General features: G+C 40.0%; 2 protein-coding genes across 8 annotated transcripts in view; one reads left to right on the plus strand and one right to left on the minus strand.

Annotated features, from left to right (window-relative positions):
- Positions 1-566: 566 nt before the first annotated feature.
- ANKRD29 (ankyrin repeat domain 29) lies at positions 567-72108 on the minus strand. 5 transcript variants are annotated; one of them, XM_043979037.1, is made up of 10 exons: positions 71761-72108; positions 44653-44763; positions 36564-36662; positions 32294-32392; positions 31170-31268; positions 25151-25249; positions 17182-17280; positions 10913-11008; positions 8932-9030; positions 567-2233 (listed from the first exon to the last, which is right to left on the minus strand). In XM_043979037.1, the coding sequence occupies exons 1-10, from the start codon at positions 71779-71781 to the stop codon at positions 2150-2152; spliced, it is 906 nt and encodes a 301-aa protein (XP_043834972.1). In that variant the 5' UTR covers positions 71782-72108; the 3' UTR covers positions 567-2149. The 5 variants fall into 5 exon arrangements, with proteins under 5 accessions (XP_043834972.1, XP_043834974.1, XP_043834976.1 ...); XM_043979039.1 differs by having other exon boundaries at positions 44642-44763; XM_043979041.1 differs by lacking the exon at positions 71761-72108 and adding an exon at positions 71472-71586 and having other exon boundaries at positions 44642-44763.
- A 48407-nt stretch (positions 72109-120515) lies between these two features.
- The window catches only part of LAMA3 (laminin subunit alpha 3), a 341587-nt gene continuing 317923 nt past the window's right edge, over positions 120516-144179 (plus strand). For all 3 annotated transcript variants that reach the window (XM_043973095.1, XM_043973110.1, XM_043973101.1), the window contains exon 1: positions 120516-120797. In XM_043973095.1, the coding sequence (XP_043829030.1) occupies positions 120516-120797 (282 nt within the window). The remainder of the gene's footprint in view (positions 120798-144179) is intronic.

The raw sequence follows: 144179 nt of genomic DNA on the forward strand, positions 1-144179 counted from the left end.
AGATTTGTCGTTTCTCACTCATAGGGTTCTGCTGCAAGATTGGTTCTGCTTTTGGTACAAGTCAATACAATTTTTAAAGGTTAATTTCTAGCTTCAAAAATTGAAATGCATCAATTAATTAATGGGAAGCTACTTAGCACAGTGAATGGAGTACCAGAGCCTAGAGTCAGGAAGACATCTTTCTGAATTCAAATCTGGCTTCAATCACTTCCTAGCTGTGTGACCCTGAGCAAGGCCCTTAACCCTGTTTGCCTCAGTTTCCTCATCTGTAAAATGATCTGGAGAAGCAAACCACTCCAGTCTCCTTGCCAAGAAAACCCCAAATGGGGTCACAAAGAGTAGGATGCGGTTGAAAAATGTCTGAACACACACTTAATATTTAGAGGTTGTGTAGCAAATAGATAAATCTCCATTTCCTTCATACAAGTCTATGACATTAAAAAGAAAGCTAAAGACCTCTTTAAAACTACAGAAAGATCCTCAATATTTCCTATTTTCAAATGATGGAAAGCCTAGTTTCATGTGTATGTAAAATTAGGCACTGATTTTGAGGCAATTAGACACCATTGATAATTAAGTACATTTAATATAAGTCATGATTCCCCCCAAAGGAACAACTTCAAAATAAAACAACACAAAACCCAATTGCTTTCTTGGAATCAATCTGCATGTTCCATGCACAGGTAGATGTTTACTAAATAAATAACATGACTTACATAACTGTAGTTGTAACAACACATCTTACTTTTTACATTCCATCTTATTCCAGGCCCTCAAAGTCTATTGCATAAAACAAAGTTATATTTGAAGTTCTATACTCCTCAATAGATACAGGAAGTCCCCTCTTGTCCTGGGAGTTTTTCCAAAGAGTAGAACTCAAACTAAAGCTCAAGGGGACTTGTCCAAATTTTGAATATTTTTGCAATTTCCCTGAATCAGAGTGAAAGTGTTTTTTTATAGAACTGGGAGGGGCTTTGGGGAACTTTAGAGTTCATGTAGTACAAACTCTTTCATTTTACAGATGAAGAAAGGAGCCCAGAGGGACTGTTACCTATCCAAGGTTACATAAGTCACAAGCATCAGAGTTGGGATTGGAACTCAGTTTCTCTGACTGCAAATCTAGCCTTCTTTGTACTGGTCTACACAGTCTCCTTCTGAAATATTCATTTTGCCTCCTCCCATATCTTTATGTTTGTTTGTTTGTTTGTTTTGCAGGGCAATGAGGGTTAAGTGACTTGCCCAAGGTCACATAGCTAGTAAGTGTCAAGTATCTAAGGCCGGATTTGGACTCAGGTCCTCCTGAATCCAGGGCCAGTGCTCTATCCACTGGGCCACCTAGCTGCCCCCCTCCTCCCAAAGCTTAATCAAAGTTATTACTTTAAGGTAAAGAATCAGGAGGTGATGGACTCACAAAACGCCAATTGTTCTTTAGAGTCAAACACTTCACCCTTTTTTGTTTTTTGCAGGTCAGTGAGGGTTAAGTGACTTGCCCAAGGTCACACAGCTTTATCCACTTCACCCCGTAGCTGCCCCCAAACACTTCACCCTTGAGAAGGATATTCATTCTTGACAAATAGGTTGATTGCCCTTTCCATTCACCTGGTTCCTAATCATTATGGCTATGATCCTTAAGTGGAAGAAAATATATTTCAACAATGTAAAGATGTAAAAGATTCTCCCGAGATGAATATATGCATATGGGTTTCTAATAACAGAGCTATATGTGACATAAAAGGGAAAGTGCAATAAATCAGCTAAAGGTCAGACTTAGAGTCCTTTAAAGGGGGCAGAACTTTACCTGGCCTTGATCAGGGCTGTAAGCAAGCCCTGTCCACCTTAGAATTTATTAACTGAATGACATAAGGGGCTTTTTTTCCGGCTCCATGAAGGTGCCAAACCACAGTGGAGTCTATTTAACAGGCCAGTGTGTACACCCTGTTGTGAGAGTGAAGGAGTCTGGGAGCTGCTCCAAGCCTTGAACCCAGGACCCAGCAAGTGGGCCCCAAGATTGTCCACAGAGCAGTAGTGAAGGCATGGTGAGCCAACTAAACAAAATGCTTTCAAGAACCAAAGTCCAAACTATTTGCAGAACAAATTTACTTCCTCACTAATGTGGACAGGACTTAGCTACCACGAAGCCCCAGCTGATTTAGCTCTTCCTGTGTGTTTCCTTACTTCGGAGGAGACGTAAAATGCGTTCATTTTTGGTTAGTTCTGCTGGTAGCTCATTTGCCTGAAAGAAGAAACACAGGGGTAAGAAAACTCCAACTCCAGTTGCCGGTGTTGTATGTCCTAATATAACTGCCCCCAATAATCTCCCTTCCATTGATCTAAAGCTATTTACTTAGGGCATTGCATCTTCCTAACTCCAGTCTTGTCCAAATTGTAAGCCACTGTAACTCATACTGAACTATGATCTGTGGTCTACAATTCAATAACAGATTGATTTCATAGTGCTATTGGGAGGCAGTGTGGTTTGTTGGGGAAAGCTCCCTAGATTAACACTTGAAAGGCCTGGGTTTCAGTTGTGGCTGTGCCAACTTAGTTATTTTACCTCAAGCAAATCACTAAACATCTCTAAATAATAGTTTTCTCTTCTCTTTATTAACCTCAGGGTTGTAGGGGGATCATATGAATTTATGAACAAACATTTCTCATCTAATATTGTCAAAAGATAAAAATAGGAAAGAAAGCAAAATGTTCAGCAGAATGATGTTTTGGGGTTAGTTCCACAGATCAATGTAATAAATGCATAATTAGTGGAAGGAAATTACAGTGGGATTCTGTGACTCTATCGCAGGGGCTCATTATGATTTATTAATAACATTCTTGAAACGTGCATTGGTTGGGGTAACCTCACCTCATAGAGGTTAGATAGATAGAAATACTTTGAAAAATGTAAAGCACTATACATTTGTAAGGTATCATGTTATGTGACATTTAAATTATAGTTTTCTATGAGTCATCATCGAGTCAACAAGCATTTATCACCCACTATGTGCCCGACACTGGGCTAATCACTGGGGAACCAAAGAAAGGTAATACTAGATAGTCCCTGCTCTCAAGGAGGTCCGTCTAATGAGGGAGACAACATGCAGACAACTGTACAAACAGAATATGTGTGTGTATATATATATATATGCGTGTGTATGTGTACATATATGTATACACACACGCATAATACACAAAACACATATGTGTATACATATAGGCATATATGCATGTATACAGTGTATATGTATACATTGCATATAGCTACGTAATTCATGTGTATATTATACACATATACATGCAAACATGTATATGTGTATATTGCATGTACTAATAACCACAAATTTACCTGAGAACTGACTGATCCCCATCTACTCCCCATTCCCAGGCCAGTGCATTGCCTGGGGCTAACCAATATTTGTCCAGACTTCTTCCAGACTCTGGCTTGACTTATGGACCTCCCCTCCTCACCCTCCCAAGCAAATTATCCCCTCCCAATGATTCCCCACCTTATTCCCTGGACTTTATGTTATTGTGTAAATGAATTCATTTACGTTAAGTAGTTTCTATACATGACTCCCTTTGTTCTGTTACCCCATATAAACCCTGTCCTCACTTCCCATCTTTGGGTATTCCTAACATCTTGCTTTGCAATACAATACAAGCTATATATAGTTCCTCTGCCCCATTAAAGGCCTTACTTCTCCTGTATTGATTGTTTCATTAATTTACAGGTTAACAGTACATATTTGATTTCCTTTTATTATTTGGGACTCAGGGCAAATTTTGGTTAACCAAAAGTCCAGATTCTGTTAATATTAACCTCACCTGACCAAAATCTGTCCCAAAGGATAGGAAAATTTATTTAGAGCCTTAAACATTCCTTAGATAAGAAGCCTCAATTGTCCCCGACTCCAGACATGTAAATCCTCCTTAATCTATCTGTGAATCCTCTAGATGTAGTTTACTCTCCCTATACATTAGTTTATCTGTAGAGTTTGTTTGATGAGGTTTGTTGGTTTTTTTTTCCCCTTAGGGGATATATGAGATTATGGCTGTGTGTGTAACTTTTATGACTTTGAAGGAAGTAGGGGATTTTGGCTCTATTTTCTCTTTGAGGAGGAATGTACATGTTTGCAATATGTAAAGGAATTATTTCTCTGCTATGAAAAGCCTTGTCAGAAGCCTGCTGGTTGTTCAGGCTTTCTCTAAGGCCTGGAACTATGCTGTTGCATAATAACTTTACAATTATACTATACTGTGGTAAATATATGCTTGTCAGTAGTTAGCCACTATATGAAATCAGAGAGGAGACATTTCTCCCATAACAGCTATATATAAAAAAGAAGCCCACAATGTACCTTTAACCCAATTGTTAAATTAGCTAACTAAATAGAGGGTATTTAATGACAATGAAGGGGGGGGGGGCGATGGAGATTAATTCCCTGTTCTGTAGGAGAAGAGGGTAAAGGAGCATGAGTTTCTCCACATGGCTCTTTTTTTTTTCCCCAATGCAACAAACATTTATTTTACTTTTTCCAGTTACATGTAAGGGTAGTTTTCAACATTCATTTTCCATAAGATTTAGAGTTCCAAATTTTTCTCCCTCCCTTCCTTTCCTCCCCCCTCCATAAGACAGCAACCAATCTGATGTAGGTTATTTATGTACAATCCACAAGTGTTCTTTTTATCACTTCTTTCTATGGGGGTGGATAGTATGCTTCATCATTAGTCCCTTGGGATTGTCTTGGATCATTGTAATGCTGAGAGTAGTTAATTCATTCACAATTGCTCATAGAACAATACTGCTGCCACTATGCACAATGTCCTCCCAGTTCTGCTCACTTCACTATACATCAGTTCATATGAGTCTTTCCAGGTTTTTCTGGGATCATCCTGTTTGTCATTTCCTATAGCACAATACCATTCTACTACAATCATATACTACAGCTTCTTCAGTCATTCCTCAAGTGATGGACATTCCCTTGATTCCTGATTCTTAGCCACCACAAAGAATTGCTATAAATATTTTTTGTACAATTTTTTGTACAATTTCCCCCTCCATCCTATTCCCTTCCCCATGATAATTACTTTATCTATCTTCTTTCACCCTATCCCTCTTCAAAAGGGATTTGCTTCGGTCTGTCCCCTCCCCCAATCTGCCCTCCCTTCTTTTGTCCCCCCCCTCTTTATCCCCTTCCTCTCCTATTTTCCTGCAGGGTTAGATAGGTTACTCCACCCAATTGAGTGTGTGTGTGTGTGTGTGTTATTCCCTCCTTGAGGGATGTGATTAAGGTCTTTGAGCCAATTCTGATGAGTGTTAGGCTCATTTAATGCCCAGATTAAATAGATTACTCCACCCAATTGGGTGTGTGTGTTAATCCCTCCTTGAGCCAATTCTGATGAGATTAAGGTCTTTGAGCCTATCTTGATGAGTGTAAAGTTCATTTATTGCTCTGCCCCTCCCCCATCCCCCTCCCGCCCCTAGGCCCTTTCCTTTCCTGTTTCTTTCTTGTGGGATTTTACCCCATGCTACCTCTGCCCTTCCCCTCCCCCAGTGCTTTCCTCTCAACCCTCAATTTTACCCTAAAGTAAAATCATGGGGCAGCTAGGTGAAACAATGCACAAAGCATCCACCCCAGACCCAGGGGGAGCCCAGCACATGGCTCTTATTTTTACTGTTTGTATTTTCTCTGGGTTTCCCCAGGAAATACAGGGAGCCAGGATCCATCTCTCCACTTAAATGTAATTTCATTATTCTCTCTTGATTCTCCGCCTTATCTCCCTGTGCTTCAAAAACCAAACCAAATCCAAACCCCCCAAACTCCCCAAACCCTACAAACAAATCATATTCTTTGAAAATTTTTTTTCCAGTTACTCCTACTTATTTGACTACTTCTCATTTGCTCATCTCCTTTGCTAGATTTTCACATTTGTCACAGCTACTATTTGTGGGTATCTGCTAAGAATTTGTTCTGTATCTTTTTCTCTTCTATAAGACAGCCAAATGGGGCAGTGGATAAAGTGTTGGGCATAGAGCCAGGAAAACCTGAGTTCAAATCTAGTCTCAGACATTTACTAGCTGTGTAACTCTGGTTACTTAACCTTTGTCTGCCTCAGTTTTCCCAATTGTAAAATGGTGATAAATATAGCACCTATCTTTCAAGGTTATGAGGATCAAATGAGAAGATAACTGTAATGCATAGTGCAGTGCTTGGTAAATAATAATTGTTTAATAAATGCTTCTTTCCTTCTTTCCTTTATACTTTCTCATTTGATGACCGAATCAACTCCCATGTGTTCATTGATCAACTATGCAGATGCTTTCCAGATCTATTTATTTTAGCCCTAGTCTCTCTCCTGATCTCTAGTTCAGGATCACATGAAGAAATTATTTTGAACACATAGAAATTCATGTCCTCGAGGAATTTTAAACTCAGCACATCTAAAACAGAACTTATTATAGTCTACTGAACCACCTCCCCAACTTACTGCTTTTCCAAACTTCCCTACTATTGTCAAAGGCACCATCATCCTTCTAATCATTCAGGTTTGTTCTCCCTCTCAGTCTCCACACATATCCAATCAATCACCAAATCTTGTTTCTACCTTTATTTCTTGCATGTATCCTCTCTCTACTCACATAGCTATTACTTTAATTCAGACCCTCATCATCTGTTCTCTGAACTACTGCAACAGCTTCCTATTTATTAGTTGTGTGACCCTGGGCAGTTAGATGGCTCAGTGGATAGAGCCCTGGGTTTGAAATCAGGAAGACTAATCTTCATGAGTTCATATCTGGCCTTTGACACTTACTAGGTGTGTGACCCTGGGCAAATCACTTAACCCTGTTTGCCTCAGTTTCTCATCTGCAAGATGAGCTGGAGAAGGAAATGGCAAACCACTGTAGTATCTTTGCCAAGAAAACCCCCAAATGGGGTCATGAAGAGTTGGACATGACTGATATGATACAATAACAGGAAATGGGCAAATCACTGAACCCCTCTCAGACTGTTTGCCTATCTGTAAAATAGTAATAATAGTTCCTACTTCACAGAATTTTTTGATGATCAAATGAGATACTTGTCTAGAACTTTGCAGTCCTCAGTGTTTTTAAATGGTAGTAGTAGTTGTTGTTATTTTATTATTCATTGGTTTTCCTGCCACAAGTCTCTCTCCACTCCAATCCTTCCTTCACACAGCTCCCAAAGAGATTTTTCTGAATTGCATACCTGAACAACCATTCAGCTTCAAAAAACTCCAATACTTCCTTATTACTTCCAGGATAAAAAATGTTGTTTAGTTGTTTTCCGTCGTGTCTGACTCTTTGTGACCCCATTTGGGGTTTTCTTTTCAAAGATACTTAAGTGGTTTTGCCATTTGCTACTCCAGCTCATTTTATAGATTTGAGGAACTAAGGCAAACAGGGCTAAATGACTTGCCCAGGGTCAGATTAACTGGTAAGTGTCTGAGGCCAGATTTACCTAGTATCAAGAATGCATTCCTTGCTTCCCAGATCTCATGCATTGGCTGGAATCATGGCCTGAGTCAACCTTTCTGACTCCTTTTCAATCTGCAATTAGATTGGGAGTGGCTAAGCACCTTCTCTTTCCTTAAACTCTTGGGGGGTGGGGAGAAAAGTAAGATTCTTACTTAATCCTCTTCCCAGATCAATTAGGGACAGGGACTGTAGCACAGGGGTCCTGAGAAAGGCATAGTCCAAGCTCACAAGTATGACAGTGTAGAGATTCTATCAAAGTTTATACTGGAATAGTAGGAGGGGTGAGTAGATGCAGAGTCATACCAGTGTCCTTCTTGGGCTGACGGGCAGAAGGAAGCCTTAGAGGAAGACATCCTTATATCCTGGGGTAGCAGCATTGAACGTAAATGAAAATTTTTTTCTTATCCATTTTATTATTTTTCTATTTCATTTAGTTGCTAATATGGTAAAAAAATTTCCTATATTTAAAAGATTAAAAATGTATAGAGCTCTGGTGATGGACCCTCCTGAGGTAGTTCTCATTATGAAATAAATAGGCCTTCTCCAGTCATCCTGATCTATATCTTGCCACTGGACCCAGATGCTCTGGAAGAGAGAGTGAGGTTGGTGACCTTGTATAGCCCTCCCTTGCTTACATCCAATTCAAGGCAAGTCATGACATCATCCTGATGTCATGGTCCTCTTTGAGAACCAAGGAAAAACAACAATAGGCCTTAGGAGGGAACCTATACTGGGAACTTAGCTTCCATTTATAACATGGGGGCAGGGGTGGGGGTGGGAGTGCATCCTCAGTTCAAAACAAGTAACTTAAATACACTTCTGGAACATAACTAGTTCTTAGGTTGGGAACTACCTGAATGTCCAGATATCACTTGATGGAATTTGTCCGAAAAGAATGGTACTAGACAGCAGAATTTTTTTTTTTGGGGGGGGGGGGAGGCTGCAGAGAAATGAGGGTTAAGTGACTTGCCCAGGGTCACACAGCTAATAAGTGTCAAGTGTCTGAGGTCAGATTTGAACTCAGGTCCTTCTGAATCCAAGGCCAGTGCTTTATCCACTGCACCACCAAGCTGCCCCCTAAGGCAGGAGATTTTTTCTATAAAAATATTTTATTATTTTCTAGTTACATGTAGAAATAGTTTTCAATATTTGTTTTTATAAGATTTCTAGTTTCAATTTTTTCTCCCTCCCCTCCCTCCCCCCTCCCCAAGACAGCAAGCAATCTGATATAAGTTATGTATGTACAATCACATTAAACATATTTTGGCAGCAGAATTTAAAAAAATTCCTAGAACACATCTGTGAGCATAGACCTCTTTACCTCAAGGGCTCAGAAGCCATTCCAAGTGAAAACTATCTATCGGTGGATGGTTTTTTAGTCCAATTTGGGTCTCTGTTCAGCCATTTCAAGGAATAAAAGATAGAGTAAAATGAGTTACCTTGTTTCTCAGGGCAGGGTCTGCTCCTGCTTCCAGGAGCAAGGAGACCGCTCTAATATTTCCACTGAGCACTGCAGCATGGAGAGCTGTTGTTCCATTCTAGGAGGAAAATTTGTGGTGTTAGTAGCAACCACAGAAGGGATGAAATCATTCAAATCATTTAGGCATTGATTGTAAACACAGAGTTTAAAGAATGAGATTGTCAGGACACTAACAGCAATCTTGTTTTCCCTACATTTCCCCCTCTTCCTTTCAGAGACTTTCTCATGCCTAGGACCTACTTCCTTGCCTTATAGATGGGAACTGTTCAGTAAATGTTTACAGCGTGACAGCAAAGGTAGAGATAGAAAAACAATGAAAAGCAAACACAAGAACTGAAATGCACAGGCATCTGGAGACATTTAGTTTTAGGGGCAAATAGCCCTTCAGCTACCTTAGTAGCCCTGAGGAGAGTACAATACAGTATCCCAAGTAATTGGTATTTATAATGATGATACTACACCATCAAGAAAATTTTTCATTATATTTAGTGTACTTTAAGAAGACATGACAAGTTTATCACAATTTTATAAAAATTTCCATGAAACATGTGTTAATCTTTCATGAAGTCTTTTCATACAACATGGTTCATTCAGATGGACAAAATTTAACAACAGCAATGATAATAGTTCTTGTTGAGTCATTTCAAGTTGTGTCTGACTCTTCATGATCCCTTTCACGGTTTTCTTGACAAGGGTACGAGAATGACTTGCTATTTACTTCTCCAGCTTTTTTTTTTTTTTTGGTGGGTCAATGAGGGTTAAATGACTTGCCCAGGGTCACACAGCTAGTAAGTGTCAAGTGTCTGAGGTTGTATTTGAACTCAGGTCCTCCTGAATCCAGGGCTGGTGCTTTATCCACTGCACCACCTAGCTGTCCGCAAGTTGGTTTTATAGATGAGGAACTGAGGCAAACTGTTAAGGGACTTACTCAGGGTCACAGAGCTAGTTAAGCATCTGAGCCGGGATTTGAACTCAAGAAGATGAGTCTTTCTTATTGCAAGCCCAGTGCTCTATCCACTGAGCCACTTAGCTACCCTATGATAATAATAGCTACCAGCATTTATATAGCACTCTAAGGTTTGCAAAGCACTTTCTACATATTATCTAATTTGATCTTCATAAAAACCTTGTGATGTAGGTGTGCCATTTTACAGATGAGGAAACTGATACTGAGAGAAGTTAAGTGATTTGCCCAGGGTCACACTGCTAGTCCATGTCTGAGGCAGGATTTGAACTCAGGCCATTCTGATTCCAAGCTCAGCTCTTTATCCACTGTCCCACCTAGATGTTTTACTGTTCTGTATTCCACCTTTGGCTATGGAGGACAACTATAGATAACATCTTTTTACCTCAGATGATGAAAAGGATGGAGGAGAATATATTTGTAAGGATATATCTGCCTTTCTGGAGAAGATTCATAAGCAATTGGTATCATCAGCAACATGATTGGCTTCTTCTTTTTTTTTTTTTTTTTTTGGTGAGGTTATTGGGGTTAAGTGACTTGCCCAGGGTCACACAGCTAGTAAGTGTCAAGTGTCTGAGGCCGGATTTGAACTGAGGTCCTTCTGAATCCAGGGCTAGTGTTTTATACACTGCACCACCTAGCTGCCCCCATGATTGGCTTTTTAATGAAATCATTTGATTCCTAATCCTCAATAATTTGGGTTTTGTCTTTTGGGGGATTTGGGTGGTTGTCTTTGTCTGGAAAACATAGGACCAGAACTTCCTGGTCAACTTCTTCTCCAGCCCCTTTTTCCTCCCCTTCTTCATGATTCTACTGTCTTTACGCCTGCCCATCTCCAAAAAGGTGTTTATGTGTCCTAGGGAGGTTAAATCTTTTTTTACTAATATGAAGTTATACCAAAAGCTTCCAAATGTGAACTTCGTCCATTCTAACTTCCCGTCCTGACATATGACTCAACTTCCTTTTTAGATCTTACCTTTAAAAGGCCAAGGGTGGGAGAGAACTTCAGCAGTTCCTCAATGACATCATTGTACCCTTTATTGGCAGCTTTCAGTAATGCCGTTGTACCATCCTTGAGGGAGGGAGAGAGGTAGACAAAGGTTGATTATGAGAGGAGTAGTGCATTAACTCACAGCTGAATGATAGGAGTATACAGAAAGTGCTAGGAGTACGCTAGTAATCATGGAACGTTTTTGGTAGGCAAGTTGTGTAGACTTAAAATGTCGAACCTAGTCAATCTCCCAATAGATGGCTATGTCCAGGCATATTAAATGCTGTTTCTCTCAGGAGAACCAAATTCCTACACCATACTCATTAAAAATGGAACCTTGCCTTTGGGAAATTTATGCTGCTTCAACCCCACAGTAGAGAGACCAGGAAGGCAAGGAGGCCCCCAAGTGACATTCTTTCCAATTTGTTACTTAACAGTGTTGAATGATCCCTGTTGAATTTCTTCCTTTTTGGGGGGGAGGGGTGTCAGGTAAGACAATGAGGGTTAAGTGACTTGCCCAGGGTCACAGAGCCAGTGTCAGATGTCTGAGTCAGAGTTTGAACTCAGGTCCTCCTGACTCCAGTGGATAGTACTCTATCCACTGAGCCACCTAGATGTCCCATCCCTGTTGAATTTTGTACTAACTCTGCAACACATTTCTGAGCCTATGGTATTCTTTTCTATTGTGTACTTGGCAAAGTTTTCAAAAAATACAAATAGATAACTAAAATGTGGAATAAATTTCCAGTTTAAACTTCATATTTCTATTTGCATTTTGACTGGAAAAAAATAGTATGATCTACATTTTAGCAAGTAGCATTTGTTCTGGGTCCCCTTCCAAATCCATCTGTGTATTTATAAAATGTTGTTGCCTTTTTTATAATAGTCATGACTGTATCATTCCAATTCTGCTAACCTTGACTGCTATCACTTCAAGGAAATCCCTCCATATTTCCTTGTAATCTTCATATTTATCATTTTATGACATTTTAAAATTATATAAATATGCTACAGGCATTCCTTAATTGTGGAGCCGGCTTCCAGTTTGGTTTTTTTTTTTTTTAGTGAGGCAATTGGGGTTAAGTGACTTGCTCAGGGTCACACAGCCAGTAAGTGTTAAGTGTCTGAGGCCAGATTTGAACTCAGGTACTCCTGACTCCAGGGCCGGTGCTCTATCCACTGCACCACTTAGCCGCCCCATGCTTCCAGTTTTTTTTGAGAATCATTGAATCTTAGAGGTGCAAGGGACCTCAGTGTTCACTTAGTCTAATTCCTGAACACACATCTCTTCTACCACATCCTTGATTTGTCTGAAGGCTTTTAGTACCTATCTCTGACTATCTCCCCAGGCACCCCATTCTACTTTGGAATAACTAAGCTTAAAATTCACCCCTCTGCAACTTTTATCCTTTGCTCATAGTTCCTCCCTCTTGAACCAAAGTAAAAAAAAACTGCCTTTTCATGTGACAGTCCTCAAAGTACCTGAAGACGGCTATTATTTCCTGCAATTTGACAAAAACATCAAAATAATAATAGCTTATATAATATTTCATAGTTTGTATATTAATATGTTAATACTACATATTATGTTATATGTGGTGTATCTATAATCATATATAAATTGCTTATATAGTACTTGAAGATGGGCAAAATTCATTACATATGCTATCTCATTTAATAAGTGCTTTCTATGTATGAGGAAATGTTCAGGGTGCTGGCAATACAAAGACAATAGAAAAATAACCCCTGCCTCCAAGGAGCATATATACTATTGTGAAGACACAACACATGTACACATATGTAACCTCCTCTTGGCTGAAGTTTTTCCCCTCTATTTCTGTAGTTTTCTACCATTTCTAGGTACCAGAGAAAAGAGGGAAACATGGAGGTGAATTACTTAGGGCATTTATCACAAAATACTTGTTTTGCAATGTGGGATGATCAACTGTGAGACTTTGTTCTTCTCAGCAATACAATGATCCAAAACAATTCCAAAGGACTCATGATGGAAAATGCTTTCCACATCCAGAAAAAAGAACTGTGGAATCGATGCAGATTGAACCATGTTGTTTCTACTTTTGTTTTGTTTTTCTTTTTTGAGGTTTTTCCCTTTAGTCCTGATTCTTCTTTCACAACATGACCAATGCAGAAATATGTTTAATGTGATTGTACGTACATAATCTATATCAGATTGCTTGCTGTTTTGGGGAGGGGGAGGGGGAGGGAAGGAGAAATATTTGGAACTAAAAATCTCATGAAAACAAATGTTGAAAACTATCTTTACATGTAACTAGAAAATAATAAAATACTTTTAAAAATGAAACAAACAAAAACAAATACCTGTTCTGATGTCACAGGATAAACATTTAAAAAGAGCTATGGGGGCAGCTAGGTGGCGCAGTGGATAGAGCACCGGCCCTGGAGTCAGGAGGACCTGAGTTCAAATCCGGCCTCAGACACTTAATACTTACTAGCTGTGTGACCCTGGGCAAGTCACTTAACCCCAATTGCCTCACTAAAAAAAAAAAAAAAACCTTAAAAAAAAAAAAGAGCCATGGTGTTTAACAGAAAGGGCCAGAGAAGAAAACCTGAGGAACAGTCTGGAGACCTGTGGGGGAAGATGCTGAAATACTACAGGCGCTCCTCTGGTAAATAGCCCAGGAAGCCTTTGTCAAAATGACAACCCAAATGCCCTGAAGAGTCCACAAAGGCAGTGAGTGACAGTCAAAAAGGGAGCAAGAGGAAGTCTTTACAGGCTCAGTAGATGTGATGACCTAAGATAAAGGATGCCCTGTATCCTTTACTCTGGGGGCCAGAAATCCTAGTGAGGTGAATCCTCCCCGATACAGTCTGTGGGTGTGTCTGGGAAATGCCAAGTGAAGAAAGATGGGTTGGAGGCAATTGAGATTTCAGACATCAACCAGAGCAGCTGATTGCCAATCTGTGGGAAGTGTTAAAGGTGGAACTTCTTTGGTATTAGAGCTTTGCATATATTTGTTTGCATGTTGCCTCCCCCAGTAAGCTCCCTGAGGGCAGGGACTGTCTTTGTGCTCTTTTTGTATCTGTAGCACAGTGTCAGGCACAGAGTAACGATGAATGTTGATTGATTGATTGATGGATGTAAGGAAATAATCCTTTTAGGCCACTGGAGTTGAGATAGAGATTAGAATCTCAATGTAAATTATGTTACAATGCAAATTATATAGAACCTCAATGTAAATTATATTGATCACAAGCCAATATATTATGTATTATGATATTATGACAAATTAAATCCTTAGAGAAGAGCCCTAGAAAAATGGGTTTTTTACTTGTGGCAAGAGTGAGCATTGAGTGCCATCTAGTGGCCCAATCTGAAAGAGCAATTACTAGATGCCAATAGTATGGTGAGCTGGGTTAGCTTGACCCCAGATCACTACCTAGTGGCCTACCTACATATGAGAAAGCTACCTCTAGTCTTTCTCCCAGAGTTGTTGTTGTTGACATCGGGGTGATGTCACAACTCGCAGTGAATTGGATTTAAGTGAAGGAGGGCTATGCAAAGTCACCAAGTTCACTCTCACCTCCAGAGTCATCTGGGTCCAGTGGCAAGGTATACACACACACACACACACACACACACACACACACACACACATCTATCGTCTATCTATCTGTCTGTCTGTCTGTCTGTCTATCTATCTATCTATCTATCTATCTATCTATCTATCTATATGACCCTGGTGTTTAAGGCAACTGGGGTTAAGTGCTCCCTCAGGGTTACACAGCTACTAATGTCTGAGGCAAAATTCGAACTCAGGTCTTCTTGACTCCAGGGCCAGTGCTCTATCCATCGAACCACCTAGCTGCCTGCCCTTTCTCCCAGAGCTATCAATAGGTGAAACTCAGTCAGTCAATAAACATTTATTAAGCACCTACTATGTATCAGTTACTGAGCTAAGCACTGGGGGTATGAGGAAAGGTAAAAGACAGTCTTTGCTCTCCGGTGAAGCACAGATAAAGAATTTGAGATGGGACAGTTGGCAGGGGGTGGCTTCTGAGTTGAGCCTGGCAGGAAGATAAGGTTCTAAGAGGAGGGAGTGCATTCCAAGCTTGGAGGACAGTCTGTTGAAAGGCAGGCAGCTTAGAGATGGAGTGGCAAGTTCAGGGACCTCTATGTTCCCTAGATTGGCTGGAATGTGATATTCATAAAAGGAAATAAGTGGAATAAGTTTAGAAAGAAGGTGAGTTCACTAGCCTACTAGAGTGAGGAAAGTGTTAGCTTCCCAACTGAGGACTTTTTATTTCATGGAGACAAGAGGTAGCCACTGGAGATTTTTGGTCATACTTGTGCTTTAGAAAGATGATTGTGGGGCAGCTAGGTGGCGCAGTGGATAAAGCACCAGCCCTGGATTCAGGAGGACCTGAGTTCAGATCCAGCCTCAGACACTTGACACTTACTATCTGTGTGACCCTGGGAAGGTCACTTAACCCTCATTGCCCCGCAAAAATAAATAAATAAGTAAATAAATAAGTAAATAAATAAGTAAATAAATAAGTAAATAAATAAGTAAATAAATAAATAAATAAATAAATAAATAAATAAATAAATAAAGATGATTGTGAGTTGTGTGGAGGATGGATTGGAGAGCGGAGGGTCTAGAAGCAGGAAGACCAAAGAGGAGGCTATTGCTTTAGTACAGATAAGCAACGAGGGACTGAATTAGGGTGGTAGCTACATCAGTGGAGAAAAGGGATGGATGGGAGAGATGCTATGGAGGAGAAGTGACAAAATTTGCTAATTTATTAGATATGGGAGGGGATGAAGGGGAGGAAAGAGTCTTGGATTCCTCCAATATTTTACTCTTGGTGATTGTAAAGTGGTGATTTCCTCAACAGAAACAGGACATTTAGAAGAGGGATAGGCTTAGGGGAAAAGATGATGAATTCTGCTTTGGACATGTTGAGTTTGAGATGCCAACAGATATTGAGATAAAGATGCCCAGCAGGCAGTTGGTAATGTGGGACTGCAGTCAAGAGAGAGATTAGGATTGGATATAGAGATTTAGTAGTCATCTCAGTTTGGCAGGCACACCCCATTCATTCTGGGTTCCTGCAGCTCTTAGAAATAAGATTTTAAGATTTAATTTTCTCCTTAAAGGTGTCTTTCATAATGTTCCTCTGAGGGATAAGACAACAACATTACCCGTCCTTTTCCATTCGAATATCCTGAAGGGTAAAAAAAAACCTTCAGCAAAAGAGAAGGATAGGTTTCTCTGAGTCTGAGACTTAGGTCCTGCTAGTTGCTTCCTCTGTTTCCTCTGGCTGTTCAGGGCCCAGAATAGCCCCATAAAAAAACAGGCTTTGAGCGACTGTACTAAAAAAGGACTGCTGACGTGGGCTTCTTCCAATGTCTCGGGGGAGCTGCCGAATGCCTGAATCACCCTGCATAGCTTTGCAATAAATTTACCCCACTGTTAGTGCCCAAGAGTATTTTGGGTTTTCCTAATGGAGAACTCTCAAACTCATTAATGCTGATATGGTCACTGAGTGTTGAAGACAATATGATCTTAAATTAAGTTCCAGGCAGGTACACTTGTTGGAGTGACCCCACTAAGGGTGAATTTAGCTCTATGGAGTCAAATGCTTTCTTGTCTCTTGGTAAACAATACACTAGATAAAGGCATAAGCCAAAGACTACCCACTTCATTGAGTTCCTTAAGAATTCAATCAAGTACATAAACAGCCTAAACCGGTGTAACACCACTATGTCACAAAGGACATAGAAATAAATAAGTTTGCTTTGTATGTTTACTAAAACATTATCTCTTGTGATATCAGAGAAGAGAGATGAGTTTTAGGAATCTGATATAAGGCTTCTCTAAGCTATTGTTACACAGGAAATCAGGAAGACTATTGAAAAGTATGGTTCTCCAATATTCTAAGGTTTATTTCACTGTTAAAAAAACCATCTTTTTATGTTGTGCTAATGTTCTTTTATTTTGTCTTTTTAAAAAATTTTTTATTTTTTGGTGAGGCAATTGGGGTTAAGTGACTTGCCCAGGGTCACACAGCTAGTAATTGTTAAGTGTCTAATGTAGAATTTGAGCTCAGGTCCTCCTGAATCCAGGGCCAATGCTCTATCTACTGCGCCATCTAGCTGCCCCCTTTATTTTGTCTTTATATATTTAAGTTTAAAAAAAACAAACAGCTTGTTCTGCATTTACAGACCACATTACTTGCATGTTGAGATGACAAGAGTTGGCATTACTTACATTCCTTGCAGCATCCCGATCTGCCCCCCGAAGCAACATTACTCTTACTACCTCACTGTGTCCCATCTGAGATGCTATCCACAGTGGAGCTGTTCCATCCTTTAGGGGAAAAAAGGGGAACACGAGTGTCAGTTGTCACATGCTCTGTTTCCTGGCTCCCAGGGACATCCAGGTCATTTACATTTTTGAGGTTAGAAGACACCAGCAAGGGGAGTAATCCATAAACCATTCAGGAAGTTCAGGCCTCAAATAGTCTAAGAATAAAGAGGCATCTTGACCTGAATTATCCTGATTCTTAGACTTTCTCTACAATGTCCCCCATCTCTAACCTCCCCTCCCCACTTCAACTTCCTTTTATTTGTTTTCTTCTCCTATTAGAATATAGGCTGGGGGTAGCTAGGCGGCACAGTAGATAAAGCACCGGTCCTGGATTCAGGAGGACCTGAGTTCAAATCCAGCCTCAGACACTTGACACTTATTAGCTGTGTGACCCTGGGCAAGTCACTTAACCCTCATTGCCCCGCAAGGAAAAAAAAATAGAATATAGGCTCCTTTAGGGTAAAGGACTATGTTGCATTGGTATTTCCTGGGCTTAGTACTTGACATGTAGTAATTGCTTAATAAGTTCTTGTTGCCTCCCTAGACTTGAATATAGATTCCCCACTCCCTTTCTGCCCCCATACTTTAGGTCAGGGGAATCATAGATCTACAGCAATGGGATCTCAGAGGTCATCTATCAATCTTCTCACTGTTCAGATAGGAAAATGGAAGCTGATTCCCCCAGGTCAATGGAGAATTTGAACCTAAATCTTCTAATCCTAGAGTTAGGGTTCTTTCCATTTGACTGCAATTTACTTAATCTGTATAATTTGCCCATAAAAGCTCTAGCACAGGCTGGGTTTTCATTGAGCTGGGAGGTGTGCTTTCACCCTCCCACTTTTTTTTTTTGGAGGGCACTGAGGGTTAAATGATTTGCCCAGGGTCACACAGCTAGTTAAGTGTCAAGTGTCTGAGGCTGGATTTGAACTCAGGTACTCCTGAATCCAGGGCCGGTGCTTTATCCACTACACCACCTAGCTGCCCCCTACCCTCCCACTCTTTCAGCCCTAGGGCATGAGGAGGGGTTTTCTTTTTTCACAGAGAAATCAGGCTTGTCCATTTGTACTACGGGATGTGCTTCTTATTAGTCTTAAAGGTCTCTGTCCAGCACAGGGTGCCAAGGAGCTAGATTTCAGGGTAGACGTGGCCTGGGTCAGCTTGGTAAAAAAAAAAATAAATTTCATCTAACATAGAGAGAGTTAACTTGAATGATGTGTGGACATTTGCCCTGTGGCTGTCCTAATTCTGTTCCAGAAGGACAAGACAACCTCTGGCTGAGGCAGAGTTTTTCACAGTTCTAAGAAGTCACTGGTAGGGGGCAGCAGCCTCTGAATGGAAACACTGGCTGGTTGAGGGTCAACTGTCCTAAGATGTCATAATACATAACAGATTTGGTTGGGTTCATGGCTGGGTATACACATACATACAAACACACATGATCTCACTCACATTTGTTGTTGTTCAGTCATTTCAGCTGTGTCTGATTCTTTGTAACCCATTTGGAGTTTTCTTGGCAAAGACACTGGAGTGGTTTGCCATTTCCTTCTCCAGCTCATTTTATAGATGAGGAAACTGAGGCAAATAGGGTTAAGTGACTTGCCCAGGGTCACACAGCTAATAAGTGTCTGAGGCCAGATTTGAACTCAAGAAGACAAGTCTTCTTGATTCAAGAAGCCCGGTGTTTTAGCCACTGTGCCACCTAGCTGCCCTTTTTGTTCACATTTGTTAGTTTTAGAAAATTTTTGCTTGGGCAATGAGGGTTAAGTGACTTGCCCAAGGTCACACAGCTAGTTAAGTGTCAAGTGTCTGAGGCTGGATTTGAACTCACATCCTCCTGACTCCAGGGCCAGAGCTCTATCCACTGCGCCACCTAGCTGCTCCCACATATGTTAGTTTTTAACCATCAGCTTTTGATACCTAATGGGAGATTTTACTATAGCATACCCTCTATGATATGCCCATAGGAACTGTTGTCATTCCAGACCTGTGATTTCATCAGTTTAGAGAATTTCTGGTAAGAAAATTCCCTCTACTAGATGCCAGGTAGCCATTGATAGAGCCCTGTGTCTAGAGTCAGACCTGAGTTCAAATCTGGCCTTATATAGTTACGAGCTGTGTGTATTGTAGGCAAGTCACTTAACCACCATCTGAATTAGTTTCCTTAATCATAAAATGGGGGTATAAATAGCACCCACCTCCCTTGTTTGTGGGGAGGATCAAATGATCAAATGTAAAGCACTTAGCACAGTGCCTGACACATAGTAGTTGCTTAAAAAATGCTTGTTCCTTCCCCCCTCTTATCGATTCAGATCAGTAGCTGTTCTGTAAGTTTTCTAGTCTGGTTTGCTGAGAGGTTAAGAGACTCGCCCTGGGTCACACAGCCAGAAGGTGGCAAAGGTGGAACTTGAAACTGGGCCATCCTTACACTGAAGTCAACTTTCTATCCACTAAATCAGAGGTATCAGACACGGACCCATAGGCCCTGCCTGTAACACTCCCCAGTGCCCTGAATCAGATGAAAACATAATTGGGAAATATTTAACATAATAAGTAAAAATATAATAAAACATAGATAACATTTAAAACTAAGTCAATATGCAGGCTGAAGGGATCCTTATGTACAGATAAGTGGTCCCCACTTTTTTTTTTTAAGTGAGGCAATTGGGGTTAAGTGACTTGCCCAGGGTCACACAGCTAGTAAGTGTTAAGTGTCTGAGGCCGGATTTGAACTCAGGTACTCCTGACTCCAGGGTCCGTGCTCTATCCACTGCACCACCTAGCCGCCCCAGTGGTCCCCACTTTTAATTTAAGTTTGCTAACACTGCATTACATCATACTGACTTCTTCTATAGTTAACTTCATAAAGTAGTATCCTCTAGAAAAAAAACTCCTTGAAATGTCAGCAGTGCCCATGTCACCCAGTTAATAATTCTTTTTTTTTCTTTTGAGGAAATCAGAAGTGACTTGCCCAGAGTCACACAGGTGGTATCTGAGGCTGGATTTGAACTCAGGTCCTCCTGACTCCAGGACTGGTGCTCTATTCACTGTGCCACTTAGCTGCTCCATAGCTAGTGACTTTTTAAAGTTGCTACAAAAAACCTGAGCTCCCTCAGGCCATAGGAAACAAGACAGCCCCCACCCCCGTATTAACACAATTAAAAACACTGTCTGTTTATATAGCTCTATATAAACATCTTCACATACTCGATCTCATTTGCCACAGCCGTGGCAAGTAGACAGCTTAGGTATCCCTATATTTTGTAGATGAGGAGAATGAGGTCTAGTTTACTCAGGGATCTGTCCAAGGTTACACAACTTGTTATTGGCAGGGCAAAGTCTAGGACTCAGGTTCTCCAATTCCTGGTCTGGGGCTTTGTCTATGACAATATGCTTCCTCTTAATGACAAGAAGGGATTTGTACCAGAACGAGGGTTTTGCTAGCATAGCAGATACCACTAGTCTAATCCTATGGAAAAGAAATCTTGCCCCTTTGGATCCTTCTAGGCAAAGTCACAGAGAAAGATGAGTACTCACAGAACCCCAAGCCTGCCTCTAAACCATTGTTACCAACCAGCTCACACACCCAACCCCTTTCCTTTCTACTGTCCTTTGTGGAAGGGGGGCTTGTAGTTAGGACCACTGCAGGATCTTAGAATTCTTAATAATAATAAAAAACAATAAAAATAAAATTTAATGATAAATATCAAAATAATAAAAATAATTAATAAAACAAATATCAAAACAAAATCAGTAATTCAATAATAATAAACAATAAAATAATTAATAAATAATTCAATAATATTGAATAATAAATATTCAATAATAATAAACAATAAAATAATTAAAATTTATATAGAACTTTAAAATTTGCAAAGGGTTTTATGTCTATCATCTCATTTGAAGGTCACAACAGTCCTGTGAGGTAGGTGTGATTATTATGCCCATTTTATAGATGAGAACACTGAGGCCAAGAGAGATTAAATGACTTCCCCAGAGTCCCACATCTTGGAAATATCTAAGGCTGGATTTGAACTTAGGTCTTTCTGACTTCAAGTCCAGTGTTCTATCTACTCTGCCAAACTGTTTACCTTGGGGACAAAGACAACTTGTCACTGGTCTAAATCCCAAGAGAAATATTTGAAAGCTGATGGGTCTAACAGCATAGTGTTTTATTAAATTAGATGGAGAAATGGGGTGTCATTTAATTATTTATTTCAGAAGCCCATCAGACTTTTTGATTTATTTGTTTAATTAATTCTGGATGAATTTTACCTGTTGCAAGATGTTTTGTTGTTTGGGAGGGATAGTATATCACATTAGCTAGCTAAAATATTGGTAGGGATTAGTTAACCTGGTGAACTCACTACCACCCAGTGACTCATAGTTTTAGGACAGGAACCTAAAGGTACAGGACACAGGACAAGTAATTTTGATAGGGGGCAGTAGGTGAGTAATTTAGGGGATGAAAGATGCCCCAGTGGGAGATCTTGGGCAAATAGAATGAAGTCACTGAGAACTGACAGAGGAAGTCAAAAGGGTTCTGAAAGGGTGGGCAAAAATATTTCAAAATCAAACTTCATCTATTTCATAATTTTGCCAAGAACTGGCTTTTCTTTTTAGATCTAAGCTACTGCATGAAATCAAGTTTTGTTTTTTTAAGGGCCACAGTTACATCAAATATTACTGACTTCCATTTTATTATCCTGTTATTATCTAGGCTCTTCAGGGTCTCATACAGATCATAAGATTTGCTATCTCCTTTTCTTTAGACATGCTGTTCTCTTTGCCTCCAATGTGACTGCTGCTGTGCCCACAAGATATGTCTATTGAAATTCTACCCACTTTTCAAGATCCAGTTCAAATGTCACTTACTCCCCCAAGCTTTTCCTGATCTTTCCAGTCATAAACGAGCTTCCCATCCTTGGACCTAGAACAATTTTATATTTATTGCTCTTAAATTCATTACTTTTAGCTGGGGCCCATTAGTTCATCTTCTTGAGAACATTCTGAATTTTTATTCTGTTGTCCAATGAATTACCTATCTTCGTTGTGACAACAGCAAGTAAGTATGTTATTAGTCTCTTGATCTAAGTCATTGATTAACAAATATTGAATAGAAGAAGGCCAGTGATGAAGAGTTCTAGTGGGACACTAGATATTTTCCATTTCAACATTCTTTGGGTAGGATTGTTGAACCAGTTCTGAATCCAAATAATTATACTATTATCCAATCTAACTTCATCTTCTCCATAAGCATAGCATGAGAGACTGTCAAATAACTTTAAAAAATCTAGATACAATTATATGTGCTGTATTTTCTTCATCTACCGGTCTAGGAACATTATCAAAAAGCAAAATTATGTTAATCTGCCTGATTTAGTCCTAGTAAATCTCTGATGGGAATCACCACTTCGCTTTCTAGGTGTTCAAATACTATTCATTTCATAGAAACATAGGATTTAGATTCAGAAGAGACCTTAGATCATCCAGCCTAGTGGTGCCAAACTCAAATAGAAAGAAATCCCTGAGTGTTGCCTATTGACTTAGAAAACCACAATATAAGATTATCTATATTGTATTGTATTTTTATTTATTTTGCTAAACATTTTCCAATTACATTTCTTTTCTTTTCTTTCTTTTTTCTTTTCTTTTTTTTTTTTTTGCAGGGCAATGAGGGTTAAGTGACTTGCCCAGGGTCACTCAGCTAGTAAGTGTCAAGTGTTTGAGGTCAGATTTGAACTTAGATCCTCCTGAATCCAAAGCCGGTGATTTATCCACTGTGCCACCTAGCTGTGCCCCCCCCCCCCCAATTACATTTCAATCCAGTTCAGGTCTTTATTTGGAAGTGTTGTAGGGAGCTTGTAGCCTACAGGTTGTTGGGTACTTTGTACCACTGTGTCAAATAAATGGCACTAGATTCTAGTTCAATCTCCCTTATTTTACAGATGAAGAAACTGAGACCTAACAAAGTTAAATAAATTGCTTGAGGCCACAGGGATAGTAAGGATTAAGTAGGAGAGCTGAGATTTAAACTCTTGTCCTCTGATTCAAAATCCATTGGTCTTTCTCTCTGTCTCTCCTCTATCATTTAGAACAGGGTTTGTTAATTTGGAGTATATGGATTTAAAACATTTTGATAACCTTATTTGATTATAATTGGTTTCCTTTGTAATGCTATGTAGTTTATTTTAAAACAATTTTATATATTATAAAAACATTATTTGGGGAAGAGATCCATAGACTTCACCATATTGCCAAGGGGGTCCACGACACAAAAAAGGTTAAGAAACCCTGATGTAGAAGGCCTAAATCCTTTCTTACACCTATCTCCATTCAATTCCCTTTTTGTTTTTGTTTTTGCAGGGCAATGAGGGGGGTTAAGTGACTTGCCCAGGGTCACACAGCTAGTTAAGTGGCAAGTGTCTGAGGCTGGATTTGAACTCAGGTCCTCCTGAATCCAAGGCCAGTGCTTTATCTACTGCGCCACCTAGCTGCCCCCAATTCCCTTTTTTTAAAGAAAAGATTTATAGCAAACTTAATCAAATATCAATATGTTCAATTAAACTTGCTATGTAACCATTTACATTTATTCATTAATCAATTTATTTATTTATCTACCTATTCATTCATCCATCCATCCATCCATCCATTTACCTATCTATTTATTAATTTTTTTTCTGGGTAATGGAGTTTAAGTGACTTGCCCAGGGTCACACAGCTAGTGTCAAGTGCCTGAGGCTGGATTTGAACTCAGGTCCTCCTGAATCCAGAGCCAGTACTTTATCCACAGCCACCTAGCTGCCCCCATTTTCATTTAAATAAAGGAATTTTAGTGTATAAAATGTTACAACTTTTCAGTCACTCCCTTTAAGTCTCCACTGTGTCTCTTGACTTTTCCTTTTATTCCATTGTAATTAGTGTGGGTTATATCCTTATGGTTTTGCTTCTTAGACTTTGCACTACTTCATTAAGTTCCTTACTTATTTTTATTTCTCATAATTGTTCATCTCAATTGCATTCATGTCTTACAATTTATTTAGCCATATTCCTATTCTTGAATGTTCAGATTGTTTTCAGGTTTGCTTGTTTTGGCAATTTTAAATGCTGCTATAAAAATCTTTGAAGACCCCCACCCCCCCTTTTTTTTTAATAACACTGAGATTTATTCCTAATGATGGAAGTTGAAGGAGTCAATGGGCATGACTATTTTCTTATAACTTCTATGTAATACTCCTTTGTTCAATATTGCTTTCCCAAAGAATTTTACTAATTTATAATTCTACCAGCAAAGAACGAATGAGTCTCTTAGCTTACAACACTTTAGCACTGCCTTTCATTGCTGTTCATTATTTTTGCCAATTGAATGAGTGTGAGCTGATGCCTCAGTTTCCTCTTAATCATTTGCTCTACCTTTTCATGTCTGAAGATCCTTGAAAGAGAAAGCGGGGTGAGCTTTAGGGCCTTAAAACAAGCTCTGGGGTCAGTAAAAGGGCTTATAGCTGAAGGGTTGGGCTGGGTGAAGGCTGTCTGAATCGGCTTTTGTTTATTCAAGTCCATGGGCTAACATTACCTCAGAGCTGTGGCCATTTATTTGAACAGGAGGTGACAGAGTATGCACTCCACCTTTAGACATCAAACACCTGAGCTATTTAAAAATATTGAATTGTGGAGTTAGCTGGATTTCAGAAGGCATGTGGTCAGCACAAAGCAAACAGGGCAAGCAAAGGCAGAGTCAACCATTAACCTGAACTCTTAAAAACAGAAGGTTGACTAGCTCTCTTAGGCATGTGGTCCCCCAGCACTGCCCTGGGCAGCCTGACAATGCTGCTGAATGAATGTGGCCAATTCAAGAACTAGGGATGAACATTACCTGCCTTGGTTGGTTGACTTTTGCTCCAGAAGATAGCAGTAATCGAATCACATCCAAGTAACCTCCTTGGGCTGCAAGGAAGAGTGCAGTGGCTCCATCCTGAGAAACACCAAATTGAGAAGGAAATAAAATGCCATTCAAATGTATTTTAAAAGAAACTAGATTTGGGGGAAATGAACAAAAATAAGCAGATTTTAAAAGGATTTTGTTTGTTTAAAACAGTATTTCTACTAATGCAACTCTGTATCCTTTCCCACCTATATACTTTTTTGGGGGGCAGAGCAATGAGGGTTAAGTGACTTGCCCAGGGTCACACAGCTAGTAAGTGTCAAGTGTCTGAAGCCCGATTTGAACTCAGGTCCTTCTGAATCCAAGGTCAGTGCTTTATCCACTGTGCCATCTAGCTGCCCCCCCCCCATATTGTGTTTTTAAAATTCCATTTTCAGGAGAGCATTTTATACAGTGACAACAATATTGTTTTAGGTCAGGTTATCTATCTATCTATCTATTTGCGGGGCAATGAGGGTTAAGTGACTTGCCCAGGGTCACACAGCTAATAAGTGTCAAGTGTCTGAGGCATGATTTGAACTCAGGTACTCCTGAATTCAGGGCCAGTGCTTTATCCATTGCATCATCTAGCCGCCCCTGACAACAATATTGTTTTATGAAGAACTGAATGACTTGACTATTCTCAGCAATGCAATGATCCAGGACAATTCCAAAAGACTAATGATGAAGCATACTATTCACCTCCAAAGAAAGAGCTGATATTGACTGAACAGAGACTGAGGCATGCAGTTTTTCACTTTCTTTCATTTTTTCTTTTATTCAAGTTTTCTTATACCAAATGACTAATATGATATGTTTTACATAATTGCACATGTATAACCTATATCTGATTGCTTGCCACCTCAGGGAGGGGGAAGGGAAGGAGGGAAGGAGGGATAGAATTTGGAACTCAAAACTTTAAATAAAAATGTATATTATTATTTTAAAAAACAAAGAAGTTAGATGTCCCTTACAAATAAATAAAAGGAATAGCAAGTTGCACATAATAGATTTGCAGTTTCATGTACAATCATCTTTTTTAAAAAAAAATCATACTATGCTATGGATATGCTTGTTTTGTTCCATAAATTAAAAAGAAAATAATTTAAAAACCAAAAACTCCATTTTATTTTATTTTCATGTTTATATTCTCTTTTGTCTATCTGTTTTTCCCCTCCCTATTGAGAAAGCAAGGAAAATAAAGCTCAATGCAAAATGCATAGTGTAACGATTGGAATGATGCCACCTTCTGGAGACTTACTGTAGAAGAGTTCTGCCCATGAAGTGAAGGTCTTTGAGGGCAAGACCAGGAGTCTTTTCTTTGGCGTCAGGAAGTGACGCGGGCTAGTGGGAGGAAGAAGGAAGAGACTGGCGCTCGGTCTCACTCTCTTTCCTGAGGACTCTGGTGGAGAGCGGAGCTAGAAATGTGCTCTCCCTTTAATAGATAGGAATCTAGGCCTTTCTTCTCTCTTTATCAAATTCTTATTCTCCTTAATAAATGTTTAAAAGTCTAACTCTTGCTAAAGCTTATAATTTATTGGTGACCACTCATTAAATAGTTTAGACAGTTTAGCTAGAATTTTAGCCCTTAACAATAGTCAAGCAAAACAAATGACCACATAAACCCCACAAAAACAATTTATACCCCAGTCTACACTGAAACCATTATATCTCTGTCTGAAGGTGGGTAACTTGCTTTAGCCTACTAGAATTGTGTGTGTGATTTGTGTGTGTGTGTGTGTGTGTGTATGTGTGAGTGTGTATGTGTTTGGGTGGGGCATTGAGGGTTAAGTGACTTGCCCAAGGTCACACAGCTAGTATGCATCAAGTGTCTGAGGTCGAATTTGAACTCAGGTCTTCCTGAATCCAGGGCCAGTGCTTTATCCACTGTGCCACTCACCTAGCTGTCTCCTAGAATTGTGTCACCTCTGTTTTAGGAAGTCACCTGGAGTACTAAGAGATTAAATAACTTGTTGAGGATCACATAACCAGCATATGTCAGAAGCATGACTTAAGCTCAAGTCTTTTTGACTCTGAGGTCAACTCTCTATTCACCATACTATGATGCATTTTAGGATTAAACTTTGATGAACGTGAAGAAAGTATTTCATGGAACTCAGCAGCCCTATCATCTCTATTTCTTAGACTCCTGTTGTTGTTCAGTTGTGTCTGATGTTTCTATGACACCATTTGGGTTTTTCTTGGCAAAGACACTGGAACAGTTTGCCATTTCCTTTTCCAGCTCTTTTTATAGATGAGGAAATGGAAGCAAACAGGGTTAAGTGACATGCCTAGGGTCACACAGCTAGTAAGTGTCCGAGGCCAGATTTGAACCATCCATCCATCCATTCATCCAGGCCTGGTGCTCTATCTATTGCATCACCTAGCCGCCCCTACTTCATAATAATAATAATAATCGTCCAAGGGTTGGGGCTGGGAGTGGGAGTGGGATGAGTCTTTTCAGCTTTTTGTAATCTGGTATGGCTAAATATTGTTACAAATACATTTTAGTGGGCTTTAATGAATGGAGCAAGATTTCATTCTAATTAGATTTTTTCCATTTGTCTCCCTACTCCTGGTGCTAAAGGATGAAATGTGATGCCTTTGAAATAATCCTTCCGGATGGAGCATGCCTGGTCCATAGACAGCCACCACCTATGCACTCCATTAAGCAATACTTTCTACAAAAACAAAACATGTGCTTGTTTATATTTTCATTTCATTATCAATTGTAATTGGGTGTACATAATTGTGGGTTGTTTTTTTTTAATCTTTGAATGAGGCTGGTGAAACGTTGTGTTATAAATCTAGTGGACAACATGATTCACTTGATTGCAGGTACTTTATTTCCCTCTTCTTCAGTCAGGTCTGAAAGGAGTGAGCTTTGTTATTTTTAGACCACACTGGAAAACCCTAGCATTCAATGGTGGAAAAGACAAACCAATCCGGCTAATGATCATGCCTCAGGTTAGGAAAAGTAGCCACTATTGTACACCAATAAATACCAAGCACCCTCCTTTGCAAGTCTCAGCCAGGTGCCTCATGCTATTGTGTTTCCAAAGGGTGTCAGCTGAGTTGGCAGATTTTGTGCAATACTTGATGTGGAATTTTAAAAATTAATTAAACAGCTTGTACAGATTTTTGAAAAAACAGATGCTTCATGTGAGAGCAAAAACTTCAGATGCTGATCTCTGCTTTCCTTCAGACCAGCTTGCATGCCACCGACAGCTGCTAATTCCCCCGGAATTCTCTAAGAACTGCTTTCCACACCCCATTGTTTTCTACCATGAATGGCTCTTTCAGGTCACAGAAACTCTAGGGTATCCATGACCTTTCTTTCACTATACTTAAGCTATTTTTGGTGATTTTACTGGATCTTCTGGCCAAGGGTCATAGGAGGGGCAGGACCATAAAGTAAATGGAAGATAGGATAGCGCTGAGGTCACTGCTGGGCAGGGAGCTTCTTGACTCATCTTAAATACTAACTACCTCATGGGCTACTATGAAGACCGAGTGAGATAACATACATGAAGCACTGTGGAAAAGAGAGGTATGAGGTATAGTGGGAGTTTATAGTATTAAAAGATAAAATATGTTAATAATACACAACACTACACATATTTTATAAATTTCTGAGTTTCTAAATTTTTTCTGTGTCATCTGTAGCTTCTGCCACAAAACCAAAAAATTCCCATTGAATTTCATATGTCGACTTGCCATATTGTGAAAACAGGATGGGGAAAGTCTCTGTGTGGAGGACACATACATATATGTATGTATATTATTATGAGAACCAGATGAGAAGATGTATATAAATTGCTTTACAAAACCTTAAGTGCTATATAAATGAGGGTTGTTATTATTATTGTTGTTGTTGTTATTATTATTATTGCAGGACAATGAGGGTTAAGTGACTTGCCCAGGGTCACACAGCTAGTACGTGTCAAGTGTCTGAGGCTGGATTTGAACTCAGGTCCTCCTGAATCTAGGGATAGTGCTTTATCCACTGCGCCACCTAGCTTTCCTTATTATTATTATTATTAATGCGAAACTAATGCCAAAATCACAGTTCATAGGCCTTGCCTGAGAGAGGGAAGAAGCAGCACATTCAGCCTCTGCCTTTGAAATGTCCCCCACTAACTGGAGCTGCAGAGTCATCAGAATCTTCAGGCCCAAAGTCAGAGTCTTACACATTTCATTCGCATTCGTGGAGTAGCCTGTCATTTTTAAGGTGTTCCAAGGTGCAAGTGGAATGTAATCCAATGAAAAAAAATTCATATCTAGCTAGTACATTTCTCCCATATATACAGGAGATCTGAATGTAAAGTCAAAAGGGTTAGCTGCAGGATAATATAACACCCAGGGCATAAATAGCTGAAACCAGCAGTTGCAGGGTTAGTTTTGATTTCTCCACTCATTCCCCAAGAGACCCTGGGTAAGTCACTTGATTGCTCTGTAGTTGTAGGACATTTTAACTTTCAAAAAATACTTCATTTAAAAAATATAAGTTGGGGGCAGCTAGGTGGCGCAGTGGATAGAGCACTGGCCCTGGAGTCAGGAGTACGGGTTCAAATCCGGCCTCAGACACTTAACACTTACTAGCTGTGTGACCCTGGGCAAGTCACTTAACCCCAATTGCCTCACTAAAAAAACAAAAAAAACAAACCCAAACCCAAATATATATATATATATATATATATATATGTTGGGGGGCAGCTAGGTGGCGCAGTGGATAAAGCACTGTCCCTGGATTCAGGAAAACCTGAGTTCAAATGGGGCTTCAGACACTTGACACTAGCTGTGTGGCCCTGGGCAAGTCACTTAACACCCCCCCCCATTGCCCCGCAAAAACAAACAAAACCCCAAAAAACAAAAATATAAGTTAACTTTTATTTTAAAATTTAATTTAAAAATACTTTCTTTTGGGGGGGGGGGGCAATGAGGCTTAAGTGACTTGCTCAGGGTCCCACAACTAGTAAGCGTCAAGTGTCTGAGACCAGATTGGAACTCAGGTCCTTCTGAATCCAGGGCCGGTGCTTTATCCACTGCACCACCTAGCTGCCCCCTTTCACTTTGAAATTAAAAAAAATTTACATAGCCTACCTATAATTATTTCTTGTGGTTGGAAGAATCTTTTTCTAACTACTAGAACTGAATTATTAATTTTCTCATGCTACAACCTACAAAATGAGATCATATTTATAATATACCCTGTAGGTTGCTACTATGATTAATCAATGAGTAGAGCCCCTGGGTAAAGTGCTAATTGCCAATCGGCAGAAAGCTGTCTGCCCTAGCAGCAGATGCATTTCAAAGGCAACTTTGGGCTGTGCCTTTGCCTCACTTACATGCCCTTCCCCCGACTCTATTTTTCTCCCAGAGAGCAGCTTTGCTACTCTTCTTGTCTATTAGATTTTAAGTTCTTTGAAAGCAGGATTTTTTTTTTTTTTTTACATTTTAAATTTTTTGTTACTTTTCATCTCTGGGTCCCCACTGCAGGGCTTTGGGCAAAGTAGATGCTTCATGCTTGTTGAAAAGAACTGTCCCATATCACAGACATGTAAAGAAAACATTCAATTTCATTCTTCATTAGTTCCATATGCTGTGTTGGATGGGTTGTCATGGATTGAAGATGTATTACACATGGAGTTGTAGGATCTGTCATTTTATGGGTAAGTGAAATGACATATGTGTAAATAGATTCAAAATGACAAAACCAAGATGAGTATTGTTTCCCTGTAACAAAAAGTTATATCTAATTCAGTTATATCTCATCTCTCGACAGTATAAACATTCCCCAGTCTCAAAACTTACAGTTAATTAAAATATGGGATAAAAGTAGATTTGTGTGTGTGTGTGTGTGTGTGTGTTTCAAGAGGCATTTGCTGGCAGTTGAGATAATATTGTTGAGCTCATGTGTGGCAAGGGAACTGAAAACTGCACATTTAATGTCCATTGGGAAGAAACTCACATAAAGTTGATCATGAATGTTGGCTCCATACTTTAATAAGGTCTCTACCACTCGCATGTGACCATATTGACTAGCAGCCAACAATGCAGTGCCACCATCCTAGGGACAGGAAGAAAGTAAATGCATTAGAGATTATGTGCACAAACTTTTGCAAAACATAGTTTTCACATGCTCAGGAGCTGTGGAAAATAATCCCCCAAAAGATAAACACTTCCACTTCATTTTTTCATTTATTTTTTTCACCTTTTCTTGATCATGATGAGATAACCTATTTATTATTGTTTTGTATGTTTGGAGGAAGAGCTACACTTTGCCTGTATAAATAATGTAATGTCTTTTAACATTTTCTTTTATTTAATGAGAAGGGAAACTACACTGTCTCCTAAGCTAGAAAACCAAACTAAAACAAAACAAAACAAAAGGCATATGCCAATGAATAAAATACACTTGTTTGGCATTGTAAGATTCATGTATACTGCGATTTGAACATTAGAATTCACCTTAGGATATAAGGAAATCTCCATTTAAAGTGCCTCAGGAGCTTAGAAAAGGATAGGGTCACCATGAATTTGAATTTGTGGGAACTACTCTATGGGAGAGATAGTACTTTATGCCTTTCTGGTCTTCAGGATCCAGCTCAAGAAGAGAGACCAAGGGGCAGCTAGGTGTTTAATGAATAGTGTAGCAGTCCTGGAGTCAGGAGGATGTGAGTTCAAATATGACTTCAGATAATTAATAGCTGTGTGACACTGGGCAAGTCACTTAAACTTGATGAGAGAGCAAGAGCAAGAGCAAGAGCAAGCAGCAGCCCTGAAACATCTACCTTAAAAAACTTTTAAGGGGGAAAAACACATTCATATTTTAGATCAAGAGAAAACACAATTTCTGAAATAATATTATTATTTTTTTTAGGCAATCAGGATTAAGCAACTTGCACACGGTCACACAGCTAGTGAGTGATTAAGCAATTTGCCCAGGGTCACACAGCTAGTAAGCATCAGAGGCTGGATTTAGAATTCAGGTCTTCCTGACTCTAGGGTCAGTGCTCTATCCATTGGGCCACATAGCTGCTCTGGTACCGAAATATTCTTATAGTATAGAAAGAAAAAAAAAAGCTCTCTTACTTTAGTTCTAAATTCAGTGGAAGCTCCGAATTCGAAGAGAAATCTCACCACATCATTGTGGCCTTGTTGTGCAGCAAAGAATAGAGCGGTTGTACCTGACTGGGAGGAAGAGAGAAAGAGGTTGCTTTAAAAGTAGACATTATGTTCCATTTTGTGTAATTTTTTAAAAAAGAACTTGAAATGATAAGTTTATGAATGTAGGTAGAGAACATGTTTGGAGGTAGACATGTTCTTTGGATCACTAGGTAGGCTAAGCAGGAAAACCATTCTATTCTTTTTTTTTTTTTTTGGTCAGGGCAATGAGGGTTAAGTGACTTGCCCAGGGTCACACAGGTAGTTAAGTGTTAAGTGTCTGAGGCTGGATCAGGTAGGTACTCCTGAATCCAGGGCCAGTGCTTTATCCACTGCACCACCTAGCTGCCCCAGACCATTCTATTCTTTCAGGGCTTAGGAATTTAAATTCTATTCCATTAATGACATCATTAATTTAGGGAAGAATTTAAGCAGTTGGTCCTAGAAATGAAGGAAAGGCTATATTCATAAGAATCAGGATACGTCTTATTTTACATGGTAAAATGCCAGAGAAACCTATTTTTGAATTCTATGCTGCCAATAGTATGCTGAAATACACAACTATCTCGTCTCCAGCACTCATATTTACCATATATTTTTTTTAATGTGCATGCATAAAGACTGGAAACAAAATCTTTGCATGCTAATAAAAAACTCCGAGACACTCATAAGCATGCATCTGACAAATGTTTTTTATTATGCAAATACACTTAAATTCTGCTACTTGAGCTTTGGAAAAGCAAACAGCATACCCCCAGAGACCAAGAGGAAAAAAGTCTTTTATGTGCTTCTCTATCCCTTAAAGGTAGAAGGAAATGATCCAGGCGGGCAGTGTCTCAGAAAAAGCATTCTTTAGACACGAATTATCAATGCGAATGAACTCTGGCTTTTAAGGGGGGAGGATATAATAAGGAGTTGTGGGGCTCGGCAGCAGAACCGTGTTGGCCAAAGTGTTTCCTATGTAAAATCTATGCCACATCACTAAATCGTACCATTTGGTTCCAGGGATGGCTCTGTGCAGATCAGATCTAGAGTCAGGAAAGACCTCAGAGTCTATGTAGACCAACCTCCACATTCTTTCATTTTATAGATGAAGAAAGTAACACAAGGGGAGGAGGTTAAGTTACTTGTCTAAGGTCATAACAGGTGGTAAGCATCAGAGGTACTTAGATTCTCTGATTCCAGGACCAGACATTGCCTCTTCCTCCTTTCGACTTATTTAAAGGGAAAGAGACTTCCTACTTTCTACCTGTAGAAAGAAAAAAAGGCAGCCCTCACTTTGGGGAGTATGGGACAAGACTACTAAATGTGCTTGCTTCTCTTACTGAAACAAAGGGCTTCACGCCATCACTTTTATTTAGCTCTTCTATCTGTACTCTGCCATCAGCCAAGATTTTTGCAAGTTCTCAATACGCAACTACTCCCTTAGGGCCATTAGCTTTTAGTTTGGTATCCACACCAGGCTATGTGTCTAGACAACCCACCAAATATAGGGATGGCAGCAACTTAGGCAGCAAAACAACTATATGATCTAATATTGCAAAATATTAATATTGGAACAAGACAGAAATCTGGTTATCATGAGTTGCCAAATCACTTCAGTGACAATACCCACCCAACACCAAAATAGGTCAGGGAAAAGACCTTTTTTTGGTTCTGGAAGCTCAAAAGGCTCAGACAATCCATGCATTAACTTGGATTCCTGGAGAATCCAGTGCCTGCATCATAGCACGTTGAGTCACAGTGTTTGCCCCTGAACAGGTACATTTTGGACAGCTCCGTAAGGGTCAGTGGGGGCACATGCTGAAAGAACAGTCTTAACCACTCTAAGGATTTTAATTGAACAATAGGAATTAAACAGCCGAGCAGCAAACCACAGGGAAACATGCTGGCGGGAAATCAAAAACAGGTTGCTTTTTTCCCCACCCACCCTCTTAAGCTCTTTAGAATTATTGTTAAACCGCTCCAATGCTTGTTGGAAATGCTTCTTAGGACACACTTTGTGAGTAAGTAGGTCAGGCTCAAGTTCTTTTTTATTGTTCAAAGTCTGTGTCTTAAAAGCTCAAATGAGCAAGGACTATAAATCCAGAAGAAAAAAAAAACATGTCAGGGTAAATTTTTAGTCATTCCCAATGTGAGTACATTTCATTTGGGGAAATAATTTTGGGAAATGAAAACTGCCCTCCTCCCAATATTGTCGCCATATCTCTAAGATTATGGCAGAATTGGTGGTGGTAATAGAATAATTGGGACTGTAGCCTTTCTATAATAATATAATAATTATATATAATGTAGAATTATGTATAGCATATATAATAATATAAATATACACACATACAATTAAACACATATAATAATATAAATACATGCATATTATGATATAAACACACATATAATAATATAAACACCACACATAATAATATACAGATATATAATAATACAAATACACAAGATAATAATATAGATATACATATATAATATAAACAGACATATATGCTATAAATGTGCATATATAATAATATAAATATAAATTTACTGTAGTCTTTCTATACTGTTTCAAGTTGTGATCACTAAGATAATACCTGTTTCATTTCTCAGAGGACTATTTTTTTTGGATCTGTCATGAATTAGACCAATCTGATGTGACAGCTATCTAAGTTTCTTTTTTTGTTTGTTTGGTTTTTTTTGGTGAGGCAATGAGGGTTAAGTGACTTGCCCAGGGTCACACAGCTAATAAGTGTCAGGTGTCTTAGGCCGGATTTGAACTCAGGTCCTTTAGAATCCAGGGCCAGTGCTTTATCCACTGCACCACCTAGCCACCCCCTATGTTTCTAATTCTTTCATTGTCATGTTGATAAGGCTCATGCTACGCAGAAAAGGTGGAGGGATAGCTTGGAGAAGACCTGAAGACTTTTTAAGTACTTGCAAGACCCTCGAAGCAATCTGTCCATTGTTCCAATGTGAGTTATAACTTTCTTCAGTGTGGAGGTAGAGGGCCCAAGTCTGGAATGAGGGATGAATGTTAGGATAAAGAGTGTTCTCCTGTCCTTTACTAATATGAAAGATGTAAGTCTGAGCCACAGAGAACCAGTATGAAGTTTGTCCCAGAGATCTTATTTTTCAAAAACCTTAAGGCAATGATTCTTTTCTGGGAGTACCATGAGCCTTTATATTTGTAAGGTCCAACTTTGGGTGACTTGGTTCAGTCTAGACCCCTCTGAAGTCCTGGGGACTTGAATCCCTAAGATGACTGCGAAATATTTGGTCTCTCTGATCCTTGTGCAGTCTTGAAAAACTGAATCATCTGGCCAGGATTTAAGATCATTTAAGATCTATTCCCCAGAGTTGCCATAGAACAAGGGTAGAGAAGGCATTTGAGGTCATTTTTCAATTCAGTATTCATCTGACTAGTTTTCATATGTTGTTGTTGTTAGTCATTTCGGTCACATCTGACTTTTTGTGACCCCATTTGGGGTTTTCTTGGCAGAGATACTGGAGTGGTTTGCCATTTCCTTCTCTACCTCATTTTACAGACGAGAAAACTGAGGCAAACAGGGTTTAAATGACTTGTCCAGGATCACAGAGCTAGTAAGTGTCTGGACTGGATTTGAACTCAAGAAGATGAGTCTTCCTGACTCCAGGCCTAGCACTCTATGCACTGCACTACCTAGCTGTCTTTAGGCTATTTATTATATAACTTGTATGGAACAACCTTAGAGGTTCATTTGGACTAATAAGTCAAGATGTTTGTGATTGCCTATGAAGTCCCATCTTGTTTCTTAAAAAAAAACAAAACCCCAAAACAAACCCTAAACATAAAAAAATCCCTTAATATCTTACATACCCCCCCCCAAATAAAATAAAAATCTTACATTTCTTACCATTTCACCCTTCAAAGAAAATATGAGTATGTAAAGAATGTGGCTAGTGCCTTAATTGCTTCAAGTGCTAAGATATAGGAAGGCCAGGAACCCAGCTAATGAAGTAGTCTGGGATGTCTGGTGTTGATAAATAGATGTGTTATGATTGATTCCTTAGCCCTCCCTGTAAGCACAACAAATCCCTCAACTCTGGGTTTTAATGTCCCTTAGGGACGGCTATCTCTATGGGACTTATTCTCTTTGCTTGGCATCCCTGATTCTAAATGAGTTGCCCCAGCACTGCCCCTATTTTCTTCTCTTTTCTTGGTTTTACCCACCTCTCTCTGCAGGTTGATATCTGCTCCTTGGAGAACCAGTTCCCTCACACAGTCTATGTGGCCAGCGTAGGAAGCCACCATGAGGAGCGTGGTGCCGTGCTGGGAAAAAGAGGGAATAAATCAACGGGTTAGACCATCTCTCACACCAATGACAGATCTCATGGATAACAAAAAGAAAGACTACAAAGATGTCAGTGGCCCTGCTCAACAGCGATGGTGGTTTAACCGCATTGGCAGACATTCATCTTGAGTCAAGAGTTTTTTTTTGTTGTTTGTTTGTTTTTTTAGTGAGGCAATTGGGGTTAAGTGACTTGCCCAGAGTCACACAGCTAGTAAGTGTTAAGTGTCTGATGCCGAATTTGAACTCAGATACTCCTGACTCCAGGGCCGGTGCTCTATCCACTGTGCCACCTAGTTGCACCAAGTCAAGTTTTTAATGTACAGTGTGAAGGGAAGGGGAAGGAATGCAAACATGAACTGAAATGCTTACTCTCATATCAAAATTGGAATTTTTGATTTCAAAACTCCCAGATTTTTCCATGACCAGAAATTCAATTTAAGCAGACATAGTTTTTATAGGAGACAGCTGTGATGTGATGACCTCATTTGATGATTAATAACAAGAATCTTGCTCTAAAACACTATTACTAACACAAAGAAGGTATCGAATAAGGTCCATTAGGTTTCCAGGGCCAGAAATCTTTTATTTTCTTAATAATTCGGGTTGGGATGAGAGGCAGGATGGTAGAGAGGAATGAATACTGGCCTGGAAGGCCTTAGACTAGATTTAAGTCCTGGCTCTGTTGTTAACTAGCTGGGTGACCCTGGGGAAGTCATTGACCATTCTGAGCCTCAGTTTCTTCATTTGCAAAATTAAGGGGCTAGACTAAATCCTCTCAAAGGGGCATTTTTACTTCATCAGTGCCATGGCTTGAGAATATGAAATTGTGATTACAAAATACTTCTAGGTGAAAAAAAAAACACAGCTTAAATCAGATAAAAACTTTGGGGCTAGCCATTTTTCTGGGATTGTTATTGTAAATGAAACAAGGCAAGCTTCTGTAAACTTTGGCTTAAAACACTCGCAATTTAAATTAACACCATCACCATCGATATATAGAATTCTAATCCAAAAGGCCTTTTATAGTCTCATTATTGTTATTTTTTTTGTTTTCTTTTGACATTGAAGCTTTGTAACATACCATTGCTCAGGTATTTGTGAAATCTACCAGATTTCTAGGAGTGGAAATAAAGGGTTCTTTCCACACTGTGCAGGGCTATGCCTGAAGTGATTTTTACATCCATGTATAACCCATATCTGATGGTCTGGTGCCTTAGGGTTGGGGGGAGGGGAGGGAAGGAAGGAGGGATGAAAATTGGAAACCAAAACTATAAATAAAAATGTTTATTACATTAAAAAAATAAACAAAAAAGGACTGATTTTAAGAATGCTTGTATTCTTTGAATACAGGATGGATTTGGGGGGGGGCAAGGGGGATGGAGGGAGGAAGGGAGAGGTGTTTGTTGCCTGTTTTCTAACAATTGTCATTCTTTTATTTCCCTGCTTTTGTCTGCAGGCTGCCAATGACAACTTTTCTTGCCCCCCGAGGCAGTTGGAAAGTGTTTGTTAGGGTTTTCCAGTCAGTGCCACTGCAGTGTTTCTTACCCTAAGTCATCCTATTCCATATGTGTCTTTTGGGGACCTGGGGCAAAGGCTTAGCCTGTTTGTTATTCAGCTCAGTTCTCTTTCATTTTCTGGGGTGGGGGTGAGAAGAAGAAAGAAGTCAGTCAAGGAGAGATATTTATGGCAATTTAGTTTGTTCTTAAATGTGAAAGGGAGCTAATAATTATAATCAAAATCATTCGCTTTGCATTTCATAATATTCTTTATCTCTTGTTTGATTATAAATTCTTCTCCTCTCCATAGATCTGAGAGGCAAACTATTCCTTCCTCTCAGAATTTACTTATGGTATCACCCTTTATGTCTAAATCATGTACCCATTTTGACCTTATTTTAGTATACAGTGTAAGATGTTGGTCTATGCCTAGTTTCTGCCATACTATCCTTCAGTTTTCCCAGCACTTTTTGTCAAATACTGAGTTCCTATCTCAGAAACTGGAGTCTTTGGGTTTATCAAACAGTAGATTACTATAATAATTTACTACTGTGTCTCTTGTGCCTAACCTATTCCATTGATCCACCATTCTATTTCTTAGCCAATATGTAATTGTTTTGTTTTGTTTTGTTTTTTTAGTGAGGCAATTGGGGTTAAGTGACTTGCCCAAGGTTACACAGCTAGTAAGTGTTAAGTGTCTGAGGCCAGATTTGAACTCAGGTCCTCCTGACTCCAGGGCTGGTGCTCTATCCACTGTGCCACCTAGCTGCCCCTAATATGTAATAGTTTTGATGACTGCTGCTTTATAGTATAGCTTTAGATTTGGTAGGACTAGCCCACCTTCCTGTGCATTTTTTCCCCATTAGTTCCCTTGATATTCTTGACCTTTTGTTCTTCCAGATGAATTTTGTTATCTTTTATTTCTAGGGAGCTAATAATTGGATAGAATTTGGTCACCAAAATTCTGAAAGTTGTATCTATGTCAGGTATGACATTTTTGTTTTTAAACCAAGAGTCATTGGTTGGGGTGGGGTGGGGGGAGAAATCTATCTCAGACTTCAGATAAGTAGAAAGCAAAATAATTTAGAATTTTTTAAAAGAGAAAAATAAAATGTTCAAATATTTTTTTCCAAATTAGAACAAGGAATATAATTTACATTATTCAGTAAAGAATGAAAATTTACATATATATGATTCTATCTATCTATCTATCTATCTATCTAATGTATGTGTGTATGTATTATGTCCATTAAAAGATACTCGTTGGGAAGGGTGATATATTAACCCATTGACCTCAGTTTACAAATTAGTATAGTTTATCACATTAACCAACTGTCACCTAATATAGTATCCTAAGGTAAGGGGACACAAACAAAGACAAATTGTGATGTATATATGTATGGTGATTAAAAAGGTTTGAGAGACTTAATTTCTGGTAATTTAATTATTTTATTAACAATGCTAGCATTTTAATAAAAGGATGGTCATTTGGCCAACTCTCTCTTAGACCAAAGACAATCATGGCTGCAGTTTTATGGCTTATATGACTATTGGAAGAACGGTGTTCCCAATGGTGGCAAGAACTCTGATTAGCTAACAATTAATGAGAGAATGAATATTATAATGAAGCAGTGGAAATGAACTTTGATTATGTCATTCACTTCTAAGTTACCCCCAGCCTTGGGCAATTTATTCAAAGAATTTATCCACCATCCAAGTCTGAGAAGAACACAATGGCTTCCCCATCTGGTTGGGGTCTGAACAAAAAAGTTAAATCTCATTATCAGTGATGTCCTTCAAGAGACTAAACTTTTAAAATCAGGGCTTTAGAAGAAGGGGGAACTCTGGATCTCCCCAAATCATTGATTATTAATAATAATTTTCTCTCATATGTATGGATACACATATATTTTTTTTTGCATGGGGCAATGAGGGTTAAGTGACTTACCCAGGGTCACACAGCTAGTAAGTGTCAAGTGTCTGAGGCTGGATTTGAACTCAGGTCCTCTTGAATCCAGGGCCAGTGCTTTATCCACTGCTCCACCTAGCTGCCCCCCCCACACATATATTCTTTAGTTCTATATTGTGCCCAGTTAAGGAGAGGGAGCAAGAAATAAAAGAAGATGTGAAAGAAGATACCTAAGCAGTAACTGTCAGCCTATGAGCTGTTACTGAAGAACCTGTTATTAATCAAAATCTATTAAATTGCCACATTTTTGTTCTCTGATAGAGATGGTCTCCTATAATAATGCCTAGAAGTTCCATTTGTGACCAGCATTGATTCCATTGTTCTGCACCTCCACACCCTCCCTTCCTTCCTTCATTAGTTCTAGTTTGTAAAAAATCTAGTTGGATCCTAGTGTGTGTAAAATATAATTTAATGTGCACACACAAACTCAGTGAAAAAATATTCCTTTGGGAAAAACCATAGAAGCTCAAGAGTTGGACAAGACCTGAAGACACTTCAATATATTGTCCTGTATCTCTCCTTTCTTTCTCAACCAAACTGTCTACAGAAAAAGCTGTCTACACTCATTGTCTTCACTGCTTCTCCTCTCATTCACTTCTCAAATTTTTGCAATCTGGCTTCTGACCTCCAGTGGATCCGCTCTCTCTAAAGTGCTCACCAATCTATTATTTGCCAAACTGAATGTCCTTTTCTCAGTTCTGACCTCTTTTGAGCTCTCTGAAACATTTGACACTGTTGATCACCCTCTCTTCCTGGTATCTTCTCTGCCTCTGTCTTTTCTCTCTGTCTTTGTCTCTGCCTCTTTCTCCCCTACTTATCTGACCATTTCTTCTCATTCTCCTTTGCTGGATCATCATCCACACCCTGACCTTTAGCTCTGTAGCTCTGTCCTGCGCTCTTTAAAAAAAAATATCTCTATATTCTTTCTCAGTAATCTCTTCTGATCACATAGATTTAACGATCATCTTTATGCAGATGAGCCCCAGATTTATATATGTAGTCCTCCTCTTTTTCCTGAGCTCTAGTCCCCAATCACTAACTTGCCATTGGGCATTTCTAAGTATCCTCTAAGCATCACAAAGCTCAACATATCGGGCAGTCAGTTAAGCAGCATTTATCAAATTCTTACTATGTGCTAGGCACTGTGCTAAGAACTGGTGATACAGAGAGGCAAAAGATAGTCCCTGTTCAATCTAATGTCCAAAACTGAACTTGTTATCTTTTCTCCCCAACCTACCCTTCTTCCAAACTTTCCAATTCAAGATCACCACCATCCTTCTAGTCACCCAGGTCTACACCTTGGTGTCATTCTCCACCCCTCACTCCAACATCATGTACCCAATAAGTTGGGAAATCTTGCCACTGCTATCTCCACAAGATTTCTTGCATCTATACCCTTCTTCATACTTATGCAGATACCACCCTAGTTCAGGTCCTTTCACCTGGATTATTCCAATAGGTCCTAATTGATCTCTCTGCTTCAGGTCTCTCCCCATTCCCGTACGTCCTACTGACAGCTTCCAAAGTGATTTTCCTAAAGTGAAGATCTGGCCATGTCATCCATCTACATAATAAGCTCCTGTGGCTTCCTATTAACATTGGGACCAAATAGAGACTCCTTTTGGCATTTAAAGCCCTTCACAATCTGGCCTCAACCAATTACACATTCCTTCCTTTCATGCACACTAATACATCCAAGCCTTTTTCAAATGAACATTTCCCTCATCTTCTTTTGGCTAACAGGCTTACCACTGCAAATCTTTACATGCTCTTATTAAACCTTCAGAGATTAGATGATGAACATAGAAACATAGTAGCTGGGGGTAGCTAGATGGCACAGTGGTTAAAGCGCTGGCCCTGGATTCAGGAGTACCTGAGTTCAAATCCAGCCTCAGACACTTGACACTAGCTGTGTGACCCTTGGCAAGTCACTTAACCCCCATTGTCCCGCAAAAACAACAACAACAGGAAAAAAAAGAAACATAGTAGCTTATTGGGGGAAGTATTATGTTTCCAGATAAATGTCATCTCATACATTATGATGATGAAAGTAAGCGAGAGGCCAGATCCAACAGAGACCATTTCCCTACTCTTGAGTTAAACCCATCAGAGGAGACTAGACATATAGAATTTTATAAATCTAAGGATACAAAAAATGCTATTGTATGTTTGTGATAAGTGTGTTAAGATGTGCCCATTGATCTTTATAACCAATAATTAATGATTTTATATATGTATATATACATACATATATCTAAGGTATATGTACACACACATATACACGTATACACAACACAATATATACATACTTGTATATACATATAAATGTATATATAATATACTATATAAGCATGTATACAATACACATACATGTTTATATACCCATACATATATAAACATATATATCTTAGCAACTCAAGTTGATAAGCTTTTGTGTATAGAAGAACCTCACATATATTCAATATTGTCTATCAGAAAAGATTTGGTATCAATATACAGTTAACAAGTGGGCTTATGAAGAGGAACTTTGCATTCCAATTACTTCTAAGTGACCCTGGAAACTTGAAGTTGTTACTAGGGGTTGAAGAAATTCTAGCCCGAGATTTGAAGAGGAGTATAACCTCTAGAAGAAACCACCTGGTAGGACTGTCTCTGTACTTGGGTATAAGAAGAGAGGCAGGTGGGTTAGGGTTAGATTTGAGTCCCAGAAATAGAATATTACATCAGGAGAGGAACTCAGAGAGCATCTATTATAACTATCTCACATAACAGATGATTATGTTGAAGTCCACGGTGGTTAAATGACTTGTTCAAGATAATACTGTTTTATAGATTGTCAAAAGCATACCACACTTTTAGGGTCCTGTATTTCACTTGTTTTAATATTTTGTTCAGTTGTTTTTCAGTCATGTCCGACTCTTTATGACCCCATTTGGGGTTTTCTTGGCAAAGACAGTAGAGTGATCCTTCTTCAGCTCATTTTACAGATGAAGATACTGAGACAAATAGGGTTAAGTGACTTGCTCGGGGGTCACACAGTTAGTAAATGTGTAAGGTCAGATTTGAACTTGGGAAGAAGAGTCTTCCTGACTCCAGACCTTGCACTCTATCTACTGTGCCACCTGGTTGCCCTTTGCATTAATATAGAAACTGAATGTGTGTTGCCTCTCTCTCCTTCCTTGCCCCTATTGTTGTATAAATCATGAAATTTTCAAGCTGGATGGGACCCTTAGAGATCACCTAGTCCAATCCTCTTAGAATTGACTTAAAAGCATTATGTCCATTAAAAGGTACTTGTTGGGAAGGATAATATATTATCCCACTGATATCAATCTGAATATCAGATAGTTTATCAGATTAATCCACTGTTATCAAATATAAAGCACATCCTAAGGGAAGGGGATACAACAGTAGGCAAGCAGTGATGATGTAGGTGACTGGGAAGGTTCCAATCATGGGATGATGACTCGGTGGGTGGGTATGGAAGGCACATTAAGAGTCCTGAGAAGAAGAAGGAAACTAGGTAGTTCTTATCCAAGGGTGTTGGAGAATGGGTTGGAAAGGAGGATGGGGAGCAATGAAAGGATACTAGGTCAGTCTCATCTACTTTACAAGTTTGTATATGCCTCCCTCTGTTGCCCAGTAACTATAAATAAAACAGGGACAACAGGATAAAGAAGTAAACAAACATCCAGAGTGACTAAGATGGAAGGAAAATGTAAACTTTGCTCTTAAGCTAACAATGGATTCACTTGTCTGCTCTGTGCAATTCAATTATGTAGTGACATTTTTGTTTGAAGAAAACAATAGTATTACTTAAAAAAATTTTAGTTCTGTCCTAAATTAATATCATCTTAGTAATGCTCCCTGTTCACCTAAGGGTCTCTTTGTTACTGGAGATGCATGAAATCCTGTTGAGTACAGATGGATAGCAGCACCTGGCTGGGGTGGGAGAGCAACCTATCTATATGGCATTTGTCAGCTGGGAGTAATATCTATTTTTATTTCCTCTCTGAGATAATCAGTTAGTGCATTTATGTTTACAAAAAGGGAAAAAAGCTACCGGAATGGGTGGAGACTTCAATCATTCAGCTTTTTAACCCTCACACACAGCATGCAATTGATATATTTCCATGTTAATCTCTTTCTGTCCTGAATTCTTTTATGGTTGCAATTAGTTCATTTTTTTTTACATTCCATTTGCCTTATACTCTTAGAATGTGTTTTTGCTTATTTTCTCCTTCTCCTCTTTCCCTTTTGTGACCCCTCTTCTCTGTTTTGCCCTTGCTACTCCTTCCCTTTTCATTTTTCTCCTAGATTTACAATGTCTTAAAATTCTTCTATGCTGCACCCTTGAACTGTATGGAATAAGAAAAAAAGCAACAACAACAGCAACAAAAGAAATGTAAGTAAGCATTGGGAACTAAAAGGGATCTATGAAATGCTCTCCTGCTATCACGGGGAAAGTTAGGTGCTCTTGCCATGCATATACCGAGTTCATACACTGTCTCTGCAGTCCACATCCACCCGACCACTGTTTAACAAGAGTTTCAGGAGAGCCAGGTTTCCTTTTCTTGCTGCCCAGAATGCAGCATTTGCAAGTGGTGTCTCCTTCTGTTGGAACAAAATAACAGCATTTTACAACAGGATTCATGAAATCATTATTAGTAATGCTACTACCTCTCTATATGGAATAAACAATACTGTCCATTGATGTCAGCTCAAAAGAAAGCATTTTTAGATATCTGCCACATCATTGGGCCAACAACTGATCATTATAATATACAATACTTAGACAATGAAATATGGGTCATGATAATGAGTTAATCTCAGGTACCTGGGTTGAGCTATCAAAGACCCACAATTTGAGGTGGCAGTTGCCTCCTCTGATGTACTCATATCTCTTCATTTGAATCTTGTTTGATCTTTATGATTTTGTTACATTCACTTTTTTTTTTTGGTGGGGCAATGGGGGTTAAATGACTTGTCCAGGGTCACACAGCTAGTAAGTGTCAAGTGTCTGAGGCCGGATTTGAACTCAGGTCCTCCTGAATTCAGGGCCGATGCTCTATCCACTGCACCACCTAGCGGCCCCTACATTCACTTTTGATTTTTTTGGTGTGTGGTTTTACTTTCCATTTACATTGTTTTCTTGGCTCTGCTTACCTCACTCTGCATCAATTGACACACCATTTCTTACAGCACAGTAATATTCCATTACATACGTGTACCACAATTTGTTTAGCCATTCCTCAATTGATGGGCATCTACTTTGTTTCCAATTCTTAGCTATCACAAAAAATGTTGCTATCAATATTTTAGATTATGGAGACTTTATTCTTATTGATGGTTTACTTGAGGCATAAGCCCTATAATGGAGTCTCTGGTTCAATGAATATGGATATTTTAGTCACTTTATTTGCCTATTTCCAGATTTCTTTCCAAAATAGTTATACCATTTCACAGTTCCACCAACAATGCAATGGTATGCCTATCATTCCATAATCCCTCCAACATTGACTACTGCCAATTAAAAAAAATTGCCCAATTTGCAGTGTGTAAAACCTCAAGGTTATTTTGATCTGCATTTCTCTTATTCCTAGTGATTTGGAGCATTCTCTCATATGGGTATGGATTCTTTGCAATTCTTTTGAGAGCTGCTTGTTCATATTCTTTGACCATTCATCTATTGGGGAATGGCTATTAGTTTTATGTAAACATACATATATATCTATTTATTAATTATTAATATATCTTGTATACCAAACTTTTATCAGAGAAATTCAATAAAAATTTTTCCCCATTCCACCACACCCCTTCTTGTCCTAGATGCATTAATTTTTTCTGTGCAGAAGCTTTTCAATTTCAAGTAATCAAAGTTATCTATTTTAGTTTTTGTAATTACCTCTATCTCTTATTTGGCTAAAAATACATGTTCCATCCATAGCTGGGAGTGGTATATAATCCTTTCCTCTTATAATTTTTTATCATATGATCTTTAATATTAAGGTCACATATCCATTTAGAATGTATTATCAAATTTGTGTAAGGTATTATTCTAAGCCTAATTTCTTCCAGATGGCTTTCCAATTTTCCCAGCCGGTGTTTTTTTTTTTCAAATAAGGAGTTTTTTTCCTAGATAATTTATGCTTTACATTTTATCAGACATTGTGCTATTGAGTTCCATTCTTTCTGATTCTCCCTTGTCTAGTCTGTTTCATTGTTCTATCTCTCTTCTTTAATCAATACCAGATGGCTTTGAAGACTGCTGCTTTATAACATAGTTTGAGGTCCAGAAGTGTGTGCATCTGGATCAGAGAGATACACCAGGGACAGATGGATATAGAAAGATAGAAATACAAAGAATGACAGTAGTAGTCAGCCACATTCTGGGGTCCAATTCACAAGTTCAAGTGCAAATGGGGGGGGGAAGTGACCAGAAAATTTCATGTTTGCTGATTTGAAAAAGAGAACAATTTTATTGTACTCAAACAGAATCATCTAAAATGAATATCTGCTTCCTCCCATGGAAGCACACTCTGGGATAAAGCTTGTGGAGATAATGTTAGCATTTCTTTTCAGAAGTCCAACAGCAGCCCTCAGAACCTGTAGGAAATCCAGGTCCTTTTCACACAGGAATTTGCACTTCTGTGTATGTTTAGACAATGTCTAGTAACAAGCAGATTACAAAAATACTTTGAATAGTTTCATGGCTGATTCAAGAAAAAAAACAAACAACATCACATTTGAGATTAACAGTTTGTCTTCCCTGAAGTTCTCAGCATCATTTTCAGGAGTTGAACTGATAACTAATTTATGAAATTATGAAATGGGGGGAGGCATACCCAATTCTCTGGGTACTTGCCAATACTGAGATGGCAGAGGGAAATGGGGCTGAAATCACACTTTAATAACCACAGAATGTGTGGGGGCAAACAGCACAGAAAGTACAGACACAAGCAGCAAAAGGGGTACAGAGACAGATGGTATGGGGACATGGGATAGGGTGATGAAGGTAGGCAGGCAGCGTGGGGAAGAGGACGGGAAGGGGGAGGGGCAGAGTATCACTCATGTAACCATGGATACAACTGGGAGCACTCAGCAGCATGGACCCAAGTGGAGATAGAATGGTTCAGGGGATAAGAGTTTGAGGTCTTATTTTTATAGGATTTGAGGGTGGGGGTGGGGAGGAACAGACTAACTCTTATCTGTGTCACCTTGGGGTTAGTTCATCAACATAGTCAAATCGTTTCAAAGTTGTCAGTAAATCTTTAGAGAGAACATGTCCATTTTAATCTCAAGATTATCAACACCATTTGGTGATCTGCTGATCTTTACTGTGGAGATCTGGAATTTGTCTGGGACTTACATATCCTAGGACCAAAAAGCCCTGATAGATGGCTTCCCCTGATTCAGCATACATTACCAGTATGGGATCTTAGGTTAATATATGATACAATTGGGGCAGCTAGGTGGCGCAGTGGATGAAGTACCTGAGTTCAAATCTAGCCTCAGACACTTGACACTTACCAGCTGTGTGACCCTGGGCAAGTCACTTAACCCCTATTGCCCCACAAAAACAAACAAACAAACAAAAATATATGATACAATTTGTAAATTATGCTCCTTTGACCTTTGGGACGATTTGTATGTGACTTCTAGGGTCCCCTTTGCAATCTGACTTCCTGCTATTGCCCCTTTATTATGGCTAATCATAAACTTACTATACTGACTAGGAGTGGCAGAGGGGGTGCTCAGGGGGCCAGAATAAAATATGATTATAACATAAGTCTGTAGCATTCATGCTATCAATCTGTCATGCCTGTTGTAGTTTGTTGCTTTTGTACCAGTTAGGTTTAATTTGCTTTAGTTATTAGTAATAGGGAGAGTTGGCAATGGCAAGGCAAGTTTTAACTGTTGTAAATCCCTAAACAATGACCTTTTACTAAAGAGATTCCATGTAGTCAAGATACAGTCATCTGGGTGGGTGAAGGAGAACTGTGAGGTTCCCCTTCATTAGGGTTAATCATCCCCAGGCTGGCAAAGCATGAAAACATGATGATTCTGGATCATGTGCTTAGAATGTTTTGTCATACAATTGAAACCCATAATACTTTTGAAAATCTCTTTGCAAGGAGCAAACCTCCTATTTTTATAGCAAGACCTTGAAATGAGAGACCATTCCCTCCTCAATGATGCCCCAGGAGCATTTATTCATGGCTTGGCTTGGCTTCTTGGCTCATAGAGGATGTTACAAAAGTTGAGGAACTGATTTTTATGAAAGGTCTTACATCTTTCTACAGTACCAAGGAAGGAGCAAGACCTGCTCTCACAGCTTCCAGGAGGTCATTCAGCTTTCTGAAGGTGTCATGCTTATATTTCTCTCTTGCCTTCAAGCTTTTCACAGAACAACAATATGGAAGATGATTTTCTACACACAATAGGGTTTTCAAGCTGCTATCTCCAAATGCCAAATGCATTCTTTTTTGTTCGTTCGTTTTTTGCTTTTTGTTTTTGTTTTGTTTGTTTTTTGTGGGGCAATGAGGGTTAAGTGACTTGCCCAGGGTTACACAGCTAGTAAGTGTCAAGTGTCTGAGGCTGGATTTGAACTCAGGTCCTCCTGAATCCAGGGTCAGTTCTTTATCCACTGCGCCACCTAGCTGCCCCCTATGCCAAGTGCATTCTTTTCCAATCTTCTGTTGCCACAACCTTTACTGTACCTTCTTACTGCCCCAAGATGGGAGAGTCCTGGACCAAGAGTCCTCATCCAAGTCCCTGTGCTATGGAGAAACACCAATATCCATTTTGAATTATAAGAGGACAGGGAAGTAATTGACTCATCTCTCCATGGCCAGCACAAATAATAGTAACAGATTTTTGTTTTACATAGTACAATGCACATACAATTTTAAAGGATGCCTGGATGGGTCCCTGGCAAGTGAAATGCCTTTCTGCCATTATTTCTGAATTTTCACAGTGGACCTAACCCTCCTGAATAGAGAGTTGAAACAAACTATGACAACTATAGGCATGTCTTGACTAATATCATTAACTGGTTTTGAAAAAACACATTGTTAGGGAGAAAGTGCAGGTAGAGTGACTTGCACAGTAGCAAGGTTATAAATGCACAATTATGCAATTGATATTATAGCAGGATTTTATGACATTAGGTAGGATTTGAAGAGTCAGCTCAGTGCAGTGGATATAGCATCTTGAATGAAATAATCCAATCCAATCAATGTTTATTAAGCAACTACTATATGTCAGGCACTGAGCTAAGTGCTGTGTTTACAATGAATAAAAAGAAAGAGATGGAGCCAAGATGGCAGAGAAGAGGAAGTGACTCACCTGAGCTCTCCCCCAAATCCCTTTAAATAATGTTGTAAGATAATTCCTGGAGCAGGAGAACTCACAAAAAGATGGGGTGAAATAATTTTTCAGCCAAAGACAACTTAGAAAGTTGGCAGGAAAGGTCTGTTGCACTGGGGTGAGTGTGGAGTACCGTCCAACACAGGCCAGTAAAGACTGGGCCCCAAAAAACCAGGAACAGGCTTTGGGAGCCACTGAATTAGCAACATCAGTGGCTGCTTCTGGAACTCTCAGCCCACAAATAGTAAGAGGTTGAACAATTGGTCAGAAGGAGATCACAGAGGTCTCTTTGCTAATAGTGAAGCAGGATTCTGTTGCTTTGCCCATACGTGGATCCAGGTCATTAGTTCTGGGTGGTGGTCCCAGGTTGAGGAGGAACACTAGCACACCAGAGCTTGTGGCCTGCAGTGGAGTAAAGACCCTCATCACAGTTTCAGGGCAGAAAAGAGTGCTTGTGATCTCTCACAGACCAGAGCACAGGCCAGGAGAATATGTACAAACCTGCCATTAGATCAATTCACCTTGGAAGAACAGAAAACTTACAGGTCCCTAGAAGTATCTCTGAAAACAACTGCACAAAATACTTAAAGTTTGGGACAGTGTACCCTCCACCCTGGAAGCAGATCCCTGTTTTAACAAAGAGTTAAATGGTTTTTTTTTTTTTTTGGTGAGGCAATTGGGTTTAAGTGACTTTCCCAGGGTCACACAGCTAGTAAGTGTCAAGTGTCTGAGGCTGGATTTGAATTTAGGTCCCCCTGAATCCAGGGCCAGTGCTCTATCCACTGCACCACGTAGCTGCCCCCAAAGATGTTAAGATGTTAAATGTTAAGAAATAAGCTGGGAAAATGAGCAAATAGCAGAAAAATTTCTGACTATAGAAAATTATTATGGTTACAAGGAAAAGATAACACAGTCAAAACTCCTACATCCAAAGCCTCCAAGAAAAATATGAATTGGTTTCAGGCCTTGGAAGGGCTCTAAAAGGATTTTGACAATCAAATAAGAGAGGTAGAGGAAAAACTGGGAAGAGAAATGAGAGTGATGCAAGAAAATAATGAAAAAAGTGTCAACAGCTTGGTAAAGGAGACACAAAAGAATATTGAAGAAAATAATACCTTAAAAAAAAGACTGGGGCAGCTAGGTGGCACAGTGGATAGAGCACTGGCCCTGAAGTCAGGAGGTCCTGAGTTCAAATCCAGACTCAGACACTTAACACTTACTAGCTATGTGACCTTGGGCAAGTCGCTTAACCCCAATTGCCTCACTAAAAAAAAAAAAAAAAAGACTAGGCTAAATGGTAAAAGAGATACAAAAAGCCAACGAGAAGAATGTCTTAAAAAGCAGAACGGGCCAAATGAAAAAAGAGGCACAAAAATTTACTAAAGTAGAACTGGCCAATTGAAAAAGGAGGTACAAAAGCTCACTGAAGAAAATAATTCCTTAACAATTAGAATTGAGCAAATGGAAGCTAATGACTTTATGAGAAATCAAGAAACAATAAAACAAAACCAAAAGAATGGAAAAAAATAGAAGGCAATGCAAAATAACTCACTGGAAAAACAAATGACCTAGAAAATAGAGCCAGGAGAGATAATTTATAAATTATTGGACAACCTGAAAGTCATGATCAAATAAAGAGCCTAGACATCATCTTTCAAGAAATTATTGGGGCAGCTAGGTGGCACAGTAGATAGAGCACCAGCTCTGGAGTCAGGAGTACCTGAGTTCAAATCTGGCCTCAGACATCTGACACTTACTAGCTGTGTGACCCTTGGCAAATCACTTAACCCCAATTGCCTCACCAAAAAAAGAAAGAAATTATCAAGGAAAGCTGCCCTTATATTCTAGAATCAGAAGGTAAAATAGAAATTAAAAGAATCCACCAATCACCTCCTAAAAGAGATCCCCAAATGAAAACTCCCAAAAATATTATAGCCAAATTCCAAAGCTCCCAGGTCAAGAAGAAAATATTGCAAGCAGCCAGAAAGGAACAATTCAAGTGTCATGGAGCCACAGTCAAGATAACACAAGATTTAGCAGCTTCTACATTAAAGGATCAGAAGGCTTGGGATATAATATTCTGGAAAGCAAGGAACTGGAATTACAACCAAGAATCACCTACCCAGCAAAACTGAGCATAATCCTTTAGGAGGGGAATGAGTATTCACTGGAAAAGAGGACTTTAAGGCATTCTTTTTTGTTGTTGAAGCAACAAAAAGTGCAAATTTTATTAAATCTCTTCCCTTATTTTCACATCCTTTCAATATTCTGTATAATGAAATAAGGAGTATGGGTAAAGCACTTCTGCTGCATATCAAAATATGATTGTTATCTCAAGGAAAAGCATTTGTATAGTTTTTTGATATGTGAGCTGAAGTAGCCAATTTGTTAATGGAATATATATGTTTGTCCTTCATTCTCAAAGAGGACCATGACATTGCAGTGAACTGGATTTAAATGAAGCAGGGCTGTGCAAGGTCACCAACCTCACTCTGCTCTCCAGAGCCATCTAGGTCCAGTGGCAAGATATACATTAGGATGACTGGAGATGGTCCCAGATGTTTAAGGCAATTGGGGGTTAAGTGACTTGCCCAGGGTCACACAGCTCATAAACATCTGAGGTGAGATTTGAACTCAAATCCTTCTAACTCCAGGGCCAGTGCTTTATCCACTGCACCACCTAGCTGCCCCTTGTTTGTGGAATACCATTTACTAAAATAAAGACTGACAATTAAGGAATTCTTAATGAAAAGACCAGAGCTGAATAGAAAATATGACTTTCAAATACAAGACTCAAGAATAAAAAGGTACAGGAAAGGGAAATCATAAGAGATTTAATAAGGTTAAACTGTTTACTTTCCTACATGGGAAGATGATACTTGTAACTCATAAGAACTTGCTCATTATTAGAGCAGTTAGAAGGAGTATATATAGTCAGAGGGCACAGGTGTGAAGGGATGATATCTTAAAAAATAAAATTAAGGGGTGAAAGAGGAATGCATTGAGAGAAAGGGAAAGGGAGAGGTACAATGGGGCAAATTATCTCACATAAAAGAGGAAAGAAAAAACTTTCACAGTGGAGAGGAAGATGGGGGAGGTGAGGGAGAGTGAGTGAACCTTACTCTCATCAGAATTGGCTCCTAGCTGTGTGACTCTGGGCAAGTCACTTAACCCTAATTGCCTCAAAAAAACAAACAAACAAACAAAAAAGAATTGGCTCAAAGAAGGAATAACATGCATTCAACTGGGTATAGAAATCCATCTTATCTTACAGGAAAGTAGGAAGGGATAAGAGAAGGGGGGATGATAGAAGGGAGGGAAGATTGGGAGAGGGTATATTCAGAAGCAAAACACTTTTGAGGGGGAACAGAGTGAAAGGAGAGAAAGAATAGAATAAACAGGGATGGGGAATGGGATGAAGGGAAATACAGTTAGCAATAGTAACTGTGATAAAAAATTGTAGCAAGTATCTCTGAAAAAGGACTCATACCTCAAACATATAGAGAACTGAGTAAAATTTCTAAAAACAAGAACCATTTCTCAATTGGTAAATGATCAAAAGATATGAAGAGTTTTCAGATGAAGTAATCAAAGGCATCTATAGTCATACGAAAAAATGCTCTAACTCACTATTGACTGGAGAGATGCAAAGCAAAACAATTCTGAAGTACTACCTCATACCTGTTAGATTGGATAATGGGACAGAAGAGGAAAAATGACAAATATTGTAGCGGATGTGGGAAAAATGGGACATTAATGTATTGTTGGTGGAGCTCTATAAATGCTTATTCCCACCTTCCTTCCCTTGGAGTCAGGAAGTTTTGGTTTCCAATCCTGGTCTAGTCCAGTCAGAATTCCTCTGACAATTACTTTTGTTAAGTCATTTCTCAGTCAAGCCTGATTCTTTATGACCCCATTTGGGGTTTTCCTGGCAAAGATACCAGAGTGTTTTGCTATTTCCTTCTCCACCTCATTTTACAGATGAGAAAACTGAGGCAGACAAGGTTAAGTGACTTACCCAGGGTTACATAGCTAGTAAGTGTCTGAGTCTGGATTTGAACTCAGGAAGATGAGTCTTCCTGACTCAAGCCAGGCATTCTATCTGCTGAGCCACCTAGCTGCCCTGTTAGGTGACAATTACTGTGTACAAATCTCTTATTCTTATCCACTAAGTTCTAGAAGGGTTGTGATTTTCAAAGGAAACTCGCATACTGATGATGAAAACACAGATCTGGTGTGGAGTTTGGTTTGTGTTATTTTTTAAAAATTACATTTTGGGGGGCAGTTAGGTGGCACAGTGGATACACTGGCACACTGGCCCTGGATTCAGGACGACCTGAGTTCAAATCTGACCTCAGACACTTGACACTTACTAGCTGTGTGGCTCTGGGAAAATCATTGTTCCACCAAAAGAAAAAAGTTATATTTTGGGGGCTGCTAGATGGTGCCATGGATACAGTACCAGCCTTGGAGTCAGGAGGACCAGAGTTCAAATCTGGCTTCAGACACTTGACACTTAGCTGTGTGACCCTGGGCAAGTCACTTAACCCTGACTGCCTCATCAAAAAGAAAAAAATTACACTTTGTCTTTTTTTTTCATTTCCAGATGCAACCCTCCTTTCTCCTGTTTCCAAAGAGTGTTGTATTCTTATAACAAAGAGTAAAGAGTGGAGGACAAGTCATAAAAAAAGATCAAGCATATCAACAAAGTCAGACATTATATGCAGTTTCTCACTGCAGTAATCCCCCATCATGGCAGTGAAGGGAGGGAGGTACATTCTCATATTTCTTTGAGGCCAAGCTTGGTCATTATAATTTCACAGTATTTGGTTTTATTTTTGTTGTTCTTTACACTTACATTGTTGTAGTCATTTTGAAGAGACAGGTAGGTGGCACAAGAAACCCTGAATTCAAATTCAGCTTCTGATACTTACTAGTTGTGTAACCCTGGGTAAGTAACTTAACCTTGGTTGGCTTAATCCACTGAAGAAGCAACTGGCAAACCACAGTAGGATCTTTGTCAAGAAAACCCCTTGGACAGTAACAGTGTGCAATGCTCCATGGACGCATGACTGACTAACAAAGTGAGGGGTATCTATTTTGTTCCAGTTCTTCTACTACTAAGAATTATGGTATAAATATTTTAATCTATATGGAACTTTTGTTGTCATCACTGACCTTATTGGCTACGGCTACCAATCATTTTCTTAGCATAATTCTAAATTGCTTTCCTAAATGGTTGGACCAATTCCCAGTTTCAGTAACAGTATATTTAGTGTGCCTGCCTTTCCAGAGCCCCTCCAACATTTACTATTCCCATCGTTTGTCATCACTGTCAATTTGCTGAGTATGAAATAAAACATCTGAGTTTTATTCCATAGAGAGCAAATGGTTCTTGATAGTTTGCCCTTCTTTTGAGAACTATTTCTTCATATGCTTTGTTTTTAAGTTGTTTTCCTTGACAAAGATACTGGAATGGTTTGCCATTTCCTTATCCAGCTCATTTTGTAGATAAGGAAATTGAAGCAAATAGGGTTATGTGACTTGCCCAAGGTCATGCAGCCATATGTATCTGAGGCTGAATTTGAACTCATGAAGATGTCTTCCTGATTCTAAGCTCAGCACTATGTAGCTGCCCTAATATATTGCTGAAGTGACTGCAAAATGCCATTGATATGGGTAACCTTCCATGAGGGAGATATGCCTGTCCTTAAACAAACATACACACATACACACACACACACACACACACACACACACACATACACAGCATGTCATCTTTACTTATCCTTTTTTTCAATGCCATGGTTTTTGTCATCATATTCTTTATCAACAGCTCACTCAAAGGCTGAGTAGAGAAAGGGAAGGGAAAAAAAATACAATAAGTCATTTTAAAATTTTTACAGAATTATCAATTCTAGGGAAAAGGAAATCAGGGGCCTTTACTGTGTACCCCTACTAAGGGTGGGGATCAGGCACTAAGGTTTGACACTGCATGGGGACTTCAATTATAGATTTACTAATATAAATGAAGCAACATTAGCTTCGATCCCATTAATTCCTTTGAAATGAGGTACTCTTTTAAATAAGTGAGATATGAGAGTTTAAAAATCATCTGCAGAAACATTTTCCAGATATCATTTGAATCTTTCAAACTATCATCCCACTTTATGTTTGACACTTAAGATCTTCAGAACATTTCATAAACATTAAATGGGCGCAACAAATGTTGCCCTGTATACATCGTTAATTTGAGGAGGAAGAGAATATTCACAATTAGAGGAATAAGGAAAAGTTTCCCATGGGACCTGGCACATGAGCTGATTCTTAAAGGAAGGTAGGAATTCTGAGGCAGAGGTGAAGCATAGGGGACAACCTGTTCCAAAGCATGGAGAGACTGAGATCATGAAACAATTAGGACTGTGTGAAAGGGAACAATGTGCACTAAGTCTGGAAAGTTAGGTTGTAGCCGAATTGTGAAGAGTTTTAATTACCAAGTGGAGAAGTTTGCATTTTATTTTATTTTATTTTATTTTTTTAGTGAGGCAATTGGGGTTAAGTGACTTGCCCAAGGTCACACAGCTAGTAAGCGTTAAGTGTCTGAGGCCAGATTTGAACTCAGGTACTCCTGACTCCAGGGTCGGTGCTCTATCCACTGTGCCACCTAGCTGCCCTGAAGTTTGCATTTTAAACTAGAGGTGATGGGAAGTCACTAGAGGTTTCTGTGCAGGGAAGGGACATCATCTGATTTTACTTTGGGAAGATTATTTTGGTAGCTGCTTATGGGATGGTTTGGAAGAAAGAGAGGCTAGAGGTTGGAGGCCCTATTACAAGGTATTCCAATAGTTCAAGTGATAAGAGGGGACAGTGAGGTGGCCAGGCTTGGAGTCAGGAACACTCATCTTCTTGAAATCAAATCCAGCCTCAGACACTAGCTGTGTGACATGGGGCAAGTACTGTTTGCCTCAGTTTTTTCATCTGTAAAATGAGCTGGGGAAGGAAAAGGCAAACCACTCCAGTATCTTTTCCAAATAGGGTCATGAAGAGTGGGGCATGATTGAAAAACAACTGAACAACAAAAAAGTGAGGAGAGGGGCAGCTAGGTGGCACAGTCAATAGAGCACTGGCCCTGGATTCAGGAGGACCTAAGTTCAAGTCCAGCCTCAGACACTTGACACTTACTCGCTGTGTGACCCTGGGAAAGTCACTTAACCCCCATTGCTTCACACACACACAAAAAGTGAGGAGAAGTGATGACAGCATGAACTAAGGCAGAGGCTATGTGAATGGAGAGAAGGGAATAAATTAGAGACATTCTGTGGAAACGGAATCAACTAAACCTGGAAAAGGATTGGATATGGGAGGTGAGGGAGAAAGAAGAGTCTGAAGTTATGAGTCTGGATAAAGTTATGAATCTGGAAGGATAGAAATGATTAGAAATAGAAAAATTTAGAGGAGTATGTGTTTAATGGGAGAAATAACAAGCTTAGTTTTAGAGACGTTGTATTTGAGAGATCCATGGGACACTGACATAGGAATGTCCAACAGGTAGCTGATGATGCTAGACTGAAGTGAAGGTGCGACAGTAGGGATGGAGGTCTAGATCTGGGAATCACCTATCTAGAAATGACAATTCAATCCCAAGGAATTTATGAGGTGACCAAGAGAGAGACTGTAGAGGGAAAAGGGAAGAGGGGACAGGATAGGATTTTAGTGAGTAGGACACAGATGATGGCCCAGTCTGAGAAGGATGTCAGAACAAGAAGGAGAACCACGAGTGATCAGCTTCACAAAAATCCAGGGAGGAGAAAGTATCCAGGAAGAGAAAACGATCAAACGCTCAAGAGAGAATCAAATTTTCTACATGTACCTAAGAATTCCTCAAGTATCATAATGTCCCATAAAGTTAAGTTTTACACTTCTGTCGACCTCGGTCCTCCAGATCACACAACCAAATTTTGAAATAGCGTGGGTTTTTTTTTTTTTTAAATAGCTTTTTTTTTAAAGGTCTCCCAACAACTCAAAAAGCTGGCACAAAGCCAACACATTCAAATAAAACTTTATTCCATGGGTAAAGTTACATCTTACACATGCTTACTATGTACAACATATTTAAAAATAAATTCGCCCCCCCCATTAATACCCTTACTTACATGTACTGATAAACATTTTTACATCTGTCAAGTCCTCATAGAAATTTTGATTACCTGAGCCTTACAAAACCAGATGCAGATGGGGAAACAACAACCTCCCCTTTTTAAAGATAAAGGCAGTTGATTGGGGGAACTTGAACAGCTTGATGAGTTTACAGGAAGGTGAACTTTTGTTTAGGACTTTAATTTCTTCTCCCTCTGGAGGGTGTGGACATTCTCATTGGCACCTCATTAAGAGGACTGAGCATATCTCCAGGGGTTGAGTGCTTATCAGTATATTCAGATTTCATTGTGGAGGAGTGATAAAGTCTCAGTATTTGGGGAAGAATAGGTTATTGGTGCTGCGGGTTAGAAGCCACCTCTTGGTGTTGGGTTTATTTTGAGGTGGTTTTTTTCTGCCTCCCCCAGTTGGGACTCAGCAAAATTAAAAACCAGAGGTCTAAGATTTGGGTCTTGGGGTAGGGGTGGGAGAAAGGTCTGTGCATTCACATAGCCTGCTTAGAGGGAACTACTAATAGCAGCCTTGGGTCAGAGGCTCATTGGCACATTCAAGTTTTCTTTCCTTCTTATCCTGAGATGTGGTAGAGAAAGGTAGTGGTGGGGGAAGCTCAACCACATGGCCTCAAGAGAGTTTCTGGATCCTTGGGCCTTTGGGCCTAGACACTGAGAAGTAGTAGCTCTGGAAAGCAGGTCTGGAAAGATCCTGTGATAAAGTTGTAAGTCACCAGATGGGGAGGAGATTTAATTCTGTTTATGTGAAGGTCTTTATATGAGTCCTTTGTTTTGTTTTGTCTTTTTTTGTGGGATGAAATAAAGGCTGTCCTGTACCTGTTAAATGTTGTTGCCTTGAGTCCTTATTCAAGAGTCAGGACTTTTTTTACATACCTCCCTGAAGACCTAGATATAAGCTACATTCTGAGGCTCCCAGAGGACATTCTAGGTGAGGGAAAAACAAGTCAGAGTTATTTTTTTTAAGGGTGGCTTCCCGAAGACTGAAATCAATCATGTAAGCTTAGAGTCTGGGGCCCTGAATCATAGGTCACAAAGTGCAGAGAGGAAGGTTAGCTTCCTCAAATTTACAGTGAGCCAAAGAAGCTAAAGCAGAGAATCTGAGGAAGTTTCTGAAATTTGATGAGTGGGAGAGAATTGAAGATACTGAAAGAAGCTCAAAAGTGGCTGGTAATTGGATTCTGCTTGAGACTCAGGGGAAACAGCTATGAGTAGCTTCTCTTTGCAATGGGGCTATCACTATCAATACATAAACTTCATCCAGGAGGGAGCCCCCAACAACTGAGCCTTAAGAAGTGAGAACAAGAGGGACAAACACATCATTTGCCACCACATTTCCCCCAAACAAAAGATTCCAGTAAAAATGATAGAAAAACTGGGGGTCTCACTTCTGGAAAGCAGGTAGGAAAAGAAGAATTCCGTGATTAACCATGGAGAATATGCTATGTTTGTGTTTCTTCCAGTGACAAGTAATAGATATACACAAAGTGCAGGTTAGTCCCCCTGTTGAGGGAGAAGGTGAAAGGGAAGGTAGGATATTTCTCTACTCTCTAGGTTGTAAGGGAGAATAGAATCTTCTCTGAAAGAATAAAGGGGAGGGGCAGCTAGGTGGCACAGTAGATAAAGCACCAGCCCTGGATTCAGGAGCACTTGAGTTCAAATCCGGCCTCAGACATTTGACACTTAGTAGCAGTGTGACCCTGGGCAAGTCACATAACCCCAATTACCTCACAAAAACAAAAAACAAGAATAAAGGGGCTTTTCAAAAATATAACAAAAAATAGAAAGAATAGAAGAGGTAAGAGTGAATCCTAACCTGTGGAGGATTGGGATACCAGGAGGAAAGAGAAGATGGATTATTGTCACTTGGAGCTCAGAGAGTGGTCCTATGAAGCAGAAGCTGTTATTTGGTTCTAAAGAATGACATAAGGGGGCAGCTAGGTGGCACAGTGGATAAAGCACTGGAGGATCTGAGTTCAAATCTGGCCTCAGACATGACCCTTACTAGCTGTGTGACCCAGGGCAAGTCACTTAACCCTCAATGTCCCTCCCCTCCGCCCCCAAAAAGAATGACATAGATCTATCTGTTCCAAAAGAAAAAGGTTCTTTCTCAAGAGAGTAAAAGGAAGAAGAGATGAGTAAGCCTAATTGGGAAACTCTTTGTTTAAAAAAAATTAATATTTTTGTTCTTTTGAATCTCTCAAATATCAACAAACAAATTTTCCACATACAAAGAACAGAAAAGGGGAAGCTAGGTGGCACAGTGGATAGAGCACTGGCCCTGGATTCAGGAGTACCTGAGTTCAAATCCAGCCTCAGAAACTTAACACTTACTAGCTATGTGACTCTGGGCAAGTCACTTAACCCCAATTGCCTTACCAAACAAACAAACAAACAAACAAAAAACAAAGAACAGAAAAAGGAAATTGCACATGGAACTAAAAATCTGATTATTTACAGCTTTTTTTTAAATGTTCTCAATTCAGCATGTTAGTTCCAAAGCTATCTGGCTTGTCCATTGTTCCACGAACTTTCTTCTGATTTCTTCTGCATATTTTCTTTAAATGCCTCATTAATACCAGTTTTTCTTCCTTTTTTAGCATCATTATCACTATCTACTCTCTTCCTCATTCCCACCAAAAGTCCATTTCCCCTCCCTGCAAAGACCCCTTTCTTGTAATAATATATCATGGTCAAACAAATCTATAAATTGGTCATGTCCAAAAAGGAATGTCTCATTCCACACTTCTAGTATAACAGCTCTCTATTGAGTCCTTCTGAGTCATAGTGGGTCATTTCATTGATCAGAGTTCTTAAGCCTTTTAGTGTTGTATAACCTCTTTGTTAATACACAGTTAAAATCCAGCCTCAGACACTTAGTAGTTTTGTGACCCTGGGCGAGTCACTTAACTCTGTTTGCCTCAATTTCCTCACCTGTAAAATGAGCTGGAGAAGAAAATGGCAAACTACTCCATTATCTTTGTCAAGAAAACACCAAATGGGGTCATTAAGAGTCAGACACAACTAAAAAGATGGAACAAAAACAACAATAAAAAAACCCCTTATGTGTCACAAGGTACAATCCCCAAAATCATAGTACTGGAAGTCTTGGGGGAAAATTCTGGAGGCTGTGTTTGTGTATATGTGATGGTGACTGGTTTGTGGAGCTTTCTGGGATTAAGGCAGGTAACAAGAAGGGGAGTTTAAATACATGTGGAGTTTAAATGGTGCATGGACTTTCTGCTTGAGAGGAGACCTGTGAGTTACCTCAGGACCTTCAATGTCTCCTTAGCACATTCATCCAGAGGGAATATGAGAATTGATGAATGAAGAGACACTGATGATGGTGTGGAGATGTGGTATCACAGACTATATCAGTTAGAAGAGACTATCCCTTACAGATGTTATTCCCTCCCTGATGCCTAGTGGCATGACTGGGAAGGTACCAATGAATTGCCTTTCTCCAGTATTTAAGCAGGAAGCCCTTCTTATTCCCTGAAGTCAGAAAAACCAATGACTGTGACACTCTCACTGTGCTGATCAACTCCCCTCTCTATTGAGTGTTCTCTTTGCTCCCTATTTATGCTCTAATTCATCTTCCTCGATGCATAAAACTATTTTAGACCACTAGCCTTGCTTATTATGATTTAGGGAATGTTAGAACTGGTCTGGAATAAATCAATGGACTATCTCACTCATGGCTTGATTTTGAAAGATGGTCCTTGGGGCTAGACTGGTTGGTAAAACAATGAACTTTCTTTTGGAGCTAGTGCCTGCCAACTGCTAATGCCTGCTGTGTTTTAAACTGGCCCAAGGAGATAAATGGGAGAGGCAAATTAAGACCAGAGAGAATTGATATCATGAAACCTGAATTACCTCCTGGAAAATCTATGAACCCAATTATTATAAGCCCAGTAGTGAGAAGAGAAAGAGGAATACAGGACAGGGATTGAACTACATAGTTTCTGTACTTTTGCTACTTGACTTTATTCCATAAAAGTTCAGTTACTAAAACCTTATTACATGGAAACCATTTAGGTTCATTGCTCTTGTTTTCTAGTCGATGTATAAATTCTTCTGCTGGTTCAGTTCACTTCATTCTGTATCAGGTTTTGTTTTGTGAGGCAATTGGGGTTAAGTGACTTGCTCAGGGTCACACAGCTAGTAAGTGTTAAGTGTCTGAGGCCGGATTTGAACTCAGGTCCTCCTGAATCCAGGGCTGGTGCTCTATCCACTGTGCCATCTAGCTGCCCTCTGTATCAGTTTTATACAAGTCTTCTCAGGTTTCTCTGAATCTGTTCATGTCTTCATCTCTTAGCTCTGGGCATTTTTTTCTGTCTGTCCCCCATACCTGGCACGTTCTCCCTCCTTATCTTTGTCTCCTGGCTTTCCTGATTTCCTTTAAGTCCCAGCTAAAATGCCACCTGCTACAGGAAGCCTTTCCTGAGTCCTTTAATTCTAGGGTCTTCTCTATCTTATCTACTTCCTATTTGTTCTGTATATAGCTTGTTTATATGCATTTGTTTCCTCATTGTCTCCCTCATTTGATTGTGAGCTCCTGGAGTTCAGTGATTGTCTTTTGCCTCTTTTCATATATTCAGCTCTTAGCATGGTGCCTAACACATGTTTTTATTATTCAGTCACATAGGGCTCTGTGACCCCATTGGCCATACTATACATAGGGTTTTCTTGGCAAAGATACTGGAGTGGTGTTCCATTTCCTTCTCTAATGGATTAAGGCAAATAGAAGTTAAGTGACTTGCCCAGGGTCACACAGCTAGTAAATGTCTGAGGCTGGATTTGAACTTATATCTTCCTGACTTCAGGTCTAGCATTCTATCCACTGAACCATTTAGCTGCCCCACCTGGCATACAGTAGGTGCTTAAAAATATTTATTAACTGACTGATCCTTATTTAACTGACTTTCTTTATTTCTTATGGTCTAATAATATTCTACTCTAGGTATATATCATGATTTGTTCAGTTAGTCCCCAACTGGTGGATACATTTTATTTCTAGCAACAGGAATTGCTATGAATATTTTAGCACATATGGGTCTTTTCTCTCTTTGGGAGTACATATCGAATAGTGGTATCAGTGGGTCAAAGGGTATATGCAGTTTAGTGACAGGTAACTTCTTGCTTAGGAATATTAAGGCAGCCATTTTTTGATCTAATGTAATCGTTGGGAAGTGAAAAGCTGGTCTGAAAAAGGAACTTAAATTTCTGAAACTTCCCCCCCCCCCCCCCCGCCTTCACACACACCCTTTGTGTTTATATTCCCACCTCCCCTTCCTTCCTACAATATTACCCTTTATAATCATCCTGCCCTCTTAATGTGCATACTCTTCCTTGTCTCCTTGGACCCAAGGTAGTACGGACCTACATTCATATCCACCTACATTCACATCCACTTATGCCCACATTCCTTTTTTACAGTCTTTCTCTTTCCCTCTTCTCCAATCCATTTTTCTACTATTTCTTTCCTTCCTCTTCCTCCTTGTGGCAGAAGGGAATCATTACTTTCCTCCAGACATCCACAAAAGAATGAGAGTTAAGGTAACAGTAGAACCAGTAGGCTCTGGATACACGCATAGGGGGTCAAATAAAGGGACAAGCAAAGAGTCCAAAATAGGATATAGCTGCTAGCTTCTGCCTTCAGGCTCCTGCTCCCATTCTAGGGCAAGAGAACAGGGATTCTGGATGGGAAATAAGAGGGCAGACAAACCAACCAGGATAGAACTGGGCTCTGCAAAGCAGAAATATCACCTAAGCAAGTGATGGAGTAGTAGAAGGTCTGCAAGAGGGTCACAGAAGGGCCCCAGACTGGAGGACAACCAAATCTCTAGATTTACTTCTTTTTCCCCAGAGCCTCATGGAAGCAGTGGAGGGGAAGACAGTAGGAAATAGAAAGAAGTAGGGGGAGCAGTGGATTGGGAAAGTGTCCTTCTCCTCACATAGTGGGGAGGATACTCAGGATTCTGGGTGGTCTTTCTATCCTTCCCAATCCCTTCCCTAAACCCTCTGTCAGTACATTTTTCTTTCTTTCTTTCTTTCTTTCTTTCTTTCTTTCTTTCTTTCTTTCTTTCTTTCTTTCTTTCTTTCTTTCTTTCTTTCTTTCTCTCTCTCTCTCTCTCTCTCTCTTTCTCTCTTTCTTTCTTTCTTTCTTTCTTTCTTCCTTTCTTCCTTTCTTTTTTTTTTTGAAGGGCAATTGGGGTTAAGTGACTTGCTCAGGGTCACACAGCTAGTAAGTGTTAAGTGTCTGAGGCTGGATTTGTACTCAGGTACTACTGAATCCAAGGCTGGTGTTCTATCCACTGTGTACCTAACTGCCCCTGTCAGTCCATTTTGAAGGAAATTTGGCAAGCAGTATTTTAGGAAAAATATTGACAAACTGTAGATCTCTCACAATAAGAGGTGATGGGAGATTATGTGGATAAAAGTCAACTGAAGTCATTGGGAATATTGAGATAAAAAGGAAACAACACAAGATTGATCTTAAATTCCCTATCCTCTATTTCGATGCCTTTATATGCAAGGCAATCCCTGATCACCTCTGCCTCTGAGAATCCCTAACTTCCTTCAAAGTTCAGCTCAAGTGCCAACTCTTACATTAAATATTTCCTCATTTCCCTAGCTGGCTAGCTCCTCCTCTCCTCCAAAAACTATCTTGTATTTATTGTGTGATTACTTATGTAAGTACTTGTTATCTTCTTTGATAGACTGTAACCTCCCTGAAGACATGGATTATTTGCCTTCTATCTCTGTATCCCTAGTGTCTAGTAGAGTTCCATTGCACATAGCAGACAATTAATATATGCTTGTGGAGCAATTGATTCATTCAAGCATTTCAAGGGCTATCCTATGGAGAAGTACTTGTTCTATTGGGTTCCAAAGTCCCAGAGAGATTTGGCTTTAGGAAAAACTTTCTAGCAAAGCTCTCCAAAAATGAAGTAGTCTAAGGAAATGGTGCTTTCCCTCTCCCTGGAAATCTCCAGGCAGAAGCTAGATGTCCACTTCTCAGGAATGTTGTAGGAGAGATTCCTGGTCAGAATGAGCTGATCTAGAGGGTCTCTTAGGTCTCCTAACTCGAAGATTCTGTAATTCTTTGACCATTAAAATTATTATAAAAGCTCTGCCTACCTCCCCTTGGTCTGTTACTTAGCTAATGCTCTACTTCGGCTTCCCCTCTAATGGATATTGTAATTTGTTACTAATGTGTATAATATATAGTCTTATTTTCCTGTTCTTAACGAGCTGTTACTTTTTGATTTCATATTCTGACATATCCCTTGTCTTCTATTTCCTTTGGTTCAATAATATTCATATTTTACAGATTGCCAAGTACATAATTGTGATACTTTTTGGAATAAAGGAGGAACTGTTACTTGTGTGCCTAGGGAATTTAGAAGGAGAAACTATAGAATGAGAGGATCAATGTGGTCCTTCAAGGAGAAACTGGCTATGGAAGATGAAATGAGAGAAATCTTGGGGGCACATAGCAGCCCCTCCATCAAAGAGGACATGATAGAGAAGGCCAGGAATGGTCTGATGTGCACTACAGATTTCGGGAGAGCCAATTTCAAAGGGTCCAGAGAAAAGACCCGATGGCCTAACATTTTGCAGAAACAACTGGCTCAACCAGGAAGGGAAGCTTTCACCAATACAACTTTGAAGATACAAGCAGAAATGATTCTGATGAAGAGAAAAACAGGGGAGCTGTCTAGAGAGACCACTGTGGATGCCCAGGTGCAACACCAACAAATTCATTTTTTTTTTTTGGTGGGGCAAAGAGGGTTAAGTGACTTGCCCAGTATCACACAGCTAGTGTCAAATGTCTGAGGTCGGATTTGAACTCAGGTCCTGAATCCAGGGCTGGTACTTTATCCACTGCACCACCTAGTTGCCCCCAGATTCAAATTAAAAAAAAAGAACATTTATAGAAGATAGATGGAGGGATTGGCAGTGGAAGATGAATATAACAGAGGGTATGATCCTATAAGAATTGTTAGAAGTAACCAGAACTCAGAATAAGCTAAGATTGGAAATAATAATAACAATAACTATCATGTATATAGCACTTCTGGATCTGCAAAACACTTTACAAATGTTATCTCATTTTATCCTCAAATCAACCCTGGGAAGAGGGTGCTAGGATCATCCCCATTTTATAGATGAAAAAAAATGAGCAGACAGAAGTTAAGTAACTTTCCCAGGGTCACACAGCTAGGAAGTGTCTAGGGCCATATCTGAAATCAGGACTATGTGATTCTGGTTCCAGCTGCCTGATGAATGCTAGGGACAACATGAAGGGCATTTTTTGTTTTGTTTTCCCCCAATTAATGTTAGGAACTAGCAAGATCCAAGGTTTGGGACTACTACTTAGGGATGAAGACTGGATTTTTAAAAGCTATGTTGGAGACAAAAGAAGAACAAAAAAGACTACTGTCCCAGGTAAACAGGATGATGATAATAGATGATGGTGATGAGTTGTTTTTTGTTTGTTTGTTTGTTTGTTTTTTTGGTTGGTTGGGGTTTTTTTTTTTTGCAGGCCAATCAGGATTAAGTGACTTGCCCAGGATCACACAGCTAATGTCAAGTGTCTGAGGTCACATTTGAACTCAGGTCCTCCTAAATCCAGGGCCAGTGCTTTATCCACTGTGCCACCTAGCTTCCCCCTGAGTTTTGTTTTTTTCTATTTTCTTTTCCAAGGAGAATAGTTCTTGACTGGGAAGTATAGGAAAGAAAATGGTTAGCAAGGAAGCAGTCAACCAAGATGTGAGGAGGTGGTCATATAGCCTCTAGCTGTTCTTATTGAGTTAACGTTACCAGGCCCAGCCTAATTACACCCTTTAATACTGAATGGACTGGTGGACAAGATCGCAGGGCTGCTGGTGGTGATCTATGGAAGTTCTTAGAGAATGGGAGGTATCCCAGCACTGCAGAAGGCCAAATATCTAGATTTTCAAAAAAGGGTAGCTAGAATCCATAAACTATAGGCAATTAACTTGAGATTTTTATTCATGGCAAAATTATATTATTAAAGGTTTGTGAGCATTTGGAAAATGGAGCAGTAACAATGCACATCCAGCAAGGCTTTATCAAGCAAGCATCATGCATTTATTAAATTCCTATTATGTGTCAAGGGTGGCACAGTGGATAGAGTGCTGGACCTCTTGTCAAGAAGACCTAAATTCAAATCTAGCCCCACACTTAGTAGCTGTGTGACCCTGGGCAAGTCACTTAATCCTGTTTGCCTCAGATTGCTCATCTGCAAAGTGAGCTGGAGAAGGAAATGGCAAACCATTCTAGTATCTTTGCCAAGAAAACCCCAAATGGGGTCACGAAAAGTTGGATATGACTGAAAAACTTTCAAAATGTGCCATTTTAAAAACAAAGATGTTTACAATCTGAAGGAATCTTAGAGGGTGACCTAGTCCAACCCCATCATGTTATAGATGAGCAAATAGAGGCTGAGAAAAATTAATTGATTTGATTTGTACAACGTCAGAGAGGACTAGTGGCAGAAATGGGATTTGACCTGGGTCCTTTGATATTTAAGCCAGTGTTCTCTTCACATCTCTATACTGCTTTAAATGATGCACAGGTTGTCTTTCTTTCTTTCTTTCTTTTTTTGTTTGCTTGTTTTTTCAGCAAGGCAATTGGGGTTAAGTGACTTGTCCAGGGTCACACAGCTAGTAAGTGTCTGAGGCCAGATTTGAACTCAGGTCCTCCTAAATCCAGGGCCAGTGCTCTATCCACTGTGCCACCTAGCTGCCTCCTGCACAGGCTGTGTTTCAAAGTGCTTGTTGATATGTACATATGTTTGATATTTTCATATTTATACATTCTACTTTCTCCCTACATTATAGTTTCCTTGAAGTCAAATAAATTGTCTTTTTAGTAAAAAAAAAATGTGCCAAGCACCAGGCTGGGCTCTGGGGATACAAAAACAAAAAGGAAGCAGTTCCTGCCCTCGAAAGAAAATACACGTGCACAAATAAATGTCTACAACCTTCATACTTTGTAAATATAAGGTAATTTCAGATGGTGGAAGGGAAGCAATAGCAGCTGAAGAAATCAATAAAGACCTCAACCTAGGATGTGGCATCTGAGCTGAGCTTTTAAAGAAGCTGGGAATTCTAAGAGAAAGAAATGAGGAGGGAGTTGACTCTGGGTCTGGAATCTGCACAAATGCCCAGAGATGTCATGAATTAGGAAGAGGAATATGGCCAGCTTTTCTGGGTCACAGAGAATGTGAAAGAAAGGGAGTAGAGTAATGTTTAATGATCCTGGAAAGGTAGATTGGAGCCAGGTTGTGAGGGGCTTTAAATGATAAACAGAGAAGTTGTATTTGATCCTAGAAACAATAGAGAGTCACTGCATTTTTTCTTATTGAGATTATTGAGTGGGGGAATAACATAAGAAAAAATATCATTTTGGTAATTATGTGGATGACATATTATAGATGGAAGAGACTTGAATCAGGGAGATCAATAAGGAGGATACTTCAATGGTCCAGGGGGAAAGATGATGAAAGCCTGAACTTGGGTAGTGATTATATGAGTGGTGGTGAACATATGAATGGAAAAAGTGATCAGATGCAAGAGTTGATAAAGAGGCAGAATTAAGAAAGTGAGTTAGATTTAAGGTAGTGTGAAACAGTTTTGCAAAGCAACATCAACTCTTAATACTTTATGGAATTGGAGGGGAATTATGGCATGTATAATCCAAAAGACAATTCTCATTGGCTTTAAAATATATCATGCACTGCTTCAGAAGATCCATTTATTTTCTTCAAGTTAATATTAAAATGATTTTGCATTAGATGAGATGATCTAGCAGCCCAGTGGGTGAGAGCCAGCCTGGAATTAACAATTTGCTACAGATAACTTTTGATTAGCAACATTCATTAAGAACAAGTCATGATAAAATAAACTCATTTTTTTTTTTTTAGGGCAGGGCAATGAGGGTCAAGTGACTTGCTCAGGATCACACAGCTAGTGTCAAATGTCTGAGGCTGAATTTGAACTCAGGTTCTTCTGAATCCAGGGCCAGTGCTTTATCCACTGCACCACCTAGCTGCCCCAAACTAATTTTTTTTTGACAAGCTAATTGGAGAGATAGATCAGGGCAGTGCAACAGACAAAAAGTACTCCTATTTCAGCAAAAATTTCTCATGCTATGCTTGTGAATAAAATGCCAAGATTGTGCAGTGAGAAGGACCAGGACTATACTAATGGCTAGACTCAAAGAGTAGTTGTTAAGGGGCCCATGCCAACTTAGAGGAAGGTTTGTAGTAAAGTGCCCCAGCATCTGTTCATGGTCTTGTACTCATCAAAACTTTTATCAATGATTTGGATGAAGATATTTGAACTCAAGAAGAGGAGTCTTCCTAACTTCTGGTATGGCACTGAATCCACAGCACGACCTAGTTTCCTAAGTTCAAATCTGGCCTCAGATCCTTACTAGCTGTGTGACCCTGGGCAAGTCACTTAACCCTGTTTGCCTCAGTTTCCTCATCTATAACATGAGCTGGAGAAAGAAATGGCAAATCACTCCAGTATCCTTGTCACAAAAAACCCAAATGGGGTTACAAAGAGTTGGATATGACTGAAATGAGTGTATGATAGCAATTACAAATAAATGACACATTTGTCAAATCTACAGATTATCTTAAGTTTACAGGGATAAGGGATCTTATTGGATGACAGTATGAATCCAAAAGATCTTGCAAGAATGATGGGTGCATCAACTAAGATTTAATAAAATACAAGAAGTATAAATCTAAAATTCTACACTGGGGTTCTAGAAATTAACTTCACAAATCCAGGCTGAGGTAGAAAGAGCTAGACAATGACTCCTGGAAGAAAGATCTGGAGGGTTTGATGTTCTGCAAATTCAGTCTTAGTGTCAGGTTTGAATTCTATTAAGCCTTTGTCTTAGACCACACCCAGGCTACTGTTTCATTCTGGGTCCTATAGAAAGATGTCTTTTTGGAAGGTATCCAGAAGGGGGCACTCAGGATGGGCGAAGGGCCTCAGGAGCAAGCTCTAAGAGGACTGGTTGAAGGAATTAGGGGTGATTAGCTTGGAAAAGATAAGGCAGCTGCTTTCAAGTATCTGATGTCCTACCTCCTCCTTTGAGGGGCCAGTCTGATTCTCTACTAGGAGCGGTGGTTGGAAGTCACTTGTGGGCAATGAGGAAATAATGTAAGGAAAAAGCTTCTGAAAAATTTATTCCATCCCAAAGTGGAATGGGACAGGTTCCCCCACCTCTCATTAAAAGTCCACAAGCAGATGATGGATAACCACTTATGAATACCGTGGAAGTGATTTTTTTGGGTGATGGATGGAATTAGTATACCCCTGAGATTCCTTCCAATTCAGATTCTGTGATATGACAAAACACATTCTTTATGCAAAGACAATGAAAAATTAAGCCAAATACAAGCATCGAAATGCAATACTTACATAAATCAAGCAAAACATTAAGTTCTTATTGTAAATTTAAATTTGGATAATTTAAAGTTATTAATTAAATTTATCATATATACTACATAGCTCATAGAAACATTATAGTGTAGAGGAAAGATACTGGATCTAGGGCTAAGATATGGGTTCTATTTCTGATTCTGCCACTTAGTAGCTCTTTGACCTTGGGTAAGTGGTTTTTAATCTCTCATTTCCCTCTTCTTTAAAATCATAATAATCATGCATTACTCACCTTATTGAATTGTAAGCAAAGTGATATGTGTGTGTGCGTGTGTGTATGTAAAGCACTATATGAATGTATAGGAAGGCTGTCTCTCCAAATGAAGCAAGGAAGCGGAGTTGTGGGGCTTAAAGGGAAACCAAGTAGACATCTCTAGTTTCTTCTCCCCCCACACTTCTCCAAGGGAGATTTTGGGATTCAAGGTTACAAGTGTTACTAATAAAAACACACTTGTTTGGCATACAGAATGAAAATAAGAAGTAAGAAACAAAGAAAATTGTGAGCTTGTAATAGTTTCAGTGTCTAAATGCTGCCAAAGTCTAGGGGAAGGGGGTGGTGGTGAACAGTCCCAATGTGAAAATTAAATTAAAATTTTAGGATCTAGTTTTAAGAATCCAAGAAACCAAACTGGATAGTTTGTTAAGTAAAAATTTCTGTTTAGATGATTGCAATTTACTGAGCAATAAAGAAAAGTCTTCCTAGAAGTTATAAAAGAAAAAAATAGATTTATCTTAGTAAGAACTGAGCTTTCCAAGGGGAGTTAGGTTAGGTTATACCTCAGATATTCTCGGCTGAGTTCTTAAACCAAAAGGCTTCTTCATTAATCCCCGCATCCCGACAAACCACCTACAGTTTCACCCTGTAGTGAGTCATTCGATCAGAGACTTTGCTAATTTCAAAGGCCCAGCTCTTTCAATAGAGTCTAATAGCGAGGGAGGAGAGTATGCAGATGTTTGTGCTGATGTCGCCAAGCGCCACTCCGGTTTGTGGAAGAGAAACCAAAGCCTGAGGAAACGTTTCAGAATCTGTAGTCCTTGCAGGGAGAGGCGTGACTGCCCTGGCCAGAAAAAGCTGACCTCCCGCAATTTTCTTTCATTCCCTCCCCCACCTCCACCTTCACCCCATGTCTCTTCTACCTTTTTTCTCATATCCCAGTTTGAAGACTTGTTAATCCCCAGCCGGCGTCTATTTATCCCACCACTCCATCTCGGGCTCACTTAGAGCCAAAGAAAAAGAGGATATTTCAAAACCAAACCAAACGAGAAAACCGCACACCAGATGCAAACGTCCACCTACATCTCCATCTCCTTCCCGGCCCGGCCAGTTGGGGGTGGGGGTGGAGAGGGGTGTCTTTCACTTTGCTCCTATGCTCAGCTCGTTGCCGCACCTTCACCCGCATCCACATCCGCACAGGCACTAAAGGTCAAGGGGAGGAAGTTCCTGGGTGAATGGCATGCCGGGTCCCCACCCCGGGATGCGGCAGCCGGAGCCCAGGACGCCCGAGCACTCTATCTGGGTCGGTCCAGATGCCTGGCCTGCCTGCAGGAGCGATGCATCCTTCCTTTCCCTCTTGCCCCTGGCTTACCTTGAAAGACATCCTGCACATGTCAGCAGGGGCTCATTCCAGGCTGCCTGCCTCAGGGCAAAGGATGGGGCAAGGGCTTCCTCTCCAGAGCGCCCTTCCTCACTCCGGTGGATAACGAAGCACAGAGAGAGTGAGACACCACTCTGGGGCTGGGCTTTTGCAGCCTGACTGGGTCTGCGGGAGCCTCACGCAGCGCCGCGGCTGAGCCTCTTAGGAGAAGAAGCCTCAGCTGCTGCTGCAGCAGCAGAAATAGCAGGACTCCCCATGCCTTCTTTGGCAGTAGAGCGGGCCACAGCTCTCTGCACCGGCCAAAGGCGCAGAAATTTGCAGTACTTTCTCTTACACGTGTGCCCGGCCCCACCCCCACCCCCCCGCCATTCTTCAGACACCTGTCCCCATATGCTCCTTGAAACATTTTGCCCTAAAGAGCGCATGCACATGCACACGTTTATATAAACAGTTTGCTTTTCTTAAAAGAGCTTTCTAGAGTTTTCATAAAGCAGATCTCTCATCCAGTAGCCAATGCCATTAACAAATACACAAACCCCCCAAATAAACACAACCTGATTCTTTTCAATGGGGAGGAAGAAGAGTTATTTAATCAATAAACATAAAGCCCCTACTATGTGTCCCACAGTGTGCGGATATATAGGACAAAAGATAGTCCCCACCCTCGAGAAGCACACAGGCTAATGGGAGAGACAAACAACTATAACCAAACAAGCTCTATATGCACAGGATAAATAGGAAATTATCAGCAGAAAGCAGTCACTAAAATTAAAAATGGGAAAGGCCTCCTGTAGAAGGTGCAATTTAATTCTGGGATTTCCAGGAATGGGGGTAAGCCAGGAGGCAAATATAAGGGAGAGAACCTTCCAGGCTTGGGGGAGCACCAATAAAACACCAAGTCAGATAGAGTCTCTTGTGTGAGGAACTGCAAGTAGGCTGGTGTCACTGGATTGAAGATCAAGTTGCCTTTTGATGAGGGTGAGATGACATGAGTCCTCTTTTCTCTTTTCCCACCCTATATTCTTTGTCACTGTCTCATTCATTCTTCCTCCAAAGTGTTTCTCTCATATTCAGGTCTTCTTTTTAGATCCCATCATTCTCCCAACCTTTACAACCCCATCTCTGAGCTATCCCCCTTCTAATTGGTTCCTTTCTCATGTCTCCCCACCCCAATACAGCACCATATTACAGTTATTACAAGCATTTACTAAGTGCTTACTATGTTCCAGGCAATGTGCTAAGTAAGCATTGGGATAAAGAGAAAGGTGAAAACACAGTCCCAGCTCTCAAGGAGTGTATATTTTATTTTTGGTTTTTGGTGAGGCAATGAGGGTTAAGTGACTTGCTCAGGGTCACACAGCTAGTAAGTGTCAAGTGTCTGAGACTAGATTTGAACTCAGGTCCTCCTGAATTCAGGGTTGGTGTTTTATCCACTTTGCCACCTAGCTGCCCCCAAAGAGTGTATATATATATATATATATATATATATGTATATATATATGTATGTATATATATATGTATATATATATATAAACATAAACAGTATTTTTTTTATTTATTTATTTTTGGTGAGGCAATTGGGGTTAAGTGACTTGCCCAGGGTCACACAGCTAGTAAGTGTTAAGTGTCTGAGGCCGGATTTGAACTCAGGTCCTCCTGACTCCAGGGCCGGTGCTCTATCCTTTTTTTTTTTTAAATGGATTCCCTGTGGCCTGTATAATGTTTCATTACCTATGTTGTATTTTTATTTATTTTGTTAATCATTTCCTAATTACATTTTGGGGGGGGGTGGGCTATGGGGGTTAAGTGACTTGCCCAGGGTCACACAGCTAGTAAGTGCCAAGTGTCTGAGGCCAGATTTGAACTCAGGTACTCCTGAATCTAGGGCTGGTGCTTTATCCACTGCACCACCTAGCTGCCCCCAGGAGTGTATATTTTAAAGGAGAAGACAAGTAAATCGTTAGATACTTACAAGATAGAGAGTAGATGAAGTTAAGATGAGAGGGGGAAGGTACTAACACCTCTGGGAAACCTGGGAAGGCCTTTTGTAGAACGTGAGATGAGTCTGCCTCTCCTGACCACTGAAAACACTACCATGGACAGGGACTTGTTTATTAATAAATCTGCATTGCTTTCTGCATTAAATTAGGGACTTTCTGTAATCTGGTCCCACTCTCATCATACAACTTTCACCTTCACTGTTTCCCAAAGCAAACCGAGTACTTGTCAGGTTCCTCTAATTATTTCCCACTTAGGACACTTTCCATTTTTTTGACTCTTCATACTGCTCCCACAGACTGAAATGCCTTCTTTCTTTTAATCTGCCTATCACTTTCCTATTGGGAAGAGGAAGAAAGGAAAGAATATTTATTCAGTGCCTACTAGATACAAGGCAATATGTGTTTTACAAAATTTATCACATTTGATCCTCACAACAGCCCTGTGGGGTAGGGATGATTATTATTCTCATTTTATAGATCAAAGCTTCTTAAAGTGTGTGTCTCAACCCCATATGGGGTCTCATAATTTAATGTGGGGGTCATGAAAAATTTGGCATCATTAAAAGCTTTGTACCTGTTTTATATGCCTATATATCCAGGGTTGCATAAAATTTTGGGGGGTGAAAAGGGGTTAAGTGGAAAAAGTTTAAGAAGTCCTTTTATGAATGAGGAAACTGAGGCAGAGGTGAGGTCAAATTTGAACTCAGATCTTTCTGACTCCATTCCCAGCACTTTTGTACCCCCTACCTTCCTGGTTTGTTAGTTGTTGTCCTTCTTTCTCAGAGAGGAACAAAATGACATCGCTATGATAGAGGCAAGTTACAGTGTGTCCTACTGTGGCTCATCAGACCAATATGAGCTCAGAATGCTCTTCCATAGGTCTGGCACAGATAGCCGTGTGAACATTTGGGGTGGATTCTCTAAATTTTCTCATCTCAAGTTTCTTTTGAGGTACTTCAATTCTGCCTTGCTCATAGAGCACAGCAACTTCTTTGATGCAGAAACTCCATGCTGGGTGGTCTTTTGCCAGCATCTTCCATGTCACACAATCAATTCCTTCAAAGCCCAAGAGAAGTCAATCTTTCACACAGGCTGCCTCAGTTGCCTGATCCCAAGTGGTTGTAATCTTCTTAGAATTTGATTATATATGACTTCATATTGGCCTCTGGTTATTCCAGGTATATTAGTCTCATCTTCCTAACCAACTCATAGAGAAGTAGCAGCTACTCTTTCCAATGCAATGGATGAAGCTCAAGATTAAGAGTAAGAGAACCTGGGTTCAAATCATACATCAGAGCCTCAATTTCCTCCTTTGTAAAATTAAGATTGAAAGAATACTTGCCCAGTGTAAAGCAACAGAGGAGCTTTGGGAGCAGAAGACATGAGTTCTGATTCTTGCTCTATTTGTGACATTGGTGAAGTCACTTTTCCTAGCAGGGCCTCAAGTTTCTCATCTGTAAAATGGAAGGGTTAGACTAGGTGATGTCTGAGGCCCTTTCCAGCTCTCAGTCTTATGCTGTCTGTCTTCCACTGTTCACAGGCAGCACAAAGGGAGGCTTAAGATTTAGTAGGGTGTTGTGCCCTTGTTTCTAGGTCACACCTGTTTATTCCCCAGCACACTCTGCCTAGACAAAAACCAGAAAGTAGGATGTCTTCTGAGCCCTTTCCCTTTTTTTGGCATCCCTTCTAGTACACTGCAGGTTCTGGGTCACCTCTATGTTACCTTCCTCCTGAGCTACATTCTCCTTCTTTGCTGCATTCATTTTAGATCTGAGACAACCAAAGCCCATACAAGTTAAGTGACTTGCCCAAATTCACTCAGAGCTGCAAATAGGACTTATATCTTCTGGGTCTAAATCTAGAGCCCTTTCTGTTAAAATAGAAATTTATCTGTCCTCTGGCTTATTCCCTCGAGGTCCAAGGTATATAGCAAAATAAACAGTATCAGAACAATATGCAAAATGACTACAATAATGGAACGAGAAACAACACCTATAGACACCCAAGTTTAGATCAATGTAATGGCCATTTGTGATCTCAGAGAACTGAGAACTGAGGTAGAAAGATTTTAGTGTTTGTAATGGTAAAGAGTAGCCAATGAGGGCCTAGTACTTGGAGCATACACTCAAATTTGCCCTTCCTGGTGGGTATAGACAATATTCCCTACCTAGTTCCAATCCAATAGATGGGGTCTTGGGGAGTCTACTTCAGGCCATGAATGACTGGGGGGATACTTGCTGTTCATGTGAGAAATTAATTCCTGCTTGCTGAACCAATATGAGAGACTTAGGAGGTTAACTTCCAGATAATTCATGGAGATTTTAATGGTGACCTTTTGGAGATAGTGTTCCCACCTTCACTATCAAGCTGAGGTTCATGGGGGACCTAATATAGCATCTTTGTTTACCCTTCAAAGGGTAGTGGGTAGAGTGCCAGGCCTGGAGTCAGGAAGACTTATCTTTTTTAGTTAAAATCTGGCCTTAGACACTTACTAGCTGTGTGACCCTGGGCAAATCACTTAACCCTATTTGCCTCAGTTTCCTCATCTGTAAAATAAGCTGGAGAAGGAAATGACATATTGCTCCAGTATCTTTGTCAAGAAAACCCCAAATAGGGTCACCAAGAGTCAGGCATAACTGAAAAATGACTGAATAACAATACTCTTCAAATCACTATGTATAGGCAACTGCTTATTCCATCTATGCAGCATTCCTGGTCTTCAAGCATCCAAGCAAATTCCAGAAATGAGGTTACGGCCAAACAGATTGGGGGATTTTAAAATGGCCAGGCACACAGAGAGTTGAGGCTAGCATAGTAGCAGTAGTAGAGATGGAAAGGGCACTGCTGAGCATGGGGCATTACAGAGGAGCAAGAGACTTTGTCAGTCACCTTAGTCCAACTCCCTAAGTTTCCATGTGAGCAAACCAGGGCCCAGGTTAGGTGACTTACTCAAGGTTCTATACCTAGGACTTGGATTCAGACCTGCTGACTTTACATGCAGTGCTCTTTCCAATAAATCCCAATGCTTTTTGTTAGGTGTATACATTCTTTTTTTTTTTTTTTTTGGTGGGGTCATGAGGGTTAAGTGACTTGCTCAGGGTCACACAGCTAGTAAGTGTCAAGTGTCTGAGGTCAGATTTGAACTCAGGTCCTCCTGAATCCAGGGCCAGTGTTTTATCCATTGTGCCACCTAGCTGCCCCTAGGTGTGTATATTCTATATTTTAAAATGAGGTCACACTTTGATATTTATGTCAAAATATTTCTACTTCCTCCTTGCAACAACTCCTAGGAGGATACCTTTCTCCTGATGAAGGAAAAGAGAGTCAATTGAGAGCCCTCTACTTTTAGAAGATAGCAGGAGTAAAAGTGATGTGTAATTGGTTGTTATCCTACTCTCCCTAAGTGCCTGGGGTGGGGTTGGGGTAGAAGGCATGTAGAATATTAGTGTTGTTCAGTTATTTCAGACTTTGTGACCCCATTTTTTGTTTTTTGTTTGGCAAAGATACTAGAGTGGTTTGCCATTTCCTTCTTCAAGTCATTTTAAGATGAAGAAACTGAGGCAAACAGGGTTAAGTGATTTGCCCAGGGTCACACAGCTAGTAAGTGTCTGAGGACAAATTTGAACTCAGCAAGATGAGTCTTCCTGACTCCAAGCCCAGTGCTCTATCTGCTGTACCACCTAGCTGCCCTATTTTGTGTAGCCATTCTCCAGCTGATGGGCATCCTCTTCATTTCCAGTTCTTTGCTACCACAAAAAAGCTGCTATAAATAGTTTTGTATATATGTGTCCCTTTTGTCTTTCTTTGGTTTCTTTGGGGACTAGATTTAGTAGTGGTGGAAGAGTATGCACGGTTTAGTAACTTTGGGGGCATAGATCCATATTGCTTTTCAGAAAGGCTAGGCCAATTCATAGCTCCACCAACAGTGCATTAATTGCATTTATTTTCTCAAAGGTTCTCCAGCATTTTCCTTTTATGTCAACTTTGCCAATCTAATGTGTGGGAGGTGCTTTAATACAATTAATGTAAAGCAACCCACAGTTGTTTTAATTTATATTTCTCTAATTATTAGTGATTTAGAGAATTTTTTCATACGGCTATTAATAGCTTGGATTTTTTTTCCCTAAGAAAACTACCTGTTCATATCTCTTGACTATGTACCATCCACTTTTTTTTTTCATTTTTGGGGGGTTTTGTTCGGGCAGGGCAGTGGGTGCCCAGGGTCACACAGCTAGTTAGTGTCAAGTATCTGAAATGTCAAGTGTCTGAGGCCAGATTTTAACTCAGGTACTCCTGAATCCAGGGCTGGTATTATTCACCGTGCCACCTAGGCGCCCCTGTACAATCCACTTTTGAAAGATCAATATGCTCTAATCTCACATGGTTCTTGACCTACCTGTGCTTGGGATATTGGTTATATTGGTCCTCTGCCTTCAGTGAAAGAGATTTGCCCTCACTGCAGTTGACACTTATTTAGGATATGAAATAGCAATGCTGGTTGTCTTCCACCATGACAGCTGCCATTTAATCCCTTATATAACATGTCCTTATTTCCTATGGGCCCCACAATACCCTTGCTTCTGATCAGGTCACCCATTTTACTCTGAAGAAGGTCTGATATAGGATTCATTGCATTAGATTCACTGGGTTCTCCATCTTTGGAGAAATGCTTCAGGTGCCTCTGAATTGCAAGTTTCTATCCCTCTAGGATTGTTAATACAACTCCTTCCTAAAAAGGGTCTGGGGAGCCAAGAAGTGGCATTATTGGAGATGCTTTGCTTTTTTAATAATATGGGGAGATGAAATTGTTTTTTTTGTCACCATGATGAACAGGAATTCACCTGGAATAAAAGGTGTCTATCATCTGAATTGTTTGCGATCTTGAGCCCTTGGGCTCATCCCTTGGATGAAAGTGAAAGGAAGTCTTCATCCGGCTCCTACTGAGGAAAGGGGATGGTCCCTCAGAAGAGGCCTATAGAATAGAAGATAGGAACTAAATTTGTGACTTCATTTTTATAGGAAACTCCTGGAAGATAAAAATTCCCCTTCAATGAAGGTGAGCACCTTTTCTATAGCTTCTGGTCTTAGAGATTTATCCAGAGCACTGAGAGGTTAAGTGGTTTTCCCAGGGTTACACAGACTATATATATGAAAGATAGAATTTGAACCCAAGCCTTCCAGGTTCTGAGGTCAGCTCTCTATCTACTACACTATGTTGCCTTGCCTAGAGGCCTCTAAAGGACCCCAGATTTACTACCATGCCAGTGATGGATCTCCCAGAGAGGAGAAGTTTTGGCTAGTGGGCCAGGAAACACCGAGAAGATGGCAGTATGGTAGCTCCAGTCCCAAGACAGGGTTCATGCAAGGGGCCTGTGACCTCTTAGCTACCTTGATGCAGATGGCCCAGATGTTTGATGCGGAGCAGTGATGGTGCTGGAAGCATCACTTATGCTGTGGGTCTGTTATTCCTAATGCTGCTCCTGCTCATTGTCATTGGTTTTATATCAGGAGAACTACTCTGAACTGTCCATGACATTATCCCCCAGAATAAATAATGGTTTTTAAAAATTGTATTTTTAGAAGATTGAGGTTTAAAGAATTTATTATTTTATTATTTTATTTTTATTTTTTGCTCCAATAGCTGGGATCCTTGGTTTTTATCAAATACTAGGCTGCTCTGCTCATTTGTTTTTTGTATATCGTATTCCTATCTATTCCACTGGTTTACCTTTCTATTTATTAACCAGAATTAACTTATTTTTTGATTACTGCTTTGTAGTGTAGCCTGACATCTAGTATTGCCAGGCCCCCTTCCTCCCCACTTTTTTCACTATTTCCCTTGAGATTCTTGACCTTTTGTTCCTTCAGATGAATATCATTATTATTTTTTCTAGGTCTATAAAGTAATCCTTTGGTAGTTTGATTGCTTTGGCATGAAAAAGTAAATTAATTCAGTCAGTATTGTCATTTTTATTGTGTTGCCTTGGCCTACCCATATTTCTGCAAACATTTAGATTTGTCTTTATTTGTGTAAAGAATGTTTTGTAGTTATGTTCAAATAGTTCCTGTGTATGTCTTGGCAGGTAGACTCCCAAGTATTTTTAACTTTTGGTATAATCTGGAATTTATCTTTATCTCTCTTCCTATTGGGTATTATTGATAATATACTGATATGCTGCCGCTGATTTATGTGGGTTTATTTTATATTCTGCAACTTTGCTGAAGTTATTAATTTTTTCAATTAAATTTTAAAAATTTAGTATTCTCTGAGTAAACCATCATATCATCTGCCAAAAGTGATCATTTTGTTTCATTACCTATGTTTATTCCTTCAATATCTTTTTCTTGTCTTATTGCTAGAGTTAACACTTTTTTTGGTGAGGCAATTGGGGTTAAGTGACTTGCCCAGGGTCACACAGCTAGTAAGTGTTAAGTGTCTGAGGCCGGATTTGAACTCAGGTCCTCCTGACTCCAGGGCCAGTGCTCTATCCACTGTGCCACCTAGCTGCCCCTAGAGTTAACATTTTTAACACTATATTGGGTAGTAATGGTGATGGTATCCTTATCCCTGATCTTACTATAAAAGTCTCTAGTGTTTGTGTTTTTTAAATGGCTTTATTATTTTATATAAGATACTTGTCCAGTGCATCTAATAAGGTTAAAATTATTTTGACTATATTAGTGGTGGAAGATTCCCTAGAAATTTGAGGAGATCTTGTCATCAAGCAGTGGAATGTGGTAGGAGGGTACCTGTTTTATCTAGGCAGGGGTGGATTTTCTTTAAGCAAGGAGGCAGTTCTTGGGACTTGATTGATGCAGGACTAGGGGTAAAAAAAGCTCAGCCCATAAAGAGTGAAGGCTCTAGAGGTGGGTTTTTTGTGTGTGTGCAGAATTCTTCTTTTAAGAACATCTTCCCAGGTAGCTAGGTGGCTCAGTGGATAAAGCACTGGCCCTGGATTCAGGAGGACCTGAGTTCAAATCTGTCTCAGACACTTGACACTTACTAGCTGTGTGACCCTGGGCAAGTCACTTAATCCCTATTGACCCCCCCACACACAAAAGAACATCTTCCCATTTTTGTCTGGCAATGCACTTACACTGAGTCCCAGCCTTGGTCATAGCAAAGCTGTGTTATTCCCTCCCACCTTCTTTAGCCCAGAGGTGTCAAACTCACATAAAGACAGGGGCTACTAAACTCTACATTTTAAGATCTTTGTGGGCTGCATATTGACTTTAAAAACAAGATATTAATGTTGTCTATGCTTTATTATATTTTTATTTATTCTGCTAAATATCTTCCAATCACAGTTTAATTTGGTTTTTTTGGTTTTTTTGCAGGGCAATGAAGGTTAAGTGACTTGCCTAGGGTCACACAGCTAGTTAAGTGTCAAGTGTCTGAGGCTGGATTTGAACTCAGGTCCTCCTGAATCCAAGGCCAGTGCTTTATGCACTGAGCCATCTAGCTGCCCCCACAATTTAATTTGGTTGGGCAGCACTTGGGAGTGTTATGGGCACATGTGGACTATGGCCTGACTTTGACACCTCTCCTTTAACTTACCTCTCACGTATGATAGTGGGCAAGACATGCACTCAGGCCAGATAAGGTCCAGGTCACTGCTGATTCTAAGGCTCTGAGTACTATTCATGTATTTGGCCACCCATGGGCCAACCTACCCAGCACTTCATCTAAAGAGTTTACACCAGTATCACCTCTGCCTATTCCACAGATCACCTGTTTTCAACCTTTAGAACAACTTCTAACCCCCTTGGATATTGTGTGTCAGATTTGGTAGACTCAGAACCCTCTGCCAACTTTATGGATTTTATCCATGCCCAGTAAGTGGGCAAATACATCTACAAACTCATCTTCTCAGTGATAGTCAAAGTACTAGGCAGCATCCTATTTTATTCTGGACCAGTAATCTAGGAACCCCAACCTTTATGGTGAATGTTACAAAATATTCACCCCAAAAACCTCGCTCCCCATTTTACTAGCATACTAGGGATCAGTATGTTTCCCATTTTAAAATCCAACTCCCAGCACTCCCAAAAGTATTGCCTGGAGTAGATATATACCTTATCCACCTATAGCCCACTGCTAGACCTTGTGCCAGATTTCCATCCCTAGTACCAAAACAAAGGGAAGGTTTTAAGCCCTATTAAGGCAGAGAAGTTAGCCCCGACATAGCCTGGATGATTACATAATTAACCTAGTCTGAGAACCATCAAATTCGGCTGGCTAGAACCACCTGCTGACCAGGCCAGAGATTGCAATTCTGTAGAGGCTTCTGAAAGAGACCTTGCAGAAGGGATCTATTCATGGAAGAGTGTCACCATTAATTATCAGAAGAAGAAAAAGAGTGAGGAGTTATAGTTCTACCACAACTCTCTGTATACCATTGACATTTGGGACCAGTATCTGTATTCATTAATAGCTTACCTGCTGGACCAGTGATTTGGGGAGTGGTTTTCACTAAATTGGATCTTGTTAGGGTATATTATTTGACCCAGACAAGAGAGGTGATGAATGGGGGCCAGTTTTCTGGGCCTGGTATGGTCTGTGTGAATAATGGGACTTCTCGTTTTGCAACTCTATTTGTCCAGCTCTAACCTTTCTGCTGACTTCTAGTATCATATTTCCAACTGTTTGTTGGGTATCATGAATTGGATGCCCTGAAGATATTTTTTTGTCCTTTCTCTCTCTCTTTTTTCTTCCTTCCTTCCTTCCTTCCTTCCTTCCTTCCTTCCTTCCTTCCTTCCTTCCTTCCTTCCTTCCTTCCTTCCTTCCTTCCTTCCTTCCTTCCTTCCTTCCTCTTTTGCAGGGCAATGAGGATTAAGTGACTTGCCCAGGGTCGCACAGCTAGTGTCAAGTGTGTGAGGCCAGATTTGAACTCAGGTTCCTGAATCCAGGGCTGGTGCTTTATACACTGTGCCACCTAGCTGCCCCCATTTCCTGTTCTTTCTAAAGATCATTCTCCTTGGCTTAGATAAAAGAGAAGCCAAATCAAAGTTGAATACTTCCATCTCCTTTATCATTCCTATTATCATTCTACTCACTCAAAACACTGGTCCTATTCCCTCCTTGATCCTGAATATAACTATTCTTTTTATTATCTTTAACTTCTCTTGCCAGGCTAAACTCATTTTTGGATTGAATGTTCCACCATTCCTGTCACTCGGGTTTGAAATCTTGGATTCATCCCCAACTCTTCACTTTCTCTTCTTTTTTATTCCTTCACTTTCTCTTACATCCACCACCTCCTGCCATATTTAATCAGTTGCCAAGCTTTCCTGAATCCATCTCCTCATCATTTCTTGCGTCTAAACTATTCTCTCTATTCCTATTATAGCCACTCTAGTCTGGGCCCTCATCACCTTTTGTCTAGATTACTACAAAAATCCCCTAATTGTTTTCTCTGCATCCAGTCTCTCTCCCATGCATCTCCCCAAAGTAGCCTCCACACAGCTGCCAAACTAATACTCTCTAAAGCATGTGCTTGACCATTTTCCTTCCCTAGAAGCTTCAGTGACTCTTCATTAACTTTAAGATAAAATATGATCTCTGTCATTTGAAGCCCTTTATAACTTGGCTTCAGATTAACTTTATTTTTGAAAAATAATATTTTATTTGTTCCAATTACATATAAAATATTTTTTAACATTCATCTAAAAATGTACTTTGCAAAACTGGAATAATTGGGCACCAACCATATTGCATCACTACTATATCTTATGGAAAGATTAAACAGTATTTTCCTCTTTTTAATTTTGATGGCATTTTCCACATTAACCAGAAGTATATTTTCAGTATTATTTATATCCTCAAATACTTGATACATGTAGACTTTGCATAACTTGAGCCTTCAAAGGTCAATGGGATTATGGCATTAGTTAATTTTAATTTTTTAAAGCCATGAAAAGTTTTTTTTTAAAGCTGAGCATTTCTAAATTTTTATTTATAATTATATCAATAATGTATCTAATCCATATTTCTCTGTTGTAACAGGATTGATCACAATTTTTTTCATTCAAAGCAAGAGCTTAATAAATCTTGTGAATATGGTGTCACTATTTTAGATTTCTGTGTCTGCTGTGAATGAAATTATTTTGAGATGAAATTGTACAAAGGCATTAAAAGGCTATGCATGCATCATACTTCCATCCAGTATATTTTTGGAAAATCACAGATTCCTACAAAATAAACTAATAAACTAAGAAAACACTAAAAAACAATCAAGAGAAAAAAACCATTCATTTTTTAAAATGTTGAGTTCTTAATTATCTCCCTCCCTTCTTTCATTCCTTCTTCCTTGACATGGTAAGCAATTTGATATAGGCTATACATGTGCAGTCATGTAAAACACATTTCCATGTTAGTCATGTTGTGAAAGAAAATACAGACAAAAAACCATGGAAAAATAATAGTACTTTTCATTATGAGTCCTTTGGAATTGTCTTGGTTCATTTTATTGCTGAGATTAGCTGTCATTCACAGCTGATCGTCATACAATGTTGCTTTTACTGTGTATAATGTTATCTTGGTTCTGTTCACTTTGTATTAGTTCACATAAGTCTTTCTAGATTTTTCTGAAATTACCCTGCTCAACAGTATTCTATTATAAGCATATACCACAACTTATTCAGCCATTCCTTAATTGATGCATATCCCCTCAATTTCTAATTCTTTGCTACCATAGAAAGAAGTGTTATGAATATTTTTGTAAAATAGGTCCTTTTCCAATTTAAAAAATCTCTTTGGGTTACAGACCTAGTAGTGGTATTGCTGGATCAATTTGGTTGGGCACCATTTGGTTGTCTTTTGGGCATAGTTCCAAATTCCTTTCCAGAATGGTTGGATCAGTTCACAACTCCATCAACAGCATATTAATGTCCCAATTTCCCCACATTCCCTCCAACATCCATCATTTTCCTTTTCTGTCATATTAGCCAAACCTCCAGACTAACTTTCCAAGATATTACACATTACTCCCCATCCTGCACTCTATACAACTGGCTTACTTGCTAGTCCTTGTACCCAATATTCCCCCTCACCATCTCTGTATCTTTGTACAGGCTTTTCCTCATACCTAGAAAAGTTACTCTCCATCCTTACCTCTATCTCCTGGATTCCCTATCTCCATTTAAGAGTCTTAATGGCTCAGCTCAAGTAATACCTTTAAGAGGCCTTTCCTTCATCTCTGAACTGTTAATGTCCCTTCCCACCGCTCTGTATTATATATATATTTTTAGTGAGGCAATTGGGGTTAAGTGACTTGCCCAGGGTCACACATCTAGTAAGTGTTAAGTGTCTGAGGCTGGATTTGAACTCAGGTACTCCTGACTCCAGGGCCAGTGCTCTATCCACTGCACCACCTAGCTGCCCCTATTTATTTATTTAAAAAATTTATATCCTATAATTCTTTTTTTTTTGTGGGGCAATAGGGGTTAAGTGACTTGCCCAGGGTCACACAGCTAGTAAGTGTCAAGTGTCTGAATCCGGATTTGAACTCAGGTCCTCCTGAATCCAGGGCCGGTGCTTTATCTACTGCATCACCTAGCTGCCCCCCATCCTATAATTCTTTATCTGGGAATTTGCTGTATCCCTAAACAGAATCTCAGATTGAGAGTAGAGACTGTCTTGCTATTTTATTTGCCTTGGCACATGCTAGGTTCTTAGCACAGTGACTGGCACATCATATTATATAAATGGTATCATTATTAGCATTAATTATAACAATAATTGGATTATAATGATATATAATTATAATAATATATAATTAATCATATTATTGGCCGAAATAATTAAATTATTAATGATAATAATCATTACTGTCCAAAATCACAAACTCAGTAAATGTTCCAGGTGAGTCTGAACTCAGGTTTTCTGATGCTGTAACCAGCATCCTTCCCATTGTACCGTGTTTCTTCTTAAATGTGTATTGATTGATTGGTTGGCTGACTATTCGTAGAAGGCCATGTCACACTTTTGCTATTTACTATTATTTTTCTATGTTTTTTTGTCCGTATTTTCTTTCACAACATGACTAACATGGAAATATTCTTTTGCCTGCCCTCATTTCTTTCTTCTCTGCATGTCTTTGTAAAGCATTTTCTTCACAGTCATCCTAGGAGGGAGGCAGTGCCATCATTGTTTTCTTCATCTCATAAACAAGGAACCTGACACTCGGAGAGTTAAGTGACTTCCTTATGACTTCATGGCTGGTAAGCCTTGAGCTGACAATTGAACTGAGATCTTGTGACTCCAAATCCATTTCTCTTTTCACTCCAATGGGTCTGGGCTCCCCAAGCTGTGTGAGACCAAACTGTCATCTCCCCCTTCCGTATCACGATGCCCTTACGCTGACCTTGCACTGACTTCCCTGGCTTTTTAGCTGCTAGAAACCCTATTTCACATCTCTCACCCAAGTCCCTGGATGCTGTTTCCCAGTGAATTCTGGCTTGAGTCAGCAGGGCTTCCTGTTTATTGTCTTGGATCTTGCCTTCAGACCATGCTCTCTTTCCCCAGGAGGGCTCTTTCCCTCTGGCCCTGATAATTGCATCCTAATCAGTATCAGGCATCTGGTCCATCCTCTCTCTAGGGAACTGGGATTTGACAGCTTTGACCTTGGGTAAGTCATCTAATCTCTTGGGACCTCATCTGTAAAATGAGGGAGTCAGAATAAATGATCCCTAAGGTCTTTCCAGCTCTAAAAAGGTCTATGTCATTCTAAATTCTATTTACTCAAGTTGACAAAGAGAATTGAGCTTTTTATATATTTCAAACAAATGTGTGATCTCATCAATGTGGCTACTTCCTCCAGTGGTTCAGATCACAACCCATCCAGGCCTTCACATTCTGAGAAATTCTTGTCCAATTTTCTCATAAATCCTTTATGTGGGATCTACCCAGTGCACTGGGGGCCCTTCTATAGATCTCTTTATATTATGTAAATTTTTAAAAACATTTTTTTCTTTTTTGGTAAGGCAGTTGGGGTTAAGTGACTTGCCCAAGGTCACATAGCTAGTAAGTGTCAAGTGTCTGAGGTCAGATTTGAACTCAGGTCCTCCTGACTCCAGGGCCAGTGCTCTATCCACTGCACCACCTAGCTGCCCCTTATATTATGTAGATATGACCATTATTTATCTCTTGCTCTTTCCACATGACCACCCACTAGTTTTCTTCTCTCTCTCTCTCTCTCTCTCTCTCTCTCTCTCTCTCTCTCTCTCTCTCTCTCCCTCTCTTTCCATCCCTTTGGTTATTATATTGTATCCTCCTCATAATCATACCTCCATTGCCCTCCGAGTCACTCAGTTCTTCAGACACTGAGATATTCTATGATTCCTAGCCATTATACATCCTTGGAAGACTATTGCTCTTAAAAAGATGGACCTTTGTTTCAGGGAGAATATCAGGGTTATTAGAAACTCTGCCCAGTTTTCCAAAAGAAATCTATCTCACTATGTTCCTCCCATTCACTTTTGAGACTAACTCATTTTTAATATACAGTGTTGGCCAAAGTGGACCAGGTCTTTCTTTCTTTCAAAAAAATGAATGAGGGGGCAGCTAGGTGGTGCAGTGGACAAAGCACTGGCCCTGGAGTTAGGAGGACCTGAGTTCAAATCTGGCCTCAGACACTTGACACTTACTAGGTGTGTGACCCTGGGCAAGTCACTTAACCCCCATTGCCCCGCAAAAACAAAAAAAAACAAGCAAACAAACAAAAAAGCAAACAAAAAATGAATGTGGGGGGCAGCTAGGTGGTGTAGTGGATAGAACACCGGCCCTGGAGTTAGGAGTACCTGAGTTCAAATCTGGATTTAGACACTTGACATTTAGTAGCTGTGTGACCCGTGGCAAGTCACTTAATCCCAATTGCCTCACCAAAAAACCCCCCAATAACCCCCCTCCAAATCCCTCAACACCCCCCCCCAAATGGATGTGGACCATGAGATGCTTTGAGGGGAGAAGGCCACCACAAAATCAGGGAGGCAGAAATAGGGTGTTGCGATTCACTAAATGCTGGAAATCACTCATCTGATACACGGAATCACAAAGTCACAGAATTTTATAGGTAGAAAGGACCTTAGCTATCTAGTCTAACCCATACCCAAAAAAGAATCCCTTCCACAACACACCTGAAAAGTGGTTGCCCAGATTTACTTGAAGACCTCTGGTGACAGGAAATTCATTACCATGAAGCAACCAATTCCATTTTTGGGCAGCCCTAATTGTTATGTTTTCTCTAATGTGATGGGAGGATTGACCAATCAGTCCTTAGAATGTGTTCAGATTTGCCTTCCTGGTTGGCTATAAAGATCGTATGCAGATATTCCCTGCCTGGCTCCAATCTAACATGTGGAGGCTTGGTAAGCCTATTTCCAGACTCATGATTGCCAGAGGAGCTGGTACTGTGAGGTGATGAAGAGTTTTCTAATTGGCTTCAGAACCAGAAGGATTGACTCAGAACTGAGCATGCACACAAAGGGACTGAGGGGACGACCTCTTGCCATCTTTCCTTGTGGCTTTTGAGTGAAGAGGATTGCTTTGAGCTGCCAGGTCTAGCCCCCATGCTCAGGTGATGGTATCTCTGTTTCTTTTCTGTTTATTCTTCCGTCATCTTAGATGAATGAGCAGCCTGAGATGGGAGTACCCAGGCAACCAGTGAGTTTGGGAGATCCATCAGAACTATCAGTAGGGTCCCCTCCCCAGCACCTGGAGCCAGTAGAAGAATGGTAATAGTTAATGACAGAAGAAGCACTTTAAAGACAATCCCCTGAGGATAGCAGTAGCTTTAGGAATCCTGGCCCCATCATTGCTGAGAGAGACTCTAGCTAAGAACGCTAGAAAGATACCAGTGCTCAGGATCCAGCAGAGAGCTACACCTAAGGGGATTTCATGAGGTCTTCATGAAAGGAGAAAAGGGCTTCCAGAACTACGAGTGAGGAGGACCCCACTGGCCACATGTTTTCTCCATACATATATCTCACTACCCTTGTATTTTAAAACATGACCCTATTCTACCCAGGAACATTGTGTGCAAGGAGAGAGTGAACTCTGGGCTTGGGGAAAATGTTTTGTAAGAACTATTCTTGCTATACCTTTTCAGTAAATATCCTTATTTAGAAGCTAATAGAGTTCTATTGGTTAATTGATTTGGGGGGGATACCTAATGGGGACTTAGAAGCTACAGTTTTAGAAACCATATCCCCTAAGGGCTACCCCCCTAGAACCTTGAAGAGAGAAGTAGTATTCTTCCCCTTAGGAATTTAACTTGCCAGTGTGGTGGGAGTCAGGTGAATGGACTGAGAGGGGATGTTACATCGACATCAAATCCAAAGTCTACCTTTTTTTCAGCTTTGTTCATTCATTCAACAAGCTTTTATTAAAACAATTACAATGTGGCAGGCACTATGATAGGCACAAAATACTTAGACAGAAACAAAATAGTTCCTGCTCTCAGTGGTCTATTTGGAGAAAACTTCTATCCATTGCTCTGGTTCTGCATTCTGGGACTAAATAGAACCACATTATTTGGTCATAGCCAACTCTCCATGACCCCATTTGGGGTTTTATTGGCAAAGATACTGGACTGGTTGGCCATTTCCTTCTGCAGCTCATTTTACAGATGAGGAAACGGAGTCACACAGCTGTTTAAAGCCAGATTTGAACTCAGGAAGATGAATCTTCCTCACTCTAGGCCTAATAGTCTATCCACTGTGCCACTTTGCTTCCCTACCTTCCATATCACAGCTCTTCAAATCCTTAAAGACAGCTATCAGATTTAACCTAAATCTCTTCAGGTTAACAACCACCTCAGTTCCTTCAGGTGACTCAAATGGCACAGGATCATCATTCTGGCCCCCTTGGGATACTCTTCCTAAACTTTCTTCATCTTTTCTTCCTACCTTTCCCCTCCCTCTTTCCTTCCCTCCCTCTTTCTTTCCTTCCTTTCCTTTCCCTTCCTTCGTTCCTTCCTTCGTTCCTTCCTTCGTTCCTTCGTTCCTTCGTTCCTTCCTTCGTTCCTTCCTTCCTTCCTTCCTTCCTTCCTTCCTTCCTTCCTTCCTTCCTTTCTTCATTCTATCTTGATCAGGATGGAGATGCAGGGGCTATCTATGGGTCTGGTTCCATTCTAATACTCTAACAGGCATGGAAGCTTTGACCTGCTCCATTTCCTACCTGAGCCAGTTCAGCTCATCTCAGGTGACTTGGTGGTCACCATTCCAAGGTGGTCCACCATCCCTAATAAGTTCAGAGGCTGATCTGCCTAGCCTAATGCAGCTCAGAACCAGAGCTGAAGAGAACCTCTAGCCTCATCCTCCCCATTAGCAGGGACTACAGCCATGTGCCACCATGCCTGGCTCCACAATCTTTCACTTAGCACTGGCTGTGCCTTAGTAGTCACATATACCATTCTTTCAGTACCTAGGAATGTAATTCATTTGGACCATGTTGACTTTTGACTTCATTAAGGGGTACTCTCTTAATATTTCTTTTTTTATATACTGGGCCAGTCTTAGACTCTGGATGTCATGGGTTCAAGTCCCATTTCTGACTCATACTGGTTATATGACCCTGGGCAAGTCATTTGCTCATTCAGTGCCCTGGATAACTCAGTGAGGCTCTAAACTGAAGTCTGCAGCCTAGTTGCTGATCCGTATTGGCAGACCTAGTTTCCTCACTGGGAGTTCCTTATGTTGATAAAAAAAAATTGGTACAGAAATCAATAAAGTTACCTCTCTTTTAGCCATTTTTATTCTGTCTTTCCCTATTTAAAGGCCATTCTCCTTGGCAGAAACAAATTGAACCATAATAATACCAATTAATGACTAAGCACCAACTATTTCCCAGCTGCTTTACAATTATCTCACAACAACCCTGATAGGTAAGTGCTATTATTACCTCCAATTTACAGCTGAGGAAACTGAGGCAAACAGGGGCTAAGTGACTCGAACAGGGTCACACAGCTAGTGTCTGAGCACAGATTTACCTTCTCTCTGTCATCAGTTATTCTCATCCCATCCATCCTGAGTAGTGATGCTGTTGCTTCATTCACCTTCCTCTTTTCCCCAAATAACTTTTTTACTTTTTAAAAGCACGTCTTCTTTGAGGTCATTAGCTTTCCTCCATAGCCCCTGCTCAATGAACAAGACTCAGGCATCCCTGTGAGTCATTGTGCTTCCTGTGTCCTAATTACCGAATTCATTCTGAACTTGGCTTGGGTTACAAAGGATACCAAATGTGGCCGAAGGGTCTAAGTCACTGGCAGTTCTTGCTCAAGAATTCCAGGAAGGGACTGGCAGATGTATCCCACGGTGTAAGGACAATATGTTGGCAAGATCCGAGCATTTTGTTGTTGACACCATCATATTTGTCCCAGTCTTAAGAGGAAATAGGAGCAGTGGAGAAAGAGTGCCAGACTTGAGATGAGAAGACCTGGGTTCAGGTTCTACCTCCAATACTTCCTAGCTGGGTGATCCCAGGCAAGTGACAAGCTCTCTGAGCTTTAATTCTACATCCTTAAAATGCTGATAATAATGCTGAGCTACCTCACAGGGTTAGTTTGAGGGAAGTCTTTTGTAAACCTTGCAATGTTATGTAAATGTAAGCTTTTAATATGGCTCAGAGAGGGAAAAGAAAAGAAAACTAACTATTAGGAGAGGCTCTCACTGTTGACTTTGATTAAATTACTGACAAAAGCTTGTGTAATGTAGAAAAAAAAAACAAAACAAAACTGTAGCTTGTGTCTCATCTTTGAAGTTTGTGTTTTTTTCAAGAAAAGTTTAGTTATTGATTTAATTTTATTTTTCACTGGACAATGAGGGTTAAGTAACTTGTCCAGGGTCCCACAGCTAGTGTCAAGTGCCTGAGGCCAGATTTGAACTCAGGTTCTCCTGAATCCAGAACTGGTGCTTTATTCACAGTGCCACCTAGCTGCCCCTAGTTATTGATTTTAAAAATCAAGTTAAAGTATTAGTTTCTCATTTGATGGACAAAAAGGAATATCTTTTAGGATTGCGAATTCAATAAATGTTCATCTTCAAGAAACAAAAATACATTGCTGCTTGCACACCATAACAGAATGTGCTTGTACATGCCTCAGGTTACTGATCATAAATGTTTATAATTCATTTTTAAAATAATCATACAAAGTTGTTACAGGGAAAAACAGAGAAGGAATTGAAAAATGTCACTCAATATAACATACCTTAAATGGGGAATGATATTCAAATCATCTACTTTCACATCCATTAAAATTAAGAGAAGGTATATGTAAAGATGACAGAAACCAGCTTTACTCTGACAAAACTAACAAGAGGAGGACAGCATGCTATGGGGGTAAAAAACACCGAGCTCTCCTTCATTAAAAAGATTTCCAGGTATTTGACTTTAAATCGCACCTCTGGCACTTTCTAGCTCTGTGACCATCTTCAGGCATGACAAGGACAAGAACGACAATGATGATGATGATGAAGATGACAATAATGGTGGTGGTGATCATGGTAATGATGATGACAGTGACATTGGTGGTGGTGGTGATGATGGAAACAACTAGCACTTATATAGTGCTTTAAGGTTTGTAAAATGCCTTACAAATATTCTTAAACTATCCTTGCGAGATACTATTATAATCTTCATTTTATAGATTAGGAAACTGAGAACTTGCCCAGGGTTACATAGCTAGTAAATTTCTGGATTTGAACTCAGTTTTTCCCTACAAATGAGGATAATAATATTCATACTCTCTACCTGACAGCGTTTCTGTAAGGATAGAGTTCTATAAACTATGAAATACTATATGAATGGGAGTTATTATTATTAATTTGTCTTTAAATTTTGAATGTGCTTTTAGAGGATGTTACCTAGACTACTTAACAATTTTTGCATAATATATTTGTTTTTTCCAAAATCATTTAAGAATCAGTTTAAATATGAGTACATTGCAAATGTGCCTCTTAATTTGGCTTTCTTTTAAGGTGATAAACCAATGTCCCTTTCCTCTGCCAAAATTCCATTACCCTGACTTCTGAGTCCAGTGTCCTTAGGGGTTGCATTTGCTAGCCATATAAATATTTATTCCCATATTTATTGATTTGTTTAATTTATAATTGGATCAGGTACCTGACTTCAGAGCTGTGCTAAGCTTAAGTGTTACACTTTGCTATCTTCTTTAGATATAAAATATTTCTGCCTGCCCAAGGAGGTGCTCTGGGATACAACTAAAGGGGTTGCTTTTTGGTCCCCACTTAATGGACCATATTCCCAGGGAGGACAGAGTGGGATTGGAGGAGGAGGGTATTAAATTGGTGAATGGAGCATCACAATACTGTCTCCCTAGGGCTCCTGTTGGTAGTATCGATCCATCCACACTCCCTAACATTTTATAAAACTGTGAATTAACAATTGTGTTGATATCATTTTTTGTTTGTTTGTTTTGGTTTTTTTCAGGGCAATGAGGATTAAGTGACTTGCCCAGGGTCACATAGCTAGTAAGTGTCAAGTGTCTGAGACCGGATTTGAACTCAGGTCCTCCTGAATCTAGGGCCAGTGCTTTATCTACTGCACCACCGAGATGCCCTTCCCCTTTATTCTTTCAGAGAAGATTCCATTCTCCCCTACAACCTAGAGAGTAGAGAAATATCCTACCTGCCTGAGTCAGAGCTATGGTTTTTGCCATAGATACAGGTGGTCCTCATTCCTTACCTTCTGACTTGCAGGGGGAGACCTTACCTGTCCTGGACATGCTCTACTCTTCAGATTCTCATCGCCTTCACTCCTAATGGGTCGTGTCCCACTCCCAACCCTCATGGGAACAAGGGTCAGATTGTCTCTTCTGCCATGGCTATTTCTGCTGCCTGTGCCCTCATTCCCACCTTCACTCTGACTAAGGCTGCAAGAGAGGACTCTGGGGTTATATAGTTGGTAAGTGGCAGAATTAGGATGTTAAACTATCTTCATATAATGAAGTCACCAAGATGTTGAAATGGATAGAATACTGGACTTGGAGTCAGGAAAACCTGATTTAAGGCCTTTTTCATATACTTAGTAGCTGTGTGAACTTCAGGAAGTTACTCCCACTCTTACTTCTTTACTCTACTCCATTGTTTAACCCAAGTGAAAATATACCTATTTGCAGGTTTGCCTGTACAACATCTCTAAGCAGTATCTGCTTGTTTGCTTCCAATGAGATGCAGGTTCTGTGTACTGTAATCATCTAGTAATAACATCTAGCCTTTTGCCTGATATTTTAAAAATTTCACATGGAATTTTAGATCATGTAGCTATAACCACTGCGTTGCTGATTCAAGTGCATCACAGATTACTCAGCTTCCTCAGATATCTGCATATAGTATAATAATAGCTACCTTTTATAGAGCATTTTAAGGCTTGCAAAACACTTTACAAATATGTCATTTTGTCCTCACAACAACTCTGGGAGATAGCTTCCTTTGTAATCCTCATTTTTCAGATGAGAAAACTTAGGCAGGATCAAATAGTTAGTAAGTGTCTAGGGTAGGGTTTGAATTTATGTCTTTCTAACTCTAGTTCTGGAACTCTATCCACTGCAGTGCCTAAGGGCTACCTGCTTGGATACTCGGAAAATACTGGAACTCTGAAACTAACTGATGCATTTGATCTATCCTTGTCATTTTTTCTGGCAGCTGGCAAGAAATATATCCTTTGGTGGAAGTGCCAGCATCCCACAGAAGCCTTCATAATATTTGTGTGGGACCCTGTTCCTTTAATAATATGTGGGTCCTGGATGCTGATCATTTGAAATTAGAGACAGGTAATACCACCAAGAGGTTAAAATCATGTCACACACAGATAAGGTCTCCTTTCTATATTGTTTGCAGAATTGGCAATCTCTTCACTAATCTCAAATTGAATCAAAAGCATTTGAGAGAAGCCAAAAGAGCTGAGTATAGTCCTTGGGGAAAATGGACTAGAAGATTCTCATGCTATGGAAATTCTCCCACGAGCTCGCATGGGAAGTAAAGTCGATGCTTACTACAATATTGTTAAGTTGAGAAAATGGATTTTTTTGCTTTGTTTGACAATGCCAATTTTTTAAAAAAGTATGTTTATTTTTTTGCATCTGTTAAACACTTGAAAAATTATTCAGCCAATGCAATTCAGAAGAGTGAGTTAGTAAGGACATCTTTTTTTCATAGAGGGTTACCTGGTATATTTCCATAAGGCTGAAGGCAAGAAGCTGCATTAAATTTGGAACTATACCCCCAAAGTCACTAAACTATGCATACACTTTGACCTAGAAATAACATTAACAGGCCTATACCTCAAGGACATAAAAGCATGAGGAAAAAGGACCTATATATACAAAATTATGTATAGCATCTGGAAGTAAAGGGGGTGCCCGTCAATCGGGGAGTGACAAAATAAATTAGGCTATATGACTTTATGGAATACTATTATGCCATAAGAAACAATGAAAGGGACAGTTTTGTAGAAACTTTGGGAAGACTTACATATAGTAATGCAAAATGAAGTGAGAAGAATCAGGAGAGCAATTTATAGAATAATAACATATAACAATAATTGTTTAAAATATCAATTTATATAATATCATATAATAATTGTTTACAAAATAACAATTTATATAATAATAACCTGTAATAAAGAAAAGCAACTTTGAAAAACTTAAAACTATGACCAATGCAACGACCAACCAAAGCTCTAGAGGACTGATGATGAAGGCTGGTACCTATCTCCTGACAGAAGTGATGGGCTCAGGATACAGAATAAGTCATATGTTTTCAGACTCAGCCAATGTGGGAATTTGTTTTGCTCAGCTAGGCATATTTATTGCAATGGTTTGGTTTTTCTTTTTCTTTTCCAGTGGGAGAGTGGTGGAAGTGAGAAGGAGCATAGGGAGAGCATAGCAAAAAAAGAGAAAGGAAAGAAAAAGAGAAAGAAAAGTAGGGGTTTTGAAGCATTTTTTTTTTATGTGGAGAACAAAAGGAAGTCAGAAAAGAAACAGACAAGCAGAATGGCTTTGAAAGCTGTATTACATATATTTAAAGCTAAGTAAGTGTACATAAAAGAGATTTGTAGTTCCATGAATAATCATATGCTTTCTCTTTGGATACAAACACACATCTATGTATAAGTCCCCATTTTATTTGTGTTTGTTAAGTTCAAAATACAAATAACGTTTTAAAAGAAGAAGCTGGCTTTACCCACACAGCTCCTGGGAAGGGAAGCTTCATAAAGACTTCTCACACACCCTTTATGTCTCCAAGAGGGCATATAAATAAAAGCATTCCATTGTTCCAAATTTATAAGTCTTTTGTGCTCACACTTGTTCAAGGGTCCCAGTGTTGTGGACAATGACTTGTCAATGAGTCCACTGTCCCTGAATGAACAGATGATATAATCTTATTTTAAAAGGGGGCTGAGGAGACAGAAAGACTTACGTCAAGGTCAACTGGTGGAGGAGAGAGTTCCCATAGGTAGACTTCTTCTCCATTCCTCCTTTCACAGCAGGTGCTTCCACAATCATTACACATCTGCCTGTGGTAGGGTCAAATAATGTTGTTCCCATTGTCCAAGTGCATAAAATGGTACTTAAGACTAATTGTGGCTAGAATTTCTGTGTTTTCAAAGCACTTTGCATATATCATCTCATTTGATTCTCATAACAACATCGTGAAGTCTGGGCTATTATTTTTCCAATTTATGAAGGAGGAAACTGAGTCTGAGTGAGGGTTAAGGGATTTGCCCTATGTAACACAACTATTAAGTGTCTAAGGCAAAATTTGAACTGAGGTCTTCCTGACTCCAAAAGCAATAACAACCATTCTATCCATTGTGATACCTTAGTGTTTTAATAAATGTTTGTTTGATTGAATTTAATTGTTTTATCTAGTATAGAAGGGCATAGTTTGGGGCAGATAGGTGGTACAGTGGATAGAGCTCTGGGCCTGGAGTTAGGAAGATTAATCTTCCTGAGTTCAAATCTGGCCTCTGGCACTTACTAGCTGTGTGGCCCTGTGTATGTCATTTAATCCTGTTTGCCTCAGTTTCTTCATATGTAAAATGAGCTGGAGAAGGAAATGGCAAACCCCTCCAGTATCTTTGCCAAGAAAACCCCAAATGGGGTCGGACAAGATTGGACAATGACTGAAAAGTATAGAAAAGAGCAAGCAATGAAGTGCATTGGATGGACAGTTGGCCTAGGAGTCAGGAAGACATGAGTTTATGTCTCTACTCTGACGTACAAAATCACTTAACCTCTCAGGGCCCCAGGTAACTCTCTAAGACTGGAAGCTGTGAATCCTGTTGCAGCTCAGCATCATCGATTGTATGAATTCTCTCACCAAGAGTACCCTATGTCAATGAAATCACAAGTTGGGGCAGTTCAGACCCTAGGTTCTGCATGGGCCTAGCTCACATGTGCTTTACAATTGGATCCATTTTAAGCCTGAGTTTGCTCTTAGCACTTGTGACAGTCAATTTTCTCTTCCAGGTTCAAATGTAGAGCCTCCTCTTGGCTCCCCCCCACCCCCAGTTCCATTTCTGGGAGCCTCAGCTCCCCAAATGGCTATCATCCTTCGGGTCCCGTTAATAATGATACATTTTCCAGAGCTTACACTCCCAACTCCAACCACTTCACTAAATTTTCAAAGGGATAACTTGACTTGCCCTCTGCCTCCCTCTGGTCAATTGGTCTTTTTCTAGAATCTCATTTTTCACAATCTTCCAATATTACTGTGTTTTAAGTATTTGGTCAGCACTGTTTCCACTCACAGAAAAGAAGGATTCTTTGTGCTTCTAACTTCCTGGTTCTCTCCAGGCTCCACAGAACATTTGGTTGAGCTACATGGGATGGAAGGCATGCCTATCAGTTTTCTCTTTTCTGCATGTGGAATTTTCACTGGAGTAAGTGGGAGAATGAGACATACTGCCAGAGGATTGGAGGAACCAAGAATAGCTTTTGGAGACAAGAAGCCTATGTTATCTTAACTGCTATACATTCAGGGTCCAGTAACTGGGACGCTGTCTTGCCCAGGATCCTCAAATATAGAGGATGATTTTGACAGTAGAAAGAGAATCTTCCAGAGTATGGATTGCCTTCACTTAATGTGAGGAGGAGAGGTTTTCACCTGATGTAATCCTGTGACATAGTTGCCCTTTGTATAATGAATCAGTCAGCAATATAAGGGCTTATATTATGAAACAAGCTTCTCTACACCCACCTCTCTACTCAGAGGCAATTCATAGATGCTTTTATGGAGCCAGGAGAGCTAATTTTAACCTTCGAAAATGTATCGTTTCTTTTGAGTTGTCTAAACATGGGCACAATTACTCATAGCAAGCCAAGAGATCTCGGCAGGCTATGTCACGCCTCTTGTTGGAAAGGTTGCCAAAGTCAGACTTTTCGTATCACTTCTGTGTACTGTTGGTCAAACATTGAGGTTGTAGTATTGTTTTTTTTTTTTCTTGATGAAGAAACGCCATGGAAATGTGGAATTGAAGACTGGAATCAATCCATCAACTAATATTTATTGAGCAGCTCCATGTCAACCTTGGAGTTGGCAAAGACCTTTTGGAATCCTTTAGGCCAGATTGTAATACATACAGACTAGACCAGGTAGATAAAACCCTAGATTATGAGTCTCTTCCTCATGAGTCTTTATTCTTTTTTTTTTTGCAGGGCAATTGGGGTTAAGTGACTTGCCCAGGGTCACACAGCCAGTAAGTGTTAAGTGTCTGAGGCCGGATTTGAACTCAGGTACTCCTGAATCCAAGGCCAGTGCTCTATCCACTGCGCCACCTAGCTGCCCCAGTCTTTATTCTTTTTGCTAACCAGGTTGGTAGGCACATTTCTTACAACACAACAGGATTATTAAAGAGGTGTAGTGAATAAAGGTAAGCTAACTTTTTCAATTTAGGGACAAGAATAGAAAATTTTCTTTCAAAGGATGACCTATAAACTAAATAAAGAATGAAAAGAGAAATTTAATAGAGGTTAACAGACCAAAACAAAACAAAACAAAACAAAACAAAATGCTAAGAAGATAATTTAAAATGAGGAAAATTCCAAAGTGAGGACTACAAATGATGAAAAAATCCAACACCATAGTTAAAATTACATAAAATCTGACAAATGGCTCCAAAGGAAGACTAGACTATAGATTAAATATAAAGATAGACATGAACACTAAAGAAAAGAAAGTTTTCTCTTTAGACATTCCTTTCTGTCTGTTCTTAAGGCAATGGCATGAAGCACATTCTCACTGAGATTGGAGAAAACAGAATTTGGCAAGAGGAAGAAACAGGGCATGAGAGACAAGGGATCACATTTTACTTTTCCCTAGATGATTACTATGGGGCTTCAATTTTTTAAAAAAAATTCAAGGGAACTTTATTTTTTATTTTTTAATTTGTTTTTTTGTTTTTGCTGTCAAGGGAACTTAAAAAAAACAGGTTCTCACATATAAAAAAATTTAAATATCCACATAATCTCTTGAAGAGAAATAGTCCTAGTTCTTTCTTATTTCGAAAGCCCACGACTTTATGTCTTCCCTCTTACCACTTTCCCCGGCAAATTTTAAACATTTTTATTTAAAGTTTTGAGTTCCATATTTTATCCCTCCTTTCTTCCCTCCCTTTTCTCCCCCCTGTGAAGGTAAGTAATCAGATATAGGTTAGATGTGCAGTTATGTAAAACATTTCCATAACAGTCATTTTGTATAAGAAGATTCGAATAAAAGAAAAAAAAAGAAAGTGAAAAATAGCATGCTTCAGTCTGTATTTAATCAATATTAAGTACCACTTAAAAACTCCTTTATTATGCACTTATAGTCCATTTTGAATTATGACTATTTATATGTCTATCTTATCCACAACTAGACTGTAAACTCCTAGAGGGCAGGGTCACAGCTGATTTATCTTATTGTTGTATCTCTAATATGGAGCATAGCATATTGCACAGAATAGTCACTTAATCGTTGTATTTGAATGAATAAATGAATCAATGAACTATTCAAAACTGCCTCCAACCAGAAGAAAAACATTGGGAAAATATATTTATCTATATTGACTGCTTAAGATTTAAACTACTAGAGCAGGGATTTTCATTTGTTCTGAATGTAGCATTTGCTATAGTAGCCTCCTAGGTATTAGGCATCTGTTCTTCCTTGCATTTTTCTTTTTTTTTTTTCTTTCTTTTTTTTTGCGGAGCAATGAGGGTTAAGTGACTTGCCCAGGGTCACACAGCTAGTAAGTGTCAAGTGTCTGTGGACGGATTTGAACTCAGGTGCTTTATCCACTGTGCCACCTAGCTGTCCCTTGCTTGCATTTTTCAATTCTGGATCTTAAACATTAATTGAGAGGTGGCAGTGCAGAGTGGACTAGACTCAGGTGACTTTAAAGGGCATCTGTCAGTGTTTTGTTCAATTGCATTCCCTGAGAGGACTTTTAAAAAACTCAAGGACTGGGGTGGCTAGGTGGCGCAGTGGATAAAGCACCGGCCCTGGATTCAGGAGTACCAGAGTTCAAATCCGGCCTCAGACACTTGACACTTACTAGCTGTGTGACTCTGGGCAAGTCACTTAACCCCCATTGCCTTGCAAAAAAACAAAAACAAAACCTCAAGGACTGATGATGAAATATACCACTCACCTCCTGATGGACTTAAAGTGAAGGAGATCTTTTTGGATGTGGTCACTGGGGAATGGACATGGAAGTCCAGCCCATGACTGACAGAATCTCAGGCTTCTGGCCATATCCATAACACTTTGGAAACAGACTGAGGAGGAAACTGAGCTGCATAAGCAGAATACAGGGAGTTTCCAAGACTGGGGTGGGGGTGGGGGAGGGGAAGCAGCTAAAGTATCAGACAGCAGGTTTCACCTGGCTACCTGCCAGAAGGTGAAGTTGGTAACTGCCATCAATCCTGTAAAGAGACAGGTGGAGCTGGAGCAAGGTGTTTGCCCTGTGACTTAGACAGAAATTGCTTGATAGCACTTCCTTTTTAAAAACTATATCTTCTTTTTTTTTTTCAATCAGCAAAAATCTGCCTTCTCTCTCTCCTATCTCAACTCCTCCTCCCCCTAGCTGAGAACAAGAGAAAAACAAAACCCCTGTTATAAACACATAAAATCAAGCAAAACCACATTGGCCGTGTCTAAAAAAAGTCCTTCACCTCTCTGTCAGAAGGTAAACTTCATGTTTCATCATGAGTCTTCTGGGATTATGGCTGGTCATTTTATTTTTCAGCCTTTCAAAGTTGTCCAACTTTATAATGTTAATGTTACTATATAAATTTTTCTCCTGTTCCTGCTCACTTCGGTTTGTATCAACTCATAAAAGTCTTCTCAGGTTTCTCTGAAACATCCCCTTTCTAATTTCTTACAGGGAAGAAGTATTCCATAACATTTATATATCACTACTTATTCATCCATTCACCAATTTATGGACACCTCCTCAGATTCCCAGGCTTTGCCACCTTAAAAAGAGCTATAAATACATCCTTAGAGCTAGGACTCATCCCTCCCTTAATTTATCATCACTCTAATTCTCCATTCTCCCTTCTCTCCTTTTACAAATTGTATCTCTATCTAACTGTGTGTGTACATTTGTGTTTATTCTTTCCTCCTTTTATCACTTCAGATGAGAGTGGTAGGAAGGAATATAGAAAAGCTCCCCTCCACGACTCCTCTAAGCAGATCTAAAAAGTGTACCCAATGGGGAAATCCAGAAAAATTCACAGTGAGTCATTTGTCTAGACCAACTTGTCATAGGGAGACAGAGGTTTGTAGGGACTGGACAGGAGCAAGGTGAGAGTGATCGCCCCACTGTCAAGGGAGTAGTTATGTACCAGGGCAAGAGAAAGTCCAGATCCATACTGGGGCACTATGAAACCCTATGCAATGGGGACAGGTAGCAACTGGAAGCTTTGTTGCTTTCCACCTAGTTCTCAGTCACATATCCAGAGGAGACTGAGAAAGGAACTTGCACATAGGGGTGGCATTCCTGGGTAGGGAGACTCTGGGCAGTGTGCCAAGAAAGAAGTTCAGAAGCAAACAATAACCATGTGGCTCATAACTCAGGTGCTGAGAAGGGTGTCTTTTCTAGCATTTAGTTCATCCTTCAGAAGAAGAAGAAGCAGGACCTCTCTCTTCTCTTTCCATTCTTCTTTCAAGATCATCAAGACAAAGTAGATCCCAGGATTTAGATACCTAGAGTCCCTCTATGACCTCTGCTGATTGGGTTCAGTAGGGGCATATGTAACATCGCCCAAGTCAGAATGTAAGCAGTTTATCCTCTTTCAGTCTCTTACGAACGCTCATTTCTCCTTACCTATTTATGTTTCTCTTAAACTCCTATGTTCAAACTTCAGAGCTTTTATGTACCTCTGGTCTTTTCATTAGGAAAATTAGAAATCCTCTACTTCATTAAAGAGCCTTCTTTACCTCCTAGGATTATATTCAGTTTTTTTTTAATTAATTAATTAGTTTGTTTGTTTATTTGTTTATTTATTTATTTATTTATGGGGCAATTGGGGTTAAGTGACTTGCCCAGGGTCACACAGCTAGTAAGTGTTAAGTGTCTGAGGCCGGATTTGAACTCAGGTACTCCTGAATCCAGGGCCGGTGCTTTATCCACTTCGCCACCTAGCCACCCCGATTATATTCAGTTTTGCTGGATAAATTATTCTTGACTGTAAGCTTACATTCTTTGTCTCCTGGAATATCATATTCTAAGCTCTCTGCTCCTTTATGGTGATGGATACGAAGTCATGTATGATCTTGACTATGGCTCCACTGTACTTGAATTCTTTCTGTATGCTTTCAGTATTTTTCTTTGACCAAAAGCTCTGGATTTTGGCAATAATGTTCCAGGAAGTTTTCATTTGGGGGTTTCTTTTAGAAGGTTACTTGTGGGACTTTCTATTTCCTCTTTATTCGCTCGTTCTAAGATATCAGGGCAGTTTTCCTTTAAGATTTCTTGAAACAGGATGTCTGGGCTCTCTTTTTTTGTTCATGGCATTCAGATAGTCCAATGATCCTGAAATTTTTTTTCTCTTCAATCTGTTTTCCAGGCCAATTGTTTTTGCTATGAGACATCTTACATATTCTTTTATTTTTTCAGTATTTTGACTGTATCCTAATATTTCTTGTTAACTTGTGGCTTATTCTGATTTTCAGAGAATTTGACATGGGAAAAGTTTTTTACCTCTTGTTTAAAGCTGCTAATTCCCTTTCAAGTTATTTCCTTCATAGCTCTTGTTTCTTTTTCATTTTTTCCTATAGTGATCTTATTTCATTTATAAAAATATTCTAAACTTTTGAAAAACTTTTGACTCAAGTTGTGGGCATTTTTTTTGAGGATTTTTTTGTAGATGTTTTGGAGTCATTCTCTTCTATATTTGAGACTTGAGTATCCCTAACATTACAATAGCTTTTTATGGTGGCGTTATTTTCTTTCTTTCTTTGCTCATTCTTCCATCCTACTTCCTGACTTTGGACTTGATGTTATAGCTGGGCTTGGTGAACTTTTGGAGAGAAGGTCTGGGGTAGTCCTGTTGCTTTCTTAGGGTACTGGGTGTTGTGTTTACTTCAGGATTTCAGGGACAGTTCAAGCTAGTACCTGCAAGTTCTGATTTCTATCCCCCCTAGTCTAAGCTCTGCAAGTTTCTGATGGGAGTTTCAGTCTGAGCAAGAGTAGCTTGCTCCTACATTCAGTCACTATTAGTCAGCTGGTAGTCTCCACTGGTTTTGAGTGACAGAACTGCAGGCTCTCCTTTGCTCTGCAATTCCTGCCCTTGCTATACCTCTACAGGCTTCAGATTGGGCTAGAAGCTAGAACTGAGATCTCATTTTGCTCCTATGGTTTGAGTCATACTACTCCTTCTGGTTTCTGAACTTGCTCCTCAATGAATGCACTATGTAGGGCCTGCAGATGCTCCCTACCCCTGAACACCACCCCTGGTCTTCCACCTTAGGTCTATGACCCATAACTGGGACGTGGGTGCCAAAGCTACCAGTTGGCACCTCTTCCTGGGCAAAGTCTATTATGGGTCTGATACTTCTTGTTTTGTTCACAGCCTTTTCCCTTATGCATACAAACCAAGAGTTCGCAGTGAGGGTTTTTGGGTTTGTTTGGGTTTTTTTGCGGGGCAATGGGGGTTAAGTGACTTGCCCAGGGTCACACAGCTAGTAAGTGTCAAGTGTCTGAGGCCGGATTTGAACTCAGGTATTCCTGAATCCAAGGCTGGTGCTTTATCTACTGCGCCACCTAGCTGCCCCTGAGGGTTTAAAAAATATCTCTATTTCCCTAGACTTTAAACATGGAGTCAGGAAGCACTAAGTGGTAATTATTAGAGAGAATCTGGGACTACTTTCCATGTATACAAAATAGGAATTGAGCTGGCATAATAAACTTCAACCACTATGTATTGGCTTTATGCAGATATTGCACACTGAGCAATGTTTTTAGTTACGCTCCCTAGTACTGGTAGAAACACTGTCATTGGGGGACCTAAAACTGTGCTCATTTGCAGGGGCAAGAATCTTTCACATACACACCTACCAGCACTACAAGGATGAGGAAAGATCATTAAATGATGTAATATTTCAGTGTTTATAATGATATTAAAGTGTGCTTGTTTTTCCTTCTTATACCTCAACAGTGATGGTGGATGCATATGCAAAGTTTCATTCATCCATTCATTTCCTAATATTGATGTGCAAAGCAATGCATTAGGTACTATGGGAGAAAAGCAATATCTCCATCTTCAAGGAGCATATAACCTTCCTAATATTTAATATCCTCTAAGCATTATTCCATGGGGACTATTTGACAAATTCTTACCAAGAGGAATCTCTTCAAGGCAATGCATTTTGCATGAAAATTAATTGCAGTGAGATGCATAAATAGTTATCCACATAATTTTACACTTATTATAAATAAGCCACAGGTTGGGGAATTTTTTAAATAATTGGACATATTTCTTAGATAACTCTTTTTTTTTTTTTTAGTGAGGCAATTGGGGTTAAGTGACTTGCCCAGGGTCACACAGCTAGGAAGTGTTAAGTGTCTGAGGCCGGATTTGAACTCAGGTACTCCTGACACCAGGGCCGGTGCTCTATTCACTGCGTCACCTAGCTGCCCCAGATCACTCATTTTTAATGTGAGAAAATTAAATCTTTTTTTAAAATCATAAAAATATTTTATTATTTAACAATTACATGTAAAGATAATTTTCAATACTTGTTTTCATAAGATTTTTGGTTCTAAATTTTTTTCCCTCCCTCCCTTCCCTCCCTCCTCCCTCTACCCCTTCTGCCTCCTTCAGACAGAAAGCAATCTGATATAGGTTATATATGTACAACGCAGTAAACATATTTCTGCATTAGGCATGTTGTATAAGAAGAATCAGAACAAAAGGGAAAAACATTGAAAAAGAAAAAAACGCAAAAAAGCAGAAACGGTATGGTTCAATCTGCATTCAGAATCCACAGTTCTTTTTTCTGGATGTGGGGAACATTTTCCATCATGAGTCCTTTGGAATTGTCTTGAATCATTGTATTGCTGAGAAGAGCTATCACAGAAGACTATCGCAGTTGATCATCACACAATGTTGCTGTTACTGTGGACAGTGTTCTTCTGGTTCTGCTCACTTCACTCAGCATCAGTCTACTTAAGTCTTTCCAGGTTTGTTGAGAAAATTAAATCTTGATGTTAAAAAAGGGGAAAGTCTATTCGACATAGACATCTGATTGAACTTTTAAAGACTGATAGGACAAAAGCATGACTGCTGCCACTTCTGGTACTTGAGGAAATATTTAACTGTGAATCAAAATTTGTGAGTGTAAGTGATCTCAAGGGCATGAAGAAAGAGAATATTATAGGGAATATTATAGACTTAGAGCTAGAAGAGACCTTAGGGATCATCTTGTCTAACCCCTTCATTTTACAAACGAGGAAGCTGAGACCCAGCAAAGTTAAGTGACTTGTCCAAAGTCATGAGTAGGAAGTGGGAGAGGTAAGATTCAAACTCAGGTGTTCTGGCTTCAAATCTACTTCTCCTACCACTATAGCATGTCTTCTCCTTTCTGCTTGCAGAGTTTGTTCAATAAGTTATAAAATGTCCTGAGTGTCAGGACATGATGATTCCATTTCCCAAATCATTACTAAGCAACAAGGCGACCTCACAATACTTTAGTTTCCCCACCCATAAATGAGGATAATAGCTTTTGCCTATTATCTTATAGAGAACATATGAGATGGTGGGAAGAAACACCCAGCAAAAGTGGAAATAACCTAGCAGTGATTCTTGAGGTGACACTCACTAACAGTCTATCAGGAATGAGATTTCAAGGCTGAAGAAAAAAATAAATCAAAACTTGTCCTACCTAATAACAAATGTTATCAGTTCAGCTGAATTGTATGTACTTCAACTCATGTAGTACCTCCAACTAACAGGGTAGGTCTCAAAGAAACAGTTATTTCAGGTTCAAAGAACTATGTGAATTCTCTCTCTCTCTCTCTCTTTTGGTAAGGCAATTGGGATCAAGTGACTTGCCCAAGGTCACCCAGCTAGTAAGTGTCAGGTGTCTGAGGTCGGATTTGAACTCAGGTCCTCCTGAATCCAGGGCCAACCCTCTACCCACTGCACCACCTAGCTGCCCCTATTCTCTCTCTTTTTTTAAAGTGGCAACAATTATTTATTTTTTAATTTTATTTAATTTTTTTTTTTTTTGGTGAGGCAATTGGGGTTAAGTGACTTGCCCAGGGTCACACAGCTAGTAAGTGTTAAGTGTCTGAGGCCGGATTTGAACTCAGGTACTCCTGAATTCAGGGTCGGTGCTTTATCCACTGCGCCACCTAGCTGCCCCTAACAATAATTTATTAATAAAATAAGTGTAGAAAAATATGTCGGAAGGCTTATAAATGAGCAGCATCAAACATGAAAGAATCAAACACTGTACCTAGAGTTGGACCTTATTGTAATGGATTTACATAACTTGGGGAAATTTTGCATAACCTTGTAAAAACACAAAAATGGTCTTTCAGAATCATAGAACTCTTTAAATCATAAAATAAATAATAAATGGTCCCATCTAAAAATTCCGTACCAGGCCTAACTAAACTAAGAAGCCATATTACCATTGCACATAGTTGTTCAGCAAACAAAAGTCCAGCTATAGATATAGATGTGCTATTAATTTTGTGAGGGGAAAAACATTCCTGCCTGCAAGACAAATTTGCCATTGTGAAAGGAGGACTATTTTTTAATCTTTTTAGACATGACTTAAACCCACAGTTGATTGTCCTGAAAACAAATATTCTTTTAAATCCCTGTACTAAGTACATTTAAAAGAAACCAAGCCAGTCCAATTCATAATATACTTTATATGAGTAGTCAATCATTATTTCAGAGAGTTCAGGTGAAGTTCAAAATGTCAGTTTTATCTACTAACATGCATGAGTTGGAAATCATTGGTCTTTTCAATGTAGGCAGCATATCAAAATATATTACAACATATCCAACTGTCAAAAAAGCAGACAGAGGCACTCACTGCAAATCCTGTTGTTTAGCGTTGAGTCGCTGTTCATATGACAGGACATTTTATCTGTACTTGTAATGACCTATACACTCATTCAAATCCACATTAATTTTCTACACAAATTTTGTGAAAAATGTTAAAAAAAAATAGGAGCAATACCTCCCCACCCCAAGGTCCGAGTTCAAAGCACCCTGTGTGTTTTATTTAAAATTTTAAAAATTTGACAACAGATTTTGCTCTTATGACTTTCTGTGATTGACAAGATGGCTTGTGACAAAACTCTAAAGCAAATTCTTTTTGCTGGCCTGGTCCCTTCTTTAAGTTTAGGAGCATTCATTGAAAAGTAAAAATTGGAGAAGGAAATGGAAACTACTCTGGTATCTTTGCCAAGAAAACTCCATGACTGAAATTGGATATGACTGAACAATAACAATATAAAAAATACATACAAAGTTCAAAGTTAGGAGGATCAGAAAAGGCTTCATGGAAAAGATGGTGCTCAAGATGAGTTTTGAAGGAAAAAGATAAATTCTTAGAGGAGGAAGTACATTTTAGACAGCCACAGTCATGGGAGATAGAATATTGGGTTTTTTCTCCTGTTAAGTCAGCTTTATTTTTTCTAATTTTGTGTTATTTTAATTTCCCATAATGCCTTGGCAATGTCAAAAAGCAAAAATACAAATACAGGGATGTAATCAGCTTAACATTTAAAGCATGAGCCTATGTCACACTATATTATTTTGGACAATCTTGACAACAGGAATAAACCAGAAAAAGGACAAAGCAAAAGACAGTTGATTCTGTTTTTCTTCCCCAATCCCCTTTTCACCATATTGTTAAGAGATGTGAATGCCAAGGGAAGTTTGAATCGAGATGGAATGTTGTAATGAGGAACTTCAAGAGGGCTAGTTTGGCTGGACAATAGGGGCATACATACCATGTAATAAAGCTGGAAAGGTAAATTGGAGTCAGGTTATGGAGAGCTTTAAAAACTAAATAGAGGAGTCCATGGGACTGTAAAAAATTAATTATTCATAACTATATCTAACCTGGAAAAATTACATAATTGGATTTATGAAAAATTATGAGTGTGTGAAAAATGATAAGCTTAGAGAAATTATAATTGGGCCGAAAATCCTGCCGCGGTCGCCATTCAATGTGAAATATTTTTGAATTAACTGGGCCTAATTTGGGGGGAACTGACCTATGGTTGACTAGAGGACTAATCTGGGGACTTTTGACTATTTGGCTATCTGACTTCTGTTAATTTAATGTGGGCCGTTTATAAAGTTCCACCACACTGCTCCACTCCAAATTGATAAGCACAGGATTAAGAAGCCTCTTAACTAAATAATCCAAGCAGAGTTTATTTATAAGATACTATTTTAAATTAGGAATACAGGGAAATAAAGTACAACCTGACTGCTTTCCTGCGGTCTCTTTCCACTGCCTGTCTTTCCCACCTGCTGTGCTTCGAACTTTTTGAATACAATAAGGCCCTTAGCCGCCTCCGGCCTCAGGGCAATACACTTTCCCTGCTCAGCTATTTTCTTCTAACTCCTCTTAATCTTCACTTTCTCCAACCTGTACCCTGTGCTGACCGCTTCTGTGCTCTCCGCTGCCTCCTGTTCAGTCTGTCTTCTGCTGCCTTTGCTCCTAGTCCTACGTTGCTGTTTGTCTAGTCCCCCCCCCCCCCCCCCCGTCTCTCCTTTCTAATCTCGTCAGCGCTTGACCTCTTCTCTGCCCTCTGTCAGCAGCCCCATTCCTTCTCAGCCCGTCTCTCCTTTACCGAACCGATCTTTCCTCCATCCTTGTCCGTGCCCCCTTCAATCTTGTCTATCTAGTCTGTCCTCCCTCCTGTCTCACTCCCAGGTCTATATATACCTTTTCTTCTCTCCACTCAAATCTCGGGGCTTCCTTCACCCCCACAGACCAAGCTAATCCGCCAGCCAGGGCTGTGGCTGGTTGGGGGGGGGGGATGCACTCCCACTTCACGCGCCTCAGCACAGGCTATCGGGATCTTTTGGATAGCTCCGCTCAGGTCGGAGGGAGCTGGGGCTTTTTTTTTTCCCCAGCTGTCTGACCTGGTGTCTTGTATAGCCCACGGGGCTTTTTCGCTCAGCTGAAGCTGAGGAGGAGGGGGAGAGACCCTGAGGGCCTAAGGCTTTCTAATCTCAGCCTAAAGGTAGGGTCCCCAAATCAAAATAAATTTCCACAGGACCAACTCATTGTCTCTCCCCTTCCCCAGCCACACATCCAGCAAAGCCTAAAAAGATTTTGGACTCATCAGTGTACACATGAAAGACCAACCAGATTGTAAAGCATTCTTCTTAGAGGAAATCCAAGTAGTTAGACTGTGAACTCTTCATAAGGTCTTTTGCAACCTACCTGACCAGCCAACACTCAAATGTAATTTAAAAGAGTAATTACGTTAGTCAAAACCAGTACCAATATGAAGAGGATAGGAACATCAGGAAGATACAGTTAGAAAATAAAATACTATTGTTTTGATCAATATAATATTGAGCTGAGCTGAACGGAAATCATGAAAACTTATAGGCGGAATCTTTGGTTGTAGTCTTCAATATGCCAAAGGAGAACAGCCTAGGGAAGCCCAAGTAGTCAAAGGGGTCAAATAAAAAGGTAGTGTGGTAGAAAGAATACTAAATTGGAAATTAAGAGACCTGAGTTCAAGTTTTGGATTTGCCATTAATAGTGTGAGTTTAAGGTAGTCACTGAAACTTTCTGGACCTCAGTTTGCTTCCTCTGCTAGGTGATGCAATGGATAGAGCTCTGAGTTCAAATTTGGCCTCAGAACTTTACTAGCTTTGTGACCCTGGGCAAATCACTTAACCCCATTTGCCTCAGTTTCCTCATCTGTAAAATGAACTAGAAAAGGAAATGGCAAACCACTCCAGTATCTTTTCCAAGAAAACCCCACATGGGGTCACAAAGAATCAGACACGATTAAAAATGACTCAACAACAAAATGAAGTGTGGTTGAGGTGGGGGGCGGGGAGTTAAGGAGGTCATTCCTAATGTAATGATTGGAATGATGCCACTTGCTGGAGACTTACTGTAGAAAAGCTCTGCCATGAGGTGAAGGTCTCTGAGGACAAGACCATGTGTTTTTTCTTTGGTGTCAGAAAGTGACGTTTGCTTGTGGGAGGAAGAAGGGGGAGCCTGGCGCTCTGACTCGCTCTCTTTCCTGAGGACACTGGTGGAGAATGGAGCGAGAAATGTGCTCTCCCTTTAATAGATAGATGAATCTAGGCCTTTCTCACTCTCTTCACCAAATTCTTATTCTCCTTAATAAATGCTTAAAAGTCTAACTCTTGCTAAAGCTTATAATTTATTGGTGACCACTCATTAGATATTTTAGACAGTATAGCTAGAATTTTAGCCTTAACACTAATCAATTGATTTCCCTCCACCCCCACCCCAAATCTGATTGATTAAATCACAGAAAAGGCAGATCATAGAGAAAACAAAATGTTAATATGTTAAATAATGTACTAAGATGAATCTATGCTATTACTTTACAAAGTGTGAAGAAATTTTCTTTGATGGAAATAGAGAGTAGTTAGATATTGACTGGCCAAGGATATGTCCTGCCCATCAGGTCTTTAAAAAACAGGACACATTCTTCAGAATGAGAAAGGAGCTACAAGGAATATGACCTCTGGAAGCAGAGAGGAGAGCCAGTTATAGAAGAACCCAGCTCTTGAGAGGGGGTCACTCTTTGCTGTTCCCCCCTTTTTTTTGCTTTTGCCAGAGGGCAGCTGGGAATGGGGATGGGATTTATCTCTACCCTCACCATTTTAGTCATGGTGTATTGCATTTGAGCTAATAATCCAATAGGAGAACCAGCAGGGAGTAGGGACAGTCAATGGAGGAAGCTCCAAGAAGTGTGACTCCTGACAGTAAAGAAGAAGGCCATTGATGGATGTAAGAGTAAAATTGTGGAGAGTTCCAAATTTTCTTCCTCTCTCCTTTAACTCCCTCCTCCCTAATACAATAAGCAATTTGATATAGGTTATGTATGTGCGATCATGTAAAACATATATCCATTTTAGTTATGTTGTGAAAGAAGAAACAGACCAAAAAAAAAGTTACCTTCTCCATTTTTTAGAACATCTCTTTTTAATTTTTTGGCCACCTCCATAACTCATTGGCTCTTATAGGTGATAGAACTCTGAAGGGGCAAGAACCTCTTCTTCCCTTTCAAATGAGATAATATTTGTAAAGCATTTAGCATAGTGACTGGCACAAAGCAGGCACTTAATGAATGCTTGTTCCCTTCCTTTCCTCCTTTCAGAATGTAAGCAGTTGATCATCACTTGGCCCTTTTGAGTTGTTCAAATTTGTAGGCCTTTTTTAGGTTTCTTTTTTCTGTGGACTTTCCCTTTCACAGACTCTCTCAAGCTCTGGCTTTTTCATTAGAAATCCATGGAAGGGGGCGGCTAGGTGGCGCAGTAGATAAAGCACCGGCCCTGGATTCAGGAATACCTGAGTTCAAATCTGGCCTCAGACACTTGACACTTACTAGCTGTGTGACCCTGGGCAAGTCACTTTACCCTCATTGCCCTGCAAAAAAAAAAGTTAATCTTATTCCCTGTTAGGATTATGCTTAACTTTTTTTGAGTATAAACCTTTTTAATTTCAATATATCATATCTAATCTTTTATTTCCTTTCATATAATTAGGTATTGTACTATGTAATTTGGAGTGGAGTTTCTTGGTATGTAATTTGATTTTTCCTGTCTGATTAAAGTGTTTGTTTTTAATTTTTTTTTTTTAATGTGGGAACTCTGAATCTTGGTAATCATATTTCTGGGAGTGTTATGTTTGTGCTTTCTCTCTTGGTGATCTGTGTATTTTATCAATCTGTATTTGGTCTGGTTCTGATGTTTCTAAGCCATTTCTCTTTATAATTTCCTAAAATATTTTTCAGCATTTTATTTAATTATATTTTTTCTGGGAGCCTAATGATCTTTATTTGATTTCTCTATTCTTATCTTCTATGTCATTAGTTTTTGTTAGTAGAGATCTTCCATTTCTTCCAATATTGTTGTCTTTTGATCTTACTCTAATATTATTGTGATATTTAGAGCTTCATATATAGGATGGGCCAAAAGTCATGAATGGGTTTAAATATTTAATAACTCTTTTTTTGTTTTTAATTCATGATACCATAGCATTATATACAGTATATATATATGAAATGAATTTATATTACATGTGGAAAATCAAATCTCATAAAAGCAAAAAAAAGAAAAATAATTTTCAAAAGTTATTAACTTGTATGAACTGATGTATAGTGAAGTGAGTGGAACCAAGAGAACATTTTCTGAACAGAGACAGCAATATTATTTGATGAAGAACTGTGAATGACTTAACTATTCTCAACAATACAATGAACCAAGACAATCCCAAAGGACTACTGATGAAACAAACTGTCCACCTTCAAAGAAAGAACTAATATTGATGGAACACAGACTGAAGCATGCTATTTTCACTTTCTCTCATTTTTTCTTTTATCCAAGTTTTCCTGTAAAAAATACTAATATGGTAATGTTTTACATAATTGTACATGTATAACTCATATCTAATTGCTTATCACCTTAGGGAGGGCAGGAGGAATAAAAATTGGAACTCAAAACTATAAATAAAAATGTTTATTACTAAAAAAGCTATTAAAACATCATGATTTTTGGCACACTGTGTATTTGTTTCTATCATAGAATTTTTGACTTCTGTTTCTTCCATCCTTTTTTCAGGGTATCCAACATGTTTCTAAGCTTCTAAGCGGTTTATCTTACTCTTTACTGCTTATTTCATTCTTTTATTAGGTTTTCCAACTACTTTTTGATCCTTGCAGCTATTCTTTTCTAGGGTTCTGGTGATAGATATTACAGAATCATATTCTTCTGGGAGAGAATATAATCTGGGATTATCATATCCCCAAATACTTCTTTTTTGGGGGGAGGGCAATGAGGGTTAAGTGACTTGCTTAAGGTCACACAGCTAGTAAGTGTCAAGTGTCTGAGGCCCAATTTGAATTCAGGTCCTCCTGAATCCAGGGCTGGTGGTTTATCCACTGTGCCACCTAGCTGCCCCATCTTCTTTATTATATTAGGAGTTTTCCTTTGCTTGTTCATCTCCTCAGTCTCTCCTCTGGTTTTATTTATCCCTAGCGGCCCCGCGCGCGGGCCCCCCCCCCCTGAGGACTTACTTTTTAAACTTCCCCCTGTTGATCAATGGAGAACTCTGGCTAAATGGCTTTTGAGGTGGTAAGTGAAGACCCCTGATAGTCATTTATCTCACATGTTTCCACTTAGAATCTCAGTCTCAGCTTCCTCCTCTTGAGAGCTCCTCTAGTTGTCTTCATTTTGTCTTGGATGGGAAACCAGTAGAGAAGTACAGGCAGGAGCAAACAGCTCTTCTTATCTTCTTGGTCAGAGCAGCTCCTTCTTAAGAGTTTCCATCCCTGGAGACAATGAATGTCTGACTTAGAACCAACCTGGTTCCATGAAATATTAGTTTCAATCAGACTAGTTACTGGTCATTTTATCCCTTTGGTCTTTATTCTATGGAAGTTGGAGAGAAAGAAGCAAACAGAGACAGTACCCCCCCCCTTGATCTGGGAAGAGAGTTGCTATTTGCTTCCATCAGCTCCCATCTGGTATTGAACTATCAGTTCATTTTCCCCTCAGAACCATGTCTCCCGGTATTCTCATTCTGCCTCTGAAAAAATACTTCACTTACACCTAAATTTATTTCTTCTCTCTTAAGGTCCATGTTGAAGTCTCACAGTTAGCTTGTGCAGTAGACTTCCAAGTTTAGGACCAAGGATCTAGAGTATTGTATTATATTCTGAAATAAAGTATAGTACTGCTCCTCTTGGCAAAACATTTTTTTTCAAAATTAATTTTCTTTTTTGCTCAGCTGCTACTTCAACCACTGCTACAAAATAGTGTGGGGCTGATGTTAGTGAAGGCTGGTAGAGCACGAGCCAGTAACATTTGGCTTTTATTTTTATTTTTAAAAATTCTGTGGAGAATTGACTTCCTTTTAATTATTGTTCTTTTGCTTAGATTTGGACATTTCTTGTGGGAGGTAGAGATGAAAAGAGAGCTGGGCTTGGCTGGTACTCCCCACTCAGACATCTTCCTAGAAGTCTCTCCAGTGTAATTTCTGTTATATAACACTGCCTACCAGGAGCTGTCCTGATTTTGTAGAAAGAAGAAAAAAACAAAATGATGTGCTCACTTAAATGTGTTTCATTCATAAACAGTGTTAAATTAATTGTGGCACCAGGGAAATTATTTTCTTGTAAGACAAAAGAGATTTATCAGACTTGTACTCTCAGGTCCTTTTCTCTGGGGGAAATCTTTCCCTAATATAGCATATTGGCATGTAGGTTCTGGACAATGAGGGCCTAGGTCTTAGAACATTCACAACTCTTTTTAGGGGTTGGCTTTTGGAAGTGTATAATGAGAAGGGTCCAGCTCTCTATTTCAGAGGCTATGTAGGTATTCATAGACTATTTCCTGTTCTCTTACAAAGGGTGAAGAAAAGCCTAAAAGGCTTTTTTAAAAAGCTAATTAAAAATTAGCTGTTGAGCTAGAACTGAGTGTGCATACAAAAAACATTAGCTTGCAAAGGTACATGCTCTCTTTCCTGGTGGTCAATGCCTGCTGCTTCCCCCTGGGTGGGTAGAGAAAACCAGTGCCAATGGTCTATTCTCACCTCTTGGGGCCAACATGAGTCCATGGTGTGCTGTTTTTCTGTCCCTGTTGCATTTCATTCTTTTCTGGTCTTAAGTGAATTAATATCAGAGATACAGAGTAGGCTATGACTTTGTGAGCTTCAAAATGTCAGAAGGATCAACGGAGGTCCAGGAACTGGACTCCATACCAGAGTTTACCAGCAGCCAAGTGTGATAAAGAATGTCATCCGAAGAAGTGACTTACAGGATCTAGCCCAGAAGTGAATTGACTCAGCAGCAGAGACACCATGCCCTACAAACAAAGGAGTGGGTATCTATTGATTATGCCACATTTGGAAGTGAACTTGGTGTGATGAATGTTTTGCAGCAATTGCTTTAAGTCTGAGCCCATTCTCCTCAGGGACTGAGGTATTGGGAAGAGAGTGTGCCCCATCTGGGGAGGGAGGGGATGAATTTATGCTTCTGTTCTTTCTATCTTGTCTGAGTCAATATCTCTTTCTTTTCTTTTTCTTTTTTTTTTTTGTGTGAGGCAATTGGGGTTAAGTAACTTGCCCAGGGTCACACAGTTAGTAAGTGTCAAGTGTCTGAGGTCGGATTTGAACTCAGGTCCTCCTGACTCCAGGGCCAGTGTTTTATCCTAGCTGCTCCCAGCTTCCCTTTTAAGAGTTAATTAATGTCAATTGTTTGTTGTTGCTATTGGGGAGATATCAGTTGGTAGAATTGAAAGTGGGCTGTTATTCACTGGGTTAATTAATGATGTTCAAGATACTAACTGCAACTGATGATTCATAGTGGGGAAACACACTGGCATGAGAGTATGAATGAGTTGATAGTCTTAGAAGGATGTCTCTTCACTGACTCCTAACTTCCCTGGCTTCCTTCAAGTCACATCTAAAGTCCTACTTTTTCTAGGAATCCTTTCTTAGTCCTCAAGCTTAGCGCCTTTTCTCTGAGACTACCCTCGATTTATCCTGTACATATCTTGTTTGTAAATGGTTGTTTGGATGTTGTCTCCCCTGTAGACTGTGGGATCCTAGAGAGTAAGAATTGCTTTGCCTTTCTTTGTAACCCCAGCATTTAGCATAGGGCCTGACAGAGGATATGTGCTTAATAATTGTTAGCTGGATGACCAACTGAAAAGCACTTTTACATTCCAGGGGGACCCCTGGAATTCTGAATGGGAAATGTGTCCAGCAGCTGTTCAGGGACCCAAACTGCCACTGTGAATGGGAGTCTAGGAGTATGAACTTCAAAGTCTATATTTACACAGTCTCAGGTACTTTAATCTGGGGGAAATCCTTCTCTCATACTATACACTGGTATGTAGTGCAACTATCTTCAGACCTGAAGTACACAGCTATGCATGAATCATTTCTGAGGTATTAGGAAAATGGCCAAACCCTAAATTCACTTGTGCTAGATTGAGTTTTTCTTTTAACACCCAACTCTGCATTTCTATAGCACCTACCTAGTGCCAAGTAAAATAATGCCATCAGTTGTGTATAGAACATCTCAATAACACTCATACACAGCAGGGCCTTTCTAAGGGCAATTTCCCTTATGTCTTCCCAGAGTGTACCTGGGAGAAATAGATGGAGAATCAGGAGAACTCAGTCTTGTGCTTTCTCTGTGAAGTTTTAGTGTATCTCTTAGTCTATCAGTTCCTGCTCATAAGACATGATTGCTGCACTTGAAACCCCACCATATTGGTGAAGTGTTTGGAGCTCTTGCATGCATTTCATACCACACTATACAGCACACTGTAGCTATGATTTTAGGCTTTGGTATTGAGTGGTTATGATCACCTTCCTTAACAGGGATATGAATATTAAAGACATAGTCATTAAAACTTTATTTTATCTCTGACTTCAGAGAATATGGATAAAAGGCATTATCAATTAGTTATTTCTAAAGGTCTATCATTTTACAACAAATTGTGGAGAGGGAAAGAGTCAGGGATAGTGGTAGACTTCTGAGGAAAAGAGGAGCTAAGATTTACCTGAATTCATGGTGTCCAAGAGAAAGCAGAGAATCATTCAAGGTCCCCAAATATCAATCTGAGTATAGCACTATTGCCCTCAGATAGAAGTGAATGTATGTACTCATTTCTGAAACTTTATTGAGGCCACATGAATGCCATTTTTAGAAGCCTTTCCCCCTAGATGAGAAAATATTTCTTTTTGCCCAGTATTATAATCTTCACATAGGTACACTTCAGGTGAAAAAACATCTGCATTAGCTACTGAGACAGCAAGGGACCACTAATTTGCACATAGCCAACACAACCCTACCCTTGCTGGGTGATCTCCTCACTTTTAGTGGCAATGGTGGGATCAACTCTAGAAAATGGATAACTATAAGATTAGGTCTGGTAGTGAATAGAAATCCAGTCATGCCCACCTTGTGACCCCATTTGGGGCTTTCTTGGCAAAGATTCTGGAGTGGTTTGCCATTTTCTTCTCCAGCTCATTTGACAGATGAGGAAACTGAGGCAAACAGGGTTTAAATGACTTGCCCAGGTTCACTTAGCCTAGTAAGTGTCTGAGGCCAGATTTGAACTTAGGCCCAGTACTTTATCCACTGAGATAGTGTGTTTCAAACACTGTGCTAAGTACTTTGTACAAGTATTATTTCATTTCATCCTCATAACAACCCCACGAGATAGGTACTTTTATTATACCTATCTTACAGTTGAGGAAACTGAGGCAAACAGAGGTTAAGTGACTTGCCTGGGGTTACACAACTATAAGTGTCTGAGGCTAGATTGGAACTCAGTCCTTCCTGATTCCAGGCTTGGAATTCTATCCACTGGGCCACTAGCTGGATCCCTTTCCTACCTATGTTATTTATTACCTTACATAACATGCAATATTTGCCCTAATTTTTCATTTGCTAGGAATACCATTTACACTAGATATCTTGTTTGTCAGGATCCATACTCCAAATATAGCCCTTACAGGGCTAACTCACCTATAAAATATTTACTTAAGATATGCCGTTTTTGTTTGATCATCTTTGAAACTTTTCCCATTGGGCCAAAGGCACAAACTTTATTGTAGGAGTGTCACCATAAAGTTATTTTTTTTTCCCCTCTTGATGAAAAAGTGAAGTACATGGTATTATATGTCCTCTAGCTAGGGAATGTAATAAAAAGCTTGGCAAATAGAAATTCTGACTTTGAATGATGCAATAAATCTGGGTTGCCATAAAGGTTAACATCGCTTTTTACAGCAAAACATGCAAAATCAAGTACTGTGAGGAATAAACCTTGGCTTTCTATTGACAGACTGCCAGTTATGCCCTCCGAGGGTCTCTGAAGCTAAAAGAACACCTAGATGCAACTATCTGGGCTGGAGTTGTTACTGAATGAAATACAATACCATTGGACAAATATTTCTTGAGATACTGTCTGTAAAAAAAATTCCCATTTTTATCCATTGTCGATTGAACATGGTCTAATGGATAAAATAATTGAAAAGTATGTCATATAGAAATACTGACTTTGGATAATGCAATAAATCTGGTTGCCATAAAGGTTAACATTGCTTTTTATAGCAGGACTTCAAGTCTGGGAGATCTGGGTTTCAGTGTCACCCTGACATTAGCTTGTGTAATCACAAGCAGGTCATTCAATGAACCTTGGGCTATTCTCTAAGACTATCTATTTAGTTATAGACTGTCTAGATTCTGTCTCCCTGCAGTGACTTCCCATACTGATGAAATGATAGGTCATTGAGGTACTGATGTCCATTGAGAAATAGACTTTGTAGTTTCCAATAATTTATTCATCATTCATGATCAGATCTAAGGGTCTGGAAGTCCCTAGAAAATATTTTGTCTTTCTCTCTTCTCCTCCTCTAATCTTCTCCTTTCAATGTAAACATATTCATACTATTCATTCTATAGCACCTACCTAGTGCCAAGTACTATTCATTCCATTTTACAAATGAGGAAATAGGCTTAGAGAAGTTGTGACTCACCTATGGTAAAATGTTAGTGTCAGAGGGGAGATTTGAATAAACATCTACCTGACTCCCAGTACAGAAATGAATTCACTACCTCATGTATACAACTATGGTGTTCAAGGTGTTTTCCATACATTATCCATTTCATCTTCACAGCTTCACATCGAGTTAGGTAGAGTCATTCTGTCAATAAACACTTTTTAAGCACCTATGATATGTCGGGCACTGTGCTAAGCACACATAACACTGCAGGTATTACTATGGCTATTTAAAATATGATGGAATCATCTATGTAACTAACTAGCTTTTAGGGGTAGCTAGGTGGTGAAATGAATAGAATCTGGGGTCTGGAGGCAGGAAGCTTCATCTCTTCTTGAAATCAAATCAGACCTAAGACACTTACTAGCTGTATTGACCCTAGGCAAATCACTTAAAATCCTATACGTTAGTTTCTTCATCTGTAAAATGAGCCGGAGAAGGAAACGGCAAACCATTCCAGTATCTTTGCCAAGAAAACCCCAAATGGAGACAATTGGTGTCCAACACGACTCCACCACCACCACCACCACCAAGCTTTTTGACCTTGGGCCGAGGGCTACAGATGAAAAATGAGAGGATTCGGACTAGATCTCTACAGTCTTTTCCAGCTCTGACATTTTCTTTGATTCTGTATGTCACGTTGCCCCAGCCAAACTGTAGCTTCCTTTCCACCTCTCTTTCACCTTCTTTTATTCCCCTTCCATGATGAAGACCAGCGCCTTATACGTAATACTAAATTCTCATTAAAGTTTGGCTTTTGAATGATCATTGCCTCAGTCGCCCACGATGCTAAGCCTCCTTCATTATTCCCCATGGTCTGGAGTTCCTGATTTTTGTTTGGGTGAGTGAGAAACATTGAAAACAAGGGATAACATTTCACCCCTTTAGCCAAAAAGAGGCCTTTTAAAATTAGAGGGGGCGGGCATCACTGCACTCAACGCTTAGGGCAAGGAAAAATAGTAACACCCACTGGCCCTCAAGCCTTTTCTTCCCCTCAGTAGAAAACTTTTTAGCTGGGGGAATGATCGTGCGAAATCTCCCTTAGTTCAGAAACTTCTGTTGGGCCGGTTTCCTCATTCATGTAGTTAAAATGCCAAATGTGACCACAGTGTCTTCTTCTGTTAATAGAGTGACCAGACAGACTGGCCTGCTATAGGTTTTCACCGTAACGAATCCGGTCCCACTGCTCTCCTTTTCTCTGTCTCTTCCTCCCTTCTCCCTGGATCTGCTCCGCGCGCTCGGCTGGGGAGGCGCTATGGCCGCCTCCTCCGACAGGGGGGTGTGTTCTCTTCTTTCTGGGACAATCTCCAAAAAACAAGAGCAGAGCGGGGCAGAGCTTTCCGTCCGCTCCTGCTGCTGCTGCTGCTGAGGTCACCGAGCCCGCTCAGAGATAGCTAGAAGACTGCGCTGCCCAAGTCGGGTGGACAAGGCAGAGTGGGGCTGGCACTCCCTCTCGTTCCCCGGGACATGATGGCCAGGGTACGGAAAAGGACCCCAGCAGCTGCTCCAGCGCCCTGGTGGCTCCCGTGGCTTTTCCTCCTAACGTTGTCTCCCCTTTCCGCGGCCGCCGCTTCTCCCGAGCCGGAGACCGGCTTCAGCCTCCACCCGCCCTATTTCAACCTGGCGGAGGCGGCCAGGATCTCGGCCACAGCTACCTGCGGGGAAGAGCCCGGGGGCGGGAGGCCCCGGCCCGAGCTCTACTGCAAACTGGTGGGGGGTCCCATCGCCTCCACCACCGGCCACACTATCCAGGTAAGGTTGTAGCGCGAGCGCGTGCGAACGACGCAGGTTGCCCGGAGCGGAGGGCAGGTTCCCAGGACTTAGACTATCGGAGGCCTTTTGGGAGAAGAGGGGATGGCAGCTCCCGGGACGCGCTCTGGGCTCTCAGCTGCGGCTTTTGACCAGGAGGGAACAACTCCCCAGCCCGAGGCAGAGAACAGGGAAGGCTAGAGAGCTCTCGCAGCTGGCCTTTGGAAGATCGAATTCCGAATTGGTGGCTTCCAAGCCTATGCCCCGAGGCAAATCATTTCACCTTCTTGGGCCCCGCTTTTCCTCTAAAGTAAAAGGAGAGTGCTGGGCTAGATAATCCTTAAACTCCCTTCCACCTCGGAAGCCCGAGGACGGGAGGCAACGAAGAAAAGACGTCTTTCTTGGGGGAATTTTTAGAGAAAGTCCCAAGTACAATTTGTTGCTGGGAGATGTCAGGACAACCAAGATAAACTTTTACTTCTGCTTAATTCCAAACTTGCCCTTCATTCTTGTCAAGGATAGTTTTTTTTCTCCTTGTTCATAGGTCGATAGTACTGGTTAGATGAATGACAAGGTTTGGTGAAAAGGCCGTTCTGGGCTTGAAGTTGGGAGTACTGAGTTCGAGTTTCAGCTAGTTCAGTGACCTTGGCCTTAATTTCTCAATCTTAGAGGGAGATAGGACAGTAGAGTTGGAGCTAGAAAAGGTTTTAGAAATCATCCAATAAGAGAGCCCGAGTCTCTTCTTTTTGTTCAATTATTTTTCAGTCGTGTCTGATTTAGTGATCCCATCTTGGGTTTTCTTTCTTTCTTTTTTTTTTAGTGAGGCAATTGGGGTCAAGTGACTTGCCCAGGGTCACACAGCCAGCAAGTGCCAAGTGTCTGAGGTCGGATCCGAACTCAGGTCCTCCTGAATCCAGGGCCGGCGCTCCACCCACCGCGCCATCCAGCTGCTCCATCTTGAGTTTTCTTGGTAAAGATACTGGAGCGGTCTGCCATTTCCTTCTCCAGTTCATTTGACAGATGAGGAAACTGAGGCAAATGGGGTTAAGTGATTTGCCCAAGGTTTGAGACTGGATTTGAACTCAGGAAGATGAATCTAGGTGGTGCAGTGGGTAGAGTGCCAGGAGGACTCATCTCCCTGATTTCAAATCTGGTTTCAGTCACTTACTAGCTGGATAAGTCACTTAACCCTGTTTGCCTTAGTTTCCTTATCTGTAAAAATGATCTGGAGAAGGAAATGACAAATCAGTCTAGTATCTTTGCCAAGAAAACCCCAGATGGGGTGACAAAGAACAGGACACGACTGAACAACAACCAACCCTCTTATTGATCAGGAAATTGATTTCCAAGATTAAATGATTTGCCCAAGTTCACACAGGTAGTAGTAAATGGCAGAGCCAGAATTTGAACTCAGCTCCTTTGATTACAAACCCAGTTCTCTTTCTAGTGCATTATACAAATATACGTATTCCAAAGTCCTGTTTTTAGTGTGGAGGTAAAGCCCGTCAGATCTGTAATTTGAGTGGGGTAACTGGGGCTTTACTTAAGGGTGTCAAATTTTGAGGGCCCTTATAACATTTGAAATCTTTAAGCAGCATAGTAACTGTTTTAGATCCTAGTTAACAAAAATAATTAAAATTGGAAGCTATTAAATGGTGGATTAAGGTGAACTTTTCCCCCACCCCACCTCTCACTTCTCAATTAAGGGCACATTTCATGCTTGCTCCAAGACTAAGCTCTCAGAATCTTAACCAAGCTCCAAATGCTTTCTTTATGTTTGTGGACCAGTTTAGATAAATTTGGAGAGGCTTACCTACAAACAGGTAAGTGGCCAGGTGATCATTTTTCAGTCACAGCAGCTCTGGAAGACTATTAAGTTGTAGAGGGCTTGTGATCTAGGTTGGTGGTGGGACATTGTTCTTGGATGTCTTGAAGTTTTGAAGAATATTTGCACAACTGATCCCAGAGGGCTGGTGTGAGGAAAATGCTTTGAAAAGCACTCTACAAATATGAGTTCTTATTATAGTTTGAAGGGATGTTAGAGACCAACCTATCCAACCATCTTTTTTTTTTTAAACTGATGATGGGTTACATTTTAAAAAATACTCCCAGAATTCAAATCCTTCATTTTACACTTACTAGTTATATGACATTGGGCAAATCACTTAATATTTCTGGGGGCCTCAGTTTCCTCTTTGTGAAATAGGGATAATTATGCCTCTAAGATATATCTTACAAGGTCGTTTTGAAGAAACCAAAGTATAAAGTAGTAGAGAATTGTGAATTACTAATATTGCTGAAGAAAGGGCTAGATCAGGGATAGTTTTTGCCCTCAAGCTCTTCACAATCCAAATTAATTATACACTGATTCATAGTCCTAGGCAGAAGAGGAAGAGGTTTTCTTAGGTAACTCAGCATATGCCATTCTTCTAGGCCAGGGTGTAACTTTCAGGAACAGAATGTTGTCAGGTGTTGAACCTTATTCTCTGAAAGTCAAGGATAAAGAAAAGCCAGGCTGAGTGGGGCTGTCTGTCTTCTCTCAGGGATGAAGGCAAGGGAGGACGCAGCTGGTGTGAGTGTCCTGTCAAGGACAAGGAAGAAAATGAAAAGGATTGAGGCTAGTTTATTAGAATGTGCTTCAGCCAGGTGTTTTGGCAGCAGCTGGTTCAAACTTGCCTCTTTGGAAATGGGAGGGGAGAAGAAAAGGGAAGAGAGATTATAATTCACCAATCTCTTCTACTATAATCAGTGGTGATTGTTCTAGGTTGGGGCTGCCTGTGTGCAGTTGTAGAAGTGACAGAATACTGAAGTAACTCAAGACAACTCCTTTATATCTCTGATCTTTCATTAAACAAAGCAAACAAAACTCCCTGGCACCAGCGTGGATTTAGAAAATAGTTTGGAAAAGAAAGTTAAAACATGACTTAGAATTTTTAAAAAGTCTTATTTTTATAAGTTAGTGGCAACTCAATAATTAGAGAGTTGACACCTGAATCACGTTCTGTGTGAGTCGATAGCTGAGGTTCTGCTGTTACCAACATATATAACCAAGCAAAACAAATTCCTACATTGACCATGTCCAAAGCAATTATGTATCCATCTGTACTCCCAGTCTGTTGTGGCTCTTTCAGGAAGTGGGTAACCCTTTGTGGCCAAACTCCTTGAACTGTCAGAGTGGTTTTCCTAAAGTGATGATCTGATTATGTCACTCCTCTCCCCTACCAACCTCAATTAACTCCAGTGGCTCCCTATTGCCTCCAGGATTAAATACAAAATCCTCTGGTGTTAAAAACCCTTCACAACCCAGCCCCTCCCTCCCTTTCCAGGTTTCTTACACCTTAATCCCCACCAAGTATTCTTTGATCCAGTGACGATGGCCTCCTTGCTCTTCCCTGAACAAGACACTTGCTAAACCTTGGGCATGTTCTTTAGCCATCCTCCAATGCCTTCAATGCTCTCCCTCCTCATTTCTGCCTCATGGCTTCCCTGATGTCCTTTCAACACCTCCCAGTGATAGTGTTTCCCCCCTTTTTGATCATTGTTTAGTTGTGTCAATTCTTCGTGACCCCATTTGGGGTTTTCATGGCAAAGAGACTGGAGTGGTTTGCCATTTTCTTCTCCAGCTCATTTTCAGATGAAGAAACTGAGATAAATAAGGTTGTGATCCGTCACACAGCTAGTAAGTTATCTTAGACCAGATTTAAACTCACAAAGCTGAGTCTTCCTGACTGCAGGCCAGTCAACTGTATCCACTAGCTGCCCCATTCCCCTTTTTAATTATTTCCTATTTTCCCCCACATATGTAGCTTATTTCTACATATTTATGTTTGTCTCTTTTATTAGATTGTGATTTTCTTGAGAGGAGGGACTTTCTTTTACCTCTTTTTGTATTCTCAGTGCTTACTGTAGTGCCTGGCTAGTAGTAGGCACTTAAATGTTTATTGACAACTGACTTTCATCAAGAGTCCTTCTTTGATGGTAATTGGTCATTGTGATGATATGACTTCCTTAGTCTTTTTTTTTTTTTTTTGCACAGGGCAATGAGGGTTAAGTGACTTGCCCAGGGTCACACAGCTAGTAAGTGTCAAGTATCTGAGGCCAGATTTGAACTCAAGTCCTTCTGAATCCAGGGCTGGTGCTTTATCCACTGAACCACCTAGCTGCCCCCGTTCCGTAGTCTTTAAAAGTTGATTGTCAGGGGCAGCTAGATGGCGAAGTGGATAGAGCACCGGCCCTGGATTCAGGAGGACTTGAGTTCAAATCCGGCCTCAGATACTTGACACTTACTAGCTGTGTGACCCTGGGCAAGTCACTTAACCCCAATTGCCTCACCAAAAAAAAAAAAGTTGATTGTCTTTAAAATGCCGTTGCTATTGTATTAGTTGTTCTCCTGGTTTTGTTGACTTTACTCTGTATCAGTTTATACAAGTTTCTCTGAAACCATTCTCTTCACCATTTTTTTGCAGCACAGTAGTATTCTACCGCATTCATGTACTATAACTTGTTCATCTATTCCCCAGTTGATACGGAAGGCTTTTCAGCTCCAGAATTTTAATAATTTTCATCAGGTAATAATATTCCTCTACAGTTCTTTGGTGTCAAGTTTTAGGGCCAATATAAGGAATAAGTAAATAAAGATTTCCTCAAAGACTACACATATGCAAATAGAGGCTGAAAAGGAACGATTATTCATAGGAAGAAAGAACAATTAACAAATTAATATATTGCATTTCAGTTTAAGTTGACTTGGACAGGCTTCTAATTTATTAATTTAAATAGGGCACTGTGCTTTGCTTATGTTCACATATGAACACACTGACTGAGCCTCAATTCTTACTGTGAAACATACTGCAAGCCTATTACAACTTACCATATAACCACTTAGAACTGATAATGGAAATACAAAGACTATCCTAAGGACATTAGCCTGCATTTGGCTTAATCTGACATAAATACAGTGTTTACATAGAATGTGAAAGACAGATGTGCAGCTCTATTTTCTCTATTTTTCAAAGAATGAAAACTCGATGCATTTATTATTCATAATTCCTATTTAACTAAATTATATGATCATATTGTACATGATAAGGAATATGAGGAAAAGGAGGCCCAGAGTAGATGAGTCACTTTCCCAGTCACAACATGTAGTAGAAGAATAGGGAGTGGACCTTACTTTCTCCAGGTCTAAAACCTGTACTTTTCCTACTGTATTATTCTCACTTTCCTTAAGGGACTGGATTAGTTTAAGAAGGCAGCATGGCAGGGGCAGCTGGATGGCTCAGTGGATAGAGTGCAGGACCTGAATTCAAATTTAGCCTCAGACACTTTGCTAGCTGTGTTACCCTGGGCAAGTCCCTTGACCCTGATTGCTCAAAAACCAACCAACCAACCAAACAGAAAACCAACCCCCCAAATAAAAACAACAACAACCTAGCATGGTAACAGTACCTGGGTAGTTTCTGGTCTTGGCTCTGTTACTGTAAGACCCTGGACAAATTCCTTTGCCACCTAGCTGCCCTGTTGTAGTTCTATGTACTCTTGGAGCATGGAATACTAGTAGAAAACCAACCAGAGGGTTGGAATAGGTGAAGCTCCTTTCCTGGCTGAACAGTCTTTGTATATGAGTCACCAAAGTGGGGAGTTAGAGGCAGTCACAGAGAACAGGAGTAACAGGAAGATACTCAGTGCCCACAGGATTAGGAAACAGTGGGGTATGAGGAGATGGGAGGACAATGCCTATTTCAGACTTCACTTAGTGTCTATAAAAGGAAATAACAATTAGCAAATTCATGAATTATTGCCATGTTTATAGATTGTGAAGGTCATGGGAGCACATATTTGGAACTGGAAGGGACATTAAAGTCCATCTCATTTTAAAGATGAGGAATGGAGGCATTGGGAGGCCAGGTGATTTGTACAAGGTCACATAGGTAGTAAGGGAGCAGAGGTGGTATTCCAGTCTGGATCTCCTGCCTCCAAATCCACCACTTTGCCTGCTGTACCACCCAGATGCATATAATCATCTGTTAACTTACAGTCCTAATATTCTCTGACTCTTAGTAAATCCATGCACCTTGATTACTTTTTTTTTTTTTACAAGGCAATAGGGGTTAAGTGACTTGCCCAGGATCACACAACTAGTAAGTGTCAAGTATCTGAGGCAGGATTTGAACTCAGGTCCTCCTGAATCCAGGGCCAGTGCTCTATCCACTGCACCACCTAGCTGCCCCATCTTTATTACTTTTTAATGTGACAATAATGAGGGAGACTAGATCATTGTTTAGGAGACAGCTAGCATTTATAAACACTTTAAAATGTGCAAAATACTTAACAAATAATATATCCTTTGATTCTTACAACAACACTGTAAGGTAGGGGCTATGGAGAACCCCATTTTACAGATGAGAAAACTGAGGTAAACAGTTTAAATGACTTGGCAAGTAAATGTCTGAGGCCGGATGTAGGCTCAGGTCTTCCTGACTCCTGGCCCAGCGCCTCTATGCACTATCCATGCATAGTTTGAACATATCTTTTCCTGATCAGTCAGGTAGGTGGCACAAAGGACCTGAGTTCAAATCTCACCTCAAACACTTAAGCTGTGTGACCCTGGGCAAGTCATTTGACCCCAGTTGCCTTAAACATCCAGGGTCATCTCCAGTAGTCCTGGTATTTTTCTTGCTACTGGATCCAGCTGGCTCTGGAGGAGAAAGGGACGTTGGTGACCTTGCACAGCCCTCCCTCACTTAAATCCAATTCAGTGCAAGTCATTACATCACCCCCAATGTCATGGTCCTCTTTGGGAAGGAAGGATAAACCACAATATTTCTTCTTGGTAGGTGTTAATTATGAAAGCAAATAACTCAGATCAAACAAACAAATTCTTACAGATGGTAACAGAAATGAAGGTATGATTCTCCTTAATGAATTTCATTTTGTAAAAAACCAACATTGGGGGGCAGCTAGGTGGCGCGGATTCAGGAGGACCTGAGTTCAAACTCGACCTCAGACACTTGACATTTACTAGCTGTGTGACTCTGGGCAAGTTACTTAACCCTTATTGCCCTGCAAAAAACAAAACCAAACCAAAAAACCAAACATTAGCTTAGATTCAGGGATGACATTATAATTTAGTACCTGAAGATAAATATAAAGGAGAGTTTTCTTTATTTTTTACTATTTAGAATTTTAGAACTGTTGAGGCTTTTTATAAGAGGCTTTTTAATCTGTTTATTATGTAGCTCACATAGATGTAAGGATTAAACACTTGATTTTTCTCCTGGCACCACAGAACAATACAACAGAAATATGGAGAGGAGGAATCTCCTTCTCCCTCATCCTGGATCTTTCTAGTTGCTGTAGAGAATCATTTATCTGGAGCTCATGGCCTCCTTAGACAAGTGTAGTTTCCTAAGGAACTGTGAGAGTCCCTTAGAGCTCATCAGTCTAGGTATGTCAATACTGTAACTATATACCCAGCAGAATAGCCAGGTGTGCATTGCTGACCCTATCTTCTACTACCTTTCTAAGGGGCCCCACCTAGCAACTCGTGCCCATATTTGAGGTGGACATATCCATCTTTACTTTCTTCCCTGCTTGCAAAAGCCCTTGTTCCACTCTTCCTTTCCATGCATTCACTATAGTCTATAGATTCATGACCAGGGGTATGCTGATAAATGTTTGTTTTTGTTTTTGTTTTTTTAGTGAGGCAATTGGGGTTAAGTGACTTGCCCAGGGTCACACAACTAGTAAGTGTTAAGTGTCTGAGGTCGGATTTGAACTCAGGTCCTCCTGACTCCAGGGCCAGTGCTCTATCCACTGCGCCACCTAGATGCCCCTATGCTGATAAATGTTTAACAACCAGCTCTCCAAAACAAAAGGTGTTTGTGTGTGTGTGGTGGTGGGGTTGGGGGGCGGGGAGGGCAGGAAGGGAAGTGATTTGTTCAAGCTCACACAGGATCAGCACTTTAAACAGTATTTAGGTCAATATGAAAATCAAACAACTGTTTTATAGTTGTGGTGGAATGCCAGTGAGAGACACTTAGCCCAAATATTTCTGCAGCTAACCAGTGGTTGCTAAGGCTCAAGAGGGGTTAATTTTCCTAAAAGACTGGGACACTCCAGCGATGGAAAATATGATAGTAGCACATGTTATCAAATCTCTCTACTTTTCTGGGTCAAATGCATTTCATGGGGTGGAAAATGAAATTCTCTGTAGTTGAGACTGTTTAAATGGAAAGCTACAGATTTCTTTTTCCAAAAATAGAAATCATTATAAATATGTTATGTTTTATAAATGTGAATAAATAGATTTAACTAATAAAATCTTCGTGACCCCCAAAATCCTTAATATATTCCAAACATCTTGGAAGGGATGCAGACAGAAGCCTTCTCTATTTAGATAATGTTAAATCATGTATCAGCTCAAGACTGATAATTCTTCACATATATAATGTACTGTGCATTAGCTTTGAATTAATTATGAACATGAATAATGCATTTATTGAACCAGATATTCTGAAAATGCAAAAATGCTTTCCTACTTCTAAGTTAGACACTCTTCTTAAAAACTCAGTTAACTCTTGTCTGGTCCTCTGGTACTATTTAGTGCAATAAAGCTTTGATTTATTCAACGGGGCCTGAGTATTCCCAAAAGCTAAATAACTTCAGTACAGATATCTAGAAGCAGAGAGGGGTTTTCAATTTTGGACCCATAAGCCAAGTACCCTTTCAATGATGGGAGGCTCTAGAAGTAGCCCTTGAGAAAAGAGTGATAGGGAGATAAGGAGAAACAATGCAAAGAAGCCTGGTGGAGAATTTAGATAATGAAAAATGGGCAGGCTGTATTGTGAAACATGACAGCCTGGAATTCTGCTACCAAAGCTTCATCCTGACCAGGGTGCCCATTAACAAACAAACAGAGGATTGAAGGAAGAAGCCTGAAGTGCTTTCAGGGAGACTGTGGGGCACACGTGATGCCAAGCTCTAGATCAGATTTAAAGGCTTAGGAAACTGTGCTGGAATCCAACCTTCTCTATGACTGTGGGATGCAGGAATGCCATGGATGACACATGAAACTTTTTGAAGAATACTATCAGCATCGTCTACAAGTGGCCCTTAGCAGTTAGTTAATAATGAAGTCCTGGAAGACAGCCAGTCTCTGGGTAATGATGTGGTCTGTCTTCAGCTGTTTTTCTGATCCAGACATGTGGAATGGATGAACATCTGAAGCAGTTGTTGCATGCTGAGTTGAAATGGGGGCAAATTCAAACAGGGTGGTCAGAAGAAAACATTTTTTAAAGGATTTTTAAAAAGGAAACCCTGATGTCGACTTCAAATGGGATGGCATTGTTGTGGACAACTGGGGAATAATAACTTGAAGCTCTATTCAGCATAGACAAATGCAAATTAAAACAGTTATGAGATTTCACCTCAAGCCAGGCAAATTGTCCAAGATGAAAAAAAAAGATAGGATCAGTCAGTGATGGAGGGAGGGCGCAGTAATGCACTGTTGGTGGGAATACAAAATGGTTTAGCCATTTTGAATATCTGTTTGGAATTTTTCAAGAAAAGTGACTAAACTGTCCATCTTCTTTGACCCAGAAATCTCACTAATGACCATATACTTTAATGAGGCCAAAGACCGAAATCCACGTCTATAAGTATGTATATATACATTTGTGTATGTGTATATGTATATATATATATCCATACACAATATATCTATATCTACATATCTAGATAGATAGATCTTTATAGGAGTACTTTTGGAGATGTTAAAGAATTAGGACTCCCTATTATCTCTAGGAGCAAATAAAAAATGCTCTGCCATTCAAAACTCTTCATAGCCTAGCCCCCTTGTGTCTTTCCAGTCTTCTTAAACCTTACTCCCCAATCTGTATTCTTTGATCCAGTGACACTATCCTCCTGGCTGTTGATGAGGAAGACACTCCATCTCTTGCTCCAGGCATTTTCTCTGGCTGTTCCCCATACTTGTAATACTCTTCCTGTTCCACTCTAACTGCTGACTTTCCCGGTTTCCTTCAAGTTCCAGTTAAAATCTTACCCCAGTGGCTTCCCTGTTAGTTATTTCCTATTTATCCTGTATGTAGCTTGTTTTGTATATATTTGTTTGCATCTTGTATCCCGTGAAGGGTGGCTACTGATCTCTCAAGCCATCTCTCTCTTCAGGAAGCAAAGGCCAAAGCCACACCCAAAGTTATCTCCCCAGGGGTAAGGGAGATCAGAATGAAGGGTGGAGGTCTAGAAGTTAGCTCAGTCCAATTTGGTTCCACTTATCTCTTTAGGCATATCTGTCCTCTGGTTTAGTTTCTCAAGGAGAAGATTCCTCAGTGTACCCCAGAGAACTTCAGGGGGACTTTGGGCCCACAACATTTCCCCACTTCTCTATATATAAGGAAAGGGGATGAAGATTCTTCTGAAACTGCTTCATGCTGACCGGGGGTCAAAGAAATCACAGAGTAAGGGAGGGGGAGGGGAGAGAAGTGGAGAAGGCCTGGTCCCAGGTGAGGAGCTGTGAGGTCCAGAGGTGACACGTAGGCACAATGGATATCTGCCATGAATCCTTGAGCCTAGATGGAACAGACTCAAACAAAAAATTAAAACTGACCAGAGCAAAGATGAAAAGGGACTTTATCAGATCAGGAGTAAAGTGTGACTACTTTTTTTTCCCAGTGGAAGCTGGAAAGGCTGAATGCAAAACAGGGTGTGGCCTGCTTTACCGGAGTTAAGTAATCAGATCAAAGCCTAGTTCTGTGAGGGGCAGTGTCTATCTACATTTTAGAGTCCTTTTACCCCATCCCTACTTTGTGCCTTGATTGAATGCTAGGACCTGAACCAGAGAGTAAGACAGACTGAAATCCACTCCCAGTGTGGCCGGAGCTCGGCTGTGGAGGCCACAGGGGATTGGTTCTGAGATCAGCTGGTGGAAAAAGAGGAGTCTCAGTCACAGAACGCTGGCAAGGGGTAGACACACAAGCACAAAAGTTCTAACACAGTCACACATGCGTGTGGATGTGTGTGATGACGAGGGAAACGTGGAGTCCGAGGGTCTGACTGACGGTGGTTCAGACATCTAGCTGAGCTTTTGGTGAGGGAGGGAGACCCAGGCTGCCCTCCACTGTTGCGGACAAAAGCTGATCCTCTCTCTACCTCTCTGTGACTGGAACGGGAGGTTGAGTCAGGTGGGAGAGGGAGAAAAGCAACCCAGGAGGGAGGTTCCCACCCCCCAGTTTTGTGTGCCAAGAGGAAAGAGGGAATTTCTTTTTTCCCCATACGGGCCACCAAAATGTTATGGGGGAAATGGGGTGCGGGGTTTGGTTAGAGGTTGGGGTTCTTAGGAATTCCTCTTTAAAGAATTACACCCTCTTGCACACAAAAGCAGTTAGAATAAGATGGTAGTTTATTTAGGGGCAAGGGAAGGGAAGGGAAACCAAGAGAAATCCTTGGACTTTTCTTGGGGAGAAAGGCACAAAGCACATGGCTCTGAGGCACCAATCTCCAGGGGCAAATTTTAATAGGCACAAATGTAAAGTTTTGTATTATACTTGTATTAAAAGGATCGGCTTCAGAAGCAGAGAATGGGAGGGGGACAGCTAGATAATTTTTGTTGTTATTCAGTCATTTCAGTTGTGTCTGAGGGTTTTCTTAGCCAAGATACTGGAGTTGGCCCTGGAGTCAGGAGGACCTGAGTTCAAATCTGGCCTCAGACACTTAACACTTACTAGCTATGTGACCTTGGGCAAGTCACTTAACCCCAATTGCCTCACAAAAAAAAAAAAAAGATACTGGAGTTTGCCATTACTTTCTCCAACTTATTTTAAAGATGAAGAAACTGAGTCAAATAGGGTAAGTGACTTGGCCAGGGTCACAGAGCTTAGTAGGTGTCTGAGGCCCAATTTGAACTCAGGTCTACCTGACTCCAGGCCTATGGCCCAGTCTAGCCATGCTACTGGTCATGGAGAGAGACTACTTAGACAAAAGGCCTGGGAGTGGTTATGTTATGTTTTAATGATCTTTAAAGAAGAATAGAAAGGGAGCAGATGAAAAATACATTGGGGTTCTAGGGAAGAGAAAGGAAAGATGGAGAAAAATATCTCAAATGATCTTCTCTCAGCATCCCTTTTCCATGTATATTCAGTAACAGACACTATCATATACTCTGGATTTTAAACTAAATGTTTCCTATATCACAATATCACCTGCAACATAAAAAGAGGTCAAGGTTGGGGCAGCTAGGTGGCACAGTGGATAGAGCACCGGCCCTGGAGTCAGGAGTACCTGAGTTCAAATCCGGCCTCAGACACTTAACACTTACTAGCTGTGTGACCCTGGGCAAGTCACTTAACCCCAATTGCCTCACTAAAAAAAAAAAAAAAAAAAGAGGTCAAGGTTTAGCTAGAGATAGAAAAACTAAAATGGGACAGCGAGCCCAACCTCTGTCTGGATGTTAGGAATTTACCTACCTGAGCACTCTGAGCTGTGGCATTTAAAATTATATGTGGTCACCTTATTTCCATCCCAAGTTTAGGGAAAATTAGCTGGGGTTTCTAATATATTTGCTACTTATAAATTAGAAGCTTTAGCCCCAGTTTTGGGCATTAAGCATTTATTAAAACATACCAAATATTAGTAAAGAGAGAACACTTGGCTCAGAAAGCTAAGAAAAGACCTGTCTAGTTTAGAGCACAACCTGACCTGCTTCTTCCTCCAAGTTGTCCTCCATGAGTGTCCGAGAGCCTGACTCTTTGTGGAAGCTCCCTCAGGGTCCCGAGGAGAGGCCGTCCCTACACACCACTCCAAGCTAATTGGCTAGCATCATTCAAGTCTACTGGTTTACTGGATTTGTGGGTGGACCATGAGCAGAATGTTCTGAGGTCAGAGTTCAGAGAACCCCCGCCCCCTCCCCAGGGCCAGGCTCTCAAGTAGGTGTGGTTTCAATCCCTTCAACTTTAATTGATTTAATCAGCAAAGTCAATCCAATCAATCTCAATATTATCCTCTCCAGTGCAGGCCTCTGGGTGTCCCCAAACCCATTATTTTCTCACAGAGTTATTTTTATTGTACAGATAATTTTTTTTGTCTGATATAAATCCCATAAAATAGAAGAAAAAAGGAGACGTGGATTTCAGATCCATTAGATTGCTGTTACGCTAAAATCTAAGGAATTGTAATAGAGTGAGGCTAATGAAATCTCTAGCCTCTGGTTAATAAATGATTAGTTGGGACAGCTACGTGGCACAGGGGATAGAATATAGGCCCTGAAGTTGGGAGGACCCGAGTTCAAATCTAGATCAGACACTTATTAGCTTTGTGACCCTGGGCAAAATACTTAACCCTGATTGTCTCCCCCCAACCCCCAGAAATATTTGCTTGTTTGATTTAGTCAACAGCGGAGAATGGTAGGTTCTGGATCTTAGAATTAAAAAAAAATTCTAGTCCAAGTAGGTTCTGAGCAGAAATCCTTTTTACAAATCTAGTCTCTAGTTGAAGACCTCCAGTAATGAGAAACTCACTATTTCCTAAGGCAGTTCATTCTGAAACAGAATAGTACAAAATCAAAATTTGATTTTTGAATAGCTTATATTCTATGTCATTACTTTTCTGTAAGTGCTACCCACTGGTTGTGGTTTGGGGGCCAGTTAATAATAGTCCATTCAAGGGGCAGCTAGATGGTGCAGTGGATAAAGCACCGGCCCTGGATTCAGGAGTACCTGAGTTCAAATCCGGCCTCAGACACTTAACACTTACTAGCTGTGTGACCCTGGGCAAGTCACTTAACCCCAATCGCCTCACACACACAAAAAATAATAATAGTCCATTCATTTTTCTGCAGGATATCTCTTAAGATATTTGAAAAAAGCTGTTGTGATTTCTCTTGTAACTTTTCTTCTCCAAGATAAGACTTTTTTTTTCCAGTTAATTACTTTGTAATTTTTTTTTTTTGCAGGGTAATGAGGGTTAAGTGACTTGCCCAGGGTCACACAGCTAGTAAGTGTCAAGTGTCTGAGGCCGGATTTGAACTCAGGTACTCCTGAATCCAGGGCCGGTGCTTTACCACTGTGCCATCTAGCTGCCCCACTTTGTAATAATTTTGAATTGCTCCTCCTCCCACCCTCCACTATTCTGGTCATCTGGTCTTAAATGTGCCTCAACTTATCAATATCTTTCCAGAAACATGGCATTCAGAATTGTACACAATGCTCAGGATTTGGTCTGATCATGGCAGGGCTCAGTTGAAAAAGTGAACATGATCTTGGGTTGCATCAATAGTGTTCACACTGCAGAAGGTGATAACCCTATTGTACTTTGTATGGTAAGATCACATATGAAATTCACCAATTTTAGGAAGGACATTGATAAATTGGAGACCATCCAAGGGAGCATCCCCATGGTGGTGAAGGCAAGTTGAGTCTATTACACGGAAGGATCAGTTGAAGAAAGCAGAGTCTGCTTAGCCTTGACAGGAGAAGACTGGGAGAAGGGGCCATTATAGCTATCTTCAAGTTGTCTTCAAATAAAGAGATACTATGGAGAAGAGAATGAAGCTTGTTTTGTTTGACTCTTGAGATCAAACTACAAGCAATTTAGTAGATTTAGGCTCAATGTAAGGAAAAGCTTCTTAACATCTTAATTACCTAGAAGTAAAATGGGCTATCTTTTGAAAGAGTGAATTTCCTTTCACTGGAGGTCTTTAAACTCAGAATCGTTTGAGATGTTACAAAGGAGCTTCTCATTTATATGTGCTTTGATGACCTGTGAAGTCCCTTTTACTTTTGAAATGCGGTCATCCCTAAATCAAGGCTATCAGAGACTATCTTCAAAGTGGAAGAAAGTCTACACAGGCTAACTGTGTATATTTGTGACTTGGAAGGAAGAGCATCCTGATCCTTTGCCTTAATGACTAGAAGATTGGGCTGGGTATGGTGGCTCATGCCTTTATTGTAATCCCTGCTCACAGGGAAGCTGAGATTGCTTGAGCTCTGGAGTTCTCACATGTACTAGGGATAAAGCCCATTTGGTGTCTTCACTAAAGCCTGGCAGGGTTGGATGGAAGAATTAGGATGCTTGAGGAGTGGTGAACTGATCCATGTTGGGAACACAGCAGGTTAGAATTTTCTGGCCAGTAGTGCTGTATTGCCAGCTTGGACAGAATGGGGCTACCTAATCTTATGCACAGCTAGGTGATGCACTGGATAAAGTACCTGGCCCAAAGCCAGCAAGACCTGAATTTAAATGTGACCTCAGACACTTATTAGCTGTGTGACCCTTGACAAGTCGCTTAAACCTATTTGCCTCAGTTTCCTCATCTGTAAAATAAGCCAGAAGAAGGAAATGGTATAAACCACTCCAGTATCTTTGCCAAGAAAACCCCACATGGCATTACAAAGAGTTGGACACAAATGAAAACGATTGAACAACAACAATGGTGAAATCTCAAAAGAAAAATGATTGGGGGGGTTGAGTGGAAGTGGTCAGTGGTGTTATTGGTGCTAGCTGGTTGCACTGCTTTTATTTTTGTTGCCAGGGTTAGGGAAAGGCCCTATACAATTGCCTGGATTCATTTGTACCCTAGGGAAACTCTGCACAAATTGAACATGTTTCCCCATATGATAAGGATGGTTTTGTTGGAAAAGATTCCATGCATAATCTTTCTTTTCTTTTTCGTGGGTTAAGTGACTTGCCCAGGGTCACCCAGCTAGTGTCAAGTGTCTGAGGTCGAATTTGAACTCAGGTCCTCCTGAATCTAGGGCTGGTGCTTTATTCACTGCACCAGCTAGCTGCCCCCAGAATCTTTCAATGATTAAACAAGAATGGATAACTTTCAGGCCTAATATTCCGTTTGTCTATTGTACTGTAATAGAATAACATTAAAATGTAGTCCTGGGCTGTCTCCAAATTGATTCTCTACTTTATTGTGGCAGATAATCTGGTTGATGCAAACTTAATGCTTTTTAAAATGTTATGTTTAAAGGTAGCTAGGTGGCACAATGGATAAAGCACCACCCCTGGATTCAGGAGGACCTGAGTTCAAATGTGACCGCAGACACTTGACACTTACTAGCTGTATGACCCTGGGCAAGTCACTTGACCCTCATTGCTCTGTAAAAAAATTTAAAAAAATAAATTAAATGTTATATTGAGTTTCATGTATTTTAATTTACTAAAACATTTAGTAAAAAACTGATAAGAGGGGCAGCTAGGTGGTGCAGTGATAGGGCACTGGCCCTAGAGTCAGGAGTACCTGAGTTCAAATCCAGCCTCAGACACTTAACACTTACTAGCTGTGTGACCCTGGGCAAGTCACTTAACACCAATTGCCTCACAAAAAAAACAACAACCAAACAACAAAAAAACTGATAAGAGACTCTATTAGGATAATAACTCAATCGGTCATTTTTCCCTCTATTTTCTTCATTTTGCTTTTGGATGAATTTTACAAAATTTGTCCTGAATAAAATCCCAGCTGTAGATGTAAAATTTTATCACAACACATAAGGAAATGATAAAAGTCATCATTTATTTTCAAGCACTTCAGTCACTGACATACATTTTTGCTTTTCACACAAATTGGACACTGCATGCAGCCTAATTTATGACTAGCTGACAGCTTCTGGCACTTGATGAAACATGGAACCTTAGCCTTGAAAAGTGACCTCAGAGTCCTGGAACTACCTTTACAACAGTCTGGACAAATAGTCATCCCAACTCTACTTGAAGATTGTGATTGTGAAATCACTGACTCCTGGGGCAGGACAGTTCACCTTGGTGCAATTCTTTTTGGGAGAAAGCTTTTCCTTATATTCATATGAAATCTGTATTCCCATAAGTCCTACCCATTGGTTTTTGCTCTGCCTTCTAGGTTTATGGGGTATTCCAGGGGGACTTGCACTTCTGGTGTGGGGGCTTGACAAGACCTTTTCAGGGTATCTCATTCATCCTTGGTGTCCACCTGTCACCCATCTCTCACCTGTGGCTCCAAGAAGCTGTAGCATGAGCTTCAGGCACACCCTGATAAAACTGTCTTGGCAGATGGACTCAACCAGGGTGAGGGTAATCAACAGGCCTCAAACCGGTTGGTGATTTAGGGGAATGTCTACCTCAAGCATGTTAAGACTTTTCCTGGCAGAATGGGCTGATGAGCACAATTTGTTCCAATGGCCATGGAATCTCCTGAGGCAGGTGCAGTGGAGAGCTTAGAACTTGTCAGACTTCAAAGTTACCAAGGTCATTCACTGCATCCTGGGCCATTGCCAGTTGTCCTGACTTTTGTCTTGCCACTGGTCTCCTGTGACTCTAGAAGAAAGAGCAAGGCTGATGACTTTGTGTGACAGTGCCTCACTGAAATCCAGTTTAGGAGCAAGTCAGGACATCACCCATGATCTCACTGGTCAAGGATGAACTACAACCATACCTTCTGGCATCTCAAAATCAAATTCCACTTTCAGAAGTGTTAGAATTTAGTTACTCTAATGCCAGCACTCTTATTTCAGATTTTATGTCGGGATAAAATGAGGCACTCATCAGTCATTGAAAAGTTAATATAAGGAGGTTGATTTTTTTCCTAATATAGCCAGAATTTACAATAAGGATATGGTGACATTTAGTTTCTTTGAATATGGCCCCCTCTTCTCTACAGGAAACACATCTAGTCATCAGGGTAGAAAATGATGAAGGACATGGTGACTGACATGTTCTTTAGAAATTTACCAAGTTCAAGGGATTCACATAACCTGTGGTTGGTATACTTCATCCCTTTAGGTGACCAGTAACCTGAACAGGGGAAGCTGAAAGTTAATCCTTTTTGAAGGAGAAAAGGAGGGACTGGGGCTGGGCTTCCCGGTGTTGTGAATGAGGGGGAAAAGAAGTTATATCAGGGAAACACTGATAAATATTAGTCCTATTGCTACAATTTTAAAAATATTTGAAGAGTGTTATCAAATTCCCCCTAAATCTCCGTGCTAGGTGGCACAGTGGATAAAACACTGGCACTGGATTCAGGAGGACCTGGGTTCAAATCTGGCCTCAGACACTTGACATTTACTAGCTGTGTGTCCCTGGGCAAGGCACTTAACCCCCTGCCCTGCCCAAAAAACACAAAAAAAACCCCCCAAGCCCCAAAAGATAACCCCAGTTACAGCAGCCAGTCCTTGGATGACATGATTTTGAGTCATTTCACCAGAATGCTGTGGGCAGAGTCTATTCGAAGATACCTTAGAGAATGTTAATATCGCTTCTAAAATGTAGAACTGGACATAAACTCTAGCTGTGATCTAAGTTGGAATGATTAGCTTTTTTCCTCTGAACATTAAATTTCTGTTAATGAGTATAAATTGCATTAGATTTTTGACTGCCACATTACATTGCTAATATACACTGAGTTTACAGTGTACTAAATCTACATGTTATAAGCCTCTGTGCAAAATACAATAACACAAAATGCGAAAAACGTGCCTCTTCACAATACAAAGCCTTTCCAAAGAAAGGGTGCTGTGTTTAGATCTCAATAACCCTGCAATCTTTATCGGCCCTCCAGAGATCCAGATGACCAGGACTGCTCATTTTAGCAATCCTACACGTCTGAGACAAACTCCAGAAACTCTGGTAATCCTTATTTTGTTATAGGGATTTAGGGAGGAGCATAGTGATATGTAATGGGATCTTTGGGGGATGATCTTTGTTGAGTGTGAATGCATTCAGGAGTTCACTGCGTGTCCTAAGGACAATGGAACGGTGTCCAGATTGTGTACTTTCACGAGCCTGGGTCCCGTTTCCCACATCTGGCCTTGAGCAGGTGTTTGGCATATAACGTAATCACTATTCCATGCCTTCTCTGCTTCAAACCGGCGCCAAGCACAAGACCGGCTTATTTAATGTGGCAATGCACAGAATAGAATAGGAGCATACAGACCATAAGGTATAAGGTGAAAGGAGGTGTTTATTTCAGTGACCTATTGCAGTGCCCTGTATGGAGGGTGAGCCTTCAGTTTCTTAGGAAAAATGCATAGTGGGGCTTTAAGCCAGAAAGGATTGCAAATGAGTGTTTTTTGGTTTTGGTGAATGTCATTAAAATGTTCATGGTAAAAGACTATGCTCGCAGAACTCTATAAAATGGTAGGTGACTCCATAGGCCACCAGGCAAATTAAGGATTACTCTTTAGGGAAATCCAGGTCCTCATTTATACAGGCTGTATCTTTTCCCCCCTTTTATTCCCCCCCGCCGTTGCATTTCTACATGAACAGGACAGTAGTATTGCTATTTCAAAAAGTCACAGGGATATAGAATATGCTCAGGGCATCTTTCCTGCTATGGTTTATTGTTATTGAGTTGTTTTTCAGTCATGTTCAACTTTTTGTGACCCCATTTGGGGGTTTTCTTGGAAAGGATAGTGGAGTGGTTTGCCATGTCCTTCTGCTGCTCATTTTTTAGATGAGGAAACTGAGACAAACAGGGCTAAGTGACTTGCCCAGGGTCACTCAGCTAGTAAGTGTCTCAGGATGGATTTGAACTCATGAAGATGAATCTTTCTGACTCCAGGACAGCTACTCTATCCACTGCACCAACTAGCTGCCACTCTGCAATGGTTTCTGGGGCTTATTTCCTCTATTGCTCCACTTCTGCCTCTTGCCTGCAGCTATCACCCTTATATTTTTGACTGCTGCTGGTGAGATAGGGGTGAATTAATGCTGACTGTAACAGAAACCTTTCCCCCTTTTGCACACCCATGTCCCGCAGACACCAGAGGCAGCACATAATTGAGGTAGGGGTGAGGACAAAGTCCATCCTCTCCAGTAGTGGAGGCCACACTAGTTGGACCTTCATCCCACCTGTGGATCGCTTTGGAAATGTATAGTCATCCATCAGCTTGAACTGTCCATGGGCTCTTTTCATTTCACCAGGTTCCCTGAGTTTTCTTTAAAAGAAAATGAGGGGGGCAGCTAGGTGGCACAGTGGATAAAGCACCAACCCTGGATTCAGGAGGTCCTGAGTTCAAATCTGACCTCAGACACTTGACACTTACTAGCTGGGTGACCCTAGGCAAGTCACTTAACCCCCATTGCCCCGAAAAAAAAGAAAATCAGTGGCATCTGCAATTTATAAAACATTATTTCAATGTTCATTCTCTGCTCTTGGCAGCCCAGCAGGCTGAACACTCATTAGACCTCTCTGTGAAGGTCATCCTCAGCCACTCAGGGTTTTCACATAAACATAAATTCCCATGAACATCTCAGGAGAAGATCACGAAAAGTGAAGTCTGAGTTTCTAACATTTCTGTGAGGCAACTGGGGTGTTTTACTTCCAGATCTACTTTTTGATTTCTTTTAGGACGGGGCCTTCTGGGCTCAGAACCTGATTGAATTTGGACTTTTGTTTTAAATATTTCCTCTGAGACATTGTTTCCAAGTGAGAAAATGCAAAAGGTAGGAGGAAAGAAAATTTATTAAAAATTTTTCTTGATCCCATCTATCCCAAATTAAATAAAAGAAAAATAATAAAGTCTCTGTGAATGCCCAAACTTTCCATATAACAGTGTTTCTTGGAATCAATTTTTTTTCTTTTAGGAGAAAATGTTTGGGGCTCTTCAGTTTCTAGTAGCTTTTGGCATTGATTATATAATCTTCTGAAGGTTTCATTTTGCTTGGGCAAAAGAAAGTGCCATTTGGCTGTTGCCAAAACATACTTAAATCAGTTCAAAGAAAATCAGAGTTCCTGCCTGCAGTTTTGATAAAACTATTCCTATGGAACCTTTGCTTTAAGATTTTTCCTATGTTGCTGGCACAGAGAGAAAGAAAAATGACTAATTTATTATTATTAGGCCAAAGTTCAATACAGGAGAATGATATGTATAAACCTAAGTTTGAAGGAAAATGGTTGTTATGTAGAAGGTGTGTGTGTTGGGGCAGGGGTGAGAAAGACCCCCCAACAATTAGGATTGAGAGAGTGGTTGAAAGCCAGAGCAGGATCATAGACTCATGGAATTATGTCAACTTATGTCATATACCGCTTAGGGTTATGCAAAGGTCTCTTTGAAAACTGATTATCCACTCAGATTCCACTTGTCCTATATACCGACCTTTTTTTTCCTGAGTCCTTCCCATCCATAAAGCCTCCATTTCATCCTCCTTTTTCTTATCAATTTATATCTCTCCCTTTCCCATTTTTCTCTCTCCCTTTATCTCCTCCCATTTCCTCTCCCTCTCCCTCTTCCATTCTCCATCTCTCTCTCTCTCTCTCTCTCTCTCTCTCTCTCTCTCTCTCTCTCTCTCTCTCTCTTTCTCTCTCTCTCTCTTTTTCTGTCTCTGTGTGCGTGTGTGTCTCTCTCTGTTTCTGTGTGTCTCTGTCTCTCTGTTTCTGTTTCTTTGTCTCTGTCTGTCTCTCCCGCCTCTCCCTGCTTCAAGAATGTCTGAGTGTTTCAAGGTCTGGGTTTGGAGTTAGGAAGGAATATCTGAGTTCCCTACCCTCATGAAATCATAGATCTTAAGCATATTCATGCTCTTATGCTCCATTGCCTGGTTTGGTTTTGGGTATGCTAGCTTCACATCTCCTTATTTTTTCCCTCTTTCTTGTCATAGTCACATACGTATAATCGTTTCAAAGGCCAACTCATGCATACTCTCTGCTTTCTTCATTGGCATAGTGCCCCTCCCTTCTTGTGCTAATTTTCATCTGTATTAGGGAGATTGCTTCCTTTTTATTGTTTTTGCTCTCTAGTTGTACCAAAGCAAATTTGGATTTGTCTGAAGCATGAATGTGTTTGTGTGTGTGTGTGTGTGTGTGTGTGTGTGTGTGTGTGTGTTTGGGACCATAAAAGGTTAGATTGAGAAAAATGTCATTTTCAATAATTTTGAATTCATTTATCACATGTTAAAATTTTTGTTTAACTAATTTTTTCTTTAAAACTGTTCCTTCACAATGTGGCTAATATGGCAATATTATCAAATTGCTTACTGTCTTAATGAGGGGGAAGAGAAAGGAGGGAAGGAAAAAATTTGGAACTCAAAATTTTATAGAAAAAATGTTAAAAATGACATTTGTGTGTAATTAGAAAAAAGTCCTATTTTCGAAGTTTTGTTTTACTTTTATTACAAATTACAAAATTAGAGTCCCCATATTAGGAATTTTATACACCAACAAAATTACTAGGTATTCTTTTTTTAATTTAATTTTTTTTTTTAGTGAGGCAATTGGGGTTAAGCGACTTGCCTAGGGTCACACAGCTAGTAAGTATTAAGTGTTTGAGGCCGGATTTGAACTCAGGTACTCCTGAATCCAGGGCCAGTGCTCTATCCGCTGTGCCATCTAGCTGCCCTTGTAGGTATTCTTAACTACAGTACTATGAGGCAATAGTCAGATAAGGGAATAGGGGCTGGAAATCCTCAACTTTAGGCTCTGAAATGATCCTTTTGCTTCTAAACTACTTGAAAATTGTTCAAGGAGATCTCTTTACCTGGCTAGCCACAGAAACCTAATATAAACCTGTATCATTTTTCCTTCTGTATGACAAAAAGGAAAGGCATATTTGCATAGTATAACATTCATCGCTCATATTGATAAGAAATGTTTGAGACAGATGGAGTAATATATTAATATCCAAAAGGTTGCCAACTTTGACATTTCTGGAACAGAAGTGTTTCCAGTTGGATGTAAATCCATGCACCTTTAAAATGTGAAGGACGTCTCCACCTTCATTAAATAGAAATAGGACAGGGCTGAGTAGGAAAGAACTAATAGAAAAAGCAAGCCAATGTTTAGGTGCCACTAGGTTGAATACTCACAAATAAGGCATTCTTTTATCACATGAGGAGCTGCTAAGTGACTCAGTGGATAGAGGGCTGGACCTGAGTTCAGGAAGATCTGAGTTCAAACCCAGGATTAGACATTTACTAGCTGTGTGACCCTGGGCAAGTCACTTAACCTTGTTTGCCTCAGTTTTCTCCTCTGTAAAATGAGCTGGAGAAGGAGATGGCAAATCACTCCAGTATCTCTTCCAAGAAAACCCCAAATGGGGTCACAAAGGGTCAAACATGACTGAAATGCCTGAACAACAACAACAACAGGGGCATCTAGGTGTTTCCATGGATAGAACACTGGGGCTGTAGTCATAAAGATCTGAGTTCAAATGTAGCCTCAGATACTTACCACCTGTGTGATTTGTGGCAAGTCACTTAACCTCAGTTTCCTCAAGTTAAAAATGGCTGTCAAAATAATACCCACATTTGTCATGAGGCTCAAATGAGATAATATTTACAAAATGCCTATCACTGTGATGGCCCATAGGAAATGTTATATAAGTGTTGTTGTAATTATCATCAACTGGTTTAACTAGATAGCCTCCAAGGTTCCTTTAAACTTTTTTTTACTTTTTA

Source organism: Dromiciops gliroides, chromosome 1 (assembly GCF_019393635.1).
Source record: "Dromiciops gliroides isolate mDroGli1 chromosome 1, mDroGli1.pri, whole genome shotgun sequence".
In the NCBI taxonomy this organism is placed as follows: Eukaryota; Metazoa; Chordata; class Mammalia; order Microbiotheria; family Microbiotheriidae; genus Dromiciops; species Dromiciops gliroides.

What these genes read in the sequence shown, in the direction of transcription:
- ANKRD29 (XM_043979036.1), bottom strand. Translation starts at nt 71,008, where the DNA reads ATGCGGGGATTAATGAAGAAGCCTTTTGGTTTAAGAACTCAGCCGAGA. An exon ending in ATGTGGACTGCAGAGACAGT is followed by an intron (nt 36,663 to 44,652) that starts GTATGAACTCGG and finishes TCTTTTTCCCAG; the next exon opens with CACGGCACCACGCTCCTCAT. An exon ending in CCACCCTTGGCCTTTTAAAG is followed by an intron (nt 9,031 to 10,912) that starts GTAAGATCTAAA and finishes TTTTCCTCCTAG; the next exon opens with AATGGAACAACAGCTCTCCA.